The 144,179-nt window shown below is 40.2% G+C and overlaps 1 protein-coding gene and 1 long non-coding RNA gene across 2 annotated transcripts; one reads left to right on the forward strand and one right to left on the reverse strand.

Annotated features, from left to right (window-relative positions):
• Positions 1-44,833: 44,833 nt before the first annotated feature.
• On the reverse strand, positions 44,834-88,651 carry tshz3b (teashirt zinc finger homeobox 3b). The gene is made up of 3 exons (XM_044361742.1): positions 88,292-88,651; positions 87,333-87,839; positions 44,834-50,146 (listed from the first exon to the last, which is right to left on the reverse strand). Exons 2-3 carry the CDS (start codon positions 87,370-87,372, stop codon positions 46,488-46,490), a joined length of 3,699 nt encoding a protein of 1,232 aa, XP_044217677.1. The 5' UTR covers positions 87,373-87,839; positions 88,292-88,651; the 3' UTR covers positions 44,834-46,487.
• A 141-nt stretch (positions 88,652-88,792) lies between these two features.
• LOC122989125 lies at positions 88,793-113,028 on the forward strand. Its single transcript, XR_006404957.1, has 4 exons — positions 88,793-89,110; positions 89,282-89,378; positions 92,902-92,995; positions 108,908-113,028. It is a non-coding gene; the product is annotated as an uncharacterized LOC122989125 (long non-coding RNA).
• Positions 113,029-144,179: the final 31,151 nt, after the last annotated feature.

Raw genomic sequence — 144,179 nt, forward strand, 5'->3', positions numbered from 1 at the left:
GACCTACTCTGCCTCTGATTGGCTAGTACTTGTTGCCTACGTTGGTTAGGTTGGTTAGGTAAGTTAGTTAAGGCATGAGGAGTGAGATGGTTAGGGTTAGGGTAAGAATGTCAGGGTCAGAGCCAATCAGAGGCAGAGTTGAGGCGGGTCTTTGCAGAATGTGGGTTGGTATAAAAATGCATGCATGTCAGGGCTGTAGTTACCATCGAGGACCTGAGGAGACTTTACATTCAATCAATATCTTTAAATTTGCCTATAGAGATAAATATATAATAATAATAAATAATGTTTAAATTGAACCAAAATTATGCTCCACTTGAGTTATATTCCTGGCAGCGTAAAAATGACAAATTCAAACCATCATGTAGGGCCATGAATAATATAACTGAAATGATAAATGGTTGATGAAAATTTCAAATAATTAGCGAATTTAAAGATTTTTCTCATTTATTTATTGGTTGTATTCATCTTTGATTTTCATCTCTGATTGTGTTTGTTGTAATCACCATAATTCATTATTTGTATATTTGCATAATACGGTAATACCATATTGTAAAGTGTTACTCTCATCTTTTGAAAATGAAAAAAACATACAACTCTGCAGACCTGACCTGAACTGAATAAAATATTATTAAAAGTGAAAAAACTAAATTTTTGCACACTGTCTTGCTAAGTATCCGCAACTTGGAGGTCTACACATCCATCAGGCACAACTGTTGTCAGTGAGGTGTTTTATAGATTTCTTTTTAAGAAAAAAAGCCCTCTTTACCTAATTACCTTAAAGGCAACATGTGTGTTTTCTCAAAGTTTTTCACTTAAGAGCCTCTTAGGGGATACCACATATCCCTATCCTCATCTGGGGACCTTTATTGCATCTCATGCCATCCTCTTTCTCTCCTTGTTTCCTGTCTGTCTCTTCACTATCAACTATCCAGATGAAAATGCCAAAAAAGTGTGTTTCACTTACCAATTGACCTCATTTTTGTCGTACTCTTATTGGATAATTTATCATCTATAGTATGAGCATGTATGGAACTATTGTGATGATTGTTCATATACCCGATGAAGCTAATGTAGACTGAAATGTCATAAGTAAATGTGCTAGCAGCAAGCAAAACTGTGCAGGAGTAGACAAGCTAAAAAGTGAAACAAAGAACAAAATAAAAGAGTACAGGTATTTTGGTAGATTGCCAATGTCCGGTGATCTAATATGAATGCCAAATGACTATAACGTTCCTAGTTTGAATCTGGCAAGGGATCTACATTACTCTATTGAGTAAAAGCAAAAAAACCTCAAAAACGTACTAAAGAATTAGATTTTTGCTGCAATTGCTATCAGATCTTCAAAACCAGAAGAAGCCAGACATGTTATTTTAGTTAGTACATAGTGTGATTGCAAACCAGCTACAATGTAAATACATATTACTATGTAAACATATGGGGAGTCACAGGGCAGTGAAAATAATGCAGACTCAGATTCAAATTAATCCAGCAACATGAATCACATGACAGTCACTTTCAGGCCAAGTGTGGGTATACAGCCACGCAATCTGACAAAATCCCATATTTAACACCAGGTCTCAAAACTCAGGGTGAAATGACAAGTGCAACCACAGCCAATGGCTATTCTCCAGTCTTTTTTTTTCTGGCATATGATGGATCCTGTTTTTCAGAGCGTATTGTGTGATTGTAGGCCATCACACACTGTCAGTGCAGGCTGACGTGTTAGATACACTGAATACAGAATCGGCTTGTCTGCAGTGTGCTGAGGCTGTCTTTGACAGTGTAGCACTGTCTGTGTCACACTCTAACAGACAGCCAAATAACCCCTTGGCAGTGTAAACAAAGAGAGATTACACCCTGGTGAGTGGAAGGAGTCTGCCTGTGTGCTCCCAGCATTGAGGGGAGAAACTGACGATGGGTGGTTGCAGCAGAAAGAAAGAGACAGTGAGAGAGAGAGAGAGAAAAAGAGAGAGAGAGAGAGATGGAAAATAGGTAGACAAACACTCACTGAGATGCCAAACATGGAGGATAATGGTTAAAAATATGCATAATAAACACAGACCTCAGCTTTGGGTGACTCCTTTTGGTGGATAATACTGAGGCTCAGTGGCTGCTAGCATTGTTTGAAGGTGTTATGTATCTTATTTTAAGTTAAATACAAGATTACCGCATCACATTTTTATTTTATATTATGTGGTATTTAAAGGGAATCTGCTATCTTATTTTGGCTTAATATGATATAATAATAATAATAATAATACATCACAAGTACATTTTACTTAAAGCAAGACTATCTAACTTTTGCAAAAATAAATAGTTTCCTCCTCAAATAACAAGTAAAAAGTTGAATGCATGAGTGTGAGGGAGCTTCACTCACTTCCTTACCAATCAAGTGAAAAGCTCTTTCATTCTTTAGTTTGGTTTAATATTTGGTTTTGGTGATGTAACATGTATTTATCATCTACATTTTGGATCCACTTTAGTTTTATTATTAGTTTAAGTTTTCATTCAAGTATTTGTTTTATTGGTTTTTAATTTGCCTTGATCTGTAATCATTGTTTTCTCATATGTCCACTTCCTGGTTAACGCTCTCATGAATGTGCACACATGAATGCCCCTTGCATATTGTTGGCAATATGGACCATACCGACTGAGACAGTGGGAGGGAGGAAGCAATGGATTTTCTTTTTTGTATTTTGTTTTCCTTCCAGCTCTAGTAAAATCTACCCTGAATATGTGGTGTATGTTGTAGAGTTATTCTACATTTTTAAAGCCTCAATGAAAAAGCTAATGTTTCTAACATCTTTGATAGCTTTAATTGTCTATTTAATGTGAACCCTTTTTGTGATGCTGGGGGACCACTCTGTATCAGTGAGTGTCCTTTGTTCTTTCCTCTCAGCAAACTCAGTTCACCACAACAATGGTCCGACATTTTGAAGTGAAACTTATGCAACTACCTGCTTTTATATGATGTCTCCATGCTGCTCCAAAGTGACAAATCTGCATGCCAAAATAGCTGGCATGAGATCACTACAATGTCCCCACTACCACTTTTTCTGACGGGTTTCTTTCTGTTTACATTGTGCAAAAACGGAAGTTCACAAAGACGATATTCCAGTTTCGGCCAGGGATGATTAGGCCCTAATCTGAACAAAATACGTGAGCAAGTATGTGAACAACGATACTGGAGTTGCAGCCATCATTTATGTGTACACATTGGTAAAAAGCAAGTAAATCAGTGGCCTTACCTGCTTAACCTGTAGGTTATGGTGGCTAACTTCAGCAAATGCTAGCAAACATTAGATGCATATTGCTGTGTAACATTATGGAGTCAGTTGTCAGACTTTGACTCTTCTCTACTTGTACTCACATGACCATTTTGCATTAACCATTATCCTTAATACTTAATTTATTAATACATTCGTATTAATTATTTATTTTTCATTGGGTTGAGCAACCAGTGACAATCAACAAGCTTACTGCCTGAGAACAGTTGGACAGAGCAGAGATTTGGTCGTGAATATTTGTATATCACAGTTGAAATGTATATTGAGGATTTGAAAGGAAAACTCCACTGAAAAGCTGTTTTTATTATCAAAATATCAATAGTAAAACTGTTTGCTTATGTGGATCACCAACAACTAATGGCAAAAATGGTGTTTGTAACATGGATGGACAGCTGAGAAGGTGGTTTGACACTTGTTGTGTGATTTGTTTGGCTGTAACACTGGCTGGCTATTGGAATTCATTGGAACTGTTGTCAGCCCATGTTAACTCCTTCGTGAAGCAAACTACAAACAGTGTCTTATATTGGGGGCAAGTGGTGACACTAAAAACAGATTTTCAGTGTAGTATTCATTTAATGACAATCGGAAATGATCCTTATTTCTTTGTCTTCTTGACTCAGGTATAGGCTAACCAAGACTAAAATATCACTTTTCCACAATGGGATTAAAGGTTACTTGATGTGAAATTTAAGTTGAGCCCTACAGCTAGCATAGCACCAAAAGTCTGCTGACATGTTGGTATGTTCGTTTTTATTTTTTGATCCTTAATAGAAACAGAAGCGTGCTTGATGAGTTCATGGAAAGGATGTTGTAATGCATGCATCATGTGGTAAAGCCAAAAAGATCATAGAGCATGCACAGAACATGTCTATACCATGCACAACACAGCTTTGCTATGGTCTGAGAAGGTGGTCGATGCAATCTCAAATCCCTGTTATCTTAGATAGCAAAACTGTGCAGCACTGTTTGATCTTTACTAACACAAACACCTTACTGTGCTTTTCTTCATACTAAGGTGCAGCTCAGTTCATGGTGAGTCACCAAAATACCACACAGTCACAGACCAGAAGAATAAAAAACTGCATGGCACCAAACCACTTGTCGTTTATGGGATAGGAATAATCACTTTTACAGACTAGTGAACATATGAGAAGTAAAAGCCACAATAGCAGCAATGGAGCATGACAAAATTGGTCATGTTGACCAAGTTTTTTAGTTTTAGCTCATCTGGTAAAAACATAGTGTAAGTACACCACGCCAGACATTCCAGGGTTACATATCCTAAGTCAATTGAGCTCCAAATTGCTTACATGTGACAGAGAATTTTTCATTTCAAGAGGCCAGTTTCTTTGTTGCTTGGTTGAACGTGAACCTCATCTATACACACCTCTAGCTTTTGATAACTACAATGCTGAAGTTACAAAAAAGGCTAACAAACTAAATATGGCTCTTGTAATTTTGTTCTGCTTCGTAATTTCATTCTGCTCTGCATCACTGATGTTTTGCTGAATGACAGTAAAAGGATCTTGAATCTTGTGCTAAGCCAGGTAACGTTGTTTACCAGCAAGAAGAGTACTAATAGATTGTAATAAAATGCTGCACAGGTAAAAGAGACATTTTTTTACCAAAACCCACACATCTGACATTCATCTATACCTGTAGTGTAAGAACTCTTCTATGGTTCATGACCAAGGCTCTAAATATGAACCAGCACCACTAACATTTGGTTATAAATTATAACAGTATTTGTAAGATTTATTGGCTTCTTGAATGATCCTTTGATCATTTGGTAGATGGTGATGAATGGCATGGGGTTTACATCACTGGAATAATGAAGTGCCAATCAGAGTCAACCAGCTGTCAAACATATCTTGGAGGAAGCTGGTAACTCCCATTTGTACATCAGCCACAGCTTGCTTCAACCACTATTGAGAGAATTTCTGATGCTGCATTGTAGGCAGGAGAGGTCAGGAGCATCAGCAGACAGATCAGAAACATCTTGTTAGAGATACTGGCAACTAAATGATCACAAACTATCCATTACTTATGGAATTTACATGTTTTATGGAACAGTTTGTCTTTGTATAGACTAAATATGTTTATTACAAAGCTTTTTCTGCATCATTCTTTTCAATAGTATATCATAAATGTCAATAATAAGACAGTGGTTTAAAAACCGTAATACAGTTGAGGGTGTGTTATACTTAGTAACTACATGGGTCTGTAGAGCAATACTCCATATATTAAGAGTTTGGTGGTGGTTTCTTTTTTAAAACCACTTTAAAAGGAAAAAAAAGCAAATATATAAGAAATTGATTACACAGTGTGTTTTTCTGTTCTAACTTAAGCTACAAACGTTGGCATATCTGGCTAACTAGTTTTCTACCTACAGTTGTAAACTAATCCATCATTACTTCAGGCCAGCAGCATTTCATACTACATTATTTTCAAGTTACATTTTACATAAAAACCCGTTCAAAACTATCAAACCCATTGCATAGTATTTCCCCACTGTGTGTTACCATCCTAAGAGCCTTCTCTTGTAACGTTAAAACTGAAACATTCTGTTTGCACATATAAACAATAAATCACAAATCAAACCCCTTGCTTGTCCAAGTATGTAGGGTAGGCAGCTAAACAGAGTTATCTTAGAATGGCAAAACAGTCTAATCTTAATTTTTCCTCATCATACATACATACTTACCCAATACTAGGACTAACTAAAGGGAACAGAGCCTTTTCCATCAGGGCCCTGAAGTTCTGGAACGACCTGCCTGAGGAAATAAGGCTGTCTGAGTCAGTGTCTTATTTTAAGCTTATTTTACTTGACTTTATTTGTTTTTAATTTCATGTTTATTATTTTTAAATTTTTAATTTTGTGTTTTACTCCCTTTGTGTGTTATAATGTGTTTTTTAAAAATTATCATTATTGTAAAGCACTTTGTACCTATGTTTTGGAAGGTGCTGTGTAAATAAAGTTAATGATAGTAATAATAATAATAATAATAATAATAATAATAATAATAATAATAATAATTATTATTATTATTATTATTATTCTAAGAACAATGCTGTTTATATATCTTCTACATCATAACCTGGTGAAAAATGCTGACTTTTCTTGTAGCTTTAGCCTCTTTTTTAAAAAAATTTTTTTAAGCATCATATCATATATGTAGCCATAAAGTGCATATTTAAGACCCCTTTAAAAAGATTCTCATTTTAAATTGAGTCAGTTTGGGACATTAAAAAGTCAACCGCAGACAGCATTTTAGTACAAATCATGGTGCTAACATTAGCCTAAATTAACATTAACATTAACTTCACAGACTGGTGGTGATAGCTAGCTACAGCTCATAAAATCTTCCAAAATCGACGGTTGCTGGCTGCGAAACCTGTTTTTGTCTAACTCAGAACCTCCCAAATTAAAAATTGCTAGGCAGTTTGAGTGGTAAATATGCCACCATTATCACTGTAAACTGGATCTGTGACATGGGGGTTTGACAGCTGGGCACAAGTGTCAGTAACAGTAATTAAGTGAACAGGCAATTGAGTTTTGGTGTATTTATAGTACCATCCACTCTGTCTGCTTATGAAAAATGTCTCAAATAGCGTTTCATATCCCATAGTGAACGTGTGTCAGATTTTCTTCAAATGGTGGAATTTCCATTCTCTACATCAAATTTGAGATACTGAGAAATAAGCCTTAAAAAACATGAGACATAAACCGTTTTCTGGAAACTATTCAGCATACACAGTCCAGTGCTGAGACTATAATGCAGTTGAACAGATCCACATGCGGGTGGAAAGCAATGTTGAGATGAGCAACAGAGATGAAGTGTGTCATTTAGCTGCCGCTCTTATTAGGTCCTGGTCGTTTTCGATCATCACCATGCAGTGCAACGCATCCCAATGAATGAGAGGGGGAGGGGACTGAACGTGTGCTACAACCATCAACAGTGTGTGTGTGTGTGTGTGTGTGTGTGTGTGTGTGTGTGTGTGTGTGTGTACTCTAACCTTGCTGTCATTCTGGGCCAGCTGGGGAACATCTGAGTGTTTGTGTCGGTGGAGCATGATTGAGATAGTGTCATCTCGCCTAACCTGAAGCCCCAAGTGCATTACGGGTATGTCACACCATTATCCTAGACATTTGGCATATCTGCAAAGGAACACTGCCTTCTTTCCATTTCTCTCTCCCCCCTCGCCTAGACTGAACAGTTCATATGTTATTGCTTGAGAGCTCTCTGTTTCAACACACCCGTCTCTTCCTTAAATCACCAGCCTCTAGCTTACGGCTGCAGTTCTGATCTCTTACATCCTCTTGTGCTTTGTAGTCAGTGAAAACTACACCACAGCATATTGCCTACCTTCGCCTCCATCTCACTTCACTGTTCACTGGTGAAATGTTTGTTACAGTAATATGATTTATTCTGCTAGTAATGAGTAACACAAGAGACAAAAAATTGTGTTATTCCCTCTGTATAATAGTCACTTTTAAACTTGCTGTCAACCTGTGAAGCTAAATCATCCAACCCAGGCATACAGATGTCATTTGTTTAATTTGTTCGCTTTACCGCCACGTTACCACGGTGCTGTCGCGGCGGTAAAAGAGGGGGCTGCACTAGATAATTATAGATGCTAGGTGGCAGCAGAGTGCTTGAATCCTACTGACAGGACCTAAGAGTAATACTTTCTCTGACCACAATGTAGTTGCAATGGCAGAGTGTCGCTGTCTGCGTTTCTGCTCGATAACTCCACCAGAAGTGAAACAACTGCAGAAGAAACTAACTGACTGAGCTATCATGGATGTATAGTAAGAGCTGGATAGGGCACCGCCACTCAGCCTTGCATCTTGCTGCTAGCTTTGCCATTTTTCTATGAGATTTCCCATTGTATTAAAATGTTGTTGCATTATGCTAAGTGATGATTAGTGTCCTTCCAGCCATTTCAGTTTGTGACGTTAAGTGTGATATTGTGAAACAACTTTATGAAAATAAAAGTCCTGCATTCAAAACGTATGTAACATTAAACATTTTTATCAGTTAAATGTTGTTTAAATGTCATTAGATAAAGTCTTCAACTGTTTTCTACTGTTGGAGGAAAACCTCTGTTAACATATTAAATTTAATGGAGCTGAGCTTACTGGTAAACATCTACTTCTTCTAAAAGATCATTTATGATTTCTCATAAACAGGCACTAACTCATTCTGTGAATTCAGTATTCATTTTAGCTCCATGTGAAGTGAATAAAAGTGGTGTTTCCCAGATAATGATTGTCTGCCTTAACGACGCAGTTTACACATTTTTATAACTGCTAATTTATTAAATCAGAGTGAAACATGATGCAGAATTTAGCAGAAGTAATATACTCAGTAATATATAAAAAGTCTGTTTTATCAGGTAATAAACATTATCAGTGTCTGATATCCAATAATAACACACATTATTTATGTTTAGGCTACCTCTGTTGTCTTTTGCCCTTAAAATCTTGTATTTTGACGTGCTGGTGTGGTTAAGGTCTGGTTAGGATAGGCACACAAACCACTTGGTTAGGGTCAGGGAAATATTATGTTTCAGATCATGGATTAAGGGCAAAAAACTCCAGAGAGAGTGTGTATTTTCAGAGAAGTAGCAGCCCCCAGGACCTACAGGACAGACCCAAAGCTTTGGCACCGCACTCACGGCTGATGTGTTCACTGTTGCTGTAAACATGAACACAAACAAGATGCAGGAGGTTTTCTGTGAATGATACACATCCAAACTGTTTTGGAATTGGCTTAACACTGAATATTGAGGGAACAAATGAAAGACACTTTATCAATGATATTCATGCTCAATTTCATCCAGCACAGTTAGGCTACATAGGAAAACAATTTTTCATTTACTGTCGGTGAGTGGGGAGCTTGGGAAGAAATAAATGCATGTAAATATCAGAACCCGTTTGCTTATGCATGATTACTAGAGATATTCCTTTAAAATGAAGTGAGTACCTTTTAGAAAAAGAGTACAACCCTTGGGTATGGGGCGGTAGGCTTTCTTGGACTTGTAGCTACTTGAAATAAATTTAATAAAAGCTCAGAATTTATCCATAAGGGCAAACAATTCCACTGTATAAAGCTGCAATCTGTGTGTAACAGCTGACCTGTGTAGATGTGTAGCAGAACAAAAAACATTAATTACCGTCAGATTCTGACCGATCTGGTGTTAATGAAGTTGCCGCTGCAGTGCCACGTGTGTATCATTATAAACACTGGAGGCAGCTGCAGAAACTGCTCCACTCACTATAGAAATAACTTTACTGATCTTATAATGCATCCACGGCATGTGTGCGTCTTGTTATGTGTAGCGCCATATTTTTCCCCATCCCTCTGATGCTCCACAGTTCTGCTCTGTTACATTAAAATACCAGTTTTGAGGAGCAGAAATATGCAAGGCTATGCTAAAACATTCAGGGCTGAAGCAGTGGCCCATAGGACCTACAGGATGGATCCAAAGCTTTGGTACCGCGCTCACAGCTGCTTTTCACTGTTGCTGAACATGAACACAAACAAGACATTTTCTGTGAATGATACACATCCCTTCACTGCCGCTGTGTTATAATCATGCAGTTCAAACGAATTACATCTGTATACACCTGCATACACCAACTTACATGTCACAATTTGTTACTGATAGTTAATAAAAAAAGTGTTCAGCAAAAAAGTTGAACTGGACTCAACTTTAGCTGCAACACAACCCGACGTCATCCGGCAATGCACTGTGCTGGCCAATCACATACATGCAAGTGCAGATGTAACGTGAAGGCCGTTTACCTCACGATCATCATGACGAAAGATAAAACAGTTGCTGCTGTGATAACTTTGCAGATTTGTAAAATCCTGTTTGTTAGTATTACAAACCACTGTGCAATGTTTTGGCCTCTGACAAGCCTTTAAATGCAATAATCTGTAGCTCCAACTCAACTTCCTGGATCACATTTCATAGTCTAACCAGTGCCTCAAACACGCCCCCACTACTGCAGCCCCTTGTGCTGTTTTAACGCAGTGTTCAGTTTTCCATCTGAACACTGTCAAACTCTGTTTGCATGGTTATCTGATGAAGGGAATCTGAACTCAAGGCTCGACAAACAGGTGAAACTAGCAGAGTTCAGTCAGCCAACTCATGTGGTGTAGATTTTTATTTAAATGTAGAATACTGTATGTACAGCATTAGTGTTTGGTGTCTAGACTCTGACCTTGTCCCTCTCACAAGGAAACATTGATCTCACACAGTAGGGAGTGGGGATTGACAATACTAACTCACAGCCTACAGGTGGATGCTGGTGTGGAGGTGGGGCTTTTAAAATGCTATATGAATAGCAGCAGCAATGCCAGCAAGCAAACATGTGAGTGGTGTGGCAGCAGGCAGGCAGCAAAGAGCAGAGCACTGACGGCTTAAACACGGTGTCATGATTATAAGGGTGCGTTGGATATATGTTACAATGAGGGGAGTATGGCATGTGAGTGAAGCGGCAGCTTGAGTTGGGCTGCCTGGACTAGCTCGAAGGTGTTGCTTCATTGCAATCAGCTAACTCATGTGGCTGATAACAGGAAAATTAAAGGTTTGATAACAGACAGCGACGCAACCTACAAAATCTGGGTGTTAAATCCAAGTCCCAGAACACATAAATACTTAATATTTACATACTCAAGTATTCCACTGACAGTGAAATGCTCGCACTGAAGAGCACTGCTGATCCCCAGAGCAGTAGATCGCAGCAAGTACTAACTATGTTTGGATTTACTGTACATGCATGTAAGCGCAAGTGGCAAAACTTAGCTCAGTGACTGAAGCGGTGATCCCTGCTATCGGCCGAGGAGCAAACACTTTAAAGCCAATCCAGAACCACTGCAGGCTGAAGCTCTAGCCTCAGCCCCTTAAGTACACATTGTTTCCCGCAGCTGAAATGATGAACGACTGCTGATCAGAATCTCCAGGTAATGCCAGCCTAATGCCGGAAGAAGCAGTAGGGGGACACAACGTAAACATGATTCCTTCCTCAAACCCCCCAAAGTTGATACGAAAAGGCTGATATCTAGTGAATTTGCTTTTGAAACGCTATATGAATGGCGGCAGCAGCAATGGCAGCAAGCAAGCATTTGAGCAGTGTGGCAGCAGCCATGCAGCAAAGTGTGGCCCAATCTCAATGTCCCCCCTAAGGCCTAAGCCCTGAACCTTCATGGACCTAATTGACGTCACCTGTTTAGTGCTTTAGTGCGAGAGGCTGCAATGGCTCGAAATGGTATATAATCTTTTTTTTTTTTTAATTTTAATACTTCCGGTCTTCCACTGGTAACCATGTATTTAACGTCATAACGCTACGAACTGTGGGTAATTCCCTCCGGCAAAGTCTGCAGAAATGCAGACTTACAGAAAGTGTGCATTTAGGGATCAAAAAGTCTTCAAGGAGTCCTCATGCACTTGACGATTTGACAGTGGGACAGCCCTAAGCCCTTGTGGACTTAACAGAAACATGCATCAAAGTCTGAGTTTGTGAGTGTGGACATTGGGATTGGGCCTGTGAACAGAGTACTGGCGGCTTAAATACGGTGCCATGATTATAAGGGTGCGCTGAATATATGTTACAGTGAGGAGAGTATGGCATGTGAGTGGAGCAGCAGCTCAGGTTGGGCTGCCTGAACTAGCTCACAGGCATTGCTTCATTATATGTATATCCTTCCAAACTGGTGATTAGACATGGTACTGTAAGTCATTGTCTGGAATGAACCGGTCCGATGCGGAGTTGGTACCTTGGACAGCTCCCTTGTTGTCGACAGCACAGGATCAGGAACTTAATGACCACGGCTACATGCACCCCAGTATAATAAATGTTGCGTCCAAATTTGCCAAATGGCAATTTTACGTTGTTTAAGGATTTCCTAGCATCATTGCAGAGTAATTGGCAAGGGATATAAATGTTTGTTGAAATCAGGACCCATAGAACAGAAAAATCTGGCAAACTTATTCAAATAAAAGGAAAGTTATTCTAATGTTTAGACACAACTTTATAGGTTATTTATTTCATGTGAAGAACTGAACTCTGCTAAAATTTGCATTTAATCCTTACGCTGACTTACTTTGAGTAAACTTTAATCATTTGTTACTCTCTGTTAAATTACAGACATCTGCATTAACCACTACAGTTTTGCTGTCCCCTACTCTAACAGTGTATTTCTAAATGTGCCAGTGCTACTATACTAGAATAATTTATCTCTTCATTTAGATCTGTAATGTCTAAATATTTTGTCTGTCACACAGTAGGCCATCAGACAGGCAGCAACTAATCTAAATGTTAAAGATATGAATGTGAGAGTGTGGGTATCTCCTTGTGGTGATCAATGGGACACATCCCTCCTGAAGGTTCAGCAAGGTACTCTATTATCCCAAGTCCACCCCTTCACCACTGTGATAGCTTACTGTTTTGGTTTATTCCTTCTTAGAATAACTCTGCAATTTCTGAACTTGTTCTGGGTCTCAACATTTATCAGCAAATACTAAGTTCTTTTATGTAAAATAATAATGCAAATAGTTGAAAAAGTTGTGTAAATTCATTTCTGCTAACATAGCAGTGCTTTCATATGATAGATATTGCCCTGCTATAGTCATAAATTAGCTTTCCATTTTTAGAAACCTTGCTGGGATCCATTGTTTTTGATAAGGGGGTAGACCAGGTTCAGAATAAGATGGTTCTATGCATTTATATCTTGTGCATGCACTGAGGGATGAAAATGCCTCAGATTCACACAAACACCATGACCTCCTACATGTTTGGAAGTCAACAGACAGCACTCTTCCTTACAGTATGCTGCTTCTCTTACATTTACTTTATATCCCCCCCCCACCATTTTGTTCCTATCAGGGGCTATCTGTGTCAACAGACCCTACTCTCTCCTACATCTCCCCTTGTCAGGGGCTATCTATGTCAACGCCCCATCCCCCCCATCTACCCTGGCTAATAGGCCTGTCAGCACTGTGACATCGTGGGGTTGAACCACGTGATGGCACTGGACGTCAGAGCAGTTACCCATTAGTGAGCGTGACTAGCCTGTAATGTCATCACCGTGACACGCCTGATACACTCGCTTGCACACTGACCATGATATCATATCAGCCGAGAGGTCAAGGACTGACCCTAATGAATACCAATAGGAAATTGGAAGGCACATGGTTTTTCTGTCAGTTGGTCAGTTTTGAAATCGCTGGTGAAAATTTTAGATCCTCAGCAGGAACCAGAGACTCATTGAGGTCATGATAAGCGTTAACAACGGGGAAGAGTCAGCAACAGGATGATTAATTAGTTAACAATTTATATTAATGTTCATTGAAAGACCTCCACTTAGAGCGCAATTAATTCTAATTAAAAGAGCGGCTATGGTTATGTCGGCAAGTAAAAAACCTAACAATATAATCAAGCTAATTAAATGGGGGTGGTCTGAAACCCTGCAGTTATCAGGAGCCGATGATGCCTGAAAATCAAGTGAAGTTGATCCATGTGTTTATGCATTAACACATAAAACAGCTTGTTTTACAAACAAGTCACGGCCGTATCTCAATTCGTTACAAGTGCAGGAGATTACACAGAGAAAAAAAACAGATGAGGATCATGAAGCAAACCTAAATCACACGTTGCCAGGGTTTGTAAGCAAGCACTGTAGATTCATATCAGTTCTAGACTTTCTTCTTTCATCTTCCTTTATTTCTATCTCTGCCCTCCCTGTTTTGTTTAAGTTTGAAATCCCCATAAGACAGCAGGAGATTGACGTTTGTTCGGCAGAGTTCACAGTGGAGGAGCTGGTGTGATGCACTGAGCCCACCCAAAACTGTCAAGGCCGACAAACAGCCCGTCTCCCCGCCGACGCCAGCTGAGATATCACTACGCATGTCACTGCAAATGGACCACATCCTCTGTGTGTGTGTGTGTGTGATAAGGCCACTCACCTCCACATGACCTGATCTCTCTTTCTCCTGGCTTCCTCTCTCTTTCTCCCTCATCTTACATCCCCACTTTTTGTCACTTTAATTCAATATGCCCCCCTTCCTCTCCGCTCCACACTGCTGCTCTTGTCACGCGCACACACACACACACACACACACACACACACTCACACGCAAATGTTAAAACAGAGGAAAAACTCTTAGATAAGACCCCCTGTGCCAATCACCCTTCGCTACTTTTACTTGCCGTGACAACCCTCTGTCCATCAAACGCCACAATTGTTGCATCGCCGTCGCCTTATGGCTGATGGTGTTCGGTGTTACACACCAGCTTTAGCTTGTCACACTCCATTTGTCTGTCGGCCTGTCACTCCTCTGTGGCCCTGCTTTCAATCAAACCTGTCAGTCAGCTTGTCCCCAAGCCATCTTTTGGTCTCTGCGTCTGTCAGTCGCCAATTTAATTTGTTCATCAGTTCGTGAGTCCATTCGCCGTTTTCCTCTAAATATCATGGGACCTGCTCAAAAACCAGCATACGCTAACACTTACATAATGGGATGCCAAGCTACCAGGTAGCTTTGAGCCAGCCAGTGCTGATTGACATCCCATGATTGAACCTGTTCAGCGGTGACATGTTCCAGGCTACCTTGATCTCATGGCTGGTTTGGGAAATGATGGAAGTGGGCAGGAGGAAAACTCAACTTCATTCCCTTTCTCTCTCTCTTTCTCTCTCTCCCTCTCTCTCTGTCTCTTTTTTAATCTAACTTTGCGTGTCAAAACGTCAATTCCACACCGAGAGGATGTGACAAGCTCCAGGGCCCGGGGGGGACGGCTCCGAATAGAGGGCCCTGGTGCAAATTGATTTTGATTTTCCTCCAAATCAGTCAAAGTGTTTAGCTTTAATGCGAGCTGATCAGAGAGCCACTTGGAGCACGACAGGACAAGGAGAGCGGGACAGTAACTGGGGAGATTAGCCCTGTCACTCCAGAGATCAGCGCCCGTCCCTGTCGCTCACACATACAGGGACACACACACACGCTGAATATTCTGGTTTTCTCAAACACACACACAGCGCACTATAGAATTATCATTAGTCACACTCCGTTTTAACTCACAAAGACAAACACACACATATTGTGATTTGGAGATCATGCAACCACACTACTGTTCGGAACACACACTTGCACAAACACACACCTTTTCCCTTCTTATCACTGTATCTGTCAGCTGTGTAGAGCAGACAACAAGGTAGAACACAGCTTCCAAAACCCTACTGGATCTTTTACATAACACCACTGCAAACTGCAGAAGAGTCACGCACACAAACACACATTCACATGCACATACATAGGACTGTCTTTGCCTATAGCTTCTGTAGATGATTTTGGGGGAAGTAAATGAGTAGAGTGTACTGTAGCTATGCTGAAATTGTCATACATATTCAGGTAATGTAGTTTTTTTTAGGCATATTGCTGTGCTAAAGTGATGGGGTAGGGAAGTTGTGAGTCTGTTACAAGCTTTATCTTTTGAGGTATAACAAAGTAGAGCCAAGTTAAAGTTGCAAAGTTATTATGTGACCAAAGAACAAAGTCAGCGAGGTATTTTTTGATGACACCAAATTCACATTGAAAAAGCATGCATTTAATTTGTAGGACTGTAGTATGACATTGTCATTTAAAAGGGACCTATTATGCTTTTCCTTATTTTCAGTCATATATACAATATGATGTTACAATGTCCAATGTTCATATTAAACATGGCCAAAGTGTCAAATAATGAGGTTAACATATGTAGAAATAATCTCTGTGAGCAAAAAGCACTGGCTTCAGACTGTTCTGAACACTCAGCTTCCAATGGTTTTTTCAACTTTCAGCCTGAGCTGATGTCACCTTGTGATGGATTTCTTTATATGGACATCTGATCCACTCACAGTGTGTGAGTTCACTGCTCTGCTCTGCTAACATCATGGCATTTTTCCATTATTTTGGGGGTACTCACCCTGAGCCATGACTTGAGTCATGCTGGCACGCTGTGATTGTTTTTCCATTGCACAGCACGACAAAGTAAAATAAGTACTTTACCTGTTGGAGGTGTGCTGGTCATCTGCAACTCTTCATCAAATATCATCATTGCTGTGGCTGCTTCTGCTTGTACTATTCATCCCTGCATTATTTCTAACTGATCCGCTGAACAAAAAGCTCCAAATATCTCCATATCTTGTTGTGTTGACCGGTTTTTAGTGCCGCTAATGAAGGTCTGCTAATTCAGCAAGGAACACGTTTCATTTCCTGTTAATTCTTCACAATGAAACACTCCTGTTATTCATCATTTAAAAGCTTTTAATTTGAAGTAGTAAAGCAGAAAATGTAGGGTTTGCATCAGCAGTAAGTTAACACAACGCTGATATGGTTCACCTCTGAGTTGGTTTAAGTTGCTTAATGCTGCAGTGTGTGTGAGTCAGCCGGTCTCGTTTGTTACTGCTGATCGCTGCTCTGCTCCACTCCGCTAATGTTAGTCTCTGGGTGAGTTGGAGTATACTTCACATTCCTCTTGCAAAGGTAATGTTTAATCATTAAATCAAAACATGTTTGCAACTGCTGTCTTTTTGAAGATGAATTACAAGATAGCTGAAGATAACTTTAGTGTGTAGGCAGTCCAGAGGCTGCACTTCCCTTGCAGTGAGTTCTACCTTTTTCGTTCCATCATAATCACATGCCCGGGCATTGATAAGAGGAATTGATAACCTTGGAGGCATACGATTCCGATGGATTGGACAATTTGGAACTGGTTCTCAACTGCAACCAGTTCTCGATTCCCTTCCCTACACTAGTGAAGTCCAAAAATAAAATATAGAGCTGGAAATGAGCATTATAGGTCCCCCTTAAAGAACAGAGAAATATGCTCTAAAAGTATTTAAAGGTGTGTCCACTCTCTTCCACACTCTTTCTTTTGCAGTCGATATTTAGTTGCCACAAACACTGACTTTTAGCTCTATCTAGCAACTTATGGTACAAACATGTAAAAAAACACAGACTGTTTGTTAGGTCTAGCTTGCTTGCTAAATAGCAACATATGGTACATACAACCAAGCTCATAACTTAGCAGGAATTCCAGTTCTTTCTGTTATTTTAATCCAATCAATCAATCAATTTTTCTTGTCTCTATACTTCAATTAAATTAAATCATAGACACAGCTTTAGGATAAGTATGATTTGGAGTTGATAAGCCTATCTTATCAACTCCAAGATATACGTATATATGTGTGCTGTCATGACAATGGTCAGAAATGATCTGTGGACTACTTTTGGTACACAAATGTTGTGTTACAATTTCATTATTTCATACCTGAAAAGTCCACGAGCATCAATAGGCTACTTGAATTGCTCAATTTAACATGTCAAGTTGTCTCTGACAAAATCTGACCTAATGGAACATTATGTAAAATTAACTCTAGGGGCTGATACAGTTTGCAAACCTATCTACCTGCAGTCTGTAAACCTTCTTTCTTGCTGAATACATCATACATTGTTGTGGGCACATGGCTGGTTGCAGCACACCATCTCCCTGTAGCTGAGAAAGTGTAGGGGCATTGCACTGGGCATGGGGACGGACAAGATGCCCCTGGCCTCACCACTCAGTACATCTCCCTGCACCGGTGCCTGCTCATTTGCAAGAGCTTGATGGCCTTGAACTCTCTGAGTGGATGGGAAGTGACAGCATCAAAGCCTGAGCTGAGCCAGTCAAACTTCACAGCCCCTCCTGTCAGCAACAAACTCCCACGGGGAGGGAGGGAGGCAAGGAAAGAGAGAGGGAAGGAGGGAGATAGAGACAAAGGAGAAGTTTCAGAGAGAGGCAATATCAGTGCAGTGCACCAACAAACCCCTTCCCATTACCACGGTCCATGCCAACTTAGTGATCTTCAAACACTAAAAGGTAAAAAGCATCTTGCATGACAGTAACACTGCTCTTTGAATAAATGCTTACATATCCATGCATATACACAGCCATAGATTTCTTTCTCCTACCCCTGATCTCACTTTAATGCCAGCTTAAGGCCTCTTATGTTTGTTTTTATATACTTTAAAAGGCCAGAGAGAGGATCAGAGGCCTGTTTCCCATGAGGTCAGCACTTTCCTCCAGCAGCAGGGATGGGCTTTAAGGTGCCTTGTAATGTGCAAGGAGACAGGACCTAATAGATTGATACACAGGTTTTGACATGCTATTTGAGCGTGCAGGCCTTCTGTAATTGGCCACGTCATCATGCATTAAATTAACGATATATAGAGGAGTGCCCTGAGACGAGTGTCTTGGCCCGATCCGTCAGCCATCAGTGCAAAGTGCATGTGACAGGCCTCTCTGAGAGGAGGAAGAGGAGAGAGGGGGAGAGGAGGAGAGATGTGCTTTTTAAAGTATTACTCTGATGGACATCTGCGCTCTAACTCTCCACTCTCTGGTTTTCCTTCTTGTCATCTAGAAGTCATCCAGCCATCGGGGACTGATTCACACCTGGCATGCCAGAAGAATGCACATAACTCGCTCACAGGGTAGAAAGCCAAAGATACTCTGGATCCTGAGGAACCATTTAATTAAGTGACTGCAAAGTCCAAAGTAATTTTTAAAGTTTACTGTTTAACTTATCTCATAGTTTTGTAATCAAACTAAAGGACTACACAAATCATGGTCATGATGATCTTGTCCTACTGTATGGAACACCGAGACAAGGGAAGGTTTTATAGCTTTGGCCATCTGTTCTATCAGGTATGATAACATTGTACTCACCAAAGCAACTGCCAAGATCATAAACCATGGTGAGTGCTAATCATAGGTCCAGAAAGACAACAAGCTACCTGATCATACAGGTAGAAAACAAACACCCAGATTAGTCAAATTTATTTGGAAGAGAAAATAAGGACAAGTGGTTAAAATTACCCAATTAACCCAATCTGTTGTAAACATCCATCACAACTTTCATCCCAATTTCCTGGCTATACTTTGACCCAACTTCCAGTAGCAAGCACACTCACAGTAATCTAGAGCAAAAAGTTTTTTTTAAGCAACATTACAGATGTGCTTACTTTCAGTTTTATTCTCCAAAAAGTGGTTTAAGTAATCTGGCTGAACATGTTTACTGCCTGTATGATCATCTGATTGCGTGTGTTTGTTGCCCAGTTGGACCTGTTTTTTATTTATATTGCTGTGTTCTGAGATCTCAGTAATAGCTTTGGTAAGTACCATGTTACCGTGGCCAGAGTGATTAAAATAAAACCCATGTTGTAATAAACTGTAGTTTCCCTTTAGTCTTTGCTGCCAAATGCATTATAAAGATGCAAGCTGTCATTACAGAATTTATGATCATTGGGTAATACAGTTTTATATTTATTTAATCACAACTCTCTCTGAATTCATATTTGTGTGAGCAGCCAATTATACTACTGAACATACTAAAGCTGTTTAGACTAAAATCAAATCTACCCAAATCTGTCATCAGTACATCACTATGTGCATCAGTACATCAGTGCTAACACATGCCATGAATAAACAATAGCTGGAGAATCTAAAAATGACATCCCAATTCATTCCATTGAAAGTTTCTCCGGCAGCATATAGGCTGAAAAAATCCCCTCCATCCCTGATCCAGGACCTGTCAGAGCAACAATAGTGATGCTGGAGCGACTGCTTTGTATAGCATCTGGGGACTCTCCATGTACCTTTAACATGGGTTGTATCAACTTTAATGGAAATCTCCCCAATTCTATTAGGGTAATTCATGTTTTTTTGTTGTTTTTACATTACCTGACACCTGATAATTCACAAAGATGACTGCCTTTCCATCAGTGGGTTTTTTATTTCAACATTCTACTTGAGTGACTAACATTTCCAGATTCCCTCTAATAGCCATCCAGGGCCTTGATAGCAGTACAGCAGAGCAATATGATCAGTTTGCATTGAATAACACAGAAAGACTGCACTTTATAGCTTTTATGATATATTTGTTCAAAATTTGTAGAATTCAAAGGTGATTGACTCTGAACATGTGTGATGATTTTTTCTTGGACGTGTAAGGCAAAATGTCTGTCTGAGCCAGAAGGTGTCATGTGAGCTGAAGTTCCGACTTCATACCCTGTAAAAGTCATGGCACAGCCCAAGCTACATGTATTTTTTGGGGGTTTATTCATGCAAGCCTAGAAAAGTGCGTCAAACTCCAACCAATTAAAAAATAAAGCCCATCTTGTCCTTAAATTGGAGGCACAACCCTTCTAATAAAAAACTTCTGCATCAATTTCAAGTAATGTCATTTTCATGGGTTCACGAACCTATCTGTTGATTCATTACATTTTGCAGTGATATAACTAAGTTTCATGCTAACTAGAACAAAAATCTTGGAGAAAAGGGTGAGATAATTTCACTTTGAGTCACTGCATTTACTTTGACATTTTTATCATTTCAGAACTTTCAGAACACCTTGACTTTTTTAATGAATGTCTACGTTTTGTTTGCTTTCATTTCTATTTCAGTCCATTTGAAACTCATTCAGTTGAATTGTATTCAGTTTCAAATAATAAAAAGTGAGCTGGGCAGACATTTTGCGGGGTGCTGCTGTGTACAACAACAAAATCAGAGTATACCTTTAAGTAAGTTTAAGTTTCCAACAAGTTAGCTACTGATGAGAATTTCTTTAGCCAGCCCACACACCAATCAATGATAACATCTGGAGCTTCTCAGCATGGGCAGCTTTTAATGACATTCTAATCTGTCAAACAAGGCCTTGATTCAAAGACAAGAATGGAAATTCTATCATTAGCTGCTATGGGAATTAAAGCTGGACTTTGCTCAGGTATGTGCAAATGGCGCCAAGATTAGTTTGCACGGGCGAAGAAATGATTAAAAAGTGTCACCTCGGGCTCTCTCATCTAAGACCTGCTGCTTTATGTGAATGGCACATGTGTATGTGTGCATGTGCATGTCCATAAGTGTACGTGCATATGCTCACCTGAATGTGTGTGTGTGTATGTGTGTGTGAGTGTGATGGAAACACTGACTCCTCTAATCTTTAAATTACCTCCGAAAAAGAGAACGCTGACCTTTAAACAGAAGTTATATAAAGTTCAATTTAACAAGCCTCTCCTCTCTATGATTTATTAACCTGAAATCTGAAGTGGAGCCCATTTCTTTACTGCTGTGCCACTTGGTCAGCTGCAAGAAGTCATGGGCAGAGAGAAAAGTATCACCTGTGGAGAATTTTGAGAGTTTCCAACTTTTCCAAGTTTCTAATGGTGTGCGTTACATGCTCACTTTCTGTTCTTTCTCAGCTATTCCCCAGCTGAACATTAGCGCTGGTATATTAGCTCGAGTGGCAGCTCAAAAATGACTCGGGCATTGAAAAGCAATCATGAAACGTGAGTCATGCTTGTGTGCCGTATGTGTCAGTTCATTTCCCCCTCTTTGGTCTTTGGTTTTCCTTGGCTGCTGGTGTCATTTCATCCCCTCACCTCTTTACCCACTCCTCTCTTGTTTAAAAAAAAAAAGCCCTCCCATGCTCCTCCCTCATCTCTCTCACTGTACAGCTTGAGCTCGAAAGAGCAGGTTTATTTTCTTAAGACGGGAAGAGAGGAGGGGCAGTTGTGAATCAAGTAAGAGAGAGCGAGACAGACTGAAAGGACAGAGGTAAACAATTGAGATGAGAGGGTGAATGACAGACAGAGAAAGAGAGAGACAGAGAAAAAGAGCGGATGGGAGGAGGGAGATCTCCACAGAGCAGCCAGGCGGTGTTTGAAGCAGGAAGCTGGCTAGACAACAGAGGCAGCTTTATCCCACAGACACAATGAACGAACGCCACAATGGGAGTCCTGCCGAGAGCAGGCCTGCACTACACCGAGCCGCACACACAGGATTAAAGCGAGCACACACTTCAAGATCCACCCCATGAAAGGGAAGGGAGGGGATATATCTTACACACAGACACCAACAGAGAAAATAGAACACAAAGAGCTATCTGGTGCGTTTTTTCTTTTGATGAAGGCATTTTGTGAATAGTGTAATGTTTGCTCACCCTTTCATAATAGCTGTAGGTACATTGTGTCTGCCAAGCACCTTTTTGCTGTTCTGTGAGATGATCCCAGCATTAGGGTGAATGCAAGGGGAAAAAAAAGAGACAAGTGGGGGAGCAAACATCATAGGTGCAGCACTGCTTAAACAAACCTCTTGTCCAAATCGGCTGTTTGTCATTTATGTTTATTTTTTTTTATCCTCCCTTCCCTTGGCACACCTGGGCCTTGAAGCCACTCTCCTGCTCTGTGTGTCTAAAGCTGTCGAGACAAATTTGCATAGAAAAACCGTTTGCATATCAAACAGCTGGGACGCAGAGCTCACATCATCTTTCATTGATTTACAGGGAGATGCATGTTGCGCTGACACGCTGGAGTGCATGTCCCCTTTACCTCCATCTGCCCTTTGTGGGCATATCTTAAACGATCACCGGCGACGGCGCATGCATGTGAGCGTCTATTCAACGATAGTGCGGTGACGTGTACTCATTCGTGTGCATATTTGGCTCTTATGTGATGGAGGATGTGTGTGTGTAACGACAGCGTTACCTTCACTACCTCTCCCACACACACTCCTGGTTAGCCCTCTTCTTGACAGGGTGCAGTGTGGCTGCTAATAAGGGTATTCGTCACGCCAGCGGCTCGCCGTGACAGCGCTCTCCGACCGGCCGCCTCACAATTGTCCCTCAAATATGAACTTATCATTTAATTACACTTGGGGAGGGACTTGATTGCCTTGTCAAGATGCAGGTTAGTTAAGAGGAGAGAGATCTTGGCTTGCGACGACCTCGCCATCCTGACAAGCGCTCAGCTCATCACGGGATCATCTAAGCTTCACGCCCGCCCTGCTATGAGATCTCATTTTACCACCTCTTCTTCCTCTCCTGCTCTAGTCCCTCTCAATCGCATGGTTTTTAACTGATCGCCCTTTTAGCAGGCTTCACTCCAAAGAGAAGTTGCCTTCAGGATGTGAGGCAGTTAAGTGTATTTTCCATTGTACCTCTCTGCAGTTTCAGATCCCCATTTGTTTTCATTTATGAATGCAGTTTTGTATGAGTTCAGAGTTCTGCGGTTTTCTGGTGGGTAAGTGTCTGCTGTTTTGCATGTTGAAATCCCATTCCTTCACTTGCCCTAAATTAGTCCAGTGTCTGAGGTAATGAAATCACTCACGACATTAGGGAAGTAACTTGGCATTCCTTTTTATTTCCTGTGCACTGCTTAACAGTTCTCCTGGGGGAAACGGGCTCTTGCCAATAAAAGTTCCACCCTGGCACGAGCTGAGCCTTCACAAATGAAGACATATGTCACTAAGAGAGAGAGACTGGAGCAAAAAGGCCTGGAGAACTTTTTAATCCGGCACATACCTCTCTGTTAACAAAAAGGCCTCATAAATTCAACCTTTCCAATGAGACACAAATGAAATTTGGAGCCTGAAGTTTGGGCCGTTTCTCTCCTGGATGATTGGAATGAATATGGGGTAGTTAAAGTTTAATATCCTATTATGTGTGTCTGTTTAACTTGCCTGGTTGCCTGGACTGTCAGGGCCCTCTCTTTCTTTCTTTGTCTCTCTTGCTGAGATTTTTCAATATTTTCCAGTGCATATGAGAGTTTGTAACAGCTCAACTATGCATTTTCATTCAACACGTTGTGCCTCCAGAGTAAGATTTGTGTCATTTAGAAAGGTTGAGTCTGTAGCCGCTGGACTATGTGTCACACAAAAGCTCATGATATGTAAACCAGCTAAAAACATGCAGCAACAGACAAGCCATTGTGACTGAAAATGGAAAATATTACACAGTGACTGACAGAGTGTATAAAAATGTATATAAATTACAAGAGCATTCCATGGCAGACACTGAACTTCATAATGCATTTTTCAGGACAAAAGTGGCAACAACTTGTTAGACTGTTCTGATTTACTTTGAATGGTATCATGCACAACACTATAGCTGCACTAAAATTAATTTAGACTTATTGTAATGCTGTGCTGGTGCTAGATTTTTGAGGCTGATTCTGACATCAGTATTTCAGAGTTTAAAAAATTGGTACAATAATAAGACACACTTCATAAAAGAGTTATAACTTGTAACTAATGGCTTATTCATTGCTTACTTATGATTGAAGATCAGTTATAAGCCATTATTAAGAATTTTGGGGTTGCCCGATTGTGAAAAATCCCTTCAAATTATATCTAATATACAGCAGAGTGGATGGATTAAAACCCTTTAGAAATGACACATTTATAATCGAAGACATGATGGCTTATCAGAATGTGAAAAAACCCCTTTTTCATGGATTACCAACATTTATAACTGCGTTATTACCAAATACAAAGCATGAACACAAGCCAGAAGGATTTTTCCACAATCTGGATCTGGCAAACCAAAATGTAGTCATATTAATGGCTTTTAACTGACGTATCAAGGATTAGTAAATTATTTAACATTAATAAAGCCAATTAACTATAACTCATAAACAATTTATATCCAGCACTATGGCTGCAACTAATATTTATTTTCATTGAGGATTATTGTCTTGCTTAACTGATTAATCATTTGGTCTGAAAATGTCAGAAAACAGTCAAAAGTTTCCATTAGAGTTTCAGATTTTGTCCAAAATAGCAGTTCAAAACCCAAAAACATTCAGTTTATTATTAGCTATTTTGGCTTTTTGACATTTTTGCTTTAAAAATGACAATTATCAAAACAAACTGAATAATGAATCTTTCCAGCTCTAAAGGTTACCTTATTATAAAATGGCACATTTGTGCTGGAAGGAAAAAATATTAAAGTAAGTAAGCCTTGGTTCTAAAGTAAAGTTGGGGGTAGCAGAGAAATCTCATTACTGACCTGCAGCATGTATATCGATATTTCACAGTAACTAGGTTACCACAGTGGATGCAAACACGTTGTATGATTACCTGCAAAACCTGATTTCTCCAAGTAACCTGGTTTCCTGTGTGCATGTAAACAGATTTATATATGTTGATACCAATATATCTTTCTTAAATTTAACAGAATGGTTGGAAATACACTTACTGTTACTGCTTTCTGGCCAAGAGTTACATGAGAAGATTGATATCACTCTCATATCTGTTATATGTCTAAATATGAAGCTGGAGCCAGGAGCTAGTTAGCTTAGCTTAGCATAAAGACTGCAAACGGGGGGAAACAGCTAGCTTTGCTGTGTCCAAAGTTTAAAAAATACACCTACCAGCACCTCCTAAGGTTACTAATTAACATGTTAGCTGAGGTATAAAATGACAACTTGTGGTTTTATGGGGGGTGACTTCCTGGAGTCTCCACTGGTCACAGTAGCGACAAGCCGGATGTAGCTTCATATTTATCATATCAGCATGAGAGCAGCATTGATTTTATAATCAGACTCTCAAAAAGAAAGAAAAAAACATTTTCCAAAATGTCAAACTATCCCTTTAAATCAGCAGCTGCAATGCCAAAGTATTGGTCCAGCTCTACTTTTTGTATGAAAGGCTGAGCAGTCTAACTTGTTTCTCTACTGAAGAAGATGAAATCCACAGAGAGACACAGACAACATGCAGCTGGGATCAGATCGTATGCAAGGTGCTTCTTCATATGGGTTAGTGGTGCCATCTTCTCATTTCTTTTAATTTATTAATTTTTTTTTTTTTTTTTTTTTTTTTAGCTGACTGCTTTTCCCTTTCCCCACCATGACTGTGATAAAGCTGGTAATGCGCTGAATGCACCATACACACATTCCACATCTGCATCACATTCTGATGTGACAAGCATGGAGGAGTAATTGATTACATTAATAGCTAATTGCTGGCTCATAATTGGATCTGACTCAATTAAAAAACCTCTGGGTGATAGTAATGAAACAGGGCACTGCGGCTGAGCGGGTGGCGCGCGACCACGTTCGCCTGTGTGCCACAGGCAAAGAGAGAGAGAAAGAGAGAGAGAGCGCTCTTGATACACCTGCAATGCTAAATCATAAGCGCCTCACTAGATAGAGGCCAGCCTGGGAATGCTTTGTGCTGTTTTTGCAATTCCTCAATGCGGATTTATATCTTTTGCTTTGGGAAAGGTTGTAATATTTCACCAGGCGTGCGGCGGTGGGAGTGCACACGCGAGGATTTGGAGTGGGGGGAGTTGGTGCATTGGGGTGGGGGGTGGTGGTTGCTGAAATACGGTATCAGCATATATTGTAATTTCATTTTGATAAGGCCATGCTTATAGGCTGGTACGGCTCATCTTGAGCAGAGTGAAGAGGGTGTTATTTTACATATTCCCCCAGCTCAGGGACACTGAGGTGCCATCATTAGCAGGGCGGTGCTAAAAGGGGATAGGATCTGCAAATTAGGACAGGTGCTCAGCTAACCTCACTAGCACAACACACTGGGATACTGTGATAACACAAACCTGGCTTAGAGTTGGTTTATTTCCTGAAAACAGATTTTATGTGTGCTGATATTTGTCTCCATACTGTACATGTGTTTAGCTGAATTCGTATGCAAATGGGTACACATTAATATTCTTGCACAAGTGTGTATCTTGTGTCTTAATCTTTCCGTGCATGTGTGTACATGTGTGTGTTTCTGTCTGTGTACTTCTGCATCTTTGTATTTCCCATTTTGTCTGCACATTCGTGTGTGTGTGTGTGTGTGTGTGTGTGTGTGTGTGTGTGTGTGTGTGTGTGTTGCGTTCCCTACCTCCGCCGCCCTGTCAGAATTTCCTTTCAAAGCCGTCTGATCGGGTCGGGCCTCGTCAGCCTGTCACCGAGGCCGGCGTTTCATTAGGGCTGCCGCTCTCCGTCCGTCCGCCCCGCCAAGCACAAGAGCTCAAACACATGCGCAAATTAAATCGACATCCAAACTCACTCCCATACACAAAGCAATTTAAATGATATTCATTAGAGCGATGACAAGTCCTGATGAGCCTTTCAGTACTGCAGAGAGGAAGGGAGAGAGACTGAGAGACAGAGTGAGGGGATGGAGGACTCTTTTTTTTTTTTCTCCCCATCAGCTTTTTGCCAACTCTGTTTCATGGGTGCTCAGGCGTGGCGCCCATCAACGCACCTCCACTTAAATAAAAGAGGAGATAAAAAAAAACACCTGTGATGCAAAGAACTTCCTTGTTCCTCTCAGTTGCACCCACTTGTCCATTTCACCTCATTCCTTTTGCACCTCTCACTTTATTCTTGATAGTCTTTCTGTCTGTGCGCTGAGCTACATTTCCGAAAACCTTAAAGCATAAGGCTGGTGTTACTCTGTAGTTTTCTTATTGTCAACGAATCAGATGAAAAGACCAAAACCAATAATGTGTGAGTCCTCCCTTGCTTGGCATCTTCCCTACCCTCTCTGTGGCAGTCAACTCTATTTCAACAAGACCATTCATCCCTACCCATTCATGGTAATGATGGAATATGTGACCAAGTGAAATGGTATTTCTAATTCTAATATCAATGAAGCTCTATGACACAGAGGAATAATATATATCACAGACAATAATTTTTAATAGCATATGTTCAAGTTCAAATGTACATATGCATTGACATCCGCATAGGAAACCATTTCAATCTAGACAATGAAATTCTGAGTCACTGTCGATTTCGAACACAAAAACCTAAAATATACAGTTTTATATTTTTGAAATTGAGATAGCTAATCATTAGATCATGCAGTATATAGAATACCACCAGCCTTATCTTGTATCTGTAAGTCTTTTTTTTTGTATCAAATACCTCTGATAAATATTATACGTGTAGTCATGGCCATGGCGAGTCAACACTGTCAACTGATTCTGATGCATAAAAACACCACAATCCTTCTCCCTCTCCCTCTATTATTTTCTCTGTCTTTTCAGGCACAAGCCAATTAATTCAGGCCTCTCTTCACAGCCCCTAATTAACCCCTTCAGGACTGAAATTATGCTTAACACTGGTGATTGAGGCCAAGTCTGAAATTACCCATCCTGCTCTGTCGTAATGACAAAATTCACGTCCTCGGCTTGAAGTGTGTGTCTGTGTATGTGTGTGTTTGTGCCACCATGCAGGCACTTGTCTTCTTGTGTGTTTGTGTCTGATACCTCTTGATTACCACTGTCCTTTTGTTAAGCTACATGCATGCATTACCTCCCTTCTCTCATTAGCATGTGCATAAAAGACATGCACTCTTTTTCACATGCGCACACACACAGTGCGGGTAGTATGCTATACATTGTGTGGCATATGTAATATGTTTCTCCAGCCATTAGAGGCCTGCAGGCCCCACTGAGGGCCAGTTTGCCTTTTGTTCCTGCAGAGGCCAGCCACGCACACACACAGGCTCTGATGTTGTAATCAATTTGCGCGGCCAGACGTGGTCTGGACGTGTGTGTTAATTAACGTTCTTGTGGGAGGAAATAATTTAACCGCGATAATGAGCTTGAAGAGGAGCAGTGAGAGGGGTGTGATCTCCAGGATAGCAGGCAAACAGAATAGGGAGCGCCCTAAACCTCCCTCTCCTGACTTCAGCTGGTTATGAGGAGCGCATGAGAGGTGAGTTTGGAAAGTGGCTGGAAATTAGAACTGGCAGTAACAATTTTGAGTTTTATTTGTTCATGAAAGCATTACCAGGCAATCTCTAAAAATGCTTGGACACAAAGAAGTTGGCGATGTGACAATCTGCATTGTTAAAGTGGCAAAATGAAACCTATATTGTTGTTTGTAGTTGTTACTGAAATAGTTTTGTTTAGAAGTTGTTTAAGTTTTTTGGGGTTTTTTTTGCCTTGATGCCAGAATTGGCCACCATTTGCACAATGTAGTCTTTGTGTATATTCTGAGTATATTTTAAATTGTAATTATAGCATTCTGTATGTGATGCTATACCATGTACAAAGCACTATAGAGCTCCATTCAATGTAAGGCTCCCTGGAAAAATATCTTATTATCACAATTACATATACTAACTATCCATCCATCCATTGATTTTCTGCTAATATCCACATTGTGGTTGTAGGCTAGGCAAAATAGCTCGCCCCTCTCTCTAACTGCTTCCTTTGGGATCCCATGGTTATCCCAGGCCAAATAGGATATATATAGTCCATCTTGTGTGTTCTGGGACTGCCCAGGACTCTGGAAAACATCCAGAAGGGGGTATTCAAATGTCCAAACCATCTCATCTGGCTCATTGCAATATAGAGAGACAGCTGTTCTACTCCAAGCTACTTTGAGATATCTGAGCTCTTAACTCTGTCTAAGGGTGAAGGGTGAACCAGGCAGACAGCCTGCAAAAGTAACTCATTTTGGTTGTCTGAAAGCTCATGACCATAGATGGCTGTTGGAATATACAGTAAAACACTGTAAAAAAATATACAGTGAAACATCTTCCCATTCACTTGAATAAGAGACTGTGTCCAAACTCTTGACTGGTACTGTATATTGAGTGGCAAAACAAGAGCTCCCTCTTTGCAACACAGTCTAATACCATGCCTGCATTACTGCCAGCACTGCACCAATCTACCTGTGGATCTCACAATCCATTTTACCCTTACCCATTAAGACACCAAGATACTTGAACTCCTTCATTCGTCAATACCAGCATGGCAGAACATTTGTTGTAAATAAATGGTATTGGCAGAATGAAAGGTGTAACAACCCCAGAGCAGTAATGGTCTCAGGTTTTTGTTTTCGGTTGCTACATTATTTCATCACAGTAATGGTGGCTGAAATTTCTCAAATGCAGTGAAAAAGAAAATGTAGTTTTGGTCTAAAGACTGATTACCCTTAGCTGTAGCATCATCATCTAAAATTTTAAAGTCAAGTCCTCAATGTCTCACTCAATTGAATTGATATATGATCATAAATTTGTAGAGCTTCATATACTTAATATGTGTAAGGCAGAAATTCACATCTCCACGGTAATCAGATCCTAAAAATAAGTTTGCAGGAGCTGCACATTCCAAAGAGTCCATTATTCCTAACGTGCTGCCTCCTCCCACAGTCGAGCTGCAGCACTTCCTGCTAATGGCTTAACCTCAGATAAATTGCCGATCACACCAAACAAGATCAAACCTGTGTGTTTTTATGTTTTTTCACCTCATGGCTACCCACTAATAGAGTGATCACAAGCCAATCAATAGCCGCTCTCCCCACCATCAAATGATCTGCTATAATAGCATTTAGGACATGCATCTTCTGTATCAATCTTAACTGATGAATTTCCTTAAATGACAAATTTCCAAATTAGAGCAAAATCTAATTTTCACTAATTTGCTGATAAAGCAGAAGCCCACTCTTAGCACAAAGCAGGGCTCTGTTGAGTCTATTAAAGGAAGACGCAGCTTATCCTTTTGAATGGGGTCACACATCTGACCTCATAATACAGCTTTACTATCAGTGCCGAAGGCTCTGCTTGGGGAGGTTGAGGTCCTTAAGAACAGCTATATACACACACACACATTCACATATGCATTGACACATAATTCACACATGAGCACATACGTATAACACTGGGGGCAGATTTGAAAACTGAAAGGATGTTATTGAGGGGCGCTTATAATGACAATGAGCACTTTCTCTTATCACAAAGGTCAGCTTGTCTCACCTCTGACCTCAGAAGATACTTCGTCATCAGAGGCTGAATGGCGTCTTCACAATGCCGCATAGAGTTCCATTTCAAACAGTTCTCAGAGGCAGAGCTGCATTGGTAGAACATATGATGTCAAACTCACTGGGTGGAACAAAATAAATAAAAATTGAACATCTCGTTCTGCTTGTGCAATATCAAAGCAGAAGTCCAGTGAAAGGGTGTATGGTAACAAAGAAGGTACTGTGCTACTGACCTTCTACTACTGCTATAAATGCAGTTAAGCCAAGTTCAGAGCAGAGGAAGAGCACATACTAACTTAACAGTTGTATTAGTATTAAAGTTTGGTCTAACAAATAACACCATACTGACACTGGTAAATTGGATATACAATATACAGTAAATGTGCTTCTGTGGTGATGTAATGTAAACATGGCAACAAATGTTGCATTTTAACTGATTTCTTGCCTACCTCTGCCTGCTCTACCTCTTGGGCAACACTACGCATGGGCTAAGCACAACTGATAGATAGCAATAGGTTAGTATGAAGCCTTTAGATTTTCAAATTAGCTGATCCACTGACTTTTAACTAACTAAAAATGTTAGCTATTTCCAAGTGAAACCTGCATGTCGGTTTTTTAGGCTGAGTGTCCATATAGCATTTTTTGTGAGGGCCAGCATCTTTTTCAGTGGTTCCCAAATTAGCTTCAAAGCCTGGCGCTGTTCCTGGGGGCTTGGGAGTCACCCAACCACTTCCTGGTTGCACTGGTTGGAATAAATCACCTTTTCAGTCATTGAACAAGTCTCTTGAGTCTGGCTCCTATCACCTTTCTTGACACTCTGGCTAAGCTTCATCACAGCACATTTCCCCTAATGTTTGTTTTTTTCACTTTTGTAGGTGTTTTGTCCTTAGGGGCAACTGAACCTAATCCATGGTGGTTGCCACTTACTTGTCCCACCTGAGCTCCACCCAGTAACTGGCAGCAAAGAAGGAAGCAAGCAGTAAACCTACATCCAAGCTTTAAAATGTCTCTTTAAAGAATAAAACCAGTCTGAAAAGCTTCACTGCCCTCTCTGGTGGAAATTGTCTAGTCTGTTTCTCCTTGCATCACTGTCAGAAGTGTGGTTTTTTTGGACGTGTAACCACACCAAACAGTGATGTCATTGTGTACTGACATACCATGGAGTAGACCTCTACATCTTCTGAGCAAGGTAAGAAGTTAAACCACTGGAGGTAAGAAAAAACAAGATCTACAGATGGTGTTCTGTTACTCTTTAAAAACATTTGGGTGACATAACTGACATGTTTTTATATAACCAAATATAACAAGTATAACAAAACTGCCATTCATCCTATAAACATATCTCAGGCCTTGGAAGATGGTGGAATGAACTGTTCCTTTTAAGCTCAGCAAGTCAGCAGTCAGCTTCATATGTATGTGACCTTTCATCTTCACAAAGGTACAAAAATGAAATGATTGCATACTATAAGAAAGTATAGAAAAGATTTTTTTCTTAACTATTTTTCCGTTCCCTTGCAATACTTTACTCCAACTGTACTATACTATTCCCTCGTAATAGGTTTTGTGTTCCCTCTGATCCACTGATTTTATAATATATTATTATGCACTATTTATCCGTTAAAGCTGCTGGCTGTGACCACAGTGAGAGTAGGTACACCCTCAGCTGTGGTGGCCAGTTAAAGTAGTTTTCTACACTGTGTTATAACTGCCTGCTGCTGCAGCTGTGATTCTGATTATAGTCATGGCATGGCTGTAGCTTTGGCTCTTGCTGTGGCTGTAGTCATGGCTGTGCTTTGGTTGTTATGATGACACATTCGTTTTTTAATGGGTGTAACACTACAAGCATGGGTTTGTGTGTGTAGTGAAGTGACAGGGCTGACTGTTGTGATGAAGCTATTCCTGAACTCATGTGGTGCATGATAACACATCTGTCATATCTGATAGAAGCTTAAGTTCAAATCCTGAGTGACTGGCCCTATTATGCTTTTTCAGCTAATGCTAATGGAAACAGTAAAGAGTAGCCACAGTAGAGCTGCCATAGCCATATCCATAGCATCATAGAAACAACCACAACTGCAGCTATAGCCCTAGCAATAACCATGTCCACAGTCACAACCCCAGCCACAACTTCAACCATAGATTAACCCAAACCAGGCAGAGCAGCTCCTGCTCTGATCACAGCCAGTGGCTGTATATGGTCAGAACTTGGCCTTTCAAAGGAAATAATGAGCAAAAAAATGCATAATGCAAAGTTTCACATTATCTCTCCTTTCTGTAGTATCTGCAGAGTGTTATCCTGAACTGGCAGTGTATTATAACTCTCAAGGACTTGCCCAACATACTGAATGTTCCTATGGACCAAGGGAATACAAAAGTATTGTGAGATGACGCAAACACACAGATGTGATTCCATTCACGTAAGATATGTAGGAAATTTAATACATAACATTTTAAGTAAACTACTTTGCCAAAGAACTACAGAACTGTATTAATGTAAAGGCAAAAAGTTCAGTCTAACAAAGTGATTACACACACACAAACAGTTATTGTAGTATATGTGAACCTGCAGGGAGCATCCCGGCTTATCTGATGGGTACCATAGCAAACCAAGCCAAGAACAACAGCACTAGCACATCCTCTGCATTGTTCCTGTAGGACCAGGGACAGATTGCATCTCCACAGAGGAGAATGGATTATATTTGGTAATGGATATGGTCTGAACTCACTTACCTGCAACTCTCCCTCTCTCAGGAGAGCTCTATTTCTGATTACACCATATCTGTAGATGAAGAGCTACATAAGTCTGAATCACGTAAACCTTTTGGTTGAGTAATCTTTTGCAGATCTCAGTGGCTACATACTTTGAGACATATTTTTAGCATGTGGTGCATGTTAAATGTTTCAAGTTGAAGAAACTTACGTCTTTAATAGTATTTTCAAATGTCTATTATCTCTACATCTCATAAATTCAATCTCTACATCTCATAAATTCATGAAAGAAATTATTGTGAACTTTTAGATGATACATCTTTTTAGTTCTTATTTTAAGACCAGGTTTGACATATGTGAGAATAAAAAGTGTGGTCACAATATTCAACTTTTCCAAAAAGAGAGATTTAGAGCATCTTTAGGAGCCAGATGAGACTTATTTCACATTTTCACATGTGGCAACTCACTGAACATGCTAAGACAACAATTATTAGTCTTAGTATTTTACTGTGCATATCTACCTATCTATATTTCTAAAAAAAGTGTCGTGTGGGCGTAAATCATAAAAAGCGGAATAAATTTGAGTGATTGACTGAAGTGATAAATGTGCTCTCAAATTTAACCTTGTTTTAATAAAAACATGGATGATTTGATTAAAACACGCTTTATTTGATTCAGTACACCTCTTTGTCATTCATTGTACTTCTGTTGGCCATTTAACATTTAATGCTGTATCAGTCAATATTTTTATGTTAACAGTGGATCATATCACTACATTTAATGTGAAAGTCATTCATAATGATAAACTCAATTATCACTGGTGTCTATAGTTTCTTTCAGCTCTTTTAGCATTTTAGAATCTTTAAGCTAATTGTTTTACTGTTTTGGTTCACTCTCACTGCTCTAATCAACCTTGTTTTTAGCCACAGTTGGTAGCTGTTTCAATAGAAAAGCTCTGATAAACACAATGGACACTACTTTCCAAAATCAAAGGACAGACAAAGTTAGTCACTACATGGTGAGCATAGTGGAGTATTTAGCTACTAAATAGCCAGATATTTTTCTCTGGATTTAGTGGAGAGCAAAACAGAGCTACAATATTGGAGGTGAATGCTGATGTTCCTCTGTGTCTGTGTGATGTGTAAATAGGCAACTGGTTGCAAATACATTCACCAACACACACAACCTTAATGAGAGATAATATGCCATAATAAATGAATTATTGCTGCTTTAAGTTTGCATTGCTGTAAGAATTTATAATTTTCATTGATCATGTGGAGTGGCTAGAGTGTCAATCATAAGGTGGCACCTATTGTGAAATGAATAATTGTGATAGAATTCTCTCTTGTTGGCTGGTCACCCAGTTTCAATGGACATTAATTTAATTCTTCAAAAACCTTTAGTGTATAGTAAAATGAAAATTACAAACATCTCATGTAGTGTTTTTGAGTTCCCATTACATTATGAAGATCTTTGAAACATATATGTAAACGTATATGTACCCCGGATATTTGTTGGTCTGCCCTTTTCTCTCAGGGCATTAATGATGATGAAGGCTCTTCTAGCTTGAAACTCAAGGTCAAGGATTTGGGAGACAGCATCTTGGTTAGGTTTTGGTTTCTTGTACATCTCCTGCTGTTAAGATGTACAAGAAATGTCTGACTTGTGTTGTCAGACCATACTTGTCCACTAAAATAGACAAGATAAATCAGTAATGGGTATTGGACATGTCAGTCTGAATGATACTATGGGTCTTAGCCAGCAAGTGTATCATTAAACCAAATTTGACAGAAAACAGTCTTCTATGGCTGGGTAATGACTGTAAAAAATAATCTGACCAGTAAAAGTGCAAAATATATTGATATATGAAACCACCTTTTCACCAATAGACATATGTGACAAACTGTTTTATCCGTGCAAAGTGTAGTTAGACTGAAAAAATTGATTGAACAGCATCTGAAACTGTTTAAGCAACTTTTTGCTGAGAATAATGTTATTCCTGAGCAACATTACACGCTGCATCTCCCTGCTCAAATTCTTTCTCTGGGCCCTTTGATAAGGCTTATGTGCGTGAGATCTGAGTCAAAGCACTCCTTTTTCTAACAGTTGTCATCTAAATTGAACTTCTAAAATGTCTGTAAGTCACTTATGAACCATAATCAGCTTTATGAATGTTGTTAAAATGAAATTGACACTGGACATCCCATTTTTGTACACAAGAAAGAATTGGGTCCTGTCTGAGAAATGACAAATATGGAGTATATTACAGCAAAGATTAGAGATTTTTGGGGGATTGCTGGAATACAACATGCATTCACAGTAAAGTGGCTTATTCTCAATAGTAACAAGTACATCAGTGAAAGGTCTCTGATAATCACCAATGCAAATGAGACAGTACCTGTCTTTGGGCTTACAAAAAACATTTATGTGGTAGACTGTTCACTGTATTGTTTTGAATATAAGCTTTATGAGACTCTGGGTTTCAATAGAGATATTTTGGCATATGAAGTCGCTCTACCTAATCTTGCCCAGGCAACAGAGTTGATAGATGCTGAAAAGGTAGTTGATCATATATCATATTACCCAATCAATTTCAAAAACAGTGTGTATGTTTTGACAAAATATAACCTTGATGATGTCATTGCACTTAAAAATGGAAATTAAAGGGGACTTATTATGCTCATTTCCAGCTCTATATTTTTATTTTGGGACCCCACTAGAGTAGCTTTGCATGATTCACAGTTCAAAAAACTTCTTCTTTTTCTTATATTGGCCATTTTTGCAGCCTCTCAGTTCAGCCTCTGTCTCTAACAGGCAATCTTAACTCCTGTCTCTTTAACAACCCCCACCCCCCCGATGAGCCCCTCTGTTCTGACTGGCCAGCTTCCCAGAAGCCTGCCAAGGGGCAGCTGTATCAGAGTCGTGTGAAGTTACTGTTGATGAAAACCCAATATTTCCTGCTTTACTGCTTCATATTAAAAGCTTTTAATAACTAAATAATGGGAGAATTTACAGGAAATTAAGCATGTCCTTCACTAAATTAGCAGAGCTTTGTTAGCTGCACTAAAAACCAGTAGAAACAACAAGATATGGCGGTATTTGAAGCTCTTTGTTCAGTGGATCAGTTAGAAATAATGCAAGGAGGAATAGTACAAGCAGAAACAGCCACAGTGATGATGATGTTTGATGAAGAGCTGCAGACGACCAGCACACCTCCAACAGGTAAATTACTTATTTTACTTTGCACTGCTATGGATTGGAGTTATGGCTCAGCGTGAGTACCCTCAAGACAATGGAAAAATGTCATAATGTTAGCGAAGCAGCACAGTGAACTCGCGCACCATGCGTGGAGCAGATGACCATATAAAGAAATCCATCATGAACCGATGTCAGCTCAAGCTGAAAGTAGAAAAAATGTTTGGAAACCAAACATTCAGAACAGTCTGAAGCGAATGCTTTTTGCTCACAGAGATTACTTCTACATATGTTTACCTCATTATTTGACACTTTGGCCACATTTAAAACGGACATCTAATATTGTAACATTATATATATGACTGAAAATAAGGAAAAGCATAATAGATGCCCTTTAATAACCATACTGGATAAGGTTTGCAAGGTGTGGTGAGTTGATACTGCTGATGATTTGTTACTGCTTTGTAAATAAATGTCTTGATGTTGAAACAACACCAGTATTTGGAATAATTACAATAATGTAATGTAATGTAATAAGTATGATTATTAAGCAGTTGTTACTGGGCAGTCTTGAAACAAGTTCTTACAGCTAAAAACAGCCTTAAAAAGACACAATGTGGCTTCAAACAGTGTCTCTGACAGTAATTTAGCTTTATGTGCATGATGAGCACAATAACTAACTTTAAGGTTTACTAAGTAAGAAAAAAGATAAATATTCTTAAAACAATCTTAACAATCTTACACAATCTGCTCTTGCATAGTATATCATTTTCAAAACAAGATCAATAAGACTTTATGGCTAGATATAAGATTGCAAGTCTTGGTTAGATCATGAGTTTCTGCAGTGTACATACTCTGTGATAAGTATGTTATGTGATTGAGTATTGAGAGTATTGAGTAGTTGCTAGTAGACACCGAGGCACACACACACACACACACACACACACAAACATACATTAACACACATACATAACCACACAAGCTTGCACAAAAACCTATACACTTATACAAGCATATTGTACATGTTCTACAATGTCAGTGAGCAAATACAGTCAAACTACATAGATTACCTGAAAAAAACATAATCATAAAAACTGTCATTCACAGGCATAATATATGCACTACACACAACACCTGAAAACACACACACATACTGTGAGTTGCTGTGTCTCACCCATACACACAGACAGGCACACACACGGCATGCGTCTTCTTCAGTGTATGTGTGTCAGAGCGTGTGACTGGGATTCTATTTGTGTCGGTGAAGTGGCTGAGCTGTGTTTGTAGCGTTTAGAGGAAATTACCCTGCGAGCGTTGCCTCGGCCACAGTAGATAGTGGGTCGCCTCTCTAGGCTGCATGGCATATTGATTTCTTGTTGTGAGGAGTGCTGTTCAAGCCCCATTTAAGATTTCCATCCAGCCCACAGCCCTGAGTATGGCAGCCAGCCGTAAATTAGGGAAATTGCACATTCATCACATGCGTTATTTGAAGATACTTTGGAAATGTGTGGGGCCAGAGAAGATCTACAACAGTGTAGGTAACAAACATACACAATGACTGACTGACTCTTCAGTAGAGCTGGGAGGTGTACATTGAAATTCATGTCACAACATACTTTGAAACATGATAGCTAGCATGGGAAGTGATAGCACCACATACATACACTTAAAATTCATTAATAGAAAACACAAGAAGAAATATTGGCCACTCAGGGAAGCAGAGAGCAAATACACAAACATTTAACACTTAGTGCCGAAGACTTCACAACTTTAGTGCCTAATATATTAGGAGCAATTCATATACATGTGCATTTACCCGAAAAATGACAAAAAGCTGTAAACAAAAGCTTTACACTTTAGTTGTAATGATGTAAACAGAATATGAAAACTGGTTTACATATTTCTCTCTGCTCTGTTGTTGGAAGCCTGGTGACATTTGACCCCAGTTTGTGTCTCTCATAGATTAACAGTACACTTGAGTCACAGAGCAATGCAACTGATTTTACAAAAAAGAAATACCTGGTGATCTTTGAAAAACCCAGAGGGTTGTTTGGCAGCACCTATCACTGCTCTGAGAGAATTTCCAGAATCTGCAAAGACTATTATCTGGTTGAAATATTCCATCTTTGGACATTTTTAAAACAAAATATACAATATATATATATATATATATATATATAATTATATTAAAATATAATCAATTTTATATGATTGTTTTGTAGGGCATATTCTTTATATGTGTGTGGATAAAGTATATGTATAATAAGGTAATCTCTGCTTATTTAACCATAAAAGTGTGTTTGTTCTTCCTCCTATATGTACAAAAAAAGGAGTTTCTCAGCAGAGATAAGGTATTAAACCTTAAAGTTAACCCATGTAAGGATTCTTTAAATATTTTATTAGAAAAGCAAGTAAATGTCATGATTCTACCTTCCAGCTGCTTCTGATGTCTGACTTTGATGTGCAACTTCCCAGTCTCTTGGCACACTTCCCATAGTCTTCTTAAGGAATCTAGCCCAAGAACCTGCTCAGACAGAATTTACATATGCCATTCCTATGATCTGAGACATCAGTAGTTGTACAAATGAATAACTCTCTTCCAAAGCAAGACATTAGTGAATCAAGGCCCTGATAATGTTACCAAGAAGAGTTGCTCTGGTGAATTAACGACTGAGAGACTTGGAGACAGAGAATCAGAGAGCAATCTTTTGGTCTCATAGAACGTTTCTTTGATGTTTCACATCCGAATAGGTTCAATTTGGTTTGTTACTGTAGTGCAAATGCTTATGCTGTGTTCATTTCCTACGAAGAAGTGGAAAGGTTATTTTGTTTCTGCAGCTAAGACGAGATTGCCCACACCCAAGATGGTGAATGCCAGGTTGTTGCGTTACTTTTGAATCAACTGTAAGCGAACAGTTGAGTAGAACTTAAGCTTTAAATGGTCTTACCTTGAACTGCCAACAAGAGTAGTAGAGTGGATATATTGCTTACAATCTGTATTGACAGAGTTCGGCAATTCAGGAAACCAAGTGGGAGAAGTCAGTGACCACAAAGTACTTCAGTATGCTGTAATTGTAATTCTCACTAGGTGGCTGACATGAAATGTTTTTCCCAATTGACAGCTTGTATTTACAGAATTTTGGATGCGATTAAATACAGCAACATGGCCCATATCTAGGTATTAGTGTGTGCTGTTACTGTATCCACAGAAAAGTCTCAGTGATGCAGCCTGAGAATTTGTTTCAATATGTTTGACTGAGGAGAGAATGACAAGAGGTCGTTAGAGTCCACAGCTACATCTACAGTAGAACATGTGAATTTTAAGGGAATAATGCCTTTAAGTAACAAGGCAAAAACATGCTGGAAAAAGTGTCTGAAAATCAATCTGAAACGTTTCAGGTCAGCGAGTAGACTGGTTGAATCTGACAATGCCAAAGCAAAGCAGTGTACCCTTTTAGAGGCTCTAGGCAGATATTTGTTAGGAGGCCCTTTCTGAGTTGAAACCCCAGTCAATCAATATCCACTGAGTGAATAGGCTGGTTGAAGTTTTGCATTTTGTTTACTGACATACAGAATAAAGGCTTGATAAAGTAAGTGAGGCTGTCACAATGTTACAGTGTTTTCACTGTACAAGTATCATGGCAAAGCATTATGGTAGTGACCACAACAATGACTTGTGAGGTTAGTTGTGGTTCCTCTTGACCATCACGGTAGCTCCTCGATTATGTTCAGCCATTAACTTCTCATCCTTGTTACGAATCCAAAGCATTCGTACAACACAAGGTGAACTCTTTTAAAATAATGTCTCTCCTTCCTTTTTCGCTCAAGCTGATGCTCAACTTGCATGGATGCGTATTTGCGTCAACTATGTCGCCCAGTGAAATTTGCGTTTATTCATGTCTTTGCATTGACTTTGTATGTAATCATGCCACGTGAAAAATTTGCTTCACATTTGGTCTGAACACACCATGAGGGTGTAACAATCAATAAGATATATCTCAACCAGACGGATATGAGGCCTCCCCTGAATATATTGGTTGGTAGAACTACATTATATTTAAATCCGAAAGGCCTTAGGTAGCAACGTGTCTGTGTGTGCAAGTGAAAGAATGAGCCGGAGAAAGAGGAAATGGAAACAGAAAAAGAAATCAAGAGAAAGCGAGATGGACAGGGCACTCTCCCTGTGTGTCTTTGTGTAAGGAATGTGCTTGCTTGTACCCTGGCTTTATTTGTGTTATGCCGTGTGATTCCATTGTGAGGAGTAGATCCACGGAGCTTGTATTCCCACCCTCCCACCACCCCCTCCCTGCTTTAGATAAAGCTATCTGGATCTGCAGCACACCTTCCTCAAATGCATGTGAGCGGCTTACTGTTGTGGAGGATCTCTCAATGTTCCTGGGGGATTCTGACGGTTGCATTGTGTGGGCTACAATGAGGGTGTGGCACATAGCAGCATCTCCAGAACCACTATTAAGATGTTAATGTCCGCTGGCATAGCTGGCTTCAGGCAGTGCAGTCCTTTTACAACCCAGAGAAGGTATACTTCCCATTCAAGACATTGCACAGAATAGGGAAATAATTTGAATTGATATGCATTTTTCAGACTGTTAAGAGTGTGCAATACATCTTAATTTCATTATTCATTAATTAATCAAAAAACAAAAACAACTTATAATATGCCATTACCATAATAACATTGCAGTAATATCAGAAAATAGACGGCAGCAACACCTCACATTAAAGGTGCTGAAATCAGACAGTGTTTGGTATTTTTGCTTGATCAATAACTTGGAAGATTAATCAATTATAAAAGAAAATTAAAAAAAAAAAATATTGATGAATCAATGAATTTTTTTGTTGTTGGTGTTGACTAGAATTGTTTCAGCACTAGATATAACTGTGTAATAGTGAATGATTTGCACCCATCTACAGTGAGTTTAAAATTTTAATGGGGAACCCGCATTAACTGAGATTTTGGCCACTTGGGGGCAGTGGAAGCAAACACTGACATATTGTCACTTTTTAAGTTGATATGGCAAACTTGTTGCATATTCACAAATTCAGATACAGACCGATACAGGGCAACATTAGCACTGCAATTAAGAACTGTGTTTCTGGCCACCTAATGAATTTATGTTATATGTATGCACTCTCCTTTTTGGTCTGTTTTGCTCTCTACCAAGTTAAATGCTTCACAATGTACACCAGCTAGTCCTTAACTAGTCCTTAACTTTGTCTGTATGCTGTTTTGTGCTGGGCAGGTGTGCACTTGGTTTATCAGAGCCTTTCTACTGAAATGTAAGTGGACCAAAACAAAAAAAGTCAAATTGTGTGCTGGGAAACCGAAAAAATTAGCTGAATGATGCTATGAAGCTATGACTAGCTGAGGCGAACTGTGGAGTTGTGTGACAATTCTGTTTGTCTGCGTCTTTGAGTGACCACTTTCACATTCATCTAATCATTTAATCCTTTGTCAATATAAAGATATTGTTTATAGCAGGTTCAAGATGTTCTTGTGTTATTTTAATATTATTTCCTGTGCAGGATTCCAGTTGCATTCCAACCCACAAAGGATTCATAGGATCTGGATGTAATGTGAAGGACAAAAGCTAGTACATACACATATTTCACATAATGCTGAAGACAGCATTCGATGAGTTCAGTATTACCATGTTGGACAACATTGTTGACTATCTTCTTTTTTGAAACAATGTGATGCAATAAATCCTCTCAGCCCACAGTCAGGTGTGCCATAAGTGGATACACAAGTTCTTCTACTATGACATTTTTTAAAAAGTGGCCACTCAAGGCTTGTTTGCTGCGCCCATTGGTTGACATACATGTCATTTTGAATGGAATTCTGGGACCTGTATACTGCACTTACCATTACCACCAGTAACCACAGGTATTGCCAAATCAACCAGGACTGAAACTTCAAGGATTACAAATTTTAACCGCCTTTTCACCTTTCGCAAGAACTGGCGTGACTCATCATGATCTAGATAAATGGTGCACATACTGACATGTTGTGTTAAACTGAGATTTGAACTGAAGTTGTATGAAAACAGAGTGTTTAAAGAAAAAATAAAAATAAAAAGTATAAATGTTGGTGTTTTCCTAGTCTAGATGTAGGCATTCATTCACTATCTTACTTCACTGACTCTAGCTAATGGGGTTTAGTGCAATTTGAGATTACATTTTTATACATAGTAAGTGCATAAATGTGAAATGTTTCCTTGATTGTGTGTGTGTGTCTGTGTGTGTGTGTATGCACATTACCGGTGGTGGTACCCATTGTCTCCTGCATGTTAGTTTTGAACCTTAATAAGTTCTTGCCTCCACTCGCTGGATGTGAAGGCAGGGAGAGAGAAAATGGCTTTTTTACACTTCAATTTCACGCATATTTTCTTTGAGGCTAATGAGAGCCTTAAATACGGTGCCAGACTTAAGGCTGCACTGTTGAAGGCTGACATTTTCACACACAGTGGCACCTTGTCACTGCAGATGAAGTCCTTCTACCTGGCTGTTGAGAGTTGTGTGTGTGTGTGTATGTGTGCCTTTTGTGCATCTGTGTGTGTATGTGTGAAGAAAAGAGGAGAATTTGGGATACTGGTCTGTAAAATTCAGAGTTGTATGTTTGAATTGTGTGCAGGTGTTGTATGCGCCCACTTTTTTTTTGTTTGTTTTGTTTTTTGCCCGGTATATTAAGTGGTAGAACACAGCAGAAAAAGTGATGATGTTCAGGAACAAACAGCACTCTTTCACTTTGCTATCTTATTTAGGCTCTGTATATGTTTATGTAACAAACTTGTATTTTTGTATAAGCAGATCTGCATGTGTGTGTGTGTGGATGATATCTGTTTGTTCTTGAACATTTATTTCTCCTGCCAATACCTACCTCTGTATTCTCTGTGCCTTATATGTACTGAACATATACTGGTTCCCATGTAGATGTTCGGACAGAAAGCAGCTCCCATAAATCTCTTCCTCTTGTTAGCTTTAACTCTTCGTTCCATCTTCTTTATCTGTACCATACTGTTGTGCAGCACATATCATCAAATTGATAGTGATACAATTCCTATTTACTCACAGCTCCGGACAGGGAAAAAATATGAATAAATAAACACTTGAAAGGACCTGCTCATCTTGTCAGCATTGTTGTCATCTCCCATGAAGCCTAAACAAATATGTCTGCCAAGTTTCTTACCTTGCGGAGAGTAGTCACAAAATGGACGTCAGAGGTAATTATAGAGCAGGAGATATGGTAGGGAAAATTTGTGTGTGTGTGTGTGTGTGTGTGTTTCTTTATACTTCCATATCCAACGTGGAAAGAGAGAAGAGGTGAGTATGAGCTGGGTTACTTTCTGCTTCTTTGATTATTGATAGTGAAGGGATGAGATGGATTGTTATATTACTGTGTGACACTATCTGAAAGGAACCTGTATAAGTATGTATGCATGTAAAACTGGAAATGTTGATCACAGTTTTCATTAGCAAGGCCAAGCATGGCCACTTGGCAGCTATGTTGAATTTCAGATTTGAAATGTCTGCATTTAAAATTTCTTTGCATGACTTCTGCACTAATTAAGCTGTAAGATTCTTAAATTCATGCTAGCAAGTATTAGTGGTTATTTATTTACCCTCTAAATGACAGCTTGTATGCTTTCTGAGAGACAACTAACACCCCCTTATAATGATAATGATAAAATAACTTTTTGAAATGTCATTGCTTATGGTTTTTTGAGGCCTGATGCTGCAGGCTCATTCTTATACATGCAGTATGTCCAAGCCACTAGGACAAAAGAAGAGGCTAATGGGAAAGCCCAACAGTGATGGTGTCTGTTTGCATGTCTGTGTGTGTGTGTGTGTGTGTGTGTGTGTGTGTGTGTGTGTTTGTTTGTCTCCGCCACGGCCCCGTTGCTGCCACTCACTGTAAACTAGTCTGCAGCTCGTCAGACAGACGTTGACACACTCCCAGTCTAATGTGCTCATTAGGGACTGCACAGCACACACATAATTGATAGCCATGACACACACGATGCACACACACATTATTGCAAAAAACAGGTTCCTTTTTTTAATGCTGCAGTAGAAAACAAGGTTATATGAAGTCATATAATGGGGGTTCATTGTCAAGAACAACAACAACATAAAATGAAAGAACGAAATGAAAACACTAACGGCACAGAATGCATAACAGTATCTGTGCTGTTTACATGCCGATATTTTACACATAAGGATTTTTTTTATTTCTCTACACTGGCAGCTGTCAGTTACTTCAGCAAATTAACTGCCAAAAATGTAGCAGAACTTGTCACTCAAGAGGTTAGTGTAACCATGGTTACCTTTCATATCCCAAAAAGATAAAGCTGCAGTGTGGAATCATGGCAGAGTAATTAGACAGAACAAAAAAATAGGACCAATCGAAAAGGCATTCAACGATATGAAACAACCAAGAGTGCTTATAAATAACAGATTACATGTGAAATTTCTTCATAAAGTAACATCTTTTTTTTTTTTACAACCTTTAATATCTTTTTAGTGTTCATACAGCGGCACATGTTGAGTAGTGTCTGGTAAAAAGAGTCTTTAACCCTTTGAGCACGAGTTGGGAATAAAAAGATTCACCTGTTGTCATCCTTTTGCTACCTCCCTTTTTTGTATCATTTGATTAAATAACATTTATAAAACTATTGTGCAAAACAATTTTATTAATGTCTTCATATACTGTGCACCAGCAGTCATAATTCTTTTAAATTAAAAATATAGAAATGATGCATAATTTAGACAGGAATTAGTTAATATGTTTTATATACATATTTTACACAGACCTGAATTAATAAAGGTCCCTGATCGACCAAAGTAAAAGACTTAAGTTTTTTTTTCCTTTTTTTTTATCACATAGATTAAGCCCAAGATGAAAACCTTGCACTGAATAGAGAATCTCCTTTTTAAAAATGCTTTCATGTCAAGGATTAGACTCAACACATGTCTGGGAAACAGACATTGCAGACACAATGCACATGTTGTCCATCTAATTCACACAATAGCTTCAGTAATTCCCAATATCAAATCTCATGTCAATAGTGTTTGGATCTTAGGTGTAGAAGTGCTTTGACGTACTCAGAGGGTTAAATTTTAAATGCTGACTCCAGTACAAAAAATGTTATAGAAAAAAAAGACAGAGCGAGCGAAAAAAAAAAATCATGGAAAGTGCACCAGATTTAGTTATAAAATGTTCAACTAAATTGTTTCGTTTATGCATGCAGCTTATAACACCCCAGTGATGCCAAAATATAAAGGAACTTAATTCCATTTACACAAGTTTCAAAATACATCACCACTTCATTTTAGAATCTCTTTTTTTAAACCTTCATATACTGTATCTTCTCAATGTCAACAGCCCCCATCTGCACGTTTTGAGAAAGTCACTCTATTCCTGTCAAAGGAAAGCACTAAAATCAAGTGTCTCGGGCCAGAGTGAGTCTACCTCACACAGAAACAAAAGAAAAAATCAACTGCTACAACACAAAATGTAAAACCATGTGCCAAAACTCAAAGCAGTAGTTGTATGGCATCTTTGTGCAGTTCCATCATGTAAATGGTCCTTTCTTCTCTTTGAAAGAAATGTCCATGAAAGGCTTAAGAGAGACAGAACAAGAAAGAGTGAGACATTATGAAAGAGTGTAGCATTGTCCCCAGCCAGTGCTACTGTTTCTCCAGCTCACACACATACATGAGATGGTCCTCGGGGGACTTCCCATGAGTCTTGCTCAGGTGAAGCTTAACCGCGTGCTTGCTTGCAAAAGTCCGGTTGCAGAGCTTGCACTGGTACACAGACCCACTGTTGTCGTCGTCTTCGGGGGAGGGTGATGGGGATTCAGTCGAGGGCAGAGGGGTGGTTAAAGACGAGGGCAGGGAGATAGGTAAAGAAGAGGATAAGGATGTGGGAAGAGAGGAGGGTAGTGGGTGGCTGGATGGGTGAAGGTTAGAGAGCAGTTTTTCAGACAGTCCTTTGGTGTGGCGTTGCTGATGGTGTTGGTGCGTTATCTGACTGAGCAGTTGCTCTCCAGAAAGCTTGGCCAGGTCTCGCAGGCGAAAGCCCAAGTGGGATTCCAAGTGGCTAACGTAGGTTGATGGCGAGCGGATCTGCGAGGCGCAGTCACTGCAGAAGAACACTGGGTGACCTGAATCCAAGTTCTTCAAGAACTTGGTGCCACCAGTTCGTCTCAGCTGGTATTTGACATTAGCCAACCAATGGGATATTGTAGTCATCGAGAGGCCTGTGAAACGGGAGATGTGCATTCTCTCCTGTGGGCTCAGGTCCGACATCATGTACTTGCCATCACTTGTTTGTCTCAGACTGGAAGCAAACTGGGCTTGTAGGATGAGGAGGTGTTGAGGGTTCCAGTTGGATTGGCGGCCTTTACGTTTCTGGGCTGGTGAAATGTCTTCTGTCTCCTCCTGTGTGGCACCTTCAATGTCGGAGCGCTCAGACAGGCTGGTAGGTGTGGAGGACTTGGAGACTGCTTGGCTCTCTGTCAGGTTCCTCAGCATGTCAGAGATGTCTGAGAGGGCATTCTCTCTCAGAGGGGAAGTGGACATGAAAGAAGCTACAGCAGCTGAGGCTTTGGTCATAGTGACAGTGGAGGAGGGGGAAATTGAGGATGGGGTGGAGGTGGTGGAAGAGAGAGCCGTTGAACCCAAAGAAGTACTACTGCTGTTTTTGTCAGCATTCTTGCCTTTGGTGAGATCTATGGGTTGATCATTGTTTAGATGTTGCTGGTAGAAGTAGCGATCTAAGTGGTCGTTGCTGGGCTTTTTGGTCTGTGCTGGTGGGGTGGAGGCAGCCACTGCTGCTTTCTCTGCCAGGCTGTTGCTCATCTTAAACAGCATACTCATGGGGTCAAGGGAGGGCAGGGCAGGCTTAGCGGCTTTTCCCAGGTGGGCGTTCATTACAGACTGCAGTGCACTGAGAGGATTGACGAATGGCTGCTCTGGAGGTGGATGGTCTGTGATGATGGCTGTACTGCCACACAGGGACGCAGGCAGGGGGGATGCCACAGCAGTGGACTCTACTCCATTCTCCACAGACTCCTTTATGGTAATATCTCCATTTGAATCTCTGTGATTTGGTCCACTTCCATCTCCTACTACTTTTTCCACTCCACCAGCATTCTCAGGAGTTTTACAGCCTCCTGCTCTACTTTCTTTGGGGGACTCACCTCTGGCTGAGTCCCCTGCTTCACTGTTGCAGGGTGAGGGTGTGGTACGTCTCAGAGGAGATGCCCTCACAACACCAATCGGCTCCCTCATTTTTTCCTCTACCTTCGCCACTTTCTCTGTCACCTTTTTGACCAGTTCTTCCATAGCATGGAAGTTGTTCTTGGGGAGAGGAGAGTTCTGGCGGCTTGGAGGGGAGATCAAAGGCTGACTCTTGCCAGTGGGAGAGAGAATCTCCCCTCCAGGGAACATGTATTTAAGGGGAGAGCTCTTCCCGGAGTTTCCTAGAGAGAGCTTCATTATGTTCGGGAGCTGGTAGGCAGCATGGATACTGGGATATCCACCCCAGCTTGGAGCTCCATTCTGGGCTTTGTTGATGGCTGAGGTCACTGTGTTCTCCAAGGACTTAAGGATGTCTAGACCCCCTTTAGGACTCTCATCCAGATCATCCTCAGTCAGATAAGTGTATTTTGAAGAAATATCAAATTTCTCCTCAGCCTCTTCCTCACCTCCAGCCTTCTTCTCTTTGTTGACATTGTTGCCATTGTTGATGATGGACTCCTTAGTGCATTCCTCCTCCTTCTCCTCCTTTTTTATCTCCACAACCATGGCAGTGGGGGAGATGCTGGCTGGAGGAGGCACTGGGGCAGGTGGAGGAGAGAAGGTTGTGGCAGCCAGAGGAACTGACTGAACCTTTTCCTCACTTGTTGAATTAATGGTGGGAGCTGGGGTGGGCGACTCTATAATGGGTTTGCCTTTCTTAATAGCCGAGTTGGTGACTTTAATAAAGTGTCCAGTCACCATCATGTGAGCGGTCAGCTCTTGCAGTGTATCATGAGAGCTGCCACACTCCATGCATTTGAGAATCTGTGACTTCCTGGATTCAAACTGCCAGGCATAGCTGGCACCGTTCTGGTGTCCATAGCGGTTGTTGGGTGTGATGTAAGGGTTGGTGGCCTTCTGGAGTATGTCATTAGAGTCACTGAGGGAGGTGGGCTTAGGTGTGGTGCCTCCGTTAGAGTCAGGTGAACTGGGGATATCTAGGTCAATAGGGGCTCTTTTTCGAGCTGAGGAGATAATCTTAGCTGCCACTGGTGTAACGGGCTCTTTCAGAGGCACTTTCTGGTAGTGTTTCGTCTTGATCATGTGGACACTTAGGTCCTGGAGGGATTCAAAGGAGTGCCCACAGTACATGCACTTCAGAACTTTCTGTGCATCCTCCTTCCCCTCCATCTCTAGCAAGGAACGCTTTCTGGGTTTTGACCATCGTTTAGCACCCTCCCCATCTGTCTCATGGTTATCATCACGATAGTGGCCTGTCTCATTCATGTGCACTGTCAGCTCCACTAGCGTATCATAAGCTGCACTGCAGTCCTTGCAGCGGAACTTGCTGGCACCAGTGAATATGGAGCCATAAAGCTTGGAGCTCTGCCGATACAGCTGGACGGTACTAAAGAGGTTGGGTTCTGTGGATGCTGTGGATACAGCCACTGTGGGATGGTGAACCATGCCTAGTCGGTTGTGGTGGTTCTGCGAGGCCTGCTGGAGGGTTTTAGCCATAGCTGTTTGGTGCCAGTCATAGCCTCCACTTCCACAGCTACTGCTACTGCTGCTGCTACTGCTGCTGCTGTGACTACGAGGGGGTTTTTCTGCAGGGGGCTGGCTCAGGTTCAGATTCAGTGTGGACCAATAGGAGTTGGTCAGGAAGGAGGTGTAAATTGCCTTCATCTTCTCCAGGCTGTCAGCCACAGACCCTGTGGTGGCTAATATGGCCTCATCTCCACTTACTGGGATAGTGGCGTTGGCAGCAGCCATCATGGCAGAGGATGAAGACAGTGAAAGGGCATTTGAGGGGTCTTTAAAGAGAAGGACGTCATCCTCATTTTTAAGTGAGGAGCTCTCAAAATCAGACATCCTGTCACTGGATTCGCTCAGGTGAGACTCACTGTCCAGCTCCTGACCAGAAAAGTCTGCTGCATTAGGGGAGTCATGGAAACCAGTGGATCCTGGTCTGTCCTTGAGAAGGAAGTCCTTGTCTTGACACAGGAACTTGGTGGCAGGCTCCTCCCCTTCCTGGGCTGAGTCGTCGCCATCCAGGTCCTCATCCAACAGGGCTGCCTCCTTCTCATCTTCAGGGACGTATGCTGCTCAGACAGAGAGAAGAAAGAACAAAAAGAGAGAGGGAAAGATTTGTTAGAACCATACTGACAGCATATCTAATGATGGAGATTCTCAACTCTGCATTCCTGTGTTTCACAAAGCCAAGCCCTGATAGAAACACAAGATACTAGCATTCACCTTTTCTCCAGTGAGGAATAGCGGAATCATCCAATGACTTTCACAGACAGAGTATTTCCTATTATAAACTATTTCAGTAATCCTGTTTCTAACTTCCTCCTTTTACATTGACATTGTTTTCAAATTGGAATCAAGTCGCCACCCCCTCCCTTCCTCTCTCCCCCCCAGGTCTTTGTTCTGTACTGCAGAAAATCAGAGACAGCTAGAGAGAGAGACGGAGGATGGAAAGAGAAAGATAGAGGGAGGGAGAGGGGAAAAATGTCTCTTCAAAGAGAACTTGCCACCTTATTCTTCTCAAGGGGCAACAGCTTGAAATTAAAACTAAATTTGAAATTAATGAAGCACATTCTGGCGGTGGCATTCGTTTCTGAAGTAATAAATTACTTGTATCAACCTCGGAGACAGCGGTTCCTGTCTGTCAATTAATATGTCTCACGCTTCTTCTGCAGACTCTAATGCATTCCCTAACAGACACACTCGCCATTTAAATTAAGCATGCATTTTCACTCATTACACTGCTCAGCCCTCGCCTCCTCGTAAATAAAAATGAATGTATGTACGTTTGCCTGGGACAAATCTCTCCCCGCAAAACCCATTTGCTTCAATTACCAAAGATTAGAAAAAGTTTAGAGTTATTATTTACAGTTTAGCTTCGGGGAGTGGGCTTGAGGCTTTCAATTTATATTCAAATCCCTCTAGTTTAAGAATAATACAATGGAAATCATACAGAGAAAAGATGTATCAAGACAAATCACAGTCTCGCTTCTTTGTACATCTATGAATGTTTACTTTTGTTAATAAGTCTATCAAACAGATAAAACAACATCAGATGAGAAACGCCGCATGTTCACACTTTGTGATTAAGGCTGGATTTCTGAATAACAAGAGAAGCACACAAAGGCACATGCATGCACAAGCTTCTTCCTTGTTTTGGCAAGTACATTGGCAAAGAAGATGAGCGTGTGTGTGTGAACATCAGTGGCCTTGTGCCTTACATTCCTTTCTGTAACAGGCCATCACTCATCTAACCTGGTATGTAAACACACAGTGAGCTGGTCAGCAGGATGGGTGTGGCACAGCAGCACATATTTAGTCACAATCTACCATTGCCGTAGACACACAAAGGTTAAATACGGGACAATGTGTAAAATATACAATTTGTATAACACAATGATGTGCAGTAAAGACTTCTATGACAACTAAGAGAGAAAAAATATACATGCAAGGTGACTGAGTTGAAAAAACAACTCCGAATCACACCTATAGTTCGGTGAAAATACAGGTGTGGAGTAAGTAATGCAACCTGCCACCCATATCATACAGCATGCCTCAACTGTTGCCGACTCCCATCTCTAACTGAGCCTATGTGTTTGTGTGTGTGCTAGTACTGCATCAGCAGCAACACAGAGAGGAGTCTCTATCATTGTCAGGCCACTGGTTGCCATCGGCGATGATACGACATCGCTGTGGGATAAACAGATGCACAGAGACATAGATATCCCAGAGCCCATCACACATCCCACACACACACACACCAATTGTACTGTAACTGCTGCAGTCGAACAACTCTTTGCCTTCAGGCAATCTCAGGAGCTTCTCCGTCGAACATGCTGTCTGCTCCAGCGTTCAATCTAACAAAAACGATCTATTTGAAACACTTCAAATGTGCTATCTCATACTAAACGCTGTTACGTGCAATTTAAAAACTGCACACATGACCCCCATCCAAGCTGTATGAGTTACTGTTGTTTGTCTTTTTTTTTTATTGAAGTACAACTATCTTAAAACCATGATGATCCTTTTCAACTGCATGTTTTAACATTTAAGGATATAAAACATACACACACATTGCCATACTCCCCCTCTCTCAGAGCTTCTCCATCTCCTCCTCTTTCTCTCTCTGTCCCCCTCTTCCCCACCCCCTCTGTCTCGGAGACACATCCACCCGCCCGCACATACGTGCAGCCGAGCAGACCCACATGTACATGCCATCTGTTCTGAATCAGCCAAAACGACAGCTGTTTAAGAGAACAATGCTCCGGCTGAGGAAACAGCCGAACACAGCAGCGCTGCACTCTCATCAAGGCCAAACATCAATGTGAAATCTCCTTTAATACACAACGTACACACCGCGCTTCAAATTAGCTGCCTTTATGTGATAAGAACACGGCATATGTTTGTGTGTGTTGCCCACCTGTGTACCTGCAAGTGTGTGATATGTATTGAGACAGAGGATCAGGGAGAGAATAGTGTTTTGCCAGCAAGATCTGTATGCACTGAATGAAACCTTGGTGTGTAGGCTACATCCACCTACATAGAGCATGGAGAGCACGACTGATTTCTGGACTTGTTTGAGGCAGAAGATGTTGAAATATGGAAATATTTTGACATATAATAGATGCAGTGTTATAACAATTGATATAATGGCTTGCATTATATGTGCTGCAATGACAATTTGGGTTCAACCAAAGCAATTTTTGCAACATCATGACTTAAATGTCATATTGATTGCGGTCGGAAGCAGCCTCAATGCTTGTTTTTAAAATGAATATTTACCTTGCCATTATATTTAATGTGAAAGTTTGCTTGTTTAACTTGGCTTCCTTCAGCCTATATTTCACTGTCCATTAAGATCCTTACTGGCTATTGGAATGGCTGGCAATTTTTTGTCTGATGTACCCCAACAACCCTGGCAAATGAGTACCCTTCCATCATCACTGCCACCTAAATGTGTTCTAAATCAATTGATTTTAAACTGTATGTTGTTCATTGATTATAGTGACCATAAATTACACACTTTTAATCCTAACTGTGCATATTTTCCTCCTAAACACAAATATGTTGATTTGTATACTTTTAGTATTAGTATATATTTGCATTGCATTTTTATATTTTTTAACAAATAAAATCACCAGAGTTACTCCAATCTTTCCATGTACCTCTTGGCAACAGTGCTGTATAGATTATTTTCATTGATTAATCTGCTAGTTATTTTCCCACTTAATCCTGTGTCAGCAAATTGTCAAAAATGCCTAGTTCATGCACCCAGAGCCCAAAGTAACATATGCTAACAACCCAAAGTCTAAAACTGAAAGATACTCAATTAATAAGCAGCAAATCTTCATATTTGAGAAGCTAGACCCAGAAAGATGATAGATGTAAACAATTACTTATTGATTAATTATTCATCAAAATTACAGCAGATTCATTTTCTGTCACTCAACTAATCGATTCATTGTTTTAACGTACACCTTACCCACCGGCAGCCTTATTAGTTTTGCCCTAATAGAAACACACTGTACGGATCAACCGAATGTCCCACTCTTGCTCTTTAGCCAAAACTTGGCACAACATGGTGTGCAAGACGAGGAGAGGGACACACTACACCTTATCCATAATTGTATTTATTGTTGTAGTTAAAGCAGTCAAATAAAGCCGCGGCAGAATTTATAGTGCAAACCAAAGAGAGGAAGGAGAAAAGGAGACGTGAATAAATGTGGTGGAAGGAGAAAAGACTGAGGGAAGAGGTGGAGGTGGAGGAGAGGAGGAGGGAGGAAGGTCTTGGAAGAAAGTCAAGACTGAGGCCACACACACACACACAAATGCGCATGCAGAGATGATCCCCAAGGCCACTGGCTTAGGTCCAGGCTACGAGGTTCACAACAGTATGACCCAGGATACTGAGATAAATATGGAGAAACACATACACATGCACACACACACACACACACAAACCACTGGAGTGGAAGAAGCCTGGGCCAAACACACCAGGCATGCAGGTGCTCTTTTAATTAGTAGAGAGAGAGACACACAGAGAGAGCTCCAGATGAATTGTCAGCAGGGTGGGAGAGCTGGTTTGATCTCATTTTCAGGAAAAGGGGCTGGGTGCTGATTTTGAAACCGAGGCAAGCAAGCAAAGGGGACGCCACAGTTGTTTCTGGGAGAGCTAGCAGCACTCAGAAATTATTTCTGACGTCTGAACACAATTACAAATCACTGCTCTAAAAGTAAATAATGCTAATGATAATACCTAAAAGAAACATTCGGAGGAGGTGAATAAATTTACAGTCATATCAGAAATACTTGGAAAGATTACGAGGCTGTGATTGTGAACCATGTGTGTGTATTCCTGTCTGTGCATAAAGTGAGGAAATGCTTATGCACTCTGCAGATGTTATGATGTTAGGAAACAGTTTATCATGATTATATAACCACTTAACAGCCCTATCAGACACACAGGCACGTCAACGCTGTCTGTTTACACTTCTGCTTAGGCCGTACAGTTTCAGTGTGTGTGTATGTGTGTGTGTGCGGGTGTGTGTATGAGACAGACAGAGACAGACCGTCCTCACCCGGTCTCATGTAGGGCAACATTTTTGTTGAAAGATGAAGATATGTTCTGTAGGCTTGAGATGAAAGCATGAAAGAAACCCCCATCCAAATTTTCCCACATGTACCCTGTGTGTGAGTGTGTTTATACCCGTCCCCCCACCCCCTCACCCACACCCCCAAACCCCTTCGCCATTTCCCACTTGATGAGATCCTATAATCTCCACCCTCACCTCCCTCCCTCCCCCCTTTCCATCCCTTCCCAATCACCAGTGCAACCCACGTTAATGAAGTTAATTGAATCTGAGATCGATAATGCTTAATTATTGTGATTTGACATGCACAGACAAATTGGTGGGATGGCTTCAGCGTGTGTGTGTGTGTGTGTGTGTGTGTGTGTGCAGCGAGGGTGGTTAAAGGGGCATTGCTGTCTGCAGTGAGTGCCGTGGGATTGGCGAGGCGTGCCATCGATCCCAGGAGGTGTTCGATCGACCCAGACGCCTGACGAATGGAGCTGTTCCTTCAACCGGCTACACGACTCACCGGACGACTAACATATTTACAGTATTATTGGAATATGACACACTAATTGCTTCTCCACTGGCATGCCGTGCTGCAAGAGACATCACCTCACATTTACTGAGTCATGAAAAAATCACCATGATAGTCCAACAAGAAACTGTGGTAATCAAAAGTAACAGTACAGCTATTTTACTTCACAGTAGCTTTTTATGTAGTTTTTGACTTCACTTTAGTATTACTATTAGAACGCTACCACTACTATTATTAAGAATAAAAATAAAATGAACAAGTATAACCAGTATAATACAATTATATTATTTTAGCTTGTGTCATTTCTGTGTTCATTTTGAAACATACTAGTATATTTTGTTTTACATTGTGAAATGAAGTCGCAGTCTGCCATTTTAACTACAATTCTACCACAACAAACATCCATAATAACAGTAAGCTACAAGTGAACTATTTCTCCAGTAGGTTGTATCAAAGAATATGAGATTTTATACCATGATGTTAATGGACTATATATGATGACATGATCAGTTTTCTGAAAAATATATATATTATAAACTAGTAACGGATAAACTACCAGACAAGAATGTCTATTTTGACCAATCCAGCAACTAAAATACTTGAAAAAAACCTACTTCATCACAGTGATAGAAAAATCACCTAAAAACCTCAAACTTGCTATAAAGCAGCCTTTCTCATTGATTTGCCACATGTATGTTTGCCATACAGTGGCGTTGTGTGTTGTAATCATATGTGGAATGGCCCAAATGTTTGGTATGACACAGAAATCTTCTGAAAACTTGCTTTTTGTGTCTTTCAGTTTGTTTTTTTAACCACCTATTATTATTTTGTACTGTATTCCAATAACAGTCCTAATAGTCTTAATAACTGCTACTTTGGTTTGCTGTATCCTCCTGCAATGTATTTTGTATTTATATTGTTGTTTTTCAGGCCTGTATCTGTGTGTGCTGTATATGAATTATTTGTGGAACGAGCTCCTTGCTGATATCTGGTAATAAATGGCACGATAGTCCAAAATATGCAAAATGCCTTTCAAAAAAGCGGAGATAATATTAGCATATACAGCACATAGTGGCGGTGGCGTTACCGAGAGAGGGAGAATGAGAGAGGGGAGATTAGATTTGGAGTGGCAACAGTTAGTGTGTCTGTCTGTGGCTACAGCAGCGTCGCTACACACTGAAATACTGCGATTATTCAGAAACATAGATGCTGTTGTTGCACGCCTGTGTATGTGCGTGTGTGTGTGTATGTGCGTGTGTGTGTGTGTGAACAGTGTTAGCCTGGCTAATCATCTCCCCATGCCACTCAGCTGGGGAGCTGCTGACAGTGTATTTACATGCTGTTGTTACGGTGTATGACACACTCACTGATGCGTGTTTGTGTGTTTGTGTGCGCTACATGTACAGTTTTTATTTAGCAAATAGATCATTTTTTGTACAAATCAAATGCAGCACCATCTCAAATTTGTTTGTCTGCTGGACAAAGCCAACTTAACACCTAGGCACTGACTGTTAACTGTGGCAATAGGTGTGTGTGTGTGTGTGTGTGTGGTGGGGGTGTCGTCTGAAAGCGACGATTTGGTTATTTATTTTAAAAAAAAGGTAACAAAAGTGTAAAAACTGTGTGCCAGCTATTTATCAAGTCAGTATTTCCAGCTATGTCTGACTCTTGGCATCCTAAACACACACGGGAGAGGTGAATATTTTACACCCTCACACACACACACACATGTACACACACTTGTCGTCAGTAGCGCCGAACCTCTACGTGAACTCTCCCACTGACACACTCTGCACAATTATTCTGACTGTAAAGCTGCTTGTTAATTATGAAGGAGCTGTAAAGGAATAAGTGAAATTGTACAAAAAACTAAAGATTATTATTTAAGTTAGCATCTTGTGTGAAAGATTTATAAGAAACCAATTAAAAGGTGGACAGAAAACAAAAGGTTATTGGGTGAAACACTCATGTGACAAAGAAATAGAAGAATACATGCCTGCTTTTGAGGTACAGTTTGCAAATACCACTGTGACTGAATTAAAAATCAGATGCTGGTCATCCGCTATGTTAAAAAATGACATAAACATGCAATGAAAGCTGAAATAATGACTGAGTCAGCATCTGTGCAGTAGCCTCTAATAAGCCCTTTCTTGGGAATACCACTAAAAATTCTCTCAACTCCTATTTTACTGAATGAAATGAACAGAGAGAGATTTGAATGTGTATAATATACAGCAAAATAGGCTTTAAATACAGTGTCACTCAGATGCCCTCACAGCCAACAGGCCACATACAGTATCAATGTTACAATGTTAAAGGAACACCCCTTATTTTAGTAGCAGCCTGTTCTTACACTTACCAGAAAAGTGAAGAGAGCACCAAAATCATGCATGCTAGCACTTCATACACTGATTTGTTCTGTATAGAAAACAGGTTCCAGTAATCTAAACCTGCAGCCTGCATAGCATGCACACGCAGCATCGTGCACAGGAATTGTTAATGTGATGGTCCATATCATTCCTTTGTTATATGTTATATTAATCGTAATCAATGCATCCCTAATATCTGATACTATTTATGGTAATGATGATTTTTGAGAAATCTAAATTGTGATCCAGCAGCGGTACATTGCATCATTGCGTACTGACCCTGTTCAAGCACTGTACATCATAATATACGCTAAAGTGTTAGCACAGGGCTTAATGTTATGATTTGTGTGTGTGTTGAGGATTTTGGTATCTGTGTTCTCATCACCAAAATAAATAAATAAATGAGTGATATGTTTAAATTATATAGAAATACAAGGTATTCTTGCCTGTGTGTCTTGCCACACACACACACACACACACACACAGGCTCACATTACACCAATATTATCAATGGGCAACTTTTTGTCACTAAATGATCCTCTGCCTGTCCTTTGTTATTCAGATAGCTTGCACTTGGAGCAGTCACACTCTCAAAGCCCACAGGGCAACCCAGGGTCATGAGCACTCGTCCCAAGGGAAGTGTGTGCTTGTGTGTGTGTGTGTATGTGTGTGTGTATGTGTGTGTGTGCAGAAAGAAAAACCAGTGGGGTGTGCAGAGTTAGCCAAGCAGGGCTGAGCAAGATCCATCATTTCCACCATCTCCCATTTGTTTCTCCTCTCTGAGCTCCCTGCATCCTTACCTCCCACCCGTCCTGTGCTCTTCCTCTCTCTTACTGCCATTTTCTGCCCCTTTCCTGCCTCCTTCTCTCCATCTCTCTGTCCTTCTGCCTCCATCACCTCCATTTCCTCTTTCTGCAGTTCATTCATTCGTTTCATCTTCCTTTCATTCATCTGTCTTTCTGTCTTGTTTTGGCCATGTTAAGAGTCAAAGGTCTGTGCCAGTCGGGGACTACCCATTGGTCCGACGGCTCGTTATTCCGAAACCCCAATAGTCTGAAAAATGTCCCATTGGACCAAAAGCCCATGAGTCCAATGGCCTGTTATCCCGAAAACAAACACCCATTGCTCCAAAAATGCACACTGTGGAGTCGTTGGAGTTCAGTGACTGAGCCTTATTTCTTTCGAGACTCTTAACATATTTCTCAATTTAATAAATTTAATTTAAATTTATGTGTTCCCCGTTGCACAGATGATATTCCTAAATCATAACATATGACTTTGTATGACTCCTAAAGAAAGACTTTTCATTTCTGCTGATATTTAATTTTAACAGCTCTTCTGTGAACTAAGTTAAATAAAATAAGATGTGTGAGGTTACTGTTTGACATTCCGAAACACGGCCAGTTCATTTAGTCACAGTTCTGCTTTGTGAAACATGACGCCAAATTTATCAACTGAGTCAATTGTGAAAAGTCTGTTTGATAAGTTCATTTGCATTTTAAATAACTGATGACGAGACTTACACTGTTGGAGAAAAAACCTCTGTTAACATATTGTTAAATTTAACAGAGCTGAGCTTACCGGTAAACATCTACTCCTTGTCATGCGGTGAACATTTAATATGATTCGGTATTAATTTTAGCTCCATGTAAAGTGAATAAACATCATGTTTCCCTGATAATGCTCGTCTGCCTTAATGATGCAGTTTACAGATTTTGTAACTGCTGATTTATTAACCCTTTGAACTCTCCAATGGAAATGGCCTGCAAGTGCCTATGTTGGTATATCTGCTTATTGTGATGTAATTCCTTGAAGTATCTTCAAATGCTTCATATCACTAAAATCTGTACAACCTAAGCTAAAAGGTTATGTAAGTTAATAAACAATAATGATAAAATTACTGAAATTGTGTCATAAATTTAAAAAATACAAAAATCTGACATGTTTTTCCATCAAATTTTACTAAATAAACATACAAAACGTATTGATCCAAAACAATTCTGAATGTAGAAACATGAACAAAATATATCTTACACTCCATAAGTTATTTGAACTATGTACATGTTTTAGTTTTTGAGATATGCTCATTTTTATGAGCAGAGTGCAAAGCCATAGTTGATATTGCTTCATTTGTGTAAGTGCTGTATTGTAGCAACGGTCCTCATTTCCCATCATGCCTAGTGCTGGAATGAGTAGTTTTTAAGTTTGCTGTTTTATGTTCCAAAATGCAAATGTTACTTTTTATTAGTGTTTGTAATGTGTCTGTTCAGAAGATGGTGGTTTATGTTGGTAATTCTCATTTTTATGCTGGTTTATAGTTTTAATCGTGAATGAGGTGACTGTTACATGTCTTGACTCCAGCTGTATCTTGCTACTATGTTGTTGAGTTCCTGTCCTCTATGTTGACAAAGGGTTGACATTGCTGAGAGCCACTTCCTGTCTCTCATTCAGTGCTGCTTGCCACGATATGTTTGCTGATCGTAGTCATCATGGCAGTTCCTATTAACAAACCGCACGTAACGTAACAATGTCATAATCTCGCAGTGTGAGTCTACAACGTGATGATGCGAAAGACAGAAGCCTAGCCGGCAGCCGGAAAGAACAATGAATGCTCTTCCTATTTTGGTGTTTATTTTAGATTAATTTAAACACGATTATGAAAACAACGACCTCCAGCAGCCAGTATGGGGCCAGGAGGTCCGTTTTTATCGTTATTAGTTCTACTGATTGAAACATGACGCTGAATATAGCAAAAGACCTCAGTAATATATAAAAAGTCTGTTTTGTCAGGTAATAAACATTATCAGCGTCTGATAACCAATAATGACGCACTGCCGTTATTTATGATAAGGTGTTACGCTCTTAATATCTTGTGTATTTTGATGTGCTTGTTAAAAAAAAATATTATTATATATATTTATGGTGTGACAGTGCTGTGGTTGAGGTCTGGTTAGGTTTTGGCACAAATCCACTTGGTTAGTGTTAGATCATGGTTTGGGTTAAAATGATCACTTGCATGTCGAGGGAGAGTGTGTATTTTCGAAGGGCTTTTGTTTTTTGGGCCGTTGGACTAATGGGCTTTCAGTCCAACAGGACATTTTTCGAACTATTGGGGTTTCGGAACAATGGGCTGTCGGACCAATGGCATGGCACCATGCCAGTCTCCCAGAGAACAGGTCTGGCTTGCCAAGAGGGTGAAAATACAAGCAGGCACTCATTGCTGAACAGACACACGCACACACAATAACACAAAAAACTACATGTGACAAAACAGGAACAGCATCGCAGCTGAATGTCAGTAACAGTTACGCAGCAGTAGTGAGATTTGCTAAAACAGAGAGTTGAAATATCTGTTCTCTCTTCCCACACACACACAAGCACACGTGCACAACCTGGGAAATACACACACACACACTCTTTGCAGCGCAGCCTGGTTAGTTGCTGGGTATCTATTACCTGCCAGTCTGCTCTGATCTCTTTGGACAGCTCTGATCAAAAGATGTCATCCGACCTACTCGACTGGGCTCGCTAGGGAAGTTAGCAAGGGGGAACGTTTGTGTACGTGTGTGTGCATGCGCGTGTGTTTGAGAGTAAATCACACAGTAGTCTGGGTGTAAATAAAATGACAGGATCACTTTAAGGTCCTGTCAAGTAGGCAGGAGGCGATTATGATAACGCCCGCTCTGTTCCAACGCAAACGGACACAGTTAAATTCACTGGCCGGAGCATAATATACATGATATAGCTCTGTTTCTGCCTCTCTTCCTGCCTGCTTCTGTGTCTCCTCTTTCTTTTCTCCTCATCTCCTGTGCAATAATGCCTTTCTTTTTTGAGCTTTTTGGTTATCACTGCTACAGGCCTGAGGTGCATCTGCTGAGAACAGATTGAAAGCAAATGTCACTCGATGACAGATTCAGGCCTCTAAATCTGTTTAAAACAAGAGGGTGCATGAGTGCCAACTCATCATCCACACACACATATTTACACATGCATTATGCAGACACACATACTCTCAATAAAAAACATCCTGCATCTAACAATTATTTGCATCTCCTCCACAAAAGAGTATAAAGAGAATCCCCAAAAATGAATTTGTAAAACAAACAAACCGCAGATGTAAAAGAGCAGTGGCGAAGCAGCGTCTGAGCAATAAAAGGTGTGAAATGTGAAATGTGAGGGGTTTTAGAGGAAAGAAAAACGGCTGGCAATAAAGCTGGAAAACAGCACTGCTCCGAGGCAATTTAGACTGCAAAACACAAACCATTAAGTTTGTGCATTATCTTTTAATTTAATCTTGAATGATTTATAATCCATCACGCAAGGCTTCAACCATATCCAATTATTCTCTGCTGCTTGATTGACAACAAAGGTGATTTATTAAGCTAATAAAAACTGATGTGCTCTCCACTTGCTCTGAAAATAACCAGCCGGACCGAGAGCTTAAAGACACACTTGCCCACGCGTTCACACACCTGCACACACACACATATTCCTAAAAGGAATAAGATCAATACCCTGTGTGCATGCATGTTTATTTTGAAATGTGTGGTTTTTTTTTGTACAAGTTTAAAGTGTGTGGGAGCCCTTTGAACAATCACTTAAGTATCTCTCTACTTAAAAGAGAAATCAGTCTCCATCTGTCCCTGGCGCTCGCTTACTGTGCCAGAAATGTCGGAAATCAAAATGTCACGTGTGGTGACGAGCTGTGGTTTTTCCCTATGCAAGGCCGAGTGATTATATTAGGCTTTAATTCCTCCATCCATGGCATATATGTCATCTTACTCTCCGCTTTATCTGCTAATGTTACGCTCAATCACTTGATATTAATAGAAAAACAGAGAGCCAGGGGCCCCGTAATGGTGGTGAGTGTGTTTGCATGTATGTGTGGGGGTTTTTGTTGATGAGCGGCCGGGTGGGGTGGGGTGGGGTGGGGTAGGGTGGAGGGGGTTAACATTCTAGAGTTCACATGCATATCAATGTAGGAGAGTGCCATTAAGAAATATTAGCATGTTTACAGCACCAAGCCATGTATGAGGATCATTTAATGAGGCTTAGAGTCACAGTCACACATGTTTTTATGTGGCCGCACACACACACACACACACACACACACACACATAGTACGTGGCCTGTTTTTCAACACTGGCATTCACTTTTTTTTCCCAAAGAATTCAGGTATCGTTGTCATCTATGCTGACATGTTTGAAAATGTGGACTGTATGAGGAGGGGTTATAGGGCGACTGTCCGAATTACAGCTGTAACTCTATACTTATTAGAACCAAATGTTCTTAGACACAGAGGAAGATGAAAATAATCATAGAAAGTGAGCACAGTTTGCATCTCCTCACGTCTATAAGCATTTGTTTGGGGTTAGGATTAGGTTGGGATCAGGGTTAGGTAAGGTTAGACATGCGGTGGTGAGAGTTAGAAATCAGGGTTAGGATGTTAAGGATTTTTTTTTCACGTGTGTACAATAATATCTTATTGTAAAGGTAGACAATACAAAAAACAGACAAAAAAGAAAAGGTTGATTGACTGAAAATTGATTAGCATCGATTTTTGCTAATCTATTAACTTGTTTAAACCATTTTAAAACAAAACTCCCAATATTGTCTGGATTCAACTTCTCAAGTATTTGCTGGTTCTCATAAAAAAATGAATACTTTTGGGGTTTGGACTGTTTATTTTTTTTTTACAAAACAAGCAGTTTGAACATGTCAACTTGGGATTTCATAAATTGTGACAGGCGTTTTGCTCAATATTCTGACATTTTATAGACCAAATCCAGAAATAAATCAGTCACATTAATCGGTAATGAATAATTCTTGTTGTGCTGTGTTAAAAATACTGCCTCCTCCTCATGAGACCGGTGCTGGGGTGCCAGTACAGAGGCCTCCAGCAAGAAATGCAGGGTGGTCCAACATTAAAGTTGAATATGGCTCAATTTTTGCCACAATGCACTGTGACAGCATCTGGCAAAGTGCTGTTTTGGCCAATCAAATACAATGCGCGCAGGATCACATTTCTAGTATTTCTACTGATTGCCATAACGGAGGATAAAATGATTGTCGCTGTGCTTTCAGGAGTTGTAAATCTTGTTAATCACTGTGAAGTGTTGTGGTGTCAATACATCTTGAAACTCATGGATGTATGGCTCAAACTGGATCATAATTAATCTTCTCACCTGTACCTGTAGCTACATACCCGCTCCCCCACAGCCGCATATTTAATGCAGTTCAACTTTGAGTCTCATCCATATCCATATGAGGTGAGTTAGAGGAATGGAAGTTAGTATTTGAGGAAGTAAAATTCATTAAAGAAAGTTTATGAAGTAAAAAGAATGAACAGTGGAGTAAAAAAAAAAAAAAAGGCAAGGGGGCAAAGACAGCAATTTTCTGCAAATCAATTCTTGGAACACATGCAGGGCGGCATTGGGCCAATAACATTAAAAAAAGAACCACCAAATTTTACAAGCACATGAATACCAGTAACCTCAGCTCCAACGCTGTTCAATGCCAAGAGACCAGCAGTGAGAAAGGCTCTACTCTAATAGCTCTGCCAGGTCATTCAGCCCAAACCAAATTCTTACCAAACAGACAGAAACATGTACTGATACTAAGTGATCAAATCTACAAAACAAATGTGAAAACTTACTGAACTCTAAACACTCTGTATACAGTGATGGATTACCTGGCCAATGTGTCCGAACTTCAGATAACACAACCTTGACGAGACCCAGACTAAGAACGAGGGGGGGGGCGGCCACGGACACTTTTCTACACTGCATGCTTTACTACAATATCCTCATCCAAGATTTCACACTAAATCTGGTCAATGTGTGTTTGTGTGTGATGACTACACAGAGAAGACTACTGATGCCATGAGCACAGAGAAAACACCAGGTCTCTTAACACTGTATGTCTTCATCACGTAATCACTTACATAAGCTGCTAAACTGAATCATTTTACTCCCATTAATAACCTCACAATCGCATGTATCTCAAATATCGTTTATTCTTGTAGCAGAATCTGCTCTTGTGTTTTGCTTTGGCAGGAAACGCTGTAGTATTTCATGTCAATAAATTGAATATGAATTGAGGAGAGAGAAAGAGAGCGGCGTGCTGAAATGAAACAAAATAAGCTACAATTAAGTCTGCACCATTCCACAGTGTGTGTGTGCTACGACTCGTTGGCACACGCATGAAAACAGAAAAACCACAAAGACACTATAACAAATTCAGAGCATTGTTTGAACTAAATACTGTTCTACAATGACATTTCAACACATTTTCATGCTGAATTTCAAACCTGGGGCCTTCTTTACTGATCTGAAACTGATCAGAGGGGAACAATCCAAACGAGTTTCATATTGTTTCACCTTTAAAAAAAGAAATGTTGATACTGCAGGTTGGAGATGTTCTGCAAGTCACCTGCCGTCGAGGCCTGCTACTGTAATTTGACTTTTTCTATGCTTTTTCCATCATTTTTTGTAGTACCATGCAATTAAAATGCAACCTGAGAGCCTTAGGTAGTTAAAAACAAGGCCGTTCCTCGGCTTTGTTAGTGTTTTGTTGGCATGTTAGTGTGACTGCGGCTGTGTCACATGATGGATCTCCGGCCCTCGCAAGCCATCAACACCTTTCCTCCTGGCCATGGGGTGCGGTGTGTGTCTGAGTGTGTGATTTGTGTGGGTTTGTCAGAGGGTACGATGGGTTTTCAGTTTCAAAGCACTGGTTGTGTGTGTGTGTGTCTGTGGCAGTGTGTGTGTGTGTGTGTGTGTGTGTGTGTGTGTGAGTGTTTCAGCAGGGTGGTAAATGCACAGACAGACGATGAATTATGTAAGGAAGGAGACCAACATTTTTAATCATGTAATTAGGCCTGAAGACCAGCAAAAAAAAGAAAGGAAAGATCTTTCATGTCATGCAGACGTTGTCAGTATGGTTCCAGTGATATGTGTGTGAGTGTGTGTGTGTGTGTGTGTTTTTATCTGTAAAAACACCACAATATGTAAAAGAGCCCACAAGACATGTCACCCAGGCTACAGGTAGCGCAAGAAGGCAAACAAGGCCCCGTCTACCTACACAACCTCAGAGTGCTGTTATGGCAACCAAGTCTTAAGGGAATACACAGACATGCAAACACATACGTATGTACAGTACATACAAGATGAAATGACAGAGCGGGAGATGCATAAACATTCTTTTCCTTTACTAATGAAATATCCTTTATAAATCTCACATACATGGGCAGCACAGTAGGTGAAGTTTTACCTGCCTCAGGTTTGTTAAACCTTTACATTCTCTGGGTATTTTCTGTTTGTGTAAAAACACATGTCCTGTTTAAACCATAGAACAGCCAACGTGCACCATACGATACACTGCCTTTGACATCCTGCAGAGGGCAAGAATTCAATCTAATTGTCTCATTATTCTGAACAGTAAACCTGTCCAGACCATGTGTCACATGACTTTACTCAAATCAACTGCAGTATCAGTGTGTTCAGTCCGCAGTGCTGCAGTCAGTCAGTGAAATAAGTAAGTATGTACTTTAGGACATATTTACTGATTTATACTACATGTATTAATATATATTTAATTACAACTATACTATATATTTGGGGCAAAATATTACAACCAAGACACGTAACTAACAGAAAGTCTTCCGTCTCTACAAGCCAAACTCTTTTTTTTCTTTAAATCAGATTTTTACCAAACAATGCCCAGATTTGTTAAGATGAGCCGATTTTCTGTCCTCGCAGACACAGAAAACACAGATCATAGTTCTTCTTGCTGACCAACTGCAGCTTTTTGATCTCACACACACATAGCTCCTTTTTTAATCATCAAAATAAACACATTTTTTAAAAAATTAAGCCAAAAAAAATCTGGAATACTTTTGGCCCTCTTGGACAGGATGAATAATGTTAAAAAGAGGAAAAAGTAAACAAGGCGTTATCACTACGGGTAGATGAAGGAAACTGAATAAAGATACAGTGTATCTGGTGCTGTTTTAAAAGTTAGCAAAAGCAGTATGTTTGAAGTTTATTGGAGGCAAGATATTTACTGATATTTAATGTACATGACAAATTACCGGATACTTAAAAGTATCTCAGCAGATCACTATATTCTCCTGCTGATACTACTTTACACGTTTAAAAAGGAATATTTGCAAAAAAATCAACATTTGATATTAAATTCCAAATAGCTTAACGTATTAAAATAACTTCAAGATTTTTTAGAGCATGTTTAAACGAGCACACGTTAACCTGGATTTCCATTTGTAACGGACCAGTGTCTCCTCCCTGCCAGTGAACCCTCAGCAAGTCACTGAACCCTGAATGATGATATACAGATAGTGATCAGATGTTCATTTATGTTCAAAAAAGTGAAAAAAATATGCAGAATCTTGTATCATTCATTCACCACTGCAGCATACCATGTCATGAAGATGACTCCATGTTATAGCCTTGCACACACACACGCACATATATACACACACAAACACCAGGCATACAGTAACTGTGGGCTTGGAGACACATAACTGTGATTTGTGACAACTGCGTGCAGGACATCATGTGACATCTGCACACACACACACACACACACACACACACACACACACAATCATAAACATGCAAACACACATCTTACTGATAGAGAATGTCTGCATGTGTGTGTACCATGTATCTGTGTGTGTGTGTGTGGGGGGGGAGTTATGTTGTAAATCACACTAATCAATTGTGGCCTGTGTCAAGGCATGGCAGACATGGCGAACGGTCTGTTTTACATTGGGATATGTGTGTGTATGTGTGTATGTGTGTGTGTGTGTGTGTGTGTGTGTGTGTGTGTGTGTATGTGTGTGTGCTGGCCTGCATTTGTATCCAGCCTGTGGAATCCATAAACACTGAATGTTGTCAGGACTATGTCTAACATTGTTTCCTCTTTGACAGGAAGAGACAAGCTCTTTCTCTCTCTTATACACACACACACACACACACACAATAATCTGACACATCCCAAAAAAGCTGCGAAAAAGTCAGTTTACAAAAATCAGTTGATAACCTGCCTTATTTAGAAATGTACATTGAATGTTTGTGTGTAAATCCTGTGTCTAGATTGCTCTTTTAACAGAAGCTCCCAACCTCGTGGTGTTTAACTAAAAATACATCCAGTATAAAAAGTACAGGAGCTTTTTACAAGCTTGATCACATTATCTGTGTGAGAGCAAATAAATCACACAGCACACAAAACTGCATTTGTACCCCATCACCCTGGGCACTGGGAACAAAACAATGGATCGCATTTATCTGCTGAAATGCTTAAAAATTTGAACAGACAGCTTTATAAAAATGCTCGATGGCAAACAAATGTCAGCACCCCAAAATAAAAAAAGAGACAATTTTGGCTCTTTGAATGTGCTTAATTGAAGGTATGTGGTTTTGCACTATAGTTTAGCGTCTGATGCAAGAGATTTTTGATGAATGAGACGTTTCATTCAAAAGCTCAACTGAATTTAGGGGGAGAAAAAGAAACTTGACATATCTTTCAAGGAGTGTTGGAGGTAATTTTAATTTTATGCTTTGTGCACTACCAAACAAAACTATCTCATGGTCAGTGCTCATTAATTTCAATATACAAATATTTACATCATCTAGGATGTTAAAAGCTTATAAGTTAAAGCCTGGAGATGCTCCATAACTTCAAGAACATTTCACAGGGAGTTTAACTTTGAGTCCAGCGATCTTTTTTTTTTTTTTTTTTTTTTCAAATAATGCATATCTCGTTTCACTTTCATTCCAGAGTGACACAGCAGCAGCATGTTTGCATCCCATGATGAATCTATCTGTCTTAATCACTGAAATTCTTGACTGAGATATGTAATGGTTGCTTTGGCTTAAGCCGTGTGGCTAGGACTCATACAGAACAGCCAAGTGAAATGAAGCCCATATGTCATAAGTGAGTAATTTAACACATATTATAGTGATTTTTTATTTATTTTTAAATCATGACTGTCTGATAAAAGGTCAGGAATGCTAAACAATTAATCCAGATTCCCAAGAAATACCCGCTCGTTTTAGTTTTTTGAAGCAAGAAGAAAAAGTCTGACTAAAAGGAATATATCAGTGTAAATGTATTCATTGTTCCAGGCTTTGAGAAGTAAGAGTGTTTGAGAGTAGATTCCACTCATACAGTAGCTGCATGTGTACAGGGAGGCTGTTTAACACCCGAGCTTATAATGGTCAATGAATCAATATCTACATGTTAACCAATCAAGTGTCTATTGACTGGGTTATAAGTGTTAATGAAAGGCACACACACACACACACACACACACACACATTTATAAACAACCCTCCTTTCTCTTTCTGCCTCTCCGACTTTGCAGTGCTTGTGATTCTGTGTGCCAATATCCCTTTAAATAGCCTGTGTTCTTTCATTTTGTTCAATCAAAACAGATACTTTCATTTCTGTGTCTCTGGATTATGTGATGTTTACAAGATAGAATGTGTGTGTGTGTGTGTGTGTGTGAGAGAGAGAGAGAGAGAGAGAGAGAGAAAGAAAGAGAGAGTTCAGTGAGAATGGATATAACCTGGGGCAAGGCTTGCGGCTGAATCATTCCTGGAAGAGCAGCAGAAAAGGTAGAAAGCAAAATGTTAAATGCTGACTGATGCGCTGTCTGCTGCTCCCATCTCTACTCTCCCCGCCTGTCTTTCTGTCTCCCCTCCGCTTGTCTGTGTATTTGTATGGCTACATGTCTCTCCCCGTCTGTCCTCTCTATACTGGCTAAGTATCTGTCAGTCTGTTGAGTCTTTCTATCCGTCTTCACACCTACCTCTTTATCTACACTGCCAAATATGTTAAAATAGTATTTTTTTTATTACAGGAATCAGCCTAATGGCTATACCTACATATATGTTAAGTTATTTGGAAAATTATTTTGCTTATTCCCATAAATCCTCCCTTCAAAGAATACTTAATCCAAAGCTGACAATTGACTCCCCCCATCACAGCCTGGAATGTCAGACAAAGAATAGGCTTTACCAAAGTAGTAGCCATTTATAAGCTAAAAGATGTTTGTTTTTTACAGGTAAAATTGACCAAATATTTCTTTTAAACAGTCACCTCAGACTACATGTAGAGCAATCTCCACTGCAAATATCCAGGCCACTGAACAAACTTGAAGGGGGTCTTCCACACTTTGAATAAAACAAGGTTTGCAAATAAACTGTATCTAACAACCTAAATAAAATACTGAAAAATAATAAAAACCAATAACCTCAAAAGTTAATTTGAGTATTTTGCCATTTGAGTGATCTTCCTGTAAATAACATAAACTAAAACATGACAAGCAATAGTTTATTTGGTCTCTCTACTTTCATTTTACCATCTCACAGAGAATTATCATGCTTGATTGGTGACTTCCAAAACTTCAAGCTGATGAACAGCTGGACAGCTACGGTAAACAGCATTCCTTCATTCTGGTTTTCACTCACACACACACTCCAGCTCTCTGAAGAGTTTGTTTCATGCATCAGAGAGAGATTTAGAAAGATTTTAGGGCACAAAACCTCCCAACATGACATTCTATGATCTATGATTCTGTCAGTGGTCAGGAGACGGGTTCTGCTTTTCATTCTTTAGGAATCATTTCATGCTAGCACAACGGGTTAGATGAGCCAGCAGAAGACTACCGTTGGTTAAAGTGGGTAGCTTAGCAACATTATGGCTACAAAAAACCCCATAATACAACATGTAGCACACGGCACTCAATCATTCAAAAGCTTTTTCAAACATAAATTCCAGAAAAAAAGAGAACAGAACAGCCTTTTATCTGGCTTTCAAAGTAAAACATGGTTAGTATTTAATACAAAAATAATTGTTTTTGGGTGAAGAATGACTTTAATTTCCTGATCTTTTTTTTTTTTTTTTTTTTTAAAGAAATAATCACACACCAAGGAATTATAGTCCAAAGTATGTTATCATAGATATATCATTCATTTACTACACATATTAGTGGTTCTAGAGATACATGTAGTTATGTCAGAAACTGAAAATCTATGTGATTTCATAACAGATCTCCGGGAAGTACACACAAGGTACTTGGTTTAAAGATAATGTCTTGTTCCAGAAGAAATCTTAGATTTATAAAACACCAGGAAAATCTAAATTATCTGCTAGTGCGGCGAGACAATTTCAGACATCCTAAAATGAGACTGTGAAATACAAGATAATCTCTCTGTGTCTTCCTGTTAGTCTGTCAGTCTGTGTATTTCTCTGCCTGTGTATTTCTCTCCCTTGCTGTTTGTTATGTCTCAAAGCCAGGCTGGTTGTGTGTACAGGACGTTTGGTTCCACCGGTGTGCTAGCTCTGTATAAACTCCAGATAATAAATGGTGGTGAGAAAATGAGGGCCGTCAAAACACACAGGGACCCGGCTTGGGAGATCAAAGATGTGACACAGAAGAGAAGGCTGGAGAGATCTTGTCTGATACTTCACCATTGATGTAAATGCACATATGAAGGCTGGGACAAGGGTGTAAGCAAAATGTACCCGTGCACACACTTGCACACCAGAAACATGCGGGAACAAATCACCTTAAATATAATCTTCTATCTTTAAGTCATATTTTTCTTTATATAGAGGAAAAATACTAGTGTGGTGAGATAATTTAACCTTTTCCCAACATAAATCTGCTTGTTTTCTGAAATGAATCTCATACGAAAACAAGATTATCAGGCTAAATACGTGACTAAGACTCAGGGTAGGGTGAGAGTAGACTTGGCGGGATGTCAAACACTAAAAAATGTGTTTTAATCCAAAAGGCGCCAATAAAAAAAAAACTCATAATGACATATCTCTTCAGCTTTGAACTATTCCTTAACATACTAATAACATATTTGATTGTCACCTGTGTTTTGACCACAGTGTCAAAGTGTCAAAATCTGTAGTCACAGAGCTTTTCAGTAAAACTGACAGCTGCAAAGGATACTCCCCATGGGGAGTCATGCAGTAATGCCAGAATAAGGTTCAAATAAATTTATCTCACATTAAAATTTTAGCCAACTTGATCACCTACACACCCTGCTTTCACAAAAATCTCTGTAAAGGGCAGGCTGGAGGGCAAATCAGAAGATATTTGTTCTAGAGTTAATTTGTAAAGTTTAGGTACTGATAGAAAGCTAAAGGGAATGCAGTATGTTTGTGCTCTGTTCTAGAAATAAGAAAACCTCATTCCAATACTCATGCAAACTACTAATAGTCCATCCCTGAAACATAACTTTGTTAACTTTGAACATACTTTAATATTTCTGTTTTTTTGCGGCCTTATAAACACTGAAGGACAAAACCATCACAGGTTAAATGTTGAGTAGTGAGACCAGTCAACTGGGGGTCATCAGTTAGTCAGGAAGGGACGGTCGAATGCTGTAAACATTTTTGAGACAGCACAGATTACAGTTTAGGAGTTGAAAAGACGACATCAGATAAGAGCGTGGGTGGATATTATGGAGGAACAAAACAACAGTTACATAAATTATAACATGTGCACTGCCACAGTGGTAAAACTGCATGGGAGATGTATATTTTTGAATGCTAACAAAATGAGTCATCAGTCTTCACGAACATGTTAACACTTTTAAACAGACTAATTAGAGAGTTGTATCCCAGTCTGTGCATGACATCATGACCATCTCCTTTAAAGGGAACATGAGGAGTCTTAGAATGATTCCCATTGTAAAGAGCTTACATACAAAGTATTGAATTCAATGGATCTAGTATGTTAAGAACATACTAGTTTGTACAACATGATGTCTGGTTGAAAAGCCACTCATCAAATAAAGGTGAGACGCACACTTTCAGACAGTCACAGAGGCATTCATAATGGTGCACTCGTGACGAGAGTGGTTGGATGAAGAGTGAAAAAGTTCAAACCCTGCTTACATTTCACCTCCACACACCTGTCCTGTCGCTAGGTGAAGTTGGTGTGCCTGTGACTGTTCATCAGGCTTAATCAGACATCTGACCTCTGTTTCACCATTCTATCCTCTCTTTCCTTCCTCAATTTGTCTCCCTCATGCTAAAACTACAGCAGCCGACAAGGGCAAACACACTGCAACTTAAGAAAACACATAGAAAATAGACAAAACACAAGCGAATAAAAAAAAATTTGACAACACAATACAGAAACGACAACGGGAGTTGTTTCCAGAGGACACTTAAGAGTGATGAACACGTGAATAACTCATAAGTGAGACGTTGTTAAGACACAAACGAGGCCTCTTTCCTACCGTAGTAAGTAGTAATGAGATACAACCTTATTTCACCAGAACGAGCCGTCCTCCAAGCTGGACTAATGACATTGTTCTCCATATACAGTCGGCTGTGAGACGAGTGCACAGGGACCGTCTAAAAAGTGCAACACCGAATAGAAATACTTCTGTTGTCGTTTCTGTAACGTGTTGCGTTGTGGTATTTACAATGCGTTTTCTAAATGCTGTGTATGTTTAATTGATGAAGATGTTTTCTCAATTTGCTTGCATTTTGTCTATTTGCACGTATTTGCAGCGTGTTTGCTCTTGTCGGCCACCATAGTTTTATATAAAACTGTCAAAAAAAAAAAAAAAAACAACTCAAAATGCCAAAATAAGCAATGTTTGAAACACTGACAGAGCAGGTGGTTATTACTCAGTCTGCTCTCTGCATATAGCTGCATAAGTGCGACTAGAGGTGACGGATGAATCCACACCAGTTTGAAGAGCTCTTTCATTCTCTGTGCCAGGCCTTTTTTTAAAAAAAAAAAAAAAAAAAAAAAATCCTTTCTCTCCGTTTTCCAGCCCATCTCCTCCTAATTAATTAGAGCAGTGCCACTGACGAACAGGAGAGCCTGTTTTATCAGCACTCACTCATTCCACTCCTCCATGTCCCTCTGAGTGTTTGAGGGAGGGAGGGTTGGAGGCGGAGGAGAGAGGAGAGAGGAAGTCCAAAGTCTGTAGTCATCAAAAACAAGATTTGTTAGAAGCGAGGTGTAATCTTAAAGACACTCGAACCGTTTGAGCGTGATACTGCAAAGAAGCAGTGACAAAGAAAGAGTACTCTTCCTCTCACCTTTTCTATTTCCCCTTCTCCCCTCCTCCTCTCTCTTCCTGGACAAACCCCGGACCAAGTGCCAGCAAGGGTCATATCTTTTTAATTATCTTTCCCGCCTTTGATTAATTATTCGGCGTGACAACAGCGCGTTCGTAATGCTTTTCACCTGCCGCCGCTGACTGACGGCCCCTCTGTCGAACTCAAAAGCAAACAGCTGCTGCCATGATCGCCTAGCAACCGGCCGGTGATGGATGAGTATGAGAGATGGATGGCCACAATAAATCACCACGTCTGCCTTGGCGCTATAGAAACCTGGGAAGAGTGAGAGGGATGGAGGGGAGGGAAGGGAAGAATGTAGCATACCGAGAAAAAAAAAAAAGCCTTAAATGTAACTGTTCTTATTTAAAATGGCTGCATGCATGTGGAATGAGTTTTAAGAAGGAACAAGTTTCTTGCGATTGCTCTTCTCCTTCATTTCATGCCTTTACTATTACATTTTCTCTTCTTCTAATATGTTAATTTCACCTAGAGCCGCTCAAGAGGTAGAATAGATTAACTGTAAGGTGTATTTGAATGGCACTGGTGATCTGTGAGGGAGCCAAAGATGAAAATAAATCAATTTAAAACTGCACATACATCAATATTATTAAGTTCAGGTCTAATGTTGGTTGAGATGTAATGTGGCTGCGATGGTGCCAAAACAGTTCCATATGAAACCACGCTGGTAAAGAATCTAGACTGTTGTATAAAATGGCTTTTGAATAAAAAAATATAATTGGCCATAGCCAGAACTGCAGGTCACATGATGCACACTGGCCCGAAAACACTTTGAGCTGTCCGTTTTTCTGACTCACAAATGACTCTTTGTATTATCTGAATTTAATCAGTTTGGTCCAATAATAATAACATCTTAAAAAGCCATATCAGTGAACTAAATTTGTTCCATTCATGTGTGCAGGGAACCAGCAGGATGTTAGTCAGCTCTGCCATAGGAGGAATCTGATGTGTATGTTCTACGGCCGAAGCCTGATGAAGTCTGCATCTGAATGCGGCGTCATCTTGGAACACGGTATGTAGTTCTCTTAATACATCCATGAGGAAAATACGTTATCAGATAAGTTATGTTTCTTCAGACCGCATGAAAGCTTTCAAAATATATATTAATTATCCAACTCGTTCACATAATCAGAATATTAGCGTTGCATATCGCATATGATTGTACTTTGGAGAGGACAGGAAGAGAGGTGTCCATTAAAGCCCATCATCAAATCCAACCTTTGACCTCTCCTGACCCTTATGGTCACCTTTAATCTCTGTCTTTTGTGTTTTATTTGCTGCACAGTTCGGGTCACTTCTTTCACGGTCACTTCTCTGTTATTCTTCTGTCCCTCCCTTTGTTGAGACCTCGACTGTACCCTCTTCCTGCCACCCCCTCCTTCACCTGCTGTGTCCTCACACACACTCAAAAACACACACACACACACACACACACACACACTCGTAGCTGTAGCTCAGGTTACAGCTCTGTAGCGATCCAGTCTAAATAATATAGCAGTGATGAATGGCAGGGCCAGATTCATATCCATCAATGGGCTCTTTTTTTAAGGAGCATCCATCTTCTATAAGGCCTCCCTTTGAATCAGGGAAAAGTGAAGAGAGAGAGAGAGAGAGACTGCACTGCCCGAGCCTTTGGGAGAGACTTGCACGTGGTTGTGAGTTTGTGCGTATGTGTGTGTGTGCGCGCGTGTGTGTGTGTGTGATAAGACATCGTGACTGATACATGCCTGCGAGCAACCCCCGAGACACATGAGCACAGGAGAGAGACATGCACAGATTGTTATTGACACACAAACACAAGTGCGTGCCTACACATGCATCTACGAGATTAATGGAGGCATGATTTACAATCTATACTTATTTATGATGTGAAATGTGAGTAATTGTGTGTAAAATACTATTTAAAGTCGCTGTACCTATATCAATATCGCAGACACACACACTGTTTTTCTCCCTGTCAGCCAAAGGGGATATGGAAAGTGGCCCGGCCAAAACATTAGTGAAACTAGTCCAGCCGATTTCTTTCTCAACTCCCCCAACTTCTCACACACTCACTTACTCACTCATTCAACACCCATAATCCTCCTCTCTCTGTCTGTTTTCTGCCTCTCTTTCTCACCCTTCATCCCTCACTCCCTCCCTCCTTCCCTGGAGGGGTGGACCTCAGAGGCGGGAGGAAGGACTGCCCTACACACCGACATGCACGCACATGTGCCTGCACACACACACACACATGGCTATGCTCTCCCACACACACATGTGAGGCCCTGGCAAGGCCCTGTTTGATAAATGACACACGTCATTGTGTCAGGAGAGAAGGGTGGGTCTGTGATGTATGGTGCGGACGATGAGAGGGGGAAATCGACTGTTTGGCAGTGAGACGGCGCTCGTCTACTCGCTACTCTCCACCTCTGGTTTCTGGAAACCTCTGAAAGCACACAACAAACATGCGCACACACACACTTAAACTGGCAAACACGACACATCAGTGCACAGTCTAATATGCAACAGCAACGCATCCGTGTGCCCGAACCCCACACTGGATTTTCTGTCCGAGTGAATGCGTTCGGGGCAGAGAAAAGGTCGCCCTGCTTTTCCCTTCCAGTTTCTCTTCTTTTCTTGTGCTCTCTCTTTCTTCTCATGCCACTTTCTTTCTTTTTTGTAACCAGCCCTTTTGCTTCCCTGGCTGAGTTACAGAGCGGAAGAGTTCATCGAGGAAAAAGAAAAAAGAGAAGAGAGGGAGAGAGAAGCGACTGCTGGAGCTGGGCAGGCAGGTGGTGAGGGGGGCGCAACGATATCAATCACAATCCCGTTTGGCAACACAGATACTAGTATTTCAAATAAAACAGCCAAACCTAGACAAATAGCCTTAACATGGGGCTGTAACCTGAGCACCCCCCAGCACCACCCCGAAACTTCTCATAAAGTGGAGAAACAGAGAGAGGCTTCTGCTTTGTATTTCTTTTTTTTTTCACCCTTTTCCTCTCCGACTATCTTTCTCTTGCCTCTTTTCTCTCTTTGTCGCTAGCAGGCGAGGTGGCTGACATCTGCAGAGTGCATTTAAAGAGAAAAAAATGTGTCAGAGGAGTGTGATGCACTCTTTTGCACGCATGCACACACACACACACACACACACACACACACACACACACACACACACACACACACAAGCGGCCCCCCTTGCTCGGTTTCATTAGCTCACTGGCAGGGTGGCACTTCTCAAGCTCATTACTGAGGAAGGATTTATGGCGCGGCAGCCAGTGGCGGAGAAAAGGCATCTGTCAATAATTGCAGGGAGCAGCAACTCCCATCTCCACCAGCTTTGAAATCTCATTAGGTATGCAGTTATCAGGCATAAAGATCAAAAACATTACTCAGCTCCGACAGAAACCGACCAAGAAACATTAATTAGCAACAGGCCCTCGCAGTATAAAATAAAACAGCCTTCTTCCCCACTCCTCTCATCTCTCTCTCTCTCTCTCTCTCTCGCTCTCACTTTTTTCTGTCGCTCTCTTCTTTCAGCGTGGTCGACTCCCTCACTCTCTCTCTCTCTCTCTCTCTCTGTCTCACCTCCTGCCTCCTTGCTCTTAACCCTCTTTGAGAGAACACACACATAACAGACAGAAGCACACACGCAGAGGTGAGTATGCTGCTTTACACACACTTTTCTTACCACACCCTTGTAAGGCCAGACCATATCAAACCATGCATTTCCTGGTTGACTCATAAACCTTCAGATTACACACACAGATACACACACACACACACACACGCAGAAATGTACACACACACACAAACACACAGAGCCGCGGTGTTGTAGAGGGTGAGGATAATTCTCAACATCTGAAACTGATCAGAACATGAAACAAGGAGGAGGAAAAGGAGGGCCAGAGGCATGTCGGACTGTCTTTTGGCAGTGACCGAGTGGTGGCCAGTCAGCCATGTGTCTGTGTACATGTGTGTGTGTGTGCGTGTGTGTGTGTGTGTGTGTGTGTGTTTGTGTGTGAGAGGAGAAGAGGAAGGCGCTGTCAGCTTGAGAAGGATGTCAGCTCAGGCTGGCCCTGATTACTAGGGCCTCAGACGGGTCCTCACTGGCTCCCCTGCCTTTCATCACAGCCACCATCACACACACACACACACACGTACACACACACATACACAGACACACACACAAGAGTGATGGCTGCCAGTCTCGTCTAGGTTCAGCCAAAGCCTCCGTGGGAAAGGGAAGCAAAGGGTCTGTGATTGTGTGAGCATGCACATAAACACACACACACACACACACACACACACACACACGCAGACATAAAGGCAACCCCCACTGAGGGTAAGAAGAAACCCAGACCTGGAGCCAAGCCCAGATGACACTCAAAAGATCCTCATACACACACACACACGCACACACACACACACCTTGTCATGACACTGTCTCATCCTCCTACTGGGCCTGCAGTTCCTTATACTCCATAAGCCCCTTTTACACACACACACACACACACACATTATCCCCTGTCTCCTGGACATGACAGCAAGTATAACAGACTGTACATGCTGTAAAAATACAGCTAACCATAAACAGAAGCCACTTGCACTGACTGTTAATATAAAGCTCCTCTCAAAAGTTTCTCCACATTTCTTAAAATGATTGAAACCAAAGAGACACATTTTGATCCAGGTCATAATTTAGACCCATGCACTTTCTTATGATGAGTGTAACCTTTTTGGTCATGTTCTCATGAGCATGTGGCCACAGACCACCCAGTGCTGCAGCAAGCCCGGTCTAAAGCCTGCTATAGGAGCGCAGCAGTAAATACATATATCTGCCTTGTGTCAGCACAGGAAGTGTGTGTGTGTGTGTGTGTGTGTGTGTGTGTGTGTGTGTGTGTGTGCGCAGAGATCCCACTCCGTTTCCTGTTTTAGCCACTTTCCCAGGGTGCCTCGGTGTGGGCCCGTCAGCCAATCAGACCTCACAGTGAGGGGCTGCTGGTTGGATTGGGTCCAATCACCTTTGATCTCTATTATTACAGGTATGCCTGATGTCACGGCAACAGCAGTATATTGTGTAATAAGTTTTATGAATGTGAGGAAACACAGACCGTGAATCTTAATCCGACACAAAAATACTAAAAACATCATCTGTAATCAGTAGCCATCAACATTTTGGCTCCCGTTCTCCAGTCAAATATCTACAGCTGACACTTTTGCTTTGTATGTATTTGCAATTTTATTGCTCTCAGACTATTTTATGAAATGTGGTCTTATTTATTTATTAAAGTTATTTCATTATTTAGTCATTATTATGTATAGCTTTAACTATTAGTAAATTAATTAATTGACAGAAAATTAACTATTTTGATAATTAAGCTCCTCAAATGAGAGGACTTGCTGTTTTTCTCTGTCATACATGGTGTGATTGTAGAATAAAAACATGAATCTGAAGGGAATCGCATTAGGCTCTTAGAAATCATACTGGACCCTTTTCACTCTTTTCAATTAATTAATCAATTAATCTTGAAAATAATGTACAGGTTAATTGAAAATGAAAATAATCGTTAGTTGCGGCGTTATTATTAAGAAAATAAAGTTAAAATATCCAAAAAAAAGCCAAAAAAACCCAAATATTTTTTAAATAAATTCTTCTTGTTCCTCTTCTTTTTATTTTCATTATTAAAAAAAATGTACATATAATGTAAATTGATTTGTAATTCAGATCGTTTTTGGTGGTTGCAACACATTTTTAAGCCAATGATACATGTTGTTCTCAAAGTAACTCCTCACTGTGCAAAACATGTTATGTTGCTGTCCTGAGAAAACCATGTATCCCAAAAAAAAGTCAACTTTTCATTAGCAAAGAAATCAGCCTTGTTTGTAGCTTTGTGACATGCATTTCTTACATAATGCAATAGGCTTTTAATTTGATTATGTGACATATGTTGGAGAAAAATGCTCTCAGCCCACACAAGAATATTTAAACCCTCGGTTCACTTGAAAAATTCAAAATCACCAAATTTGGAGATACAAGTTTTTCACGAGATGTTCACTATGTTTATTTGGCAATCTTGTGCCAAAAGAAAAAGGAAAGATACAGAATCGTCAGCATGTTTGTGTATATGCATGTGTCCTGTGCTCTGCAGCCTCTCTTGCACTCTTTGCACACACACACACACACACACACACTCCTCTACAGGCACAACCCATTGCTCTCTCCTCACAAAATAATCTTTGGGGAGGAGGAGGAGAATAGGGTGGAGATAGAGGGAAAGAGAGGGAGAAGAATTGGGGGGGGGGTAGAAAAAAATGAGGGAAGGATGCAGCCTTGTGAGCCAATTTAAGAAATAACTGCTGATGCATCAGCTATTGACTGTTTGAGCGCTCGTGATAACGCTCAAGGCGAAACTGGGAGCAAAATGACAGCATCAACTGCCTGCAATAAAGTGCAGTGCGCCAGACCAAGGGAGCTCTAATTGACAGCTGTCAACCTAATGGGAGCCATGACGGAAGATTCTGGGAGAGGGGGGAAAAGAAACACTGTTTATAAACCATCAGCCACTTATCCTCAAGGAAGAGAAGGGGGGGAGGAAGAGATGAGGGAGCTCTGGCTCCCCTCCCTCCCTCCCTCTCTTCCTCCCATTTCCTCTGTCTCTCTCTCTATGATTGTCGTTTGTCTACTTGCTTGCTTTTTCATTCCCTCCTACTTTCTCTTGCCCGTGCACATAATCTTTTTTACAATCTCATTCCCTTTCTGTCTTTCCCTATGATAGAATATTTAACTATGCAACTGCTCTCCCACTTCATATCTTCTCTCTCTCCCTCTCTCGGTTCATTGTGGCGGAGCGTCGTGGGGCAGGAGTACTGAGAAAAGCAGAGGAAGGCCATAACTAATCACAATGTCAGTTAGCTGCCTGGGAAAGACTCACTCTGCACAAAGTAATGCAGGGAGCAGGACTGAGACTGGGACACAGAAATGTGGGGAGACTGACAGGGACTGAAGGTGTTTTCAGCTCTGTCTTGTTGTAAGATACATGCAAAGTGAGGAAACATGGTTGGTTTAAGTTAAAAAAAAAAAGAAGGCCACAGAGGGCAGACGTGGGATTTAGTTGTACATTTATTGGAACTGTAAGGGAGGAAGAAGTAATCCCTGGGACGAGTTAAGAACTCAATTGGTGCAGCTGGCTCGCCACAACTTTAGCCAAGTTAGCATGCTAGAAAAGCTGAATGGCAGAGAGGAAACTGGTATTTTTGTCAGTGAAAGCCATGACAGTAAGTTTATGTAGTGCACTTCAAATGTAAAAAGCCAAAAGACAAAATCAACAAAAACAAACAAAACCAAATAAGAATGCTTTAACAAAAACAAAAAAAAAACATTTCCGATGAAAATATAATTATGCAACAATAATAAGCTTGACAAAAAGCCGTCTAGCTTTTTACAGCTAGACTCTGGATGAATGTGTGTGTGATCCTGTAATTCGACCTGATTATTATCACATCTCAGGCTGGAGAAACTTCAGTTGAAAGTCAGTTTATTCATCTGAAACTAACAGACTAAGGTTTGAGTCAGTTCCATTATTCCTACCTACAGAGCAGATCTGCTTTTGATAAATGTTTGATGACCATAATTCTATCCAATAAAATGACGATATGTCAAACTGAAGGAACAAAAACCTCAGGAACAACACAGTGTGGGTGAGGAGGACAGTAACCGCATGCTTTTTATTCACTGAGTAAATTAATTTAAAATTTAGCTCTCATTTTCAGTAATTTTTATTACATTTAATTTCAACAAAACAATCCTCCGTGTCATTCAGCATGCTCGGTGTGATCTGGTGATCGGAAAATGATCAGTGCGTTTAAAAAAAAAAAAGATTCATATTTTCTAGTTTGAGTCTGGTGGGAAACATTCAGAGAATGAGCACAAAAGGACCACCACCTCTCACATTAATGGACTGCAGATGGAACTTTGGAGCGCAGTTATTCAAATACATCCCCTTCATTAGAAACCCGAATGTACGACTTTCACTTCAAGGATAAGTAACCTCTGAATTGAATGGAGAAATGGAGAACTTGAGTAATTCCTCCAGCGTGACATACAGGTCATTTACAGATGACAAGCTTTAAAATGTTGAAGGACAAAAATCAGAGGTGACTTATTTCATCTAAAAGTGACAATTATTGAAAAGTGTCACAATTTACTTAAAAATTACAAGACAGATGTAATGAGTGATAATGATTGTGTGTGTTTTATAATAACCAATAATATCAAAACATTCCCTAAAGCAGCTGCCTCAGATGACATAAAGTAAGCTTTGTGTTACATTACAGCTAATAGTGGGCGGCTGCAAAGGCCATATTAAAAAGGTGTTGTTTATGAAACCATTTTACACTCTCTTAATTATGACTAGAATTATCCAGGCCTGCTTTATACAAGGTTAATTAGCTTCATTATATTGACATGTTTGATTAGATTCCATTGCCATCCAGTGGATGAGACTATAGGCTGTGACATAAGGTGCCAAAAACAAAAAAAATACCATTTCTATAGCGATCACCTCGCTCATAAAATGTACTGTAAAATCGCCACTTTTATAAATTCCTCATGAAAATGTGGACTATTCAAAGACAAATGTGAATGTGTGTGTATCATTGTATGAACGAGTGTACCCGCTCCCTCCTGTGTGTGTGTGTGTGTGTGTGTGTGTGTGTGAGTGAGTATATTTAAATGGGCCACTGCATCTCGACTTAGATCCACCACGAGTGCAACGTTAACACACATCAAGCATGATTAATCTCTCGCTCTCATCTACAATCAATCACACACACGTTTGCAGACGTACACACACACACACACACACACACGCACTCACACACATGGCGGCAGAGAAATCACAGAAATCAGCTGCTTTTCCTCCTCGGCTGCCATCTATCTCCTGTTGGACAGAACCAGATCTGTCTTGATGTTAATATTTACATAAATCATGCTTAGCCTCTTTGGACACCATGCTGATGATAGGTGTTTCTGAAAAATCAGCACGGGTGAAAAATCCTCCCACTCCGGGAAAGTGTCATTGAGTAGCTAATAATGACCAGTGTCAACGTCATCAATCTGCAGCGGGCTCATAGGAGGACGACACACACACACACACACATATAACCCCTCACACACACACACACACACACACGCACATGATGGTATGTTAACACCATGCAGCTGCTTCATACTGCTAAACATCCTTTATTTTACATAACCTACATAGATCTAAAACAATAGATTTGTGGTTGTGCATGTAAGGATAAAAGGCATGTAGATTTTGGAACTGTAAAAAAATACAGGTAAAAAAATATACAGTATGTTTGATGTTCAAGCTTCCTCTGCCATAACAATGATCTGTTTGGTCTATCCCGGCTTTGAAGCCCACGGACAAAAGCCCGCCGCTCGCCTGAGCATTGTCCTTCCCTGATGTTAGGAGCACTGAGAAAATAAACACCCCTGCTCGGAAAACGGTGTGTGTGTGCACGTATACATGTGCACACGAACGAACCTGTGCGATATACATAGAGCCAGATTTTTTTTTAAGACACAAGCACACCCATCACTACTAAAACAAACATCCAATATCTCTCTGAAAAATCCTCAACGCTAATTCCTGCACCGACCAAAATTAGCTTCCTACCACACTATAGCGCCATGGTGTGCACACACACACACACACACACACACACACACACACGCACATATTTGGCCACCTCCGTCCAAACCCTCACCTGTGTTGGGGTGGCAGCAGGAAGGAAGCGAGGGAGGGGTTAAGGGGGGCAAATGAGGACGGTGTAAGATCAAGTTGATTACATCCAACTATGCCGCAGACCTAATTGGCGAGCGTGACAGTGTGCGGTGCTTGTCATCTCCAATCATTAGGCCTGTCAGAGATCCATCAGATGCTCGGCTAATTAGGAGAACGCTAATGAAGCTGGCAAAACAACTCCTCTTTTTAGATGGCTGAGTGCGCTCCGTCGCCGGGGTGGGAAGTGTGTGTGTGGTGGTGGTGGTGGTGGTGGGGGGGGGGAGTGTGTGGGATCACAGAGAGGATAGAGATAGAAGTAGACTTGTGTTAAGCAAAATAAATTGTTTTTTTTTCTTTTTTCATGCTTGTACGCTAGCAGAACCCTGCGGGGGAGTTTGGAAAGGTTCACTGTGACGCCATCTTCGAGTGGATCTACATATGGTCTGTTTTGGTGATATACATAACTGATTAAGAATGCATGAAAAGCTTCCAAATCTGCAGAATTAAAGGAACCTTTTCAATAAATACGCTGACCTTTAACCTGATTTTCCAGATTATCTTATTTTAACAAATGTGATGGTTGAATGAATCACTGCAGCTCAGTGTGTTGTACCTGCTGCCTCTAACCAACACTTCAAGAATGCTTCGTTTTCTGGGTGCAGGATAGAGAGACTGAATCAGGGACATAAAAGAGAGGGAAAAGAGGAATTTGCTGTGAAAAAAAAAGGAAATTCAAGGTTGGGGGGGATACTTTGTCGTCCCCCCCCCACCACCAAGTTCCCAATCAAGGCCTATCATTTGCCATCCTCCCATAACTCTTGCCATCACTACGGCGCAATCAATTTGTCATCACTCTTTGTGTGCCATGCAGTTCTTCCCAACCTTATAACTTGCAGCTGTGAGCGAGGGAAGGAGGGAGGGAGTGGAAGATGGGGGGAGGAGGAAGAGGAGGAATAAAAGAGTAAAAAAAAAAAAAAAAGAAAAAACAGAAAAAAAAATAGGAAGTTGCCAATAGTCTAAAGTGAAACTCCTCCTTCGGCTGCCTCGTGTTTGTTCTCGTCCGCTTATCAAAGAAATAAATGCCTCATTTTCTCTCCCGCTCTCACTCCGGCACACTCACTCAGTCATTCCAGCTGAATAAAAAGGCTTTCAGTCATCCCACTACGCATCTATCCATCCATCCATCCATCCATCTATCCGTCCGTCCACCCATTCCTTTGCCCCCACCCATTGTGTCCATTAGGGCTAAAACATTTTGATCAAGTAAGGCCCTGGGCTGAGAATACATAGCTCTGTGTGTATGTGTGTCTTTGTGTGTGTGTGTCTGTGTGTGTGTGTGTGTGTGTGTGTGTGTGTGTGTGCCAGCCTCTGATTGACCATTAGGGCCATTGATGAATGTGGCTGTCAGAGGGCAGACAATTAAATCAAATATGAAACAAAGTCTCTCTGACGGGCCCTTCTGATGGAGCAAGCCAGTCTTCCGCCTCACGATTAGGCTAATAGTTACATTTTTCATACCACTCTGTGTGTGTGTGTGTGTGTGTATGTGTGTGTGTGTGTGTGCCCGCCTGTGTGAAAAGTATTGCATGCTTGTTTATATGTACTGTAAAATCATTGCAGCATGTCTTGTGTGCATGCGCCACTGCACATATGTAATTATTAGAATGTGTGTGTGTGTGTGTATGTGTGTGTGTGTGTGTGTGTACTGGTAGGCAATTTTGGAGACTATACTACCTCAACAGTTAGACAAGTAGCAAACAACAGTGTGTTAAGGTAATACGGCTTAAAATAAAATGTTAAAGGTCACGCATTAATCATTCCTAATTCACTGCTATGCATGTAATTGGAAATTAGTGCTTCACAGCTGCATTTACTGCAAAACAAAGGCTGACAAAAATGCAGAATAAGTATAATATCATTTGTCCAGTTGATTCAAAATGTCTGAGTCAGTATAGTACAAAATTTAAAAATTATTAGTCTCGTAAATGATGTGATGAGAACACAGAAACTCCATAAAATAAAATCTTATTTCAGATCTGTATCCACATCGAGTCCGAGTAGGAAGTCTAACCTAATAAATGTGTGGTACAAATAGATAAAAAAATGCAATTAAATGATGGTGTTAATGGCTAGAAAGTTTGTGACTTCAGCAGGCCCTGCTTTGCTACCACAGTGGGAGCGAGGGAGCGAGGGAGGGAGGGAAGTTGGGTTGATTTATTGACACTTATCGGGAATGAACAGATCAAAGGCTCGGCCAGATGACAGGTGATCAATCAGGCGTCAAATCAAAGATGGCAATTGTCCATTAAAGCTCTCTTCCAGTACACTCCCTCCCCGGGCTGTGAAATAATCTTTAGACTAGAGGAAAAGTATTTCCCAGAAACTGAGGGGAAGGAAAGAAAGAAAACAGAACGAACCCTGACGAAAAAACACCAACCTTTTAGAAAAGGTTACTATATTAAAGTCACAAAGTAATAAAAAAAGTAATGGCTAAGACCAAACTATAAGTATAGTTTTATGTGAATATTGTAGAAATATACTGATGCAATAGGGGATAAACTATGCTAGAAAATACAATACAGTCACTAAAACCCAATATTAAATATCACAACACAGTACAAATTCCTGTGGAGAATATTATAGGAACACGATGCTGTGATAGTATCACTGGCAGGCCATCAAACACACTATATCAGAGATATTAGAATGATGTTTCACTGAGAACAGAATGAAAGAAAGAAAAGAGACAAAAAAGACACTGATGACGTAGAACTAAAGTGGCTAAAAAAGTAAACTTCCTGTGATTTATCGGGATGTTTTAGAGTCGAGCCTACTTCCCCCAAAAGAAATCAGCAAGCATCAAAGGCCTCCGTGACAGTCAGCTGACCCTAGGGCTCCAACAATCCTCTCCAGTATAGATCCTTAATTCCACAGTCAATATCTACAAGCAGAAGAGGAGGAGGAGGAGGAGGAGGAGGCGCAGTGAAGGAGTAAAAAGAGGTAAAGCGAGAGAAAGATCAAGTTCCCTCAGACGAGGAGAGAAAAAACGAAGAATGTGAAGGAGGAGAGCGAAGAAGGCTTTTCACATCGAACGCTCTGACACTGACTCTCTTCAGGACACATGCAGTGGCACCGGGAAAACCGACCTGTGACCTTTTTGTCAGACGATAAGCTGGTCGCTGTAACCGCCGGGTCACACCTGTAAACGCCCAAACCCCCCTTTTCATAGGGTGCGAGTATGAAAATACAGCTGCAACTAATAATTATTTTCAGTAACAAGTTATGATTACAGTCATTTTCTTGAGTTATCGATTGACTGTTTTGTCTATAGAATGTCAGAAAATTGTGAAACATCTGTGAAAAATCTCCATTACAGTTTTACAGAACCTGAAGTCACATCTTTAAAATGTCTTGCTTTTTTCCTACCAGCAGTTTAAAATCGAAAGTGATTCACTAAGATCTTTGGAATTCCAAAAAATCCCTGATGAGGCGTTATAACAGTGGTTGATACTGCACATCAGCTGATTATCATGGGAATTATTATGACAGAAATGATAGGATGTGTAGTATGAAAGGACAGGAGTTGTGTTGGAGCTGTGAAACTTGTACACATGTGCTACATGTTTGTCCCTTCCCTGATTCTGTACAACAAAAGATGCTGTTGCAGTTACATAAATGTTACTGAGAGAAATCTCAATGAAAAGTAACTGAATGAGGAAGGCGGGGAGGTGTGTGTGTGTGTGTGTGTGTGTTGGGGGGGGTGTGGGGTGGGGGGTGTGGGGGTGCACAAACAGAGTGAGAGAGAGAGAGAGAGAAAGAGAGAGAGAGGGGTAAATAGCATGCAAACCAAAGCCAGTGCGTACCTGAGGCGCGCCGAGGCGCTTGCTGCTTCCTCCGCGGCATGTCGGCTTCGGGGGCCCGGCAGGGAGTTCTTCTCTGGCCCCGGTGATCCGAGGCTGCCTGGGGGATCCGCGGAGCTTTGATACACAGTTTTCCCCCCTGGGTGAGCTTTCAGGGCTCCCACATAGATCGGGGCGGGTGTGTGTAAGGAGGGAGGGGGGTGTGCAGTTTTCGAACACAAAAAAAAAAAGAAATCAGAGGAGAAAGAGCCAGTAGATGCGAAGATAATAAAAAAGAGAGGTGGGGTAAAAGGGGGGGGCGGGGGGGGGGAACCGGCGTGACTCCCCCGGTCTGCTGCTCTCTCTGTCGGTCGGTGGCTCGCTCTCTCGCCCGCTCCGACTTGGATGGACGCGGTGGGAGCAGGAACAGAGTGGCTCCGCGGTAGAAAAACAGAGAAGGGAGGTAAAAAGAAGCTCCTTGTGCCTCCGTGTGATCCTCTTTACTTGGCGTCGGAGGCTGCAACAGGCAAGCTTGAAGGGATAAAGCCAAATGATCGCGTCAGTCAAAAGTCCGCAAACAAGGGGACAACACATCAAGAGCTGACACAACTGAAGCCCTGCGCCTCCTCTACGGTTCAACCTCTCCGCCGCTGATAGGCGTCACGTAGCTCCCTGTCTCTCTCTCTCTCTCCCCCTCTCTCTCTCTCTATCTCCCCCCTCTCTCTGTGTCTCTCTTACCCCTCTCACTCCCTTTCTGTCATTCACTGCCTTATTCTAGTCCCGTTTATTCCAAGCCAGCAGGGTAATCAAAAGCTTTAGGTAATGGCTTGAAATGTGCGTAATGTCATTCATATTGCAGATGGATCTAAGGGAGAGGAGCAGGCATGCGGACACATGGTAGCCTAACAAAAACACGCATATACAGTATCATTCACAAGCACACGAGGGCTGACAGCGCGATCTGAACGGAAATGCATACTTACTTTACAGGCTGATCCTCCGCCGCGCTATCCATGAGGCTTCTCCCTCCTGGTAATCACGCACAATTCAAAGCCAAGAGGTGGACCAGCTGAAACGTGCCTGAAACCATATCATAAAAATCCATTCGCCTTCTGGCAAGTCCTGTCGGTGGCGAGGAGGAAAAAAGCCACATGCAGCTTTTTTCAGTTTGTTATTCTCAGGACCGACAGCGGAGGAGAAAAGAGGAGGAGGAGGAAGAGGAGGTGACGGCCGGGACTGGTCGCCCGCACGCTGCCCTGCCTGGCGCGGCTACGTTATTTAGTCCGAGAGCGCTTTGAAAAATCCGCTGAGGGCAAGTCAGTCAGTCAGTATGTATGCGTATGCACGTGCGCGCGTGCACGTGCGCGCGTGCGCGTCTAGTGTAACTGCGTGTGTGCGTGTGTGTGTGTGTGTGTGTGTGTGTGTGTGCGTGAATCGATGAGATACGTGCTTGATTGGGTCTCCCTTGTTGTAATAATGTACATGAGGAGGAGGAGGAGGAGGGGACGGGCTCAGGGTGCTCCCATGCATGCAGGCTGACTGGAGCGCACGGATCAGCCGAGCTCTAGCGCCTACTGCCAAACACTTTCTTGGCCGCTGATGGTACTTTTCTCCCCTTTTTTTTCTTTACGTGGCCTGATAGGAGCTATTTAAATCAGCCACGCAGCGAATCAGACGTGTCTCCCAACACTGCGCTCCGCTCTCCTCCCTGCGCTTCAAGTGACCGGAGAGGCGCAAAATCCTCACCAAGCCTGTCCCTTTTATTGGCACTGAGCGGAATAAAGTACTTTTTTTCTTCACAGGTAAGCTCAAAATACTCCTTAGTCGAGATGTAGGTTGTTCAAATATTTTCTGGAGATGCCGTTGCTCCTGTTTTCTGGCAGTGTTTTAACCTTTCAGTGAGGAACAAAAGTTTTTTTGGATTCAACTGAGTTGGTGAAGTGGATAAAAAAAATATGCTCCTGTATTTTCAGGCAATCCTCAGGGTGGAACGCGAGGCTTCACGGTGGTGAAAACAAAGGATAAAGGATTCTTGAAGAGGGAATGGAATAACAAGGGAGGGCAATAAGGGTGAGTTGCCAAAGGCTGTCTTTCTCTCTCCTCCTGTCTTCCTCTGCGCCAGATGTGGTGCTGCTGCGCCTCGTCTCTCACGCTCGTCAATAGCCGGAGAAACAGCTTTCTTCGTCGGATCCGCCGAGGGAATCAGATCTCCTCAATCTGTCTCCCCGTGCCGCTCCTTGGGTGAACCGGGGAGTCTGTCCGTTCCTGTTCCGTGCACCGGGTTCGGTGGAAGGATTGGTGATTGGTGACTCTCCGCCGATCGAGGATGTTTTCGCCCTAATCTCGCCGCGACTGTGTGCCGCTCCACCACTGCATGCCGTTAGATCCGCCCAAGCATCTGTCCGTCTTTCCATTGGCGCATCCATCAGTGTCACACACACACACACAGCTGCCGTGCGCACATTCCTTGCGATACTACAATACCCCCTCCCACCCCATAGTGTACACTCAAACATAACACTCCTGCACGCACGCAAACACACACAACACGCGCGCGTTCGCGGGCGATGGAGGGCTCTCCTCTCAGTCTGACTGACACAGTCTGCTTTAAAGCTCGTCAGCGAGCTCCGTGCGTTTTTGTTTGGCATTCTCATTCCCAAATAGGAGTCCGAGTGCTTTTTGCTTCTCATGGCGCCACTATGTTACCTTACTTACCAAAATGCTTACAATAACCGAAACAAACAAACAAACAACAACAACCAAAAAAAAAAAACAAAAAACAAAAAAACAACAAAAAACAATTTGCGTAAAGTCGCCGACTTTTGAGACATGGAGACACTTTTACCTCCTCGACATAAAAGATTTCAAACAAATATTTCATGTCACACTCAGCTGGTTTTTCAGTGATTTGCGCTTGGATGAAAATAAATTTACTTGCAAAATAATTATGTATTTTGAGAAAAGGGACAAGAAACATATCTGCTTAATAAAAGGAATGTTTTCCAGCTAATGTGCCCAGGTAAATGCAGAAATCATTTTATAATATTCATAGCATTTATTATGTTATTAATTAACTGAAATTGACAAAGATATTCTATACACCAAATACAAAAACATCTATTTATTATTTAATATCTCTAAGATATTAAACTGTTTTTTAAAATTTTATTTTAATGACATATCATTATAGGCCTAAGCATGTTTTTATTATTAATTTGTGTAGCACATCTGGAGAGATATTAGTCTATCTTTTCTTGTTCTTTTTCCAACTCTCCTTTTAACAAATCTTGACTGGAGGTGTTTTGAACCGGGCACATTAATGGGATACAGACATGACCCACTACGCTTACCTTATAGGACTATATCCAAGAGAGAGAGAGAGAGAGAGAGAGAGAGAGAGAGAGAGAGAGAGAGAGAGAGAGAGAGATAGAGAGAGAAAGAAAGAGAGAGAGAGTGGGAGTGAGGGGGGAGCTTTGATTTATATGCAGTAACCATCATACATATCACGCACACAAAACTTATTATCACAGAATTGTCACAAAGTAAGTCTTTCTCCTTCTTAAAGTCTTATGTTTCTACCTCTCACAGCGGTTAGACACTCTTCACTCTGATGTGCACTGCGAATTCAGGTCCTGATGATTTATACCAGTGTGGCGGTGAACTGGGTTTAGGTAGGAAAACTTCACAGCTCATTGTCTGCCAGATGTGTTTGGATAGAATGTATCCAATATGCGCTTTTCTGACTAATTTTTGGCATTTAACTCGCAACTGACAGTACTGACGGTAGCTGCGTAGTTTTAGGAGTTGTGAATCCTCTTTGACTGTCGATCTCTGAAATAAAATCTCGACGCCAAAGTACTGTTGAGTCTCGTCTATAATTATGACTCTTGAAAGCAGCTGTGTGCATATTCCTCTAACAATACAAAGCCAGTAAATAGCTTTTTATCGACGTCATTTATAGTTAATTCGGTGTACTTTATTTACAAAGATAAATGTCTCTTTTCATCATTATTTCATGCAATATTTTTACTTATGCATGTTCAGCAATTAATGTTAAAACGGAAACAAAGTAAAAATTGTAGTTTGAATTAGAAAAAAATTATTCTGTTTCAGATTAACGTTAGTTCTCCATAGTTTTATCTAAGATTTTATAATCATGGACGTGCATTGTGTGTGTGTGTGTGTGTGTGTGTGTGCCTGTGTATGTGTGTGTGTGTGTGTGTGTGTGTGAGAGAGAGAGAGAGAGAGCGAGACGGAGAGAGAGAGAGGGACAGAGAGAGAGAGAGAGAGAGCGAGAGAGAGAAAGATAAAAAGAGAGAGGCAGACTGAGTATTCATCTCGATGATATTAAAACGGTCAAATAAAAAAAACTTTCCAAAACATTTGAATGTTGTGAAAGTGATGCATTTAAAGATGCAATGCACTGAGGAAAAACAGAGCTGTGTTACAAAACGTAACTCAATATGTTTCACGTGGAGATTTATGCATATTTATGCGTTATGTAATAAAAAGATGCCAAATTCATCTATGTATTAAACTTTTTAGCTGGAGGTTCGTATGTTTTTTTGGAATTTGTTTTTTTTGGGGGGGGGAGTTTAGCTCTGGGTTCAGATTAGTCACTTTACTGTACACATGTTCATTTACTGATCTATTCTCTGATCGGCAAATTATTTGAACTTTATCATGACTGTGAAACAGAAGATAAAACTTTATGTTGTTTACGAACGGCAGTTTTTGAGCAGGAAGCAGTTTCCTCTTTTAAATTTCAAATTCATCATAACGGATAAGTGATTTTAAAATAAAATAAACGAATCATCTTCCACAATTGTTCAGAGTGTTATAATTGTTCCACTGCTCTATTTGTATCAACTAAACTGCTGCAAAACAAAAATAATCCAGACATTCATTTTTACTTGTTGGCCTATACTGTGTGATAAATATCACAGTGTTCGTGCTGGTACGTTTTCATGCCTTCACTGATATTAAAACTAATTTAATTGAACTCACTCGCCTTTGGTTGCTCACAACTGTGATATTCAAGTCGCACTGATGATATGAACAGATTTACTTCTTCCCTCTGTAAACAATATAAGCACATCATGCGGAGGGATAAATCTGTGGTGACACATTAAACTAGTTCGCTGGAATTACAGGACGCGGACATAAAGGCGGACTCGCACGGTTATATTATGACAGCCGCGTGGATGAGTCATATTTGAGTGTTTTTGTCCACTTCCAGTCATAGACCGTATTTAAGGATGTGAGGAAATTGTTTGTACAAATGACGAAGTTATTAAGAAACAATTATTTATACTGATTCCATCAACAATTAAACAGACAAATTGAGCTTAAAGCGCAAGGATCAGTGTGAGCACACACCAGTCTAGACTCCTACAGGCTTCACAGCAGAGCCATCCCCCCCTTTAGTGTGTGAAAACTTCTGTTTTACGCATAAAGGTCAGGTTTTTATTCCGGTGTTAACTTTGTATCCCGGGTGATGTGTGTATGTGTGTGCGTGTGTGTGTGTGTGTATGTCCATGTGTGTGTGTGCGTGTGTGTGTGTGTGTGTGTGTGCGTGTGTGTGTGGTGAAAGGGGAGCTGTAGTAAGGGAGTCGGGACCTCGCATCTGCCTTCTGCCGCTGCTGTCTTCACGCACAAACCGGAGCTCCAAAAGCGCTCTTCACTGGGTGAGTCCAAACTGGATCCTGTCCTATTAATATTGTTATTATTTTGTAATAGGCAGTCATGATAAAGTAAAACAAACAAAAAAACAAAAACAAACAAAAAAAAACGTCTGAAGTTACTTGGAGACCCCATCCATGCGCGGTCTCGCGCGTGCACGCACGTAGGCGCGCGCACACACACATTCAGCACCCGTGCTTTTTAAGGTGGTATTTTTTTTATTTATTTTTATTTTTTTCACATAGATGCATCACGAACAAATACACAGGTTTCAGTGATACACTTTCCTCCAAAAATGTAAGCAGTAAAAGCGCGTTTTAAAGTTCTCATGCCATATTCTATTAGCTGCAGGGACTTTGTCCCAGTCCAGATTAGGCTTTAGTGAATTTCCGCCCCCTCCTCAAAACGCAAATAGATGCGTTCGGTTCAGCAGAAACAGGAGGAGGTTTAGTGCACAACCACTGTGATTTATCTCTGAGCTCCACCACTCTACACCATCCGTGATTCCCTCGTTTTTTCTCCTCCTTTTTCTTCTTGTCCTACGATGATCACCATAGCGGATAGTCGGCGTGGCGCACCGGCTTCACGGCACACTGGTTTCTAGCAGAGTGGATAAAGAGCCAGGGGGAGGGACAGTCCACAGAGCAGCTTGGAATAAACGCATGGAAATAAAAAAAGGAAGAAATAGTATAATACACTGTATGTAACCTAAACCCTAAACTATTGCACAGTGTCTGAATCCTGTTATCTGGGCTCGTCATGATCAAACATTTCAGGGCACAAAGTGGGACAATGGATGATAAATATATAAAAAGGTGATTAAGAGTTGTGCAGGTCAGCAAACTGGCTTGCATTTACAGTTTAGAAAAGAAGATTTCATGGGAATAATGTTCATCTTTACAAATAATTTACTCTGATTTTGACTTTTTGATTCTGGAAATCTTTTCATTTTTTTTTTTACCTAAAACACTTGAAAACATGTTAAAAACATATTGATGTAGGGTATATTCTATGAGATAAATACATTTACCTGAAACAATAAGCTCTTTGTCTGTATCAGGAAAACGCCACTTAAGTAAAAAAAAAAGAAATCTTGAACAAAGTTGATTTTTATTGGAAAGAAAAGGAATGATCTCTCTGTTGGAAGATGAAGCTAATTTAAAACTCCAAGCTCCAGTTAATGTCAGGCTTTAAAGAGAAGACTACAAGCCTCACACACCCTACTTTAGTTTTCAAAGTTGTTCTTTTTTCCCCCTCCCAGAAATCTGCTTTTTGTCACCATGTTTTTGATTTTCTTCCTCCCAGCCTTAGGCCGTGCCTGTGGCTGTTGGCCAAACCCTGCTGCCTAGCCCGCTTCAATTTGAGACTGACTGTTTTATTATGTAGTGTTAAGGTTTCGTCGATATCTGAATGACCTCCAAAACTTGCCTTCCCTAACACAGACCGCTGGTGGTGGTATTCACCAAAAAAGAAAAGCCACCAATTTGCATGAAGAGAGGGAAGAAAAAGGAGGCCAGGGTGAGACTCTCCTCAAATAACCTTAAAAGTTACAAACTCCCACCAAAAACAAGACAACGCATTGACAGGGGAAGCTGAAAAAGATAGAGTGGATGCTCTCTCTCTCTCTTTCTCTCTCTCTCTCTCACTCCCTCCCCAGTGTCCTCGCTCCCTCCTGCCTCGTTGGGTGTGCTGCGGAGCTAGCAGGGTTGAGAGGGCAAGTGCTGACCAGCCCTCTTTCTTTCTCTGTCTGCTGTTACTAGGTCACCACACACACACACACACACACACACACACACACACACCCAACACAGACCCACACGCATGCATGCACACACCTCTCCTTGCGGTCAGTGTTGCCACCAGGGAGAGGGGTAATTTAAGCCCTCCTTGATGTAGCCTATTCATCACTGTCCCGAGGTCCGCACTTCAAAATTAAAGTCTGATCTACAAAGTTAGAGTGAAATGAGATAAAAATTGGCAGAGGTCACCGAGGGCTGGGCCAGTCAAAACACAAAGCTGCGGCTCAGCTGGGCCGGTATGAGGTGCTGCTTTTATTACTTTTCTCTACATTCTGCGGGTGGCTGTGGGTAGTGATTTATGCTTTTAAGGGAAGAAGTCAAATTAGAGGAATAACTTGTTGGGGAGCCTGGTAGGTCAGCGCCGATAAACTGGAGGGGAGGACCAGCGGTCACGACTGATGCTTCATTAGCATAGCCTGAATATGTAGTATGTATTGTATGCAACCATCACCAATGAGACAATATTGCAACTGAGTGCTTTATATGATAGCATAAACTGTTCTAAATGTGATTAAAATAGAAGTGATTCAAAAACCGAACAACCCTGAGCTACAATACCAAATGAACAGCTGGATCATATAAAGAAAAGACATGTGATGGCGTATGACTGGTCTCTATTACAGTAATAATTGTAAAATCAAAACATCAGTGTCCTGATTGCATTATTGTGCTAATTTCATTAAAATCACATCCTGCAAACAGCATTACAAGATAAAATGTCAGTTAAATGCAGGTATTGTTTTTGTTGTGAAAATGTCTCGCAGGTAAATGTGGAACAGTCGAACTCATTATTGCCTTTAAAGGCACAGTAAAATGGCATTTAGAGCATCTTAAGCTTCTGTAATGTGATGCGTCTCCGAGAGGGATTTGATCATAGCATTCAGGGATTTGATTGGATCGCTGGGTGTGACTGAGCCAGTGCAGAGTCTCTGGAGAACCGCAGCGATCCAGAGCTGTAGAGGACTGTTGGCCTCCACCAGCAGCAACACTCCCTCATCCGTGCTGTGAGATCAGGAGGTGGAGAATGAGAGGGAAATGAATAAATTAGGCCACAACCATGCACTTTTGGAAAACAGATTTTTTGTCAGCTGAACACACACCTCGTACCCGTGATACTGCCCTACTATTACAGTATGACTCTTAGTTGCCTTATAGTGTGATTTGATTGGATAAATTCATGTGTGTGTTGGTTGAATGCAGGATGAGTCATCAAAATTGTTTTTTTAACAGGAAGAGAAAAGAGAGCGATTAAACATTTAAATGCTTTTTTCGACATATGTTTCATATATACCGAGCATTAGAAGAACAATCAATGGAATAACGTGGAGGAAAAAACCTTGGTAAATTTATTTTCTATTTCACTGTAAGTCAGACGCACAATTAGTGTGTGTTTACTTATACGACAAGTCATAAAAAGGCAACTGTAAAGTAAATTCACAGACGGATATATTTAGGAGGAGAAGGTATTTCTGAGGAAATGTTTGTGTCTAATGTCTGATGCAAGTCTGATGAGTTACACTGTTTATCAGCGTACAGTGTGACGGCGCACCGCTGAGTGAGTCACTACTTCCTCCTTACCCTGTGTACGTGTGTGTGTTTTGTGTGTATGTGTGTGCGGAAACCATGCTGACAGCTGCAGCTCATTACAGGCACTATTACTGATGGGGACTGCTGGGGGAAATTCCTCCTTCCACAGAGCAAACCACCCTGTTTACCACACACACACACACAAACACACACACACACACACACACACACACACACACGGGTCTCGCTTATTCATATACCAGAGCTGCAACATCTGTAACTGAAACAAAAATGAGAAAGAAACATTTACTAAACATTTACTCCTGAGTGAAAAATGAAGAAAAAAGGAAGCCGGATTCTAGAAAAGAGGTGAAGATTATTTGATATATATGATTACATTTTTCCTGCTGCAGGAGAATGAAAGACATCCCTCACCTGTATACGATGTGTGCTCTTTAACATGTAGTACGCATTGAGTTCTGTAGGTGAGTGTGTGCACGCAAACACACACATACACACACACACACACATACATACACACAGCCACAGGGTGAGCAAACTAAAGAGGAGATGAGATCACCGGAGCACTCTAAGCCTTGCTATATTGGCAAACAGCAACGTCTCTCTCTTTCTCTCTCACACACACACACACATACACAGCCATGGAGTATACAGTGTCCAGTGACGTTAATGAGAGGGCTGAAAGCCAGACACACATGTGCTAGAGTCATTAGGGAAGACTTCATAGCTACACTTCAGGCCACTACACTCCATTACTGTACTTCATTGGTTACACTGTTGTAAAATAGTGGTTTCTCAAAGTCAGGTCCAGGGACCACCAGGACTCCTTTGAGAGCTCCAGGAAGTTCCTCTTTAAGTTAAAAAAAAAATCTGTTACCTGTTTTCCTTAATCTTATTTATAAGACGTACAATGTTGCAAGTTACAGGGATAAGTATTTTTACCTTTTACACTCTACGATAACATCTCTCTACCTAGACAGTACAGATATAAAGTTTATAGGCAAAACTCGAATATAACACTGTCCTTTTTTTTTTTTATCAGTTAGTTATTTTTCCTGTTATTGTTGGTGGTGCAGTAGATGTGGTTGTGACAGCAGCAGAAGTAGTAGTTTAAATGTTAGTTACACTTGATTAATTAGCTCTTAAATGGGCAGACCAAAAGAGATTTATTTGCCAAGTAGGACCATGAAAGAACACCAATAGAAGTTGCACATAAACAGCTTTGTACACATCACAGCAAGTGAAAATTTAGTAAGTAAACAAATTTCAAAGTGTTTTAGTGCTTCCAAATTCATAGTTCAAATTCAAATATAACGTAATCATAGAAAGGAATTTCACTTGGTCAGACATGCAAAAATTACACCAAGATAGTATATATTTTCTTATCATCAATAAATGCCATGAAAAGATCAAAACCAACAATTAGGGATGTCTTGGTGGTACCAATTAACGGTTAACCGCCGAGAATACTTTTGACCGGTTATGCATGTTGGTCTATAGGTTAATTTACATACTAGGGTTGGGTGCTGAATTCGTTACTTCAGGTTTCTCGTGTCAGATCAATTGGTACCAAATTTCGGTACTTTGCGGGACAGAGTGAGCGCAGCCCCAAAATAAGTTATAAAAGCACACATTTACCAACTGACGTGTCTCACATGGAGGCTCAACATTGACAGGAGCACCAACCCGCAGATACAAAGAGACGTGGCAGATCCATGCTGCCAATCAGTGTGGTAGAGGGCAAGTGATTGAAAGAGCTAGTTTGGTACCTCAAATCCAAGTACGTTATTACATCGAGAGCTGCTGTGACTACACGCGTTGAAAACACTTTGAGGTACAGACGGATGAGCTAAAAATCAAACTAACCAGGGCAGACAAGCTAGCTCTGACCACCGACTGCTGGACTGTTCTCACAAATGAAAGCTACATTACAGCTTTTCTTAAAAATTAACCAGTTAGTTACCGGTTAATGGATGTTGATCTACTAAAATCAAAATTAACCAAAACTGAAATCCCTACTAACAATGTGTTACTCTCAATACATGACAGTTTCTCTACCATGTTTGTTGCACTCATCCCCCAAACCCAAAAAAGGTAAATAAAATATACAGTTTCATTTAATGAAAAAAAGGCGGAGACATTTCATAACACAGCTGTAGGTATGAGGAGCAAGGACTATTTTCAGCTGCGGATTAATACGTGTTAATGAGTATTCAGGATGCCAGGATGGTGTAAGTGACACTGACTCAAAATAAACTACAGTACCCATGTGTATTGTAATATATGAACATGTCACGCTGGGCAACAGAGTGAGTCACTGATGAGTTTTAAATAGTGTTTGGATAACAATGGTGCTTTATGGACAGAGAAATAAGATATATTAAACTTTGGCTACACGGGAAATACTTGTTCAATCTATTCATTGTTGGTTTCGGTTCTTTTAATGGGATTTGTCAACAATAAGATAAAAATATAATAATTGCACAAGTCTTATTCTTTCAGGGAAGATCAATATATTTATTTCATTGATTTTAAATGAAATCATTCTAGAAGACGCAGACCTATCCAGTCGCCTCTCTGTTAGCTCACCTAAATTTATACTCTTTACATTTATTTTTACAATATTAGTTGTACTTTTTGTAAATAATATTGGACGAAATGGTAACATATGACTACAAGTCACTCATCAGGATAAGGAAATGCTCAACTCACCACTTTGTAAACTCCCCTCCTGCCGACTATGGCTACTTGGCCGGTCAAGGTTTTCAAATGTAAACATCGGAGTAAACATCGAGGAAAAGGTGTAGGGGATAAACACCAGCTAAGATCCCGACCACATAGACAAGCAAGACCATCTCTGCGTCCATCTCTGCATCTATCTCATCATCAGAGGAAACACTGAGGTAAACGTGGAGGGATTAAGCACTGGCTACAATCTTGGCCAAATGGATCTTCTCTGCCAAGCATCCTGCTAGCCAAAGTACAGTCCTATGTTTCACCAACATTTGCCTAAATCCTGGAATATCAGACAGCGCCATTCAACCAGATGACTCTTTTTCTGTATATCGATCCGACAGAACACAGGACTCTGGCAAGAAAAAAGTAGGAGGCATGTGGTTTATGGTGAACAAGGATTGATGTGACAGTGGGAATATTAAAATGCTATTCCATTCCTGCACACATGATCTGGAGTTATTGTCAATCAAATGCAGACCGCACCTCCAACCGAGGGAATTAACATCAATCATTATCACAGTGGTCTACAGCCTACCCCAGGTGAGTACGAGGCTGCTGTCGGATCTTTGCAAAGACTTGAACTGCTCACAGATCAGTAATCCTGATACTGTGCTCATTGTAGCTGGAGACTTCAATCTGGCTAAACTTAAAAAGGTTATGCCTGACTTGACACAAGAGGTCAGGAAATGGTCAGGCCAATCAGAGGCCACCCTACAGTCTGAACTACATGACGCAGTCTGGAGCACGTTCCAGGACACCACTGTAGACGTCACCGATGACATCAATGGATTCACTGAGTCTGTGGTGGATTTAATTTGTGAAACAACAGAAGCAACCGTATCTAAAACTACAATTAAATTACATTCCACAACCAGAAACCATGGATTACCAGAACCATCCGGGATGTCATAAACACACGCACTGGAAACCTGGGCAATTATAAAGCAGCCGCCTACAATGTAAGAAGAGTAATAAAGGAGGTGAAAAGGGACTACGGGAAGAAAGTGGAACTACAATTCCAGGAGGGCAATCTCAGATCTCTAGCAAGTGAACTTAACAACTTTTATGCTTGCTTTGATATCATTGGCAGCCAGCAAGCAAAAACAGCTGAAGCAGAGGTTAACGGATGGGTGGATGCACCTTTCACACCTATCATCTTTTCTGAGTATGACGTTAGGAGGGCTTTCAAGCGTGTGAACACCCAGAAAGCAGCAGGACCAGACGGTATCAGTGGGTGGGTCCTCAGACTATGTGCAGACCAATTAGTGCCGGTGTTCACAATGATATTCAATCTGTCTCTGGCTCAGTCTGTCATACCCACGTGCTTCAAGAAGTTCACCATCATTCCTGTGCTCAAGAAAACAAGACCAGCCTGCCTGACTACCGCACAGTGGCACTCACTGTAGTGAGAAGTGATGAAGTGCTTTGGACAGCTGGTAAAGGATTACATCTGCTCCTCACTACTCAGCACACTGGACCCACTACAGTTTGCCCACCATCCCAACTGATCAACGGGAGACGCCATAGCACACGTTCTCCATACCACCCTACCTCACTTAGACAAGAAAGGGAACTATGTGAGATTGCTGTTCATTGACTACAGTTCAGCATTCAACACCATAGATCCCTCCAGGTTCATCACAAATCTCAAGGATCTGGGATTAAACACCTCACTCTTGACTTCCTGATGGGGAACTAGGGACTAGGAACATAAATGAGGTCACTCCCCAAGACCCCTCCACCCCCCCATCATAAATTGGCAGAATTACATTTCACTGTGATTGTAACTTACATGATCACATGTGACAAGTAAACTTGATTGATTGATAGAATATTTCAATTATAAATAAATTATAATAGCATAGTACAGAAAAAATGTTTCAAGAATGCATAAAAACATTAAGAATATCAATTTAGTCACTCTTTTATTTTGATGACCCAGTGCTAACAATAAATTTTGTAATAAGTTTTTGTCAATGAATGTTCTGTTTAAAATTTCATGGGATGCATTGAAATAAACTCTATAAAGGATGTCTGTGTACCCTCTTTAAACATACATACATACATACATACATTTTTACTGTAACAAAGTTTGTATTGAAATGTATTAACAGTAAAAAGTGATAAGACATGTCAAAAGATGACAGAATATTTGGTCTGAATATACAATATAATAGTTGTAGGATTTTATAGCCTTTTACAAGTTTATACAATATTTTAATGCTGTTGAAATTACACCATTCTTTCTTTTGGTATTTACATCAAGTGTCATTTGGAAAAAAGATAATGTTAAATGCTGATTTGAGGTGTGTAGCATGACAGTAAATGCTTGCATCATCAGCATAGAGACAAAGATTGAACTAGTGGTCGGTATTTGTAATTGCAGCTGCAAGTACTTGAAAATCACAAAACAATTCTGTCTTCATCTACCAAGATTTATTATAAGTACATTCTGTCATAACCTAATAATGCCATGCTCTCTTTCTCTATCCCTTCATGAACAGAGAGAAAGAGGGAGAGAGAGAGATAGAGAGAGAGAGAGAGAGATGGTCTGCTCCATGCTGTGATGTATCTGTTGCATTAATCAGCCTCTTAAATTGGAACAGGCTGCTTTTATTAATTATATTCAACATGAAGATGATGGGGCCTCTCCCAACCATACCTCCCTCCTCGTTTAGACACACCAATCACTTCCATGAAGAAAGAAGACAGTAAAAAGAGAGAGAGAGAGAGAGACAGAGACAGCATCATTAAAAGCAAATAAAAGAGAAAATTGGACGATGCAACAGGGAATGCAATGAAGGAATGAAGGCGGGGTAAAATAAAATGAGAAGTGACACCAGGGTGCATAAAGGGTGGTAGAGTTGTATTGGCATCTCTTTCTTTAAAACATATTTACCTGAAGGCAAAATTAGTGAAAACATACATCTGGTGCGACTCCTGCCTGCAGATACTACATTGGTAGGTTTTATTTAAAAATTCCTTCTTGACAAATATAATGATTTATGTCCTAAATTGTTCTAGATGTGTCCAAGATGTGCACATATATTGAGTATACTTTTTTTTTCATTTACAAAATTTTAAGAATTTTACTACAGTATGTTCTCATCTTTCAGAAACATTCTCCTCAGCAACCCCCTTTCCAATTGGTTACATTTTCAAATATGTAACTCTTGAAGCAAAACTGATACAGTTTTGTTTTTTTTAACACCAGGTGTTTTATGAAGTAGACAGACTGCAGATTGCAATTAGCAGTCACTCAGGCCACTTAGCATTGGAATATAGCAAAATAATGTTAATGATTCACATAATGGATCTGTATTAAAAGCCCATAAGAATAAATGAAATCCTTTAAATAAGTAACAAGACTGTTTTTGTGGAACACACTTGGTTCTTTTTCAGTGTGTTTTAATAACTTTAATCTTGCACATTTTCTACATGTTAAATTACTACTTAACCAAAGAATGTTTGAAATGTTTAAAAGAACCATTTCAGAAAGGGTTGACGGTGTGTAGATGGTTCGGGATCTTTTTTGTGAATCATTCAATGGTAGTATTGTAACATCAATTTATCATCACTAGATTCATTTTGAAACATGAAAGAGAACGTTTTGCTGCCAATTATGTGAGCATCTAGTTACAGTGGGCTATGTAGTAAAACTCTGATGCCATTCTCAAATAGGCTGTCCCACGGTGCTTAAACACCATGCATATTACCTTCACATCAAGTCCAGCTTGAGGTTGTGTTTACCTGGAAACTTATCTGAACTTCTGCAATGCTATAGACAATTCCCATGTAGAACTGTGCACAGGCCTAAAACTAAGATCCAAATCCAACCTGCAACCATGTCTTTAAGACCCAACCCAACTGAAAATTTGAGACCTGAACTTGACCACTTTATTTCAGCCATTACGGACTATTAGCTCATCAAGCTAATGCAATGGCTATTTCTTAGCATGTTCCCACTTGGAATTATGAGTTGGACCTGAAACACGTGACGTAAATGGATGCAGATGACTGCACAGACAGAGAGAGAGAAGGAAAAATATGTTAATAAATTACATTTACAGCCCAACCTTTGTCCAGGAGTGAACTCTTACACAACTGCAGGTCAGGTAGCAGAACTCTGCTTGTAATGTTATACACAACAGACAAATGAAAAGATGACTACTTTCTGAATGGTTGAGATGGATCAGGTGAAACAATAACAACCCCGGCTCATGCTAACTTGCTACCATTAGCGGCTACACTATGATACTGTATATTGTGATATTGTTGGACATACATAGCAAACATAGCACTGGGTTCCAGAGACACTCAGAAGTCAAATGCTGTATATTTCAGGATATATAGCAAGTGCGTGGGAGCCACTCCACACTGAGAGCTCCAGCGGATACAAATCACACGCCGATGCTCTTGTCACGCGGAACCCAAAGCCACTTCAGCTGCACCCGGTGTTTATCTTACGATGACATTCTCCCTGCTGTTACGCCGAGGCCTCCCTCCTCCACACACCCACTTCCACCCCAGCGCTACCCCTTATAGGATACCTGCTAAATGGATGGAGAGACAGATGAACTTAATGGTGGCAGAGAGATACAGAGAGAGTGAAGTGGAGGGAGAGAAAATGAGCACACATTTGTCCTCTGTGACAACACCAATGCCGTCTCAGTTATGAGAGGTCCTGATGTGACACAAGGGACGTTTGGTTCTGTATACATATGTTGAGTTTCTATGTGAGAAAAAGAACTGTGTGTTGATAATGAGGGTCTGCTTTCTTGTATTTGAAACTAGATTAAAGTGCTGAATTAGAATTACTCATAGGTCGTGGCAGAGTATGCACAGGTCTACATTTAGGGTCAGGTTTTTTTGGTTGAGAGTGTGAATCTGAAAAACTCTTCATATGCAACTAATTTGCATTAGAAAATATGTTTTGGAGTATTACATTTTTATCAGCGTAATGAGGAAACATTTATATTGTGAACGTGTCTGCAAAATGTTCACTGTCAGTGTATTTATTTTGTTTTCCTACAATATCAGCTCCATGGCAACTAAAGCATGATTAACTCTATTATGCTTCGGAAACTGGTTAAGGTTAGGGAAAGATTGTGGTTTTGATTAAATATTGAAAAAGTCAACATTGATGTGAAGGACACATTTTACTTTTTTAATATTTAACCAAATCCACAATCCTTCCCTAACCATGTGGCAATGTTTTTGTTGTTTTGTTTTCTTTCTCAATGAAGTAAGTGCTACATTTTTGTACCAAAAGCAACAAGGAGGTGATTATGGTAGACGATGGTCAGGACTGTAAAACCAAAAACTGGGCTTTGCATCCTCAGTCCAGTGTGTGGTTAGGTTTTTAGGTTGTTTTCAACAGAAGCATTTTGGTAAAAGCAAAAGATATTGGTTTTGGTTTAATGTTAATTTAGTAAACATGTGTCTTGTGCCTTAGGGTTAACCCCAACCATAACCCTTAAAGTCACCGTCAGCTTTTTCAATATTTAACCCAGACCATGATCTTTTCTAAACTTTAACCCAGCGTTGTGAGTGCTTAAACTTAGCTATAAAATAGTCTAACCTTTAGTTGTTATGAGTCGATATTGTAAGAAGACATATGTTGTGGCTCAACCTGGGATTCACATTAAGATTGAGTCTGTAGTCTATATACAGTATATTCAGTGATTCAGTGAGCATCTATAGAGTGCAGGGAGCACGTTTATACAGTACAGTATAAGGATGCACATGTCCTGGTCAGTGAATATAATCCAGACAGGAATTGTGTTTCCAAAACACGCAGGTGAAGAAAAAGAAGCAAGTGAAAAAGTGGAGGAACACCAAATGCAGATGCTGCCACTGCAGTCTTTTGCTATTGTTCTTCATAGTCACTAGATCTCAACCCATTAGAATACCAATGGGACATTGTGGAGTGATGTGTTAGACAGTGCAATCCACCACCATCATCAAAGCACCAAATGAGGGAATATCTGATTCATCCTTCCAGTAGAGTTCTTGAGACTTGCCAGAGAGCTTTAAACCTTACTGAGACCCTGAGTTTTCCTTTGATTTGTCACCCATCTTTATTTGTAAAATCAACTTCTTAGTATGTAAACATAATTGCAGGAGATATGAGACATAATAAAATTCCCCCAATCTTGCATACAATTATGCCAGAAGAGAAACATCTGTCTGTTAAAATAAGCTTTTATGCACATTAACTGTGTGTTTATGCCTGTGTGTGTGTGTGTGTGTGTGTGTGTGGACTGTCTGTGCACCCCCCTCTCCCTCCTCCACCCCCCCAAAATAAACTCTCACTGACCTCAGGGTGAACCAACATCCGTATGCTTGTCCACGCCTCTGCACGTACAGTAGATAGGATACTGTGTTAAATGTGGGCACCCCAGGGTGCAGTGGCCGCAGTTTCTCTCTTACAAACTGGCGGTCAGGTGCCCTTGGGCCGCGCTGAGATGCTAGCAGAGTTGACATCCACGTCACCCAACATGTATGCCGCACGCCTGCCTGAATTAGCGCTCCACTGCCGGGGCTTGAAACGGCCGGCGAACTGCCCTACCTCGGGGGAGGCGAGAGAAGAGGTCAATATGCTCAAATGATTTTCCACTTCTGCAGAGAGGGAGCAGTCGTAGCTTTAGGATATTTAGTGACACGCAGGATTGTTGATTTTCTCGATGTGTCCCCAGCACCTCAAATGCTGAGATGTGGATTTTCATCGGTGCCAGCGATGACTGATGGTTGTGAAAATAGGAAGCAGCATCCTTGACAGTAAACAGATGCTGACCAGCAGATCACCATGAGGCCTCGGAGGTTTAGGATTGTCATAGGGATGTACGTTCCGTGAAGGGTCTGAGTATATATATGTGTGTGTTTGTGAATGTGAGTGTGTAGTCCATGGGAGTTTGCGAAGGCTTTCTCTCTGAAGTGTCAACCTCCCAGAGAGAGGATCAAGTGCTAAGGAGGACTCAGGAGCTCAGTGTGTGTGTGTGTGTGTGTGTGTGCGTGTATGTGTGTCCAGCAGCCGCACTTACGGTTTTAGGGATTGAGGAAGTGATATATCCTTTTATCTGTTACTGTGGATGACCACAAGCCTGACCAGAGTTGGCCCTGCGAGGCTAAATCCACACACTCAAAGGATGGATCAGTGTGTGTGTGTGTGTGTGTGTGTGTGTGTGTGTGTGTGTGTGTGTAGATGTACGAAGGTGCATCAGAGAGCAGGGCCTTTCTCCTGAGGGGGAAGCAGGGAGTTGAAAGGTCAAACACACATATGGGGGGTCAGTGAGCAGCCTGGCAAGCGGAACAAAAACCTCATACACACAGATACACACACTGGTCGGTTATTGTGTGAGGCTGTGTGTGTGTGTGAGGCAAATGAAAAGAGACTTAAAGATTGAAACCCATAAGATGAGCCGCAATGTTTCTGGTGTGTTATATTTAAGTTAGAGGCACTTTTTAAAAAGACTTCTTTTCCTTGTACTACTCTGTTAGTTCACATATGGCCTGAAGATCAACAAACACTGTTTCTTCGGTGCATTTCCCATCATGTAAAGTGTCATCATGACTGTGTGATCTGCATGGAACTGTAAAATTAGCTTCTACTGGGCTGAGGTCAGGGTTTTTTTTTCCAGTCAAGAAAAAGTCAGCTTATTTAGTGATTTTGTAAAAGTGATGAAGTAATTTCTCATCAAATGAAACCAAAGATGGACTTCACTGGATTTCTACTCATTCACATTTTTACTTTGTTATGTATTCTTAAATATTCTGAAACTATTTGAATTTTCACATTTCAATATTGTGGTTTCATGAGTTTGGGTGAACTCAAATCAGTTATGATGATATTATCATATTATTTATTATTTTACAAAATCCTGCCCTCCAAATTAATGATTGTCAGCAAATTATACTGTAAAACTAAATGAATGAGTTAGAATGGTGACAGGAGAGCTTCTGATGTCCCATACAACCATGGTGGAGAAAAAAAGCCCTTATACATGATAGGGTTTGGAATAAAAATATTGAATTTGAGGCACTCACAGTTAAAATTTTAATGCATTTAATAAATATGCACTAATATAGTTGTTCTCAAACTATTTTGCTTGTGAACCCTTAATAAAACGTCTTGCAACCCTTCACAGGGGGCATGTCTTTGAGTTGTGAACAATTGAATTAATATCAGACTGCTTCACCTGAATACGTTTTGAGGCTTGAAAAAAAACAAAGAAACAAAAAAAGGTTAAAGAAAGTCTGAAAAGAAATAACATTACATGTTTTTGTTTTGCTTATCTCCTAGACTTTTTTATTTATTTATTTTTGACAGTATTTGTCAAAATGACCCCATTTAAATTTTTCCTAAAAAGAGAAAGCATACCTGGAACTGGTTCTTTATATTGAAAATCCATGGCTTTGCCTTATTTCCTGTAAAAAAAATCAAGTAACACAACCTTTTTGTTTTTTTGTTTTTTTCTGAGGAAACATGATCTACCCCGGAAAAAAAATATGTACTTGTACTTGTATTGTGTACTACGTATCTGGTGTTTACCAGGTCAGTTTGACCTGCAAAGTTTAATCTCAGTTTGTTATTGCCAGCAGACTAGTGGATTTATTTTTTTCACTTCCTCTTAAATCTCCGAGTATCAAACTCTCACACAAATACAGACACACACAGACTCACACCTGTTGGACATGACACAGGGCTTCCGTACATGGCCACAACTATGCCTGTGATGACTTTTTCACACCGTACAGCCTTGGACAAGATCTCCTCAGATGGAAGCTGTTGATGGCAGGAACAAAAATGTGACATTCATAAGTGCGCTGCAAAGAGGTGGAGAGATCAGTGACAAGGAGCACTTTAAGCCAGAGATCATAGTGGATCATAATGTCACACAGTTTCTGTCCTAAAGTCACTAAAGCTGCTCTCCTGCTAGAGCTGCCGTGAAAAACAATACAGTAGCCATTTGTCATCTTTCACAACTTGCTGGATGTTTTGGCATGCAGTTAGCTAAGGCACTTGTTATCCTCTCTAGAAAATGTAAGTAAAAAAATTATATATATCTTTGCTAATATTACAAAAAAAAATGTATTTATGTGTAATTTCTATTTCTATATTGGAAAATATGCCAAATAGACAAAAAGGGAATACCACACAAGGGTAAATTGTCATGTCTGATAATTGCTCCTGGATGTGGTTCTATTTGTAGAAAGTTCTAAATAAATATAGAAGCTGTCATGAAAATGTGTTTTTAGCCTGACAAATAATTTTACAAGCTAAAATGGCAGGAGTTGAAACTCTGCTTAAAAGCATGTGAAAAATAATGTGCACACTGCCCTTACACTTAATATATTGGTCATATAAATAGCTACTGTATTACTGCAATCAAGTGGACACCATGGCTCTATTAAACCTCTCTCTCTCTCTCTTTCCCTTCATATCTTTTTTCTATTTATAAAACACTGTGAGCTCACCCGGCCAACCTACGCTATGGCGACAGAAGCACGACTTTCATTTACACTTGGGATGAGGTGATCCTCTCTGCGGGAAAATAAAGATGTGATTTTGCCGCTCCCGATGTATTATACGATGTTTTATGGTGTTGTAGCGGCAGGCAGCGCACATCAGTGGGCCCAGCTACCTGACAACACAGGGAGAAACGTGTTAAAAGCCAAACCGTGTTTGTCGTCGTGTTTTCACAGTCACGATCTAAACTACAACAAGAGTCGGTGTTACTATGAGGACAAAAGGACGACTCAGATTGCTGCTCCATGATCGCAATCTCATCTCTCCTTGTCTCTTCTTCTTCTTCTTCTTCTTTGTTTCTGCAGGTTGAAGCGGAGATTTGCAAGATCTCATGTTGTTGACCTCAACTGTAGCCAACAATCTGCCAGGGTATGAAAGACCATACACACACACACACACACACACACATATTTGCACTCCACATAAGCCATCAGTTTGTCCGACAGACACATAAATTTACATCCTCACATTCACGCACAGACCGACTCCTTTACATCACACGTCAGATCACCCCAGATTCACACACACTCTCTCACACACACGCACACACACAAAATACATCACACATCAGTTATGTCTTTTAGGCTGAAGGAAACGGGAGGGCGGGGGGCGTGTTGGCAGCAGGAGGGGTTGACAGGGGAGAAGAGGAAGTACACAGGAAGTACATTAGTTATCACTCCCATGTCTTTTCCACCTTTTCACTTCTTATCACCACCCGACGTCTCAGACCCCAGCCGAGCTGCTTCTCCTACTCATCCCACCCCTTCCTTTCCTCTTTCTGTCTTTCTCTTTCTCTCTCTCACACACGCGCCTCTAAAAATGACTTCCGTGCTCCACTTTAGTGTCGGGCCCTGGGATCTAGATGACACTTGGCAAGCTGCAGAAGCCGCAAGACAAGTGGATGAAATATTTAAATGAAAGACGGCAGGGGTAGAAGAGGTGAAGAAAGGAAGGGGGGGAAAAACAGGGAGAGAAAGGAATACAGGACAGAGGACGAGGGAAGGAGAGAGTGACGCTATTCAGACGGTGGGCAGAATGTGAAGGATTTCTTTTCTTGGCAAAGAGAGGGCCATGTGACAAGAATTGTAGACAGATTGGCTTTCACCTATGAAATAGCCTGAAGAGATATAAACCAATACAGTATGAGATCACATCGCTTTGTCTTGGAATCATCAGCTAGTCTCAGTATGTGTAAAGTACTTTCAGCAGTGGGCCAGCTAAGCTGCTTAGAAGAGGGCAATGAACCTGAAACATGACTGAGTGAAATTTAACTTTGTTAAAGCAATTTCATGAACTTAGAATTATAAGATTCTATCTGACTGATAAAAATTAGGTATTCACATGACACTACTCTGACTAGTTGTAACATTTTGTGTAGGTTTATTTTTAGTTTTATGGCTCAATAGTCTGAAAAAAGAAAAAATTCTATTTCCAAAGTCAATCTATAACTTGTTGTATTGACCTCATGTGACCTGACATTTGTTCGATTTCCAGTTGTTGCGGCCATAGTTAAAGCACAGTAAACACGAGTAAAATGTCTCATTCCCGATTAGTTCATATAGCTTACTATGAGGTAGGAAGACACTACAAATTCATGAGGACGCCACCATCCGTCACAGATATTGCATTAAAAAGACAATCTTTGGTGCAGTGTTACCTTTAGTGTTAACTAGTTTAAAACTGCCTCAGCTAACTTACTTTGAGTTGCAGCAGTATCTTGATGGTGAAAAAACTAGGCCTAACTGATGATTAGCACACACACACACACACACACACACACACACACACACATATATATATATATATATATATATATATATATATATATATATATATATTTCATTAATGATATAATTTTGAATTGTCAGCTTTTGTTCCATGATAATAAATCCATGGGATGAGGAACTGGTGTTGTTCTATCTGATTTATTGAACCACATTCAGAGATTACTTAAAACAAGTGTGGAAAAGGTTTGGTTTGATCATAGAGCTTTCTGATATGCATCCATATTAGATCCATATGAAAATTCTGCACAGTGCGATGCTAAGCTTAACTAAAACCAAATGAGTCCACTGTGCACTGTGTTTAGAATAAAATTAATTTTATTAACACACAATTTGACTATATACACATTAGAAAAACACGAATACCAACAAATTGTGACCAGTCACCATAACTATTATAACAGTAACATGACCAGCTGATCCCGGAGCTGTGTGGCAGAACTGATTTAGTTCTAATTAGTTTAGCTAAGATTTAGCTAATTAGTGCCATTATATAAATAGGGGTCGATAACTCTCTCATGGAAAAAAATCTCATTTTCTTCCAGCTATAGCAGTCCCTAACACTGTACTTCCTATTGGAAAACCGGTCAGATTTAGCTAAAATGCTAAGAAACGTGATCACAAGCAGCAGATGCAAACCATACACCAACCCACTTCCGGTATAGACAGGAAGTTGAAAGGCAAATCTATGGGTCAATAAGTCAATGGTTACATTTCATTAGTAGTTCCACTTCCCCTCAGCCCTCGGTATGACATAACAGCATACGTTGCATGGAGGCCACTTGGAGAGCAGAGGGAAAGTGGGCGAGGGAGGAGCGAGAGATGTAAATGGAATGCACTTGCCTTCACAGTCAGAAGTCTCAACCTAATGAGGAGCTCCGTCTCCTCTTCTGACCCTTAAATACCATAATAACATAAACAAACACTATTGCATGGCCTAACATACTATAATGTGAAAACGCTGTGCAAAACACCATAATTCAGTAACATGGGTAGTTCTAAATGCAAATAATGGGGAATTGTAACATTCTAGTCAAGTAATTGCAAAAAGCAAATTGCAGAAATATCAAAATGATTATTCAGATTATCTGGATATTATTACTTGTACTGTTGTTTGCTCAGACATTGTTTCTTTTTATTCCAGTAACAAAGATCTGTTGTTGTAAATGAAATGTAATGAAATGTATTTAATTTATCCAACAACCTAACAATAATAAACATCAATAGTCATATATATCAAGGCTTACAGGGTAAATAAATTATATAATGAAAGAAGAGAAAAGAAAAAAAAAGGTTCAGCAGCTCAGACAATTATACAATTTACACATATTAAGAGTTTTAAGGCTTTGGGGTCTGTGGAGTGCTGAATAGTTTTTATGTGTTGCTGCATTTCTTTTATAAAAATTAAATAAATGTTTGTAATTATAAAATGTACTTTTGTGTAATGTGACATTTTGCTAATATAATAAAAAGATTTATGATATAATACCGTTTTTGTTCTGAACTGCAGACGTCATAAAAATCAAACAGAACATTCTGCTCAACAGTGCTCCTAACTGAGTTTGTGTCTGCTTATAACTCGTCCGCTGCAGCAGACACAAAATGACAATAGTGACCACATTCAGAGCTCAGACACTGACAGTGAAGACCTGAGCTTGTCCAGGCCAAAAGTAGATGCAAATCTGTAAGCAGAAAATAGAAGAACAGCAAACAGAAGAGATCACAGAACAAGGACAGAAATCATCAGCAAAAATGAGTAGAGAAACTCAAATGACTTTTTTTTTGCATTGCTATCAATTTTACTTTTACAGAAACGTAATAATTTCACAGTTCAAATCTTGGTTCATGTGACCAACTGTTTTAGTGTCTGATTAAAACATTTAGCTGAATTGTCTGAGCCAATATATATCATATCATAGCTCCTTTTAGTAAATATTACATTGCTGATGTATATTAAAACAAAATAAAACTAAACTGTCTACTTTTGTGAAGGAAATCATGGCTCAGCAGATCCAGTAGAGACTAATTAGCAGAGAATGTGTTTTTCAGTATAAGGAGTTTCTAACAGCAATACACCTGTTATAAAAGAATAATAATAATGTGATAGGATTGAAATATTTTGTATTTAGTGTAGCTTAAAGGTCACTGTTATTTTGACCAGGAAAAAAGGATGTGAAAGATGTTAAACCTCAATATCTCTAAACCACTCACAGTCTTATAATTCTAAAGTCACAGTTTAGGTTTGATTCCATCTTCCATGCAAGATAAAATATACAATAGGGAAGCACTTTTAGGTGTGTGTGTTTGTCACTGTGTGTGTGTAGGCTATCATGTATATACTGTTCTGTATGTACATGCATGTACTATGGATCCATGGGTATGTGTATGCAGTATAATGTGTGCCTCTCTCAGCAGCATTACTGACCTGTGTATGGTTGCCGTCCTGCTTGTAACAGACATATTATAAGGCTGGACCTCAAGCCTGTCTGTCAAAGGAGTGGGTGAGAAAGGAGGTAATGCTGTGCTTTTAGTCTGCAGGAAAGCTAATGGTCGTATATGAGAAGGGGAAAAAGTGAATCAGATTTTGCTGTGTCTTGTAGTGATCAAATAATTGTCTGGAGTATTTTGGGGGGGAAAAATTAATAAACAAATGCAGATTTTATATGCAAAGTGTGTCTTGTCATTTGTATGTTCACTGCAGCAACTACAGTACTGTACATGATAGCTCCTTCCCATGTGTACAGATGTTTGTCATCTTTTTATGTTCCCATAAAAGCAGCGTGAATCAGTACCTAAATAAAATGTTAAATTTACTCAAAAAAAAAGACGAAGAATAACCCATGTAAAATATGTCGTACATGCTTCAGATCATACCGCCTTAGGTGCGTAGTATGTGCACAGACAAACCGGAGGAGGTTTCAGTATGTTATGTGTGTGTGTGTTTTACATGAATACCAAAAGTTTCCGGTTATTGTAGCAGAAAGAGGGGAAAAAAATCATGTTCTTCATTATCCTCCAGAACAGATTCTGCATGCAGCAATGAAAATGCTAATGTATTGCCATCCAGTAGTTCAGAGTAAAGTATTACTTCAAATAAACATTCTGTTTCCCAGTGCCGGGCTTTGTGAATAAATGGAACGGAGAAGCAACAGAGGGGTTTTCTCCTGCGCTGATTGGGTGCAGATGTGAGCTCCAGTCTGGGTTTGGTTAGAGTCCCGCTGCCAGGAATATTCGCTACAATTCAATAAATAGAGCTGTTAGGAGCGAGGCATTTCCTTGTCACCATGTCAAGGTTTCAGAGCGGATGTTTCACATTGGGTGTTTTCACTCAGCCTATACTGTATCTAAAGCTTAGTCTATACACTCAGCTTCAATGTAAAACACTGAATGCTGCTATTGAAATGCTGCAGAATAGATTCAGTAATTAATTTAATGTCAAATGAATGTTTATTAGGTTTCAATTGACATGGGGTTTCCAATTGTGACACACACATTTTTTGGACCTAAGGTTTTTATTACATATATTCTTTGACGATATTTACATAAAGAATCAAAAGTTAATTAAAGGTCATTTTATATTACATTACTGGACTGTTATTGATGATGCATGAAAGTGTAAGAAGCATTTTAATATTGTAGCTGGTCAACATGGACCAAATTCTAACAACATTGTGTAGTGTTGGGCAGTTTAATACATAATTATGCATAATATTTTATAAATTGAACATAATGTTGTTTATTTAAGATCTTAATCTGCAGTACAACTACAGCTGTCAGATAAATCTTTAACCTGATATGTGTCATGTGGGGTGTGGAATTGTTTTGAAGCATTTTCAATGGCTTCTCCTTGATCTACTGTATCTTGGATTATACTTCATTTGTACGTTGCTTTGGACAAAAGTGTCTGTCAAATGAATAAATTAATAAAATGTAGTGGTGTATAAAGTAAATTTATCATCTCATAAATATAGCGCAGCAGAGGTAGAAATTTGCAGAAAATAGAAATACTCAAGTATCTCAAAATTGTACTGAAGAACAGCACTAAATTAATAAATATAGTTAGTTACCTTCCACCACTGCTAAAAGTCAAGATAATCCACAACACCAACACAAAGGCAACACTGTGCTTTGTGAATTAAAAATGAATGCACAAATAAAATAAAATGCTGTACATTTGGTGGACATCATCGGGTGAGTTGAGCACCAGTATCAGCCTCGAAAGGAAAAAAAAAAGAAATAACACAGGCACATTCAGCACACACTCCTCTCATCTCGCCCATTGCTCCTTCACAGCTCGCTTTCACTACTCTGCCTTTGCTTTTCCTCTCCTCTCTCCTCTCTTCTCTCCTCCTGCCCCTCTCTCTTTTCTCCTCCCCTGTGCCCATCTGCGAGGCGATCAAATCATCGTATGGAGAAATCCTGGGTGATCCAAGAGGGCCAGGCAGAAAGGTCACGGAGAGAGTCCGTAAAATGGATGAAGCCTAATGATTAGCTCAACCTTTACCTAATCAATAATCATTTATCCAACAATATCACCGGCAACCATAGCCCCATTTGCCATTAACCTCAGCGGTGAGGAGAGAGGCAGTATTGTTTCTTCTGGCAGCTTTATAGCACTCAGATGAGTGGTAGGGGCCGGGATAGAAGCTTAAGGTTGGATCTCGATGGCTCAGATCCTATTAAGGGACTGTAGGTATTTTAGTGTAGCAGTGTCATATAATTACCCTTTTGAATGATTGACTGTGACACAACCAGACTGGTGAAACTGTAGAAAAGAATGGTCTTTTATTAAAGGATATGATGATTAAAAAAAAGGTGTGTTATATAGATAATATTAATTTAAAATTCACTGAAATTATGTTAAAAATATTAAAAAATACAAAATCTGCTGCTGTCAAACAAAAAAATTAAACCAGCGTGGTTTTTTTTCCCACATCAGGATTTCATCAATTTTGCTTCTTTTCTGCAGTCTACAGGAAACCCAATAATATTATCTGCATATGTTTAATTTTTATCAATTTTTAGAATTGAAACGCTAAAAAAAATTGTGACCTATTCTGCAAACACTCCCTCTTTCTCTCTCTCTCTCACTCTCTCTCTCTCTCTCTCTCTCTCTCTCACACATACACACACACACACACACACACACACACAATCTAACAGAATTTTAACATAACCGTCAAATTACCTTAACTTTAAACCTAAGTCTTCACCCTAAAATTAATGATTTACATTAAGGGAACTTGCTTTTTGTCCCCATAAGTGAAGCGAGTCCCCGCGACATGACTGTGTAAACGGATTTACGTCCCCACAACATGAGGAATACCTGGACCACACACACACACATACACACACACACACACACACAGATGCAGCAGCGCCTGTCTCCTCTGTGTCTCTCCATGATGCCATCTTCATCATAACCTCTCCCTCTTTATTGCCTTTAATGACTCCCCCTCTCCTTTCATTAATTCTTTATCGATTCCTCCTGACGTTGCCTGAATTATTTTCCAATTACAGCAAATAAAAGAAAAGGAAAATCCATTGCAAATACATGCCTGCATGTTTGTGCATGTGTGTGTGTGTGTGTGTGTGTGTGCGTGCTTGTGCACATGCACCAACATTTACCTAACTGTATGAAAACATACAATAGATACACATATCTACACATGCTTTTGGGGCATTGGTACCATTTGGTGTATGGCCTGGGGGGGAAGGGTTCGAAGCTTTTATTTTTTTATGGTCAAACACACACACACACACACACACAGATGAGGTGGAATGTGAAAGTGACGGCACAGAAAGAGTGGTAAAGGTCACATGAAGCTAATGGCTCCAGCTATCTTACATGGAATAAGTTCAGACACTTTGGACTGGTTTGTGTACGTGTCACAGAGGAGTAAGGGACCAGACGTGAGCGGAAAACACGCTGACACACACAGTGTATTCACAAGGGCAAACACACTCACAGATACGTATTACGCATAAAGTGTTTGTGCGCCAACAGAAACTACAGAATCTTTTAATATGCTGTTTTGAGAGCGTGAATGATGCTCCCGATACCAGATAGATCCAGTCGCACAATTAGCCTCAGAGGTCCATCAGATGGCTCTAGTTAATACCCACAGGTCATTAATTACAACAATTATTCACCCTCATATCGCAGACACATATCGACTCTTGTTTTATACGCCTTGGCCTGGTCGTCTGTTGATGCGCCCAAAAGGCTCGATGGGAAAATAAAGCGAGTGTATTAAGCATGTGCGTGTTTTTGTTAGAGCGGTGGGGATGGAAATAGATTCTCACCTGCACGAGAATCTTCAATTCTTTATTATGTACTGTACACTGCACCGACTCCTCTGTTGTCCAATTAGATCATATTAGTCTGAGGCAGTGTCAGAGAAAGTGATAGTTAATGATGTTAAACATGATTCACATGAGCCTGATACAAATGCTCACGTGTACGTGAGAGGTTGTTTTTTTGTTTGTTTTTTTTGCTATCAGTCACATTTGTAGTGTTTCTCATGTCTTAAAAATTAACAGCGAGAGGAAATGAAATTAACTTCTATTATGCACTTACCTAAGAAGTGTTTTGTTGTTCTGTTGTTTCCTCTGTTTTTGCAAATGAGAGCCATATGTTACCCGCTTTGTATATGTGTCTGTGTGCACATACAGCGCCGTATGTACGTTCCGGCTTCTTAACTCTAACACTAAAGTGCGTGCACGTCTGTATTTACAGTATGAGCATCGTCGTGCATGCCTGCCTTTGTGAGTGTGTTTAAATGTGTTCTGAGTGTGTGTATATTTGTGTGTGTCCTGACCTCTCCTGCCCTCTCTCTCCCATCTCTCCTTTGAGAGTGTGTGTGATATACAGAGCTCTAATTGTCAGGTCTGGCCCCCACATTCCTCGCCTCGACCAGCCTACCAACACCATGTCACTTTAACAACCGCGAATTATCACTGCGATGGAGATCTCGGCTTCACAGTGGCTCTATGAGAATATAGATACATTTCCTTCAATAAATTACCTCCACCAACCACACACACACACACACACACACACACACACACACACACACACACAACTTACTACCTGTCCGCAAACCCCCCTCCTCTCCCTCACATTCACTGCTCTTTGACTGACGTTTTTACCACAACATTATTGCGTCTGCCTCAAGATGGGAGAGTCGCCGCTGCACCAAATGTAGCTAAAGTATCCGCCTAAGAGGGGATGAGATGAATCTAGCCCCTCTGTGTCATTTGACCAGGGTTATTGATTCTCACAGAGCCGAGCGGGATCTAGGAGTGGGTTTCCCATAAAGTCGGCGGCTGAAGTGACTGCAGACAGGGAAAGAGGACAGGGCATAAAGAGGAAGATAATATACATGTCTGGTGACTGGGGATCGTTTCTTCTAATAACATCTGTTCTTACTTAATCTTTGCTCAGGCTACAAGCTGCTTCATCTTCCACAAATGCATGAGATCCTTTTTTTAGTCAGAGAGTATCCGAAGAGGATGTGTTTCATGCTCTGCATTTATTCCTTTTCTGGCTGTGAAATGAAATTTGCTGTTGAGACAATAAAGTCTGAGTGAAATCAAAGGATCACTTTTTGTTCTTCCTCTCTTAAAGTATTCTCTGTCACACTTAACATCCAGCAGGCTAAATTTCACTTTAAAACACCCTAAAAATGTTTACTGAAGTATGTAAAAATGGTGAACAAAGTCATTATCAAACTGGACCATTAGATCCCAGCTTACCATATGGTTCGTTTTTATATCAGCGCTAAACAAAAATAATTCCAACCACCCAATCGGATGCAGCCTAAGTAGTTCAGCATGGCCATGCGAAGCGAGGCAGTCATCTTCTCCAGTGGACGGGATGCCACGTAAGTGTTTCAGTCTGTCTTTATAGAAGTCCAGGCCAGCTCCGCTACAGGCTCAGCCAGGACCGGGGGTTCGGCGTAATGAAAGGCAGATTGAAAAAGGCTCTTGATTGATTTCCTACATCTTGATTTGATATCCTGAATTAATTATTTGAACTTGAATAATATATAAAGGAAAAATAAATGTAGAACACTCAGGGGAAACAAGGCTTTAGTGCTGCCGCCGCTGCTGCTGCGGCTGATGCACAGATACTGTATCTCCTGGTCAATCTTATCCCCAGTTACTCTAGAGAAAAAGTGTGTGGTGTGTGCAGCCAGCTGTGGTACATGTGTGTGTTGCAGTGTCGTTTTTTTGTGTGACAGGGAAGGAAAAGGTGGCTGACTCCTTACAACTATAGTGCCAGTCAATTTTCACAATATGCCTGCAGATTGTTCATAATGAGGACAGCTGCCTGTAGATGTGGTGTCAGCTAAATAATGAAAAACGTTGGTGTAAAGTAGTTAATGTGATTTAGTGTTATGGTCGTGGAGTAATGATAAAGCTACATTTGGAAACCAAACTTTATGGGAGACGTAAAATATGGGAGCAAAGAAAAAAAACAGGTCAAGACATTTAGTCACAGTTTGCAAAGTTCTGGAGGACAAATTGCATTACCTGTTGGGACTTTGTCATACCTCCAAGCAGTGGTTATCAAACTGTGAGGCAGTTCCCTCCTCAGGGAGCATCAAGCTATTGCAGCTCCTACATGAATCTGATGCAGCTGGGAACAATAAACAAAGAGTTGCTCTGATGCTAGCAAGACAGTAAGACAGTAAAACAATACTTAAAGCTGTGCTAATCAATATTTCTATATTGACAATGGATAAAATAACTAGGTGTAATGTAAAAGGTATGGCTTGTAGTGATGAACTCACAATGATTTATCACTCAACTCTGCAATTCCTCTCAGCTCTACGAGGTATTTTAATGTCTTTCAGCTCATCGTTTTGGTTTAACAGCCCACAATTTTACTGTTTCGGTTCAGTCTTGCTGTTCTTGTCCATAGCAGGCAGCTATTTTCAGCATAAAAGCTTTAATTAGCCTTCTGCACACTACCTGCCCAGCAGACAGACAAGGGTAGCGTCTGGTGAACATAGTGGAGCATTTAAGAACAACAAAGACAGACGTTTCCCTTAGGAGTTGGTGGAGACCAAAACAGAGCTAAAAAGGGGAGCGAAAGATGACATTTTTCCTGCCTGTAGAAAGTCAAGTATGAATTAATCAGTCAGAATTCATCCTAAAATAGCGCTGTAACAATTGATTTGAATGTGAAAGTTCATTGTTTGCCTTGAAAACAATATTTAAAGCCCACTCCATAGCTTTCAACTTCATCTAACTTTAATAATGAATTGGAAAGTCAATGCACTTACATTTATTGAAGAATTTTTAGAATTTGTAAATCATTAATCCTTTGTCATTTATCACAAAAATGCCAAACATTCCATGGGTCCATCTTCTCAAAGTTAAAGTTTTGCTTTTTTTCTCTGTTTCAAATCATTTTAAATCACATACATCTATACATACAATTTATAGGCATCACTGTGGACTGTTGTGATTGACATTTTTCACAATTTTCTGACATTTTATAGACTAAAAGATTACCAATTCTTTGAAAAATAATCAGGACGACTGATTATTGAAAATAATTCTTAGTTGCAGCCATTTTCAAAAGTAAACCCATTTATTAGAAATAAAATCAGGACTTCTCTGTGCAGCAAAGTTTTCATTTTGCATAAAGCTATCTTAGATCCATCACGTTATGTGAGTGACACCAGACACCAGATCTTTTACTGATAAAACATGCCATCCAGTTTCCTCTGACAATGAAATATTCTAAACTACAGTATCATCCGCATACAGCTCATTTCCTGGCACAGGTGCCGGTGGCCCAGCTCATTTTGCTGTGGCATCAGAGGAAATATTAAAACACTCTTCCTGCTCATCTTCTCTCAGCCAGGAGAAGAAGGATGACGGGAAGATGAGAGATGCTGAGGGAGGGAGTGAGGGGGGCTATCAACTGGGTTCAATTGGACGACTATACTCTGCCTTCCCTCGCTGACACCTATTTTGTTCTCCCTCTTTCGCTGCTGACACCCAGATTATCATAAAAGAGGACGACTGTGACGCAGCTGCTGATTTACAGGGAGCTTGAACCAATCAATCTGAAAAGTTAAGATTAACAGTAAAGGCTTCAAGCTCCCTCTTCTCCGTCCTCTCCCTACCTCTTTCCCCGCCTTATTCACGTTCTGTTGTCTCAATTCCCCTCCCACCCTCCCTCCTCTCTCCATCCTTTTTGTTATATTTTAATCTAAGCAAGAAATAAAAGGGGAGGCCTTTAAATTTCATAGCTTCAAGAAAACTCTGGCAAGTATTCATTGTCATTCCACTTTTCCCTTTCAACCTCTCGGCGGGAGGCCTCGGCTCATGACATCTTTATATATGACGCCCTGCTCTCAAAATGCCACTGACGCTTTTAGATGAGCTGCACTGTGATCTCGGAATACGAAAACATGCCTGACAGATTTTTCTTATTGACACATGCTGTAACACAGATCAGACCATGCACCACCAGCCCAAGGCCTCAGTCATCTCGCTGCATTAACAGCACCTACTCTGAACATACCCACAACTAAAACAGGCATAATTACTCCCTGGGTATTTTAGGATAATTGTTATAACTTATGATAAATACTATTTTTTTTTTTTTATCTTCCACACAACCTGTTTTATGGTGAGGATCAGCAATGTCATAAAGAACGAGGCGCAGCTCTTAATCATCGGGACAAATACACCATTAACTTTTGAATTCATTTCCTGAATCTGCATTGGCGATGGTAAACTCTTCCTCATTACGGAAGCAGATGCTTTAAAAGCCAGACTGGATGGGATCAAAGGCCAGTGAGGGAGAGAGCGACTGGCTCCCTCGCTTGCCGCTTTAGCTCATTTTCATTATCCTCCACTGACTAAAACATCTATCGCATTATGCATTAACAGTTTAAAAGCTCCTCTTTTCTCCGGCCTCTTGAACACCTTTTCTGTATTAGAGGATGTCATCATGGCCACAGCATGGCAGAGAGCCTCGCGTCAAGTCGATCAAATCATCTGCACTAATGATGACGGCTCGGAGAGTGGGTTTGATGGGAGGAAATCACACACAAAAGCAAGAGGAGTGTGTGTGTAGAGCTGCACACACTAAACACGTGAGGCAGAGTCAAGCTATGCAGGAGTGTATATATATGTGTGCTGGGCACAGGCCGGAGAGCTGAGGAGGCCGATGGTAATGTATTTTTCTCCAAACAAGAAAGATTGCTGAATCCCTGCCTCCTGGAGCAGGGGGGTGGGGGGGGGGGGCCTGAAGGGGGAAAAGAGGGACGGGGGGGTTGTGTAGTGATGCCGGGGATTCAGGTATATGGATGGCCTAAGGAGGTTTCCATCATTCATAAAGCGCGGCCGCCGTACGCGCCCTGACGCCGAATTGATCTTGCAAAAGAAGCAGGGTGGCAGAGCGACCACTTCATTAGTCTCCCTGAGCTACAAATCACCTGCTAGCGCTGCGGCACTCAGAGGGACCGGTGTTACCCACGCTACATTACTAGACTACAGCCTCAACAGTCTAAAGTGACCGGCCATTCATGCAGCCATTATGAGTGAGTTATGTAGCAATGCAAAAATATTCTCTATACATCTCACATTATTGTGGGTTATAGTCAACACTCCTACGATAAATATGCGAGCTTTAAGTGTGGCATAATCCACAAAGTAAAAAGCTCTGCTGCTGGAGGCCCATTTTGCTTTTGTGGTACCAGTTTGTGCAACTGCCTCCCTGGAGAATTTTTTAAAAAGTCCTTTGAAAGAAATGTTCAAAGAGGAAGGGGATCATGTCTTTGGAACAAAGTAGTGATGTGCAGAACATCCTTTGATTGCATTTTTATTATATTTTGTGTTGCACATCTATCATAAAATTGACTTAAAACACATTTCTATTGTCTGTCCGATCACGATGTCATCAAGTTGGCGTCTGTCTGTAAAGAAACTCATGTCATCATGGTGCCATGTTCTTCAACACAAAAAGTGAGAAACAATACATGGAACTTCATACTTAAACCGCAGGTGTCCCTCTGGAGTAAAGTAGATGATCTGATTAGATTTTGGAGTGTACTGTGGCATTATTTTGCATGTTAAGAAGGGAAAATGGTGGGGCAGTTTGCAGCTCAAGTGCTTTTTGTTTTAATCAAGCTTTTTGAATAAATTGTGCCTCAAATGGTTAGATTTCTCCAACAGAATATGTTGCAAGTGCAAATGAGGCTGCACAGGAGGGCTGGTTTACATGCATGTTTTAGATTTTCAAGTATGATTGATTATACTACAAATAGTCCTTGGATTTTGTTTATTTAAGCCCTCTAAAGGTCCTCAGTATTCTATCATTGGGCTACTACTTCTTTATATATACAGTATTGCTATTACTACATACATTTCTCCCTCACACTGTTTTTTTATCTACCAAAGTAACAAAACACCTGCAGCAAGGGGCACCAACATTGACATTAAAATATGTTAACAATATAACCACATTACACAGTACAGTAATTAGAATCTGTCTTTTCACCATCCAAATATTTAACCTTACGGGAATAATGGCAACATTTGGTACATTACATTTGGTTTATTACATTTGTTTTTTATAGTTATATTTTGAAGCCTCATTCTGAAACGCAACTGTAACAATATCTGTCTTTGCAACAGATGGAAGAAGCCTTTAATCCAACAAAACACTAAACCAAAGACTGCATCCATGGGTTTCTGTTCACCATTTGCACTGTGGACATTTCTCACACAACAAAGGATAGGCAGAGAAAGATTCCCTTTTATTAATGGCGCTGAAAAGGGGATTGGCAAAGTAGATAATATGTACTATAAACTCTGTAAAGAAATACAAAACAATGACACTGAAGGCTGCACCTTGGGCTGATTACCCCTTTCAAACATTGAAGGAGCTACACTGACAGAATATTTAAAAGAATATCACTGTCCTCAGTTGAAACAGTCAGCCCACAATTTTGCTTTTTTCACTGTGAGTTGTGTCAAGGTCATGGATCCATTTACTTGAGACAGAAAGGTGTCATTTCAAGCAGGCTGACCATTCTGTCTTTGAATAATACATCATTGTGACCACTTCTATACTTGGTTGATCATGTGGTTGATGCTGGTGTTTGTGTTCTGTGAACTATTGGGGGTTGTAGATTAAAGATCTTCATTTGAGTGATTTTGTAATGGAATTACAGCACATGTAGTTTTGGAGGGCACTGATAAATGTTTTTTTTGTTGTTTAGGTTTGAGGATTTACTGAGTATTTGATTGCTACTTACCACATATCTATATTATTGTCCACAGGCACCATGTGGCATTTTTGTCAAGTGCCAGTGAGATAGACAGGTGGATAACATTGGAGGGCACATTGGATCCAGGGACATTGTAGTTATGTGGTATATATAGTACACTGGGCACCTGAACCCCACTACCATTTTTACTTTATTTGATAGTTTTCTGGTGGAATTGATGCATGTAACAATGAGAAGCAACAATGTGCTGATGCTTTGTCCACAGAAGAGGAAGCAGAAGCAGGTAATCGAAAATTTCCATTAGCCCCACAACATTTCTTTATCAATATACCTTTTCCACTTGAGCCAAACAAATTACTGACATTTCCCCTGATGTTATTTTATGTGCAAATCCAAAATCTGCTTTAAAACAGGTGAACTGAAACAAATTTGTTAAAGCAAAGTCCTGACCGGCTGATAAACACATACCTTCAATCAAGAGACAAATGGCATTGCGGTTCAGCTCCAACACTGTCAGGTCACCCCATACACACAGAGTGGACAGCTAGGCATTCTTCTGTTAGAATAGCAGTTGGAAAGGGTTCATGCATATAGATGTTTTATTTCAAGCTGACTGAAAACAAGCACTTAAGCTTTCATGAGTGGCTTATGGGTGAAAATCATTACCTTGATTAGCTAATGCAGGTCATAGGTGTTACATTAGTATACATGACGGTGAAAACTTATCAGACACTGTTTAAACTATCCTGACAGAAGGGGGGAGGGAGGGGCCAGAAAAGAAGAACCCAGAATAGTAAAAAATTACAGATGCAGGTAATTGACTAGAGAACCATTACTAGCAACTGATGTGGCTCAAATATTGTTATTCCACTAACCATTAGGTGATAATAAACCGCTGTGTAACTTGCCTAAATGACCCCTAAATGGTAAAATGGTTATACACTGTAACTTGAAAAAAGGTAACACCTGCTCACTTACTCCAGGATAAGTTCACTCCAAGTTTAATCTGGACAATATTTCGATCTTCGTCAAGTCAGAAAGTTTCAAAAATTTAGTTGATACTGCTTTCCTTGTACCTATGTGATGTGTGTATAATTACTCTCTTTCAACTCCTATACACTGTAAAATTGAAAATATATTTGATCATGACTGTATTTTATTTTCTCTATTTATCAAGACTTTTCTTGTTTCTCCAACTCCCTCTGTAGTGCAGTCCTTCACATTGGTAGGGCTGCAGACAGATCTGTGCCACCTTTGTTAGTCACTATGCAATGGCATTTTTTGTCCACCTTTATTTTTTCAGGGAATTTTCACTGAGAGGAAGTCTCTCTTTTGCTGAAACACTCTAATCACATTCAAACAGTTACATACATTCATACCTGGAAGCTTGTTGTTTTAGGGTAGGTTAGGTTAGCTGGGCTTTGCTCAAGGGCACCCTTGGGGGTAACATACTGTGGTAATGACTGAGGGGTAAGCACTGCTTTTTCACTTTCCCCACCCATATTTATCCTGCCGGTCTAGGGATTGAACCAGTGTGAGAGGTTCACAGTATCCCACACTGCGTAGATGCAGCATGACGGAAGAGAACCCTCACAGACTTCCCACCAGCAAACAGCTAACCGCAGTATACTGGAATGCATGACCAAGCTGCAGGTACTGCTAACAGGAATCAAACCCCTGGGGCCAGATCCATAAAACTGTAGATTCATGACTAAAACTGTGTGTACACACAAAGCCAGAAATATGCATACGCATTCTTTTCATCAGATTTATAAAGCCGTGCGTACGCATGGCCCTGTTTTATTGTGTTGCACCGGTGAGGTTCTCCAACAGCCAAAACATCTGTCATTACGCACGACCATTATGCACAGCTATGCGGTTCTTTATACCGTCCACATCATTAATTCATCACATGGACTGTAAACCATGGTCAGCAGTGATATCTCAGAAATGTAATCAATGTAATCAATGATTAGTTTGTAGCTCTCAAATCTAAACCGATTTTACAAGGTGACACAACTAAGGATAAAATAAAAAGAATATTAACAGCAAAATAAAATGTTGATTCCTATGTAAATTAAAAGAATGACAAAATTAATCACACAAAAGTAATTAATCAATGTTACATTTATAAATGTGCCTTTGATTGGTATTTTATTATATTAAAAAAAAAGAAATCACACAATCAGTGCTGCTGGTTATCAACCTAAACAAATAATGTTTAACTAAAAGATTCCGTCTCTCACCTTTTATTTCATCTCTACCTCATCACATCACCCTCAGATTGCTTTAGAAAAAACATGTGTACTCCTGGTCTGAAGAATGTGTGAAGTGTGCACATTCTGCTTTTATAAATACCTGTTTATGTGTGGGAAATGGCGTATGCATGGTTTTATGCATCTGGCCTCAGGTTTTTACTGTGGTGGATGCAAACTTTAGCCCTGCACCTTTAACCCTATTTATGACTTTACGCCCAGGTTAATTCTAACCTCACCCCAATGTTTTGCATATGTTGCAAGTGCAGTATATATTTTTTCTACGAATGGGACCGTATCACTGTCAGAATGAGAACATAATGAAATTTAGATGAAAATGTAAGAGGCTGTTGTTATTGGGCTTAACTAAAATGTGTTGTCTTCCAGTAAGCCAAAAAACCTAGTTTCATTTCAATTTTTCTCTTTAGTTTGCCCTCTCTCTGTCTGTCCTTTTTGGTCTTTTAGTTTTACTTGTCATGTAGTCAGTTACATAAATTTTACTGGAACATCAGTAACATTAAAAGAAATTGCCAAAATATGGTCTTTAAACACGAACACTATCACTGCCTCGCTGAAGTCTGACATTCCAGCATCTGGTTTGTATGTGTTGCTATGGGAAACAACATCAACTATCAGAATAACAGGGACAAGATCCATATTTTTATTTATGTATTTGTTCTTTTTTTTTTTTCTTTTAATTAAATCCCATGCCAGAAGTAAAAAGTCCACAATGGCTACATGTGTCTTATTTACCCTGCAGGTTGTGTCAGACAGCTTTCAGACAAAAACAATGCTGTGTGCAGGAGCTCTTTTATGGATTTAGCCACTGGCCCACAGAATATCTGTGATGTCCCTGAACATGAATGCCATACCTTCTTTGGACTGAGACAGAACAGCAGATAAAATCATCCCTCATAGCAACATCCCAGGTTCAAATCTGACTGGACAAATTTAATGATATTTCTCCTGTCTATAAAAACCATAGAACTGACTTTAGATGTCGGTCATGACATTTGCATACATACAGTGCTGTATCATGTTTGTGGCCTTGTTTTTATCATGCAGGCACTATAATAAAGGCGTTTTGAAGATCCCATCAAGATATGTTGCAAGATATAAAAATACTCTTCTTTGAATAATAACTTGCTTTTGTTTTTTCCACAATAAAGTTCTTCTAACTAATTAAAAGCGTGTGCAAATTGATCTCATTCTTCATTTTTATTCTCAAAAGATTAACTACTAGATACAAGATGTCTCCTACTTCACCGTTAAAGGACCAGTGCGTAGGATTTAGTGGCATCTGGCAGTGAGGTTGCAGATTGCAACCCCTCACCCTTCCCTTTAAAGCGTGTGGGAGAACCTACAGTGGCTGTGAAACTCGTGAAAAATGTCAAAGGCCCTCTCTAGAGCCAGTGTTTGTTTGTCCATTCTGGGCTACTGTAGAAACATGGCGGTGCAACATGGTGGCTGCCATGGAAGAAGAGCCGCTCCCTATGTGGATATAAAGGGCTCATTCTTAGTTCTTAGTTTCAGGTGATTATACACTAATTAAAACACATCATGCTTGTAGGTACACGCCTTAAACTCAGATTAAGGTGAACACAGAGAAACTTTCATCCTTCAGCAGATGAATGTGAAAACAGCCTTCTAGTGTCAAACTCTGCTCATACATCATTCACACTGTGAAGCTTAAATATCAAAGTGAAGTAACAAGAAGCAAAAAACATTTTTGAGTAGAAGGGGACTTTTATACCTTGACCCTTTTTTGTGGATATACAGTATTGAATATTTGGTTTAGAGCAGGGTGTATGATGAAATTCTTGTTGTAGTTCAGTTTTTACATGAGGAACATTGTGAAAAGTATAATTTAACATATAATACATATATAAATAATTGACAAATTAAAACCAAAGCACATATTCAAATTGTGATTCTAAACAAAAAGTCAGACTGCCACACCACATAATTAGTCCAATATTCTCTTTATACTGGCAGGCTCAGAGTAATGATGCCAAGCAGGCAAAGCAAAGATGGAGCACTCACTAAGGACTTGGTTTGTGATCTCCGAGGAGGCAACTTCACAGAGGCAGGGCAGAGCGAAACAAAGTGCGAAGGCCTTCCATGTACACAAATCTTGTCAATGGTAATTGATCGCTGCTGGTCACCCGCACAGGACCCGGGACGAAATCAAGTGGCTTCTCCATAAAACAATGTCAAATATTGATGATATTTCTCTTCCCTGCCTCTAGAATGAATAGCCTCATCCTCCCTGTAGTTTTGATGAATGTTTGTTATTGCCTTCCCCTCTTGTTGTCTTTCTGTTGTCATTTTCACTGGCTGCTTGCTAGTATGGAGCAGTGGTATTTTCTGCATTTCTTTTTTACCACTTCACAGCAACCAAAACCAGTACTGATGTAATATAATTACTGACCTTGCAGGCTAACTTGACATTAATATGAACTGAGATTTAAATGGAAACTTTGTTCCATTTTTCATGATAGATGTGTGTGTGTTTCAAGGGTAAAACCAAATTCTGAATAACTTGCTGCCATGTCCTTGGTCTTCCCTGTGTCTTTTAAAGGCTGATATCCTTTTTTTGTTATGACAGTCTTCTCCCTCAAACAAGACACAAAAGACATGGTGCCATGCCACAAACACAGTTTTTGCCACCACAGAGGCAAAATAGTTGAGACATTTGACTTGGAAATACACAAAGTAAATTCAGTGCCTCTCCGGCTCCTCTCTGCCTTTTTTCCCTGTTTCATCTGTCAACATCTCTCTCCCTCTTTCTAAAAAAACAAACTATTCTCCCCCTTCTTATTGTCTGTTTAAACTTGCATGCCCCCCCCCCCACAGCCCTCCACACTCTATTCCCTCAACTGTCAGTGTGAGAGGTCTAAAAGCTCGTCTGGTCCACTGTTTCACATCAGAAACGGTTTGTGTGTTTGTCAGTTCTGGGTCTCTGGAAGAATGAAACGAGAGAGACAGAGACAGATAGAAAAGGGGGAAAAACAACATATGGAGTTTATGATGAATGTCGGAGGGGACAGGACATGTTTTCTTGGATGGGGGGGGTGGGGATTTTGGTAGACACTGACTTTGACACACACAGAGACCAGTAGATGCACAAATACACACACACACATCCTGACAGTCCCTGTCTGACTTGTGCAGCTTAACAAATGCATCAGAAGGATAGGCATCAATTATTCAATCCACTTGGTTTGGAAAAGTGTGTATCTCTCTGTGTGTGTTTGTGGACATGTGTGCACATTGGGGGTTGGGGGTTGATGGTGGGAGGGGGGTCAAACAAGTCCCTCAAGGTTAGGCCCATTTGGAAAGCGAGGCCGGGCTAAACGGCAGACAGCGGCAATGCAAGTGCAGAACTGGTCCGAGGGGAATTTGGACTGGAGCAGTTTGCACCAAATACTGCAGAGCCACGAGGAGGACTCGTATGTACTGATCCAGCACCAGGAGAGAACAGGACAGCATCTTGTCACTGTCTTTTTTCACTAAAACACTGATGCTGTGTCTGAAATGACTCCCTTGTTCACTCATTCACTATTTCAATAAACACTCAATATTATGATATAATGAGCAGCATATTGAGATTTCAGTCATCAATGACTATATAGTGTCATGTGACTGTAATTTCAATTTCAAACTTGTTCAAAAAGGGGAAAGCTTTGGATTGTGGGATTTATAGTCATACACATGATATGGACACTTTTGTTCCATTATGGGAAGTAGTTCCAACATGTTCTTACTCCCAACTCGTCACATACCGAAGCTTTGTCTGGACCCTCTGGCGCCACTTTTTGACACATGGGGTACCCCTTTAGCATCATTTTTTCAACGTGCAGTATCATGTTAGTCACTATTAAAAAATCAAAGAGTTAAGTTTTATGGTGTGACAACGCGGTGGTTAAAGTCTGGTTAAGTTTAGGCACAAAAAACACTTGGTTAGGGTTAGAGAAAGATCATGGTTTGGGTTAAAATAAAAAATAAAATAAAAAAACGTTAAGGTGGTTACAAACCATGCTCTGTGCTGACTCTGTGCTGATTTCCAACTTTCTGCCAACAGTGTGTTACTTTTGACTGGTACTGTATGGTGTGTATTTACTTAGTCTTTTTAAATGCAGGAAAATGGTCATGCTTAAAGTTTTCATATGCAATAAATACATGTCAGTGAAGCAGTGTGAAGTAAGAGACTACTGCAGCGAATCAGCACATAAAAAATAAATTAATTAAATTAATTAAAACCACTTTCACAAACTTTGTTTTTAAAAAGTATTTCTTAGAATATTCCAAATACTAAAAAGATTTTATGTTATTTAAGTTTAGTGGACTGGTTTAATCTTAGTCAGAGGTTATGAAACAATTATTATCCATTATTGTTTGTTGAAGGACTTTAACATACTGTAAGCCATATTGCAATACAAATATCTGTCAAAACAGTATAAATCACAATTTTGCTATACTGTGCAAGCCTGGAACATACATTACATACATCATATATAAAATATGACTGAGTACATACATTGCATGAATAATTTATGCATTTTACTTCCCTGTGATTAACATTCAGTATGCAAAAACATAATCAGAACAAACATTATGATCAATTTGAGGATGTGATTTTGATTATAGTTGCAAACATTCAGACCCCATTTCTTCTACCTTTTGCTAAGCTGATGATTTCTGCATCTTCCATAAAATGACAAAAACACAATATACAGTTGTGTGCGTTTGAGCAATGTTGCAAATGATGCAAAGCAGGAGTTAGATATGGTCAATGAAATACTCTATAGCACTACACTTGAGAGTCCACTGTGAAGCATTACAAACATATTACATTTTTTCCACACATGCCAGATTGTGATACAACTGTTACATACTGATAGTGTACTTATAATGCACTTAATAAAACTTACAGTAGCATATAATGACTTGTGAGTATTTTACTGACATTTATGTATTAAACACTTAAAAAATATTGCTATAAATAGCTATACATATATAGCTGTCAAATAGTGTATATTAAAACTATTTTACTAATTATTCACAAGTCAAACCATTCAAACAGTCTCTTCTTTCTCACTTAAATGCTGTAGGACCTGACATACACACACACACACACACACACACTCAAGAGTGATGTCCTAAGACACATGTTGCTATAGGACGCAAGCACTGAGAGTGGTAGCAAGCTGTTTTGTTTGTGCAGTGTATAGTGTAGGTGCATGTGTGGGTGTTTGAGTATATGCATTTATTTGTGTGTGTGTGTGTGTGTGTGTGTGTGTGTGTGTGTGTGTGTGTGTGTGTGTGTGTGTGTGTTAGAGTGATAACCCGCCAAGGAGACTCAAAAGAGGCAGCTAATGGACTCCAACCGCAGAGTGCTTGTCACACAAACATTTCTGCTGTCACAGCAGTTTATCACACGTAACACAATGAGACACCCCCTACACACACACACACACTTACACATGCGCGCACACACACACATGCACACACACACACACACATGCACACATGGGTCCCAAAGCAGCCATTTGTCCCAGCTTGCAGAGAGTGGATGGGAGGGGAGCAGAGCAGAGAACAAAGGAGAAGAGACAGTCAGAGAGAACTGTTGTGTTTTCACAGTTGTTTTAGCAAATCTGATGTGACAAAGTGAAAAAGAGGGCTTCTTGGCACCACACTGCTCCTGACTGAACACATACTGGACCGTGAGTGGATGTGGGTGTGTACACAGATGGTTCACTGACAGTATATCAGTCTTAGCCTTTTAAAAATATAACTCTAGATAGGATATATAAGAACAGATTCATTTTTTTTTTACTTTGACGTCTTGAATTTAGAATTTTAAGATAATGGTTATAATAAATGCACATGATATCAGCTGCTGGCCGCTTTAATTCAAAAGAAATGAATATCAGCCTTCATAAAAAAACATTTCAGCTGAATCTTTAGTGCGTGCATATGTATGTGCATGAGGGGCAGGTGTATATCTAGCTGGTGTTGATTGGAGAAACACAAATGTCCATAATCAATGTCCAGCTGGAGAGTCATAAGTGGCTCAGTGGCGGCACTCACAGGACTCGACTGAGTTCACACATTGTCTTCATGCATATATTCTCACATACCCTCTCTCTCTCTCTCTCACACACACACACACGCAACCACAAGTCGCACATACATGCGCAAAACATGCATTCTTTCCAAATTGTTACATACCATTAGATGCAAACATCAGGCTCATTCAAACTGACAATCAAACATATCGGTATCTAATATATCTGTTGTAAAATCATTGATTTTCTTTTCTTTTCTTTTTTGTTAGCTTCTGTCTTCTTTGTCATCTTTGTCTGATGTAATACTGCTGCTGTATGTCATAACAATTTATGTACAAATTTACCCTGACATTCAGTATAAAGTGACTCAGGTGAGGTTAAGATGGGAAGCAAACACTGAAAATGAAAGGTTAAGTTACAATGCTGCACCTTCAGAGTTTAATTAATGTATTTAAGCAGTGTATAAACCAATAAATGACTAGCAAGACTTGGGACAGAGAGAGTACTGAATGTTTATAAAAAAGTAAGAAAGACCTGCTAAAACGTAGGCTGACTGAGTGCAGCTTAAATGAGCCCTGAAGGCCTCATTCAGTGTCATATCACTTCACCCATGCAAAGACATTGTGGGTAAAGATCTATGCCTTCTGCCAAGACATTGTTAGGGAAATTCAGGGTGATACAGGTGACACAGCACCAGCCAGACATATGATGGGTCATTAGATTGGCTAAAGTTTTGGAGCAAGTGCAACTGAATCAAATTAAATAAGTATGATGAAGACTGTCCTACCAAAATGACATTCCATTAACAAAGCCCACTTAAGAAAGAGGTCAGTTTGAACAGATCCAAAACATTGGACTTTAAAACAGGAGATTTCCATTTGTTTCCCATTTACAACGCAAGTTTCACATTTCCAACCACGAGTGAACACTGTTTATTAAAAACCATGACCACGATTGACCTTAGCCACATGGTTATTATTGTAACCATGACGACAAAGGCCCCCCACCCTTAACAAAATACTTATTTTAACCCAAATCATGGTATTTGACATGACATGAAACATTTTGTAGAAGGATAAACACTCATGTTTCATTAGTGCATCATCCAGGCAAAGCAATGCAGCATTTTAGGGATTTTTGGTATAAAAAAACTTTGAGAACCCCTGATACAGGATCCGTAGAGCACCATCAGATGTAAACAAGAGAGGATTATCTGCATCAAGTGTTGGAAACACATCTAAGTAATAACTCCACTTCTCCCTGATTTGCTCACTCAAATCTTTGTTTTCCATCTCTACCTCCTTCAGTCCCCCTCTTCTCTCCGTATCTTTCTCTCAGTCAGTTTTTTTAATGTGCCCCCTTCCCCCTCCCTCTCCTGCCTGACCCTTCATCTCTCTGTCCTCTCTCTCTCTCTCTCTCTCTCTCTCTCTCTCTCTCTCTCTCTCTCCCTCTCTCTCTCTCTGTCTCACACACACGTTCTTTCCATGCCTTTCTCTGCATGGCTGGGCTAATTGAGTATCTAAACAAACTAATTAATCATGGGCGTCCAGTGAAGACGGACAGGTCCAGAGAGGTGATGTTCATCAAACTGCCCCCCCCCCCACCCATTTTGTTTCCTTAATCCCCACTTGCAGTTTATTTTGCTGAATACGCACATTCACTGCCCCCCCCCCCATCACACCCGCCCTCCCCTCAAATCTCTTTGCCACGGCCAAGGTTATACCCGTATACACACCCATTCACTATTTATGATTTTGCATAGAGGATAAGTGCCCCCCCCCCACCACCCCCCTTTCCTCTTTTCCTCTTCTCTTAGAGCCGGGGTATCTGGGTACATTAATCAAAAATAATGAATAAAATGATCAGCCTGACAATGTGGCGAAGCCTCCCTCGGTTTCAGGAGAATAACCGACCAACTTTATTAATCAACATTTCCTGATTAATTGTTACAAAGTGTCATCCATAAATTTCCCTTCATTTTAATAGTACTTTGGCCAACACTAACAATATCCCCCGTGACCACAGATTTATTGAGGCCTTGGCGATTTGAGAGAGGGAAAAAAGAGAGAAGGAGAGAGAGAGAGAGAGAGACTGATAGAGGAGGAGGTAAGGAAAACAACACCCTGTTTAACAATGCTTTGAATGCACGACTGAGACTGTAGGTAGATTTGCAGCTCCTGAACACTTAGTCTTCAGAATTGGCCTAATGGCAGTTTGGTAGCTACAGTATGGCCCCATGGAGCTCTCTCTCTTTCTCTCTCTCTCTCTCTCTCTCTCTCCCTCTTTCTCTCCTTCCCCTGATAAGGTGAGGCGGCGGAGTAAACCATTACGGGTGACAGTTTCACTTTTCTCCCCCTAATTACTTGTTCCTGCCCATGTGGCATTTCTTAGAAAAATTTGTTGAATAATGACCGGCATTAAAATGGAGGCTCTTAAGAATTTATATGCACCGGCTTAATTCATCATGTACTTTCTTTATCTCCTGTGTAGATTTATATCCCTGCGTGTCGCAGGGCCCTCTGCCTTGTGACAGGGGCCGTCATCTCCTTAAGGGCACGGCATGTATATCAGTGACTGCAACCCCCCTACCCACCCACCCACTGGTGCTTTCCATCAGCGGGCCTTACCAGGCAGGAGTCGAGGCTACCAGGAGTGTTTGTTTCTCTTGTCGTTTGTCTGTTAAGCAGATCTGAGCACATGCACACCTGTTTAGGTGTGCTTGTTTGACTAATCATCACCACTCCAGGAGGACGTCTGGATGGGAAATGCATGTTTAAATTATTTTGATTTCTTTGTTTTATCAACCACTGGACAAAAAAGTGAGTTTGAGTGTCATAGGGGTCTAGGGGTCCATGATGCTGACCTTGTAATCACAGTGTCCCCGGTTCAAGTCTGGCTACATGTCATCCCCCAATTAACCTCCCCCTCATTTCCTGACACATCTCTACTGTCTAGTGCCCAAAAAACAAAACTATGAAAGAATTCTGAGTACTTATGTTACAGGTGGTGTTGCGCAAAAACAAACAAACAAAAAAACTAAATTCACAGTCTCCTGGTTGTGCCGAAGACTAAACTTATCTAGGTTTTCATGTTGAATGCCAATGTTAAAATGACTGATGTTTGCTTTGTTTCTCTTGAGGTCATGTGAATTGTAGCATGACATTGTTATACTGCCACAAAAAAGAAAGGGAGAGGTGTTTAGTTGGACATAGAAAGTGTGTTACATTAAGAGGACCACAGTTCAGGTGCTGTCTCCTACCAACAATTGTTTCTTTCTAGCCATAAGAAGATACATTTTTAGTTTTAAGTGTCTAAGGTTAACAAAAACCTTAACCATGGATGTAGTGGATCAGAAAGCATTCATATTAGTCAGAAAACAGAAAAGTATCCAAAGTGTGCAAAGTTTCCTCAGGGTGCTCTATTTTTCCTTAAGTCTTTAAATACATATAGGTGGCAAATTAAGGTAAAAACCACCATAAAGTGTCTTCAAGTGTAAGGTGTTGGGCTTCAGTGGTTCATGGTATGAATTCTCTGTGAAGTCTGTGGAGCTCTACTGGAGAAATCAACCATTCTTCCAAAAGATATTCCCTCATTTGGTATTTTGATGACTCTGGTGGAGAGAGCTGTCTAACATGCTGCTCTAAAATCTGCTATTAGTGAGGGGCATACTGTCACAAACATATACATTTTCATACATTATACATCACACATTCATTCAGGTTTTTCCTTCACCTTTTACTGCTACAAGTTGTGTGTAAGTTCTGCTCAAGGGGAGGTAACAAAAATGTGAATAAGGTGTTTTTTTTTCGAATCACTGTAACTGTATCACTGTACTGAAGAACAAATAAATTATTAGCCACAGACATGTGTGTGTGTGTGTGTGTTTGTGAGTGTGGCCAGACATGCCATTGAAGCCAAGATTAATACTAGTGCAAACAAATGCAGCGCAGGTGTGGAGTTTGTCCTTCTGACTCCAGCAGAAGTGATGAGTGTCTGCATGGAGCTTAAGACATAAAAAAGTGTATTTAAATCTGAGATTTAAATACGCTGTAGTCAATATCAAAAACACACATGCTAAGCGTGTGTCTGCATTTGAATCCATGGGTTTACATATGTGTATCATACATGTTTGTATTTGTGTGAATATTATGCCCCCCACACCTCCCTATTTAAGTATGCAGAGTTTTTAAGTCAGGCATTAGGATGATTTATGTACAGTATCAGGCGAAGCGTTCTGAGAGCCACCTACAGCCTCGCCTTTATTGCTGTTGTTTTTTACTATTTCCTTAGGGTAATTTACTACACGCTCTCTGGAGCATACCCACTTAGGACGGCTTTCCACTTTCAAGGGCATCATGGTGGGCATCTCATGTGAAGTGGTGTAATGTCTGAATGGATGGTAGTGACCTACAGAAACGCCCATTCAGTGTTTCTTCTATGCTAATGCTAATGCTTTAGCTTTCATCTACTGACTATTGTCCATGCTAACATTTTAGCAGGGGAGAGTGGAGTGATTTGAACTAGTAGGAACGTTGAGTCACTTATTGTTCTATGTAACACAGGCTACACCTTATAGTCTAACGGATTGTCCTCTGCAGGGCACACGGGGGGACACTGTTTCACTGCTGCACATTGTAGCATGGGGAGCAACATGCAATAATACAATGCTGGTCAGAGCTAACCAGCCATGAGAAGTGCCAGTACTACATAGTTGTAGCCATGCTGTTCAGTGGTTAATTTACTCTTTATCCAAACTGTCTCCTACAAATGATGTTCATCTACAACTAAATGCTGCAATAGCAAATACGTTTTGCTAGAAACATAATGCTTTTCTCTCAACATAATGAGAAAATGGTGTTAATTAACGTATTTGGCAAGTTGCAAAAATGTTGATACTGAACATATGAGTGAAATGTTCAGAGATAATGAACTTAGTTGTTTTTGTTTTTTAACAAAATATCAGATCTTGCCATACAATATCTGCTAGAAGTAACTACAGCATTATTAAACTCTTTATGGTTACGTTTAGGCAATGGCAGCACTTGGTTAAGGTTAGGGAGGTTAGGGAAAGATCAATACATTAATACAGAAAAAGTCTGAAGGGACTTGAAGCACAAGATACAACGTGTTTATTAACATTTAAGTGACACCATGATCTTTAACTAATCTTAACCAAAGTGCTTTTGTTTTTTTACACACAAATATACATATAGAAAAGGAACAATGATATAAATAAATTGTTACAAAAGGACTCATATTTTGGCAAGGGCCACAGAATTCAGCTTAACTGAACTTTCAACTCAAATGAGAAGCATAAAATTCAATTTTGAATAGGAAAAAAATGGACTGCATTAACATAATACACCAACAAGAATCTATATGATGCATAAAGCAAAAAATAGTAACAATGACGATAATAATAATGATGATGATAATGGTTAAGCCTAAATGAGGGTTATGTCTGAGATGAAATGTACAACCGAAAGTTGCTAGTTTGTCAGAACATGATGAAACACTGGTTTTGTTATAATGCCCATTAGCACCCACCCAAAGTCATCTTAGCTGACTGCTGTTGCCTTGAAATATTTCTGAATAAGCTTTGAGTAATTCTGCATCTGGTTGTGCTCCATTTACACTTTCTACCAGGTGAGTCGCAGCCGCAAGGTGTTACAGGTGTTGCGACACCTGCACTTTCACAGTAACATGATGACATTTGATCAACCCACCAGGCTAGGGAAGAGTAAACAGTTGTAGTACAGTAAAGGCTGGCTATGATAACAAATTAGGGAATAACAGATCAGAGGTATGAAATGGCTATTTAATACTAGGAAAAAAGGACACTTCTGCCTGGTTTTGAGTAGAGTACTGTTTTTGTAATGTGAAAGCTGCTGTGTTCTCGCCAAGAATATAAGAATGCAGAATATGAGAGCGAAAGAGGAGGAGAGGGTTAGGTGGGTAGTTATAGGAATGCCAGAAGTGGCACAGTTGAGGTGTGGTCCTGCTCCTGAAACTTTGTAAGATAAGCTTCAATAAAAAGTCTAAAATCATGTGAATGCTGGTGAATATAGTATCTTGGGATGAAGGGCTTGCTGCTACAATGTACACTTTGAACTCATTATTATTTATATGGTGGTAAAGAAAATGAAGAAAATGTTTGAGCTTTCACATTTAAACTGATTTAATTTTAATCAGGACACTTTCACATCACTTTCAAATCTGGAACAATCAAGTGGAAAGTGATGAGTCTTATTTCAAAACACAACATACTGTATCTACATGGGTTTTTTCTACAATAGAGAGAAAAAACTTCTACTTTATCCATAAATGTTAACAATGCAGTGTCTAAAGATAGCATGTTTGTCACAAGGACTCCTTTTTATGCTATCAAATAATTTATATGATTTATACACTGAGGATTCGCCTTTCTCTATAGTTTTTTTGTGTAACCAGTCCACAAAATCCAGGCTCAATGGATTGGCCATATAAAGCATATATGTAAATTATAAAACCCTTCCTCAGGTAAAACCAAGTACAATATGCCCTGTCCAATTAAAGAATCCCCCCAATGAATACGCTTGTGTCTACGCTCCGATCAACCAACATGTTCGGCTTTTCACTTTGGGTGACCTCAGGCCCTGCGGGCATCTCTATGTTAATTGCATGCAAATTACATAATAGCTGACACACTTTTGATGGGAACATAGAGTGATAGACATTATTATACACTGAGGTCACAATCAGTACTAGATTTACAGTTGGCCCAGAGAGAGTACACATAAATGTTGCCCTTTTGTGTATTTTATGGCCCTATCTCATATCTGATCATTATTAGCAAAACTTTATATGGGCTTATTTTCTTCTGAGTGCCTTATATGTACAGTATTGGGGTTATGGATGGATGGATGGATGGATGGACGGACGGACTTTATTGATCCCAAATCGGGAAATTCTTGTGTTACAGCAGCAGGTTATCCAGGCATTGCATTCAATCTGCATCCAAAAAAATCAGTCTGATCTGATCAGTTTTGCCAGAGTTACGGTAGAAAAACTGATTTTTCACTCGGTAAGTAAAAAATACAAAAGTGTTTTCTGTTTTTAAGGTAATGTGCATTTGTTGAAGATTGTAAATGTATATCATCTGTTAGACCTATCCACAGGCTAAGTATCAGTGAAGGTTTGATTTATCATGCGAGCCTATCTTGGGTGCTAGTCAGGGTAAAGTTAGCGGAGACATGGGAGGGATGAAAGTAACATGGTGTTACTTTTGTCCCACTATTATTAAAGATGTATTTCTTTGCTTTTAATGTTTGCAGGAAATGCCCAGGGGTAGGGTGAAGAAGACCAACAGATCTCTCACCAGTCCAGATGTGACCTGAAAACAAACAATAGACACATAAAAAAAAATAATGAATAAATGTTTGTGCAACATCCATTGTTCAAGGCTGCTTTGTATTATTTTTAATGTAGGCTGACCTCGATCAGTTTTACTTAATTGATCATGTTTATGTCTATACAACTGAAATTAATAGGTTAATGGTAAAAAAAAAAAAGTTGTCTTGAATAACTTGCCTTGAGTGAAGCCTTACTGGTCCATTTATTTAACTGATTATCTTGGCTTCAACTGTTCTTGCTGTTAATGAAAAAGAGAGGAGCATGTGATGGGCGCAGTCTGTGATGATTTGTGACAGTTTAAACATCTTAAATTTCAACTCAATGTTATTTTTAAGAGAAAATGGTGATTATGCACTAAGGTGAGTTTGACGCAGTAAATCGATTTCATACAATTGCAACATTTAACATGATAAGTTGATTTGAGAGTAACATTTTCATTTGCTTGGAGGATTAACTGAAGCATTAATGAGTGTTACATGCCAGAAATATTAAGTACTTACTTGTTTTGAGGTTGTTTTATCCAACTGTTACTTTTGTCCAGCACCTGTAATTTCTTTTGTCCCATCACAGAGGGGCGAAAGTAACAATGTACGTCGTTCACAATTAATTAAGGTTACTCTGAATAAATACATCTCTGTGGAAAGAGGGAAATACAAAAAAGTTATACTTTTGTCCTGGCCCTCCCCTACATATCAACACTAGAAGAGAGAAATGTATATCTATAGAAAAATAAACACAAGAAATAACTAAATAAAATAAAAAACATGAATGTGAGAAAAACCTTTGCATACACTATAAATATAATAAAATATATACATAAGATAATATGCTATACACATTAGACACGTGTGCAAAGTTTTTGATGTTTAAAAATGCAATGAGGTATTGTAGGAGTATAAAGATGTGCAATGAATTGAATAACCAAGTTATTGAAAGAGCAACACAGAGTGGAGTTTGGTTGAGACAGAAACTATAAAGCTAAATCTATAAAAAAAGAGTTCTGAGAGTTGTGAGTTAGACAGAGGTGAAGTGGAGAGGGTGGTCAGGATTATCCATAATGGATAACAGTTTGTTCAGTATCCTCCTCTCCACCAGAACTTCAGACGTGTCTGGTTTGCAGCCAATTACGGAGAGAGCCTTCTTAATCAGTTTATTAAGTCTGTTGGTGTCACTGGCTCCAATGCTGCTCCTCCAGCAGTCTACAGCGAAGTACAGTGCACAGGCCACAACAGACTGATAGAAGATTTCCAACATCTTGCTGCACACATTGAAGCATCTCAGCTTCCTCAGGAAACAGAGTCTGCTCATCCCCTTCTTATATACATCCTCGATGTTGGTCTTCTAGTCCAGTCTGTTGTTGATGTGGACGCCCAGGTATTTGTAGTCCATGACCAGGAGTTGTATTGAAAGTCTGAGATGTACAACGTGAAAAGGAAGGGAGAGAACGGTAAAAAGGGAGACAGCACAGCACAGACCCCTGAAAATGAAAACAGTATACCGCAGGTAGTGGAAAATGGTTGTGCAATTAAATGCAGTGATAAAAACATTAATCAGGTGTACTATTCAGACAAAAACACACACACACAAATAGCAGAGCTGTATGTATCAATCAGGTATGACAGCGTTTAAGTGTGAGGCTGTGACATGACATGAGCTTCCTGCCAGGAGGCTTGTCTTTCTAATGACAGCCACTGCTCTGGAACGGAGACAATCTGGGAGGCACATACACACACACATACACACACACACATATACACACACTCGGCCTTTGCCTCGATCTCTCTCTTTGATAACTATCACTGTCAAGGGGAGACAGAGCCCAATGTATGACAATTTGTTCATTATCATAGTGAATAGATTTTCACAGGCTCCCCCGCCAGTCTGCCACTGGCGGATAGATGAATATCAAACAGGCCTCTCCTTTGTCCTAGGGGCCAAATTTAGGAAATAACATCTCATCCTACTCTCTGCCTGCCTCCCTCTCTCTCTCTATTCCCCCCAGTAGGACCAGTGACACCTCAAGTACCCATCACTCAGCCTATAGTGTGTGTGTGTGTGTGTGTGTGTGTGTGTGTGTGTGTTCGAGCACTATGAGAGTGTATTTCTGAGGAGAAATTGGGAAATAGCTGAGATTAGAGACTCAAACAGAGAACTCAAACATTATGTGCAGGAAGACACTCTCAGTATTCTGACAATATATTTAAAAATTGTCCACCTTAATAGAATAAAATTAAACAAATTACTAACACGTAATGCTGAAATTATTTGTTTTTTTTTGCAAGCTTTGCTTAATAAATAAAAACCTTGAAAAAGTCTTCTAAAAGACAACACCCACTTTCTGATCCAAATCACGTTGCTCTGTCTGTGGTGCATTTGAATGTTTTGGCATATTAATAAGAACTTGTAGGTCATTATCTATGGAACAGGGAAATAAATTATACTATTTCATAAGCCAAAGTGAGTATTGCCCTTTATTTGGTAGCCTAAATACTTATTATATCTGAAAACCAAATGACAATCGTTATCATATTGGTATTCATCCTCAAGTTAATGTCACATAATTCAGCTACCTTTGCTTACTTTCTGCTTAAAAAAGGTTCACATTTCTCAGAGAAAGAAATACCTTACTTGCTTCCTTCAAGATTGGTTGATTACTTTTTCTGACTTTGTCCAACTCCCTGAAGCAATTTCAATGAATAATTCAACATTTTGGGAAATATACTTATTGGCTTCCAGATAATTAGATGAGAAGATTGATATCACTCTCATGTTTGTATGCTAAATTTGACACTACAGCCAGAAGCTGGTTAGCTTAGCGTAGCATATAAAGAATATAAACTGGGTAAAGCAGGTAGCTCTGTCTGAAGGTAACAAAATCTTTCTACCAGCTTTTTATCTCTCTACACGTTATATCTCATTTGTTTAATCTGTAGAAAAAACAATAAATAAAAATGATTAAAATTGTTGTTTTACGAGGGATTGTGGGCCAGATTAATTCTTGGCCAGGAGCAGTGACTTCAGGAATTTACTTAAATAACTTTGTACTTATTAAATAAGAAAATACATAAGATTTTAATTAGTGAGATTTAGAGGTGCTAGTAGGTGGATGTTTTTTGTTTTTTTTTTACCTTTGAACGGAGCCAAGCTAGCTGTTTCCAGTCTTTATGCTAAGCTAAGCTAATTGGGTGCTAGCTTCATATTTAGTGTAAAAACATGAGAGTGGTATCAGTCTTCTAAGCTAACTCTTGGCAAGAAAGTGAATTTAAAAGTGTATTTGCCTAAAGTTCACTAACTTTCACTTTAAGTCACAATTAAATAAACATTAGTAATAATTGATGTATAGAGGTGCATTTTGTAACAACACCCCTTTTTTTCTTTTCCACGGTAGATGAGATACATCTTTACAGTACTGAATATTTTGGTATAGTGTCCATCGCGGCAGCTGCTCCTCACACTCACACGCAGTCTCCTCTGGTTCTGTTGCTTTCACTCCTTCATCTCACACACATATGGCTACATAGAAACAGTAAAAAATTAAGCCAGCTTTATGTTTAATACTCCTCCTCTATTACTCTCCTCTTTTTTCCTTTTTCATCTCCTTCCCATTAATTTTATCGTTTCTCTCCTTCTTTTTTACCCTGACCTCTCCATCCTAACCTTTCTGTCCCTCCCTTGTCTTTGTCTGACACTTTGTTTTTTTTCCCTCCTCTCCACTATCCTCTCTTCGTTGTATGTATGTATTTATGATTTTTACTTTTTCAAGTATCGCACTCAGCCCATGTAAAAGCCAGGCTAACAATCCCTTTTACCTACAAAGTTTTTTTTAGTAGGAGATAATTTATGAAAATGACTTTTTGCTCATTTTGTTTAATGTATGCACTTTAACAATTAATAACCCAAGCGCTGGGAGATTTTCAACTAAAGGCCATTAATTTGTATAAATCTGCCAGGCTCTGACAGCAAGAGATTTTTTAAACTGATCTGAGGGAAAGTGAAATTATTCTCTAGCCTCGGGTTAAATATTACTTTTCTCCAGGACTTCTTCAGGTCCGCCGGCTCTTCGCCGGTTTCTGACCTTGTCATTGATCTACCTCTCCCTCACTTGCTCTCTATCTGCTCTCCTCTCACTACGTTATCTGTTTGCATTATTTTGCTCATTTCTTTGGTTATCAGGGGGAGGACTGTTTTGTTTGTGAGTAGACTCAAGGCCTTTTGAAGCAGCTCCTGCACTGAATCAAAATTTTCCTCTGCCACGGCCGAAGGAGGGCCAGCAAGTCTTCATGCCTAAGTGACAAAACAAACCATTTATAAGTGCAAGTTAAGGCAACTAAAATGTTCGATTAGAGAAAGATTGAAATCATGATATGACTAAAGGGATCCAACATTGATTCTTGGGAGGAGATGGAGCACAAATCCCTACGTTCTATCCAATTCAAAAATACTTTATGTGTGCAATCTTTACCTTTGAAATTCTGTTGTAGTAGCAGGAGAGAGGTGGTTGAGTGTTTAATCATGGGGATCAGCAACTATACTGGGAGCTGCTACTGTAAATACCTTTTGTTGTATTGAAAGAGAAAATGATTTGAAACCTGAATTTAAAACCTTTTATTAAAGTCACTGTTTTATAAGCTATCCACTATCCGGTCTAGTGAACACCGAAATACCAGACTGTGTGTGACATCCACACTGACAAGAGTGTTACAAACCTCTTGAACGAATTTATTCGAAAGAAAAAAAAAAATCTCATATTTTGTGTGTAGCATAGTAAACACGGAGAAAAGCTGAAGTTGAAAAACTATCATACTGTTCTACA

This window comes from Thunnus albacares, chromosome 1 (assembly GCF_914725855.1).
Source record: "Thunnus albacares chromosome 1, fThuAlb1.1, whole genome shotgun sequence".
NCBI lineage: Eukaryota > Metazoa > Chordata > Actinopteri > Scombriformes > Scombridae > Thunnus > Thunnus albacares.

Coding starts and splice junctions, on each gene's coding strand:
- tshz3b (XM_044361742.1), bottom strand. CDS start 87,372: ATGCCGCGGAGGAAGCAGCAAGCGCCTCGGCGCGCCTCAG. Junction 50,147..87,332: donor AGCGCCTCGGCGCGCCTCAG/GTACGCACTGGC, acceptor CTGTCTGAGCAG/CATACGTCCCTGAAGATGAG.